A 135,248-nucleotide genomic window follows, 5' to 3' on the forward strand; every position below is an offset into this window, starting at 1 on the left:
AAATAACCAAAAATTCTAGATTTTTTTCAAAACATTCTAATCGATATATAAACACGTTTTGAAACTTTCCACAACAAAAACATGAGATGCAATGAGCATGAATGCATTGATCATTAAAATTATTGGTTGAGTCTTATATTTTTACTGCAGATAGTTTTTAAAACACATTTAGACACCAATTAGGAATATTGTCCCTATTTTCTAGAGCTAAATATAATTTTGGAAGCTACTAGAGATATTTTTACAAGTTCTAAATACTTCATTTGGGTTTTTGGTGACCTAGTCCATCTCTAGTATGGATGAAAACGGGACGGGAAATTTCCGTACCGACCGACACCGTATACCGCATTAACCGATCGCATACCGTTTTTTGTAGGGAAAATAGGAAACGGGAAATCGACACCGTATTTTAGGCAGGAACGGGAATGGAATCAGTTAAGGAATTTTCCCGACCGTATTCACGGTTCCCGTATTTGGGCAGGAAAATTCCCGACGGTATTCCCGTATTTTGTACACCAATAATCATCATCACCTCTCTCAAGAAATATTAATACTGATAATGACGCCACTGAAGTGTGTTAACTATAACTGATGAACTATAGCTGGTTAGTACCTGTAGAAAAGGGCTTGAAATCAGTAAGCCGCCCTGCAATAAGCCGGTCAGCAGGCGGTTTAGACCAAACTGTACAAGCGTGTACACAATATGCTACCTTACTGTTGTTGTCGACTTAAATGAACTACAGTACAGCACTATAGCTACTCCACAATGAAAGAGAATTAAGTCAGCTTAGGTTTGGGTACCAAAATTGACAATGTATCCTCTACTGTCTTCCATATTTAGTTGGTCCTCCACAAAGAAAATAAATGCCCACGATTGAACTATTGACAATGTATCCTCTATTAACAATATAACAAAGCTCGAGGATGTTATGAAGTTGTCCACTTGTTTGCATATGGTTGCTATTGTTGCATCGAGCTCATTGTTTTAAGTGGTTATATATATTGATGTTCCCGTTTTGTGTTACCGCTTTCCGATCATAATCGACACGTTCCCATTCGAAATATTCCGTTCCCGATATCCCGTAATACCGGTTTCGTTTTCCCGTCCGGCCTTCCCGTTCCAGTTTCTGTTCCCGGCCAAAAAAATATAGGAGCGGGAATGATTAAGACATTTTCCCGACCGTTTTCATCCCTAATCTCTAGGATTTTTTTCTCAAAAAAATTAGAAGTTTTACATTGGTCATGGTTTTAAAAGCTTATCATGTATTTACATGATTTATTTAACAAAAAAGAGATGAAACCGCCTTGAAAACCAATTCAAACCGGAGAGGTTTTGAGAGTTGAGGAGGGTGGAGTGGGTAATTTCAAAAAGATGAAAGCCCCTCATATAAACAATTTCTTAAGTGAGTATTTGATTCCACCATTTAATTGGCAAGATAATCTAATATGGTCTCTTTTTGTTGATCATATTAGACTTGGCCGCCTCTGCAATCTTGTCAAGGCTCCACCACTTGCTGCAAAGACGTATCAACTTATCTCACATCTAATCTGAACCCCTTCTTTTAATCATTTATGGATCCGTCAGAAGCTCCCTAGAATGTTAGAATGTGCCCGTAAAACACCATCAATTATGGATATAAGCAAGGAATACTTATGCCTGATGATCATTGTACGCTGAACATAGAGAACTGAATAACTTGTACGTCAAAGAAGCAACTGAATCTGAACATTTTAAGATGAACCATGTATGAGAAGATATGCAATAAGACAATTAGACCAAAGTAAGAAGACTACATGACAAATCCTTGAAATTGAGGTGTTCCCTTCTTTAGCTAGTCATGCAACAAAGAAATCGACCGGGAGCCGGGAGGGAATCACATAGAGGAAGAATGTATCATTGTTGTTGATTTCACAGAGAGATTAAGCCCTTGTTTAGTTCCAGGAAGTTGGAATTTGGGGCTACTGTAGCACCTTCGTTTTTATTTGGCAATTAGTGTTCAAACATGGACTAATTAGGCTCAAAACGTTCGTCTCGTAATTTTCCACCAAACTGTACAATTAGTTTTTTTTCATCTACATTTAATGCTCCATGCACGAGCCACAAACATTCGATGTGACAGGTACTGTAGCACTTTTTTAGAATTTGGGGTCCAACTAAACAAGGGCTAATTAGTCAGGGGAGGCTATGCTGGGGGGGTAGAATGTGGCAAGCTGGTCTGCTGGTGTAGGCCATGAGCCTATGCTGAGGAACTTCATGACATCAAGGCAGGGAATAGTTAGCTGCTGTCAGCGGTGCGTTGGAAACTGCTGCTATTTTTGCCAATACTGTAGAAGATTTGGGAGAGGAAAGGTAAAGAGGAGAGGTGCGAGTGCGACCATGCGATCGAGGAGAATGGAGGGAGGTGACGCTTGGTCTATTTGAGTGAGAAGACAAAGAAGCTAGGGAGCCAATAGATGTCAGTTCAGGTTTAAAATCAGCTGTCTTTTCGTGGAGCAAGAAAATTAATTACAAATATATGGGATCAATTGCTGATGCTTTCGGTTACCAACAAATGCTGGGTAATGGACGGAGATTTGGGTGGTTTGGCTTCACTAAATCATCTCCTCCAACTCAAAAGAACAAAGAATAGACATTTTTGGTGCGACATTTGTTTTGGTTCATTCGTCTGCCCACGCTTGCGATCTCCACCTCCCGTCCACGCGCAAATCGCTAAAACGCCGCAATCACCGCCCCCACCCACCGTGCAACCCGCTGGATCCCACGGCCCGCCGCGGCGCGTGCCGCTCCCCATCCCCGCACCACTGTCGCCCTCGCCCCTCACGCGGCCACGCCCGCCCACGTCCGCGCCGCGCTGCCCTCCAGCTCCGGTGGCCTACTCTGGCTCGTCGACGATGGCCGGATCTGGTGGCCAGAGTCGCAGATGCTCCTTCCCTTCTTCTCCCCCGGATCTCCACCCCTCCCTCTCTCTCCCGAGGCTCGCGGCGGCACCCCAGCGGGTGGTGCGTCAGAGCGAGCGGCCCTGATGGCCCTCCTCCCTCATCCCCATGCGGGCGGGTCCCATCCTGAAGGTCCACGGCCAGGCCACCATCGCGTGCTGATTATCCGCGTGACCGTCTCCGATGTCTGGCGGCCGGCGCGCGTCCTCCCCGATCCGGCGACCCCAGCGGTCATCCGGGCCGTCGCTTCCACTACACACAGAGCTGGGCCGGTGTCGTTCCCTGCCGTGCTCAGAGCCACCGCGCCCTGCCCATAGTACCCGAGCTCTATCGGGCTCCTATGAGCACCCCCAACACCGGCGGCATGAGCTCCCCAAGCGGTGTCGCGAGATCCCCCGGCAACGGCGCGAGCTCCCCCAAACGGCGGCCCGAGATCTCCGGCGGCGGCGCGAGCTCCCCCAAGCAGCGGCATGAGATCCCCCGATAGCGCGAGCTCCCTTGGCGGTATGGTTGAAGTAAGCACCCTTTCTCCTCCCTTCCTGTTGTGCCAAGCCGAGAACCAGACGAACCCTAGCTTAATCTATTTGGCAATTTGTATTTCGATCTGATCTAATCACAAGACTATGTATGCATTAATTCTACTACTAACTCTGATATTTGTGTTTTTTGCGAAAATTATGGGTGCTTTTCTGGGTCCACCTCTGATGAGCACCTAGATTTCATGTTGTTTGCCATCTTCTTAGTAGTAGCAGGCTATAGAAAATATGCTAATTTACTTGTCTACAATATGACTGTATAAATGTTTCAATTTTGTCTCAGATTTCTTAAAAAGAGTTTCTTAGTTTAGTTCTTGGCTAATTATGGAGTCATTTTATTAGCTATCATTTTTACTTTGAAAAGGCCTTGTATTTAGTCGTGAGATTGATGTGAACGTCCCATGTTTGATTGTCACAGGATGCTGGGATGGATTGGATCATTCACCTTGATACTGATGAGTTGATTCACCCAGCTGGTGCCCGAGAGTACTCCCTGAGGCGATTGCTTTTAGATGTTCCTGACAATGTTGACATGGTTATCTTCCCCAATTATGTGAGTCACACAAGTAACATATTTGTTGAATATGGTAACGTGCTTCACATCTGATTATTGTATATATTTCTTTTTTCCAGGAGAGCAGCATTGAGCGTGATGACATTAAGGATCCTTTCATTGAGGTATAGAAGCTACTGTTATCTGTAACATGTATGCAAAAAAAAGGAAAAAATTGGCTCTGTATGCTAATGATGATCCACTGGCTTACTTGAGAAGCAAAGTGCAACCTGTAGATAACCAGATATCGACTCACTGTCTAGAAAAACTATAGTTTAGCAAACACTGCACAGAACTACTCATTAATGCATTGAAGGAAATAATAGGAATGGTCTGATTATCGTTGTCTGTGTTTGATAGCTTGCATCTGTTATACAGTCATATTGTTTTGTGCCTGCAGGTTTCCATGTTTAAGAAAAATTATGATCATCTTCCGAAGGATATATACTTTGGTCTATACAAAGAAGCAACACGTGGTAATCCAAACTACTTCCTTACTTATGGTAATGGGAAATCGGCTGCAAGGGTTCAAGAGCATTTGTGTCCAAATGGTGCTCATAGATGGTATAATTACATGAAATCCCCAAAGTAAGATATCTCAATATGTGGAGTTTTTTTTTTTGCTAAAACAAATGGCCAGTCAACTAACTACAGTTTATTTCTACTCGATGGTTTAGTTATATATTTCTTTTGTAGTGAAATCAAATTGGAGGAGGCTCTGCATTACACCTACACAAAGTTCTCAGACCTAACCTCAAGGAGGGATAGGTGTGGTTGCAAGCCAACTAAAAAAGATGTGAAGTGATGTTTTATCTTGGAATTTGACCGTTTGGTGAGCTATCTTTTCTTCCCTTTGTTGTATCTGCATAGCATCTATTGTTGTCCTATGGGTACAGGCCATCTTGTCAACATCATAACTGTTTCCTAGCTGAAATGTTGAAATAATACATTTATTTCATTTAAGTGATATGATATAAAGAATGAGATGGGGAGAAAAATGGCTAGATAATTTATTATACTATAGAAATGCTTGTGGAAACTGTCATGGGTGGAAACAATCTCAGTTTACACAATATATGCATGTAATATCTTTTTTTAACTAAAAGTGGATGAGTGGATGTAGTTATGTCTGAATCAGATACAGGGGTGATGGGGCATTGCACAAGCACAATATTTTACCTTGTTTGTGTGCCTTATACTAATCACATAAATATTTCCCATGGTCCATTCTCCATTGTACAATGTATAGCCAGCCATGCTAGAGAACCATATAACTGTCTTTTTACAAAAAAAAGAAAGGAAACTACTATGACTCTTATTAGGTATCATTGTGCATGGGTAGCTAACTGGATAACTAACCTGGGAGAGCTAATGAATCCTCCCTTGTACTCTGTCATGGCAGGCCTTTATAATTGCATCAACAGCGACTAAGGAGGAGATGAAGAACTGGTAACACCCTTAGCCTTCTGTGTACCAAGAACCAACCATTCCTCCCTATCCTGCCTAAATTAAGAGAGATCACATTGGTCTGACTACCTTTGTTTAGGTACCGGGAACATGTTGTATGGACTGATAAAGACACCAATTTGAAACTTTTGAGGAAGGGTGTCTTAACACGTATATATGCGCCCATGGTTAGTCCAGATCTCAATCTTGTAGGCTTTCAGCTCGTGGAAGTTGTTTTCTTATTGCTGCTACATTTTATGCCCAATCTTTGCAGGCTATCATCCGTGGCCTCAAGGAATCCGGTGTCTTTACCAATGCAATAACATCAGCGAAAGCACAGTAAAAAATAAAGTCATCAAACATGGGTCTTGAAAATGAGGCCATCCAACTAAACGAAACAGCTGGTCAGTCCACACTGGAAGGTGGCCACGAAAAGTTGCAGGCAACCGTAAGAAAGATTCTGGAAATGGTTGACGCCCAGGAAGAAGCAATGCCGCCAATGTTGCCCCTAGGTTTTCTGGAGCTCTCTGAAAGCGCCACTGCTTTGTCATGACTTTCTAGAGGCATTTTTAGTATATTGACTTGGGTTTAACCATGTGTGATGCATGCAGCCTTGAGCATACGGATAACATAGGCTTGTTTGGTCGTCATTGCTGTATTATTAACATGTATTTGAATTGTTTTTATTAGCAGAGAAATGGATCTTTTTATTAGTGGAGAAATAGCTGAATTGTTTGTGATTTAAAAAAAAACTATACTGCCTTTTTGTGTGTGCAAATGAAGTGAGAAAAAGGGTAGGCAAGGCGAGACCGAGTGGGTGACCAATGGGAACTCTAGAATCTGCCATGCTCTGGCCCCTGCTCCCCCACCAACTTCGTCGCCACGCAAAACCCCACCTCTTCTCACGCCACCGCCACTGCGGTCGCCGCACTTCGCTCTCCCTCCTCTGCTGCCGTTCCCTCCTAGTTTCTCCCTTCCGCCCTTCCCCTCCTTTCCCCCGCCATTGCCGCCCCCATGCAGCCTCCAGATGACGCCCCCGCCCGGCCCCCCGGCCTCCGCGGCGCCAGCGCGCGCGTTCCTTACCCCAGGAGGTACCCGGACAGCGAACGGGGCGCAATTCGTCGATCACCTGGCACCCGGGCGTGGGGTTCCGGTGACCGTGACCCATCGCGAGCGCGACGTGGATGACCTCACGGGCGTCCCGCCGGAGCTCCTCCCGCCGAAGAAGAGGGTCGTGCGGTACCACCCGTACGCGACGACCGTGGTGATCTAGGAGATGGCCAGCCATTTCCGCAACATCCACGGAGGAGGGTTTCTTCTTGGCGCGTCGGAGCCGCCCATGCCCATGGGGACGGGATCGGGGCGCTGGTGTCGGGACGTGGAGGTTGACGCGGCGGCGGAGGAGGAGCGGGGCGAGGACGGGCTGCGCGTAGAATAGACCAAAAGCCATATATATTTATACGGTGAGTATAACACTTTGTTTTAAGTTTTTGTGGAAGATTTTTCAAGAGACGCAGTATTACCCATGCGACAGGCACTAATATTGACATATATACTCGAGTCTGTGTACAGGATGGTATGGAGATGCGACGGAACTTATTCGTGGATTTATTTGCGCACGAAAGAAATGGATATCGGAGATTTCTTCCTGCCGATATAAAACATTATCTTAGGCGTCTCACGGAAATGTCTATAAAGTAGAGTTTGTAAGCCTGTGACGCCGCGCTCTCCGTGACTGTTAATTTCATAAACTTTGCTTTTTGGATTAACTGTAACTTTAACGTTGGTATTTAATTTTATAGTATTATTATCTTATCGTGCGATCCATGTGTTTTTAGTACAAAAGTTTAGTTGTCCCGTAGCAACGCACGGGCACACTACCTAGTAGATAAATATATTCGTGGGATTTTTTTCGGAAATACCTGGATGCAGGGGTCCTTCCACTCCACCTCGCCTGTCTCTCTATCTCTCTACTTTGTCTCGCCATTCCCATCCCTAGGTCCCTCTCATGTTCGCTGACAGCAGCAGACCACCGTGCCGCCACCGTTGCTTACTTCCTCCACCCAAGCCGACCAAGCCGTCTCCTTCCTCAGTTCGCGCAGTGCCTCCTCGACCTCTTCCCCAACCCAGCGTTGTCAGTGTCAGGATGCGTCGCCGCCGCGGGCCACCGTCGCTGCCCCTGCTAATGGCGGCTGGGCGCAGGTGCTGGGGCGCCCCAGGTCGTCTTTAGCCGAGCCAAGGGCACCCACGAGCGCGGCCGTGTTGGTGGTGCTCGCACGCCGCCGGCTCCCACCCTGATGGTCAGAATCGGCCGACTTCGTTATCTCCCTTCTATGTTGCAAGTGTATGTTTCAATTGTTGCAGATGTTTTAGAGGTATGTTGTAAGTGTTTCGTATAGATGTTGCAAAAATAGATCGGGATATTGCATATGTTGCAATGCTTATACACGTATGTTGCAATCGTCTGTTTCAAATGTTTCATCTATTTTTTCAGACGTATGTTGCAAGCGTCTATTTTAAATATTTCGTCTGTCTTTTTAGACGTGTGTTGTAAGTATGTTTATTTGGATGTTGCGTATGTTTTCACACATATGTTTGCAAGTGGTTTTGTCAGAATGTTGCATATATTTTGCAATGGCTTTTTCAAGTGTTTTTAGGTGTTTTCGTAAGTGTTTCAGACGCGTGTTTAAGTGTTTCATCTTTCTTCATACGCATGATGCAAGTGCCTTATCTAGATGTTTCAAAAATTAATCGGGTGTTGTGCATGTTGCAATGTGAGTCACCTACCACAACCTTCTACTGCAGCTGCTGGGGCGCCATACATGCATGTGGGAAGCGGAGGGATGAAGCGTTGCGTGGCTGCGGACTGTCCCCGCCTAGCGCGGGCTTGCAGCAGCTGCGGACGTCCGTCGAGAAATCAGGGCACTAGTATTGCCCTTTTTATTATAGGATTTATCTTTTCTTGCAGCGAGAATTAACATGAAAATTTCATTGGAGACCTTTAGTAATATTAAAATATGTTCCTTAATTGTTACCATTATAATTTGCTGTTGTTAAATGTTAGTACCGAAGAAATAGTAGTTGGATGCTATATTTATGATGAAATTGGCAACAGCATCATGTGTTGCTGGAAGATGACGATGATTTGATAATGGAGAGACTGTCTTCTCGCCGAGTCCGCACGGACCTGGCACGTGCAGACGTTGACGTTTATCTTTCGGTGACAAATGGCAGAGCAGTTGTACTCGGTCAGTACTCACGGCAAAGCTCGTTCCATAGAGATGCTGCATCGAGATTTGACAACGGGAAGTAATAAATCTGTATAGTCTTGCTCTGTTTCTTTACATGGTGTGGCGTGCCTTGACCGTGAGCGGCGACTGCGAGATTTACAGTTACAGCCTGACCCACTCGGTGCCGTCGATGAAGCTCAGCGAGATGAAGGGCTTGGCCTCGTCGTCGGTGAGCTCGTGCGACCACGCCACCCGGCCGGCATAGCTCGCGCCCGGGCCCGTGCACTTGTACTGCCCGTAGAACACCGTCCTGCAACAGCGGCAACAGCAACACGCGAGCATTATTTTAGTTCCAAAAAAACTCTGCCGTACGTAGAATGGTCATGGGCTTGTGGCCCGAGTCGAATTCCAGAAAAGCTTCGGTAGCCTTTGGCATTTGGGATCCTGACATGACAGTTGACAAGCCTAGCCGCATAGGATAGGACTGTGCTTTTGCCCGTGCGCCTGTGCCGGCGGGGCAGCGGGAATCGAATCTGAAAAGCCCCCACGATCACAACGAGATCAGAAGGACGGCCACCCGTGCGAACGGATGATTCACCGGAACAGGAATGGAATGGAGCCGGTGACTGCTCCCTTTGTCTGCGCTGTGCACGCCTTTATCGATCACGAACCTACTGTACAGTCTACAGCAGCTAGCTCGTCTATACGTGCAATGTAGCTGACTAGCTGCGCTCTTCGTTTGCTTGCCATAGCACAGAAGAAGCAATAAAAGGCAGGGAGTCCGTTAGATGATACTGGCAGAACTGAAAAGCACCTTGTTCGCTAACGCTGATGCTGAAATTTAGCTTACGTTGAAATATTATGAGAAAAAAATAATATTTTATGGCGGAAAAGTAGCTTAGGCAAACACGGTGAAGGTCTCGTAGCATGGCGTGGCCCGCGAGCACTACCGTCGTTGCGTCGAGCACGCCTGACGTCCGGTAGCCCCAGATGGCAATGGCGCAATAGCATGCTTGGTGAGATGTTTCTGCGTCGATCTCGCGAGCAGAGGATGGAAGGAGGGCGAGAGGCGAGGATGGAGGGACGTACAGCTCGCGGTTGGGGTCGCCCCAGTTGTACCACCCGTTGGGGATGATGATGTTGTCCATGTAGGTGTAGGCGAAAACGACGCGGGAGAAGGTGCCCCAGGCGCGGCCCAGGTAGAGCGCGCCGGACCCCGTCACCCGGCAGTTGACGAAGGAGAACCCCGTGTCCTCCAGCATGCTCTGCCGGTTCTGCGCCGTCAGCGCCCCGTAGTCCCGCGCGATCGCGTGCACGTGGCAGTCCTGCACCAACAGCATCAGCATCCAGCCAACCGTCAATCTTATCTTGTTCAAGCCTACTGTATGTAGCAGTATGATTCATGCATGGCTCAAGATTCTACTTGTACGTAGCCACGTAGGTCGGTGCTGATCAGTTTGCACTTTCAGTTGTGCACTGACAAAGTTTGGTAGGGCCGGCGCATCTTCGCCGTGCCCGTGATGCAGGCATCAGATGCCGCAGCACGTCGCTGTCGTGCTGCCGCAATGCCGGCCGCCCGTGGGTGTAGCGTAGCGCCGCCGGGTCCGTCGCCAGGTCATGGGGCTTGGGGCGCAACGCAACCGCGCAAGCGGACACCGGCAAGAGGCGCTTGGTGACCGATTGACGATGGCGTCTGCCGCCGGCCACGAAACAAAAGCTAGGAGGCTAGGAGTACTCTTGTGTGCTAGAGTTTTTGTGGGGCCAATGGCGAACACATGGACCCAAATAATGACCGGCTCGGCTAGCACGTGTTACCGCGGTCCGGGGTTCGCACTTCTCAGAGGCCCACTGTTGAGTCGTTGGCACTTGATACATTGACCCCACTCAAAAAAAAAAAACTTGATACATTGACCGGTTCACGTTAGGGACGCCGCAAATGTGTAGCGGTGTAGCCCCGTGCTTTTTTGGGTTAAAAAAAAGATGGGAGTGCGCTAGTCACGAGCTCATGGCTTGTACGCTCTTATCTAGTCATCAGTACATACCAAACCCTCGGTATTCTTTTGTCCCGTTTGAAGATGATTGCTTCAGGGCCTGTTCGGTTAAGTTGAAACCTGACCAGGAATAATTCCAATTGACAACGTCTATTCAAATTAGAATACGAATCCAGCCAGAAATATTTCCAGGACCCGTTCCCCTTCAACCGAACGGCCCCTCAAGGTACTATAAAACCCATGTGTCAAGGGGCACGGAAAAGGCTCTAATCAAACTAGGCCGTGACTCCAGTGGTACTTCCAGGCAGCCTTTGCGGGCACGTTTGGGTCAGGTCGCCAGCCACGGCCAGGCATTTTTTCCAAGCCTCAGGCGACCGAAAACGGATGACTTGGGAGCGCTGCCTAGCTAGGCAAACGTTGCCTGGACGCCGATCTAAACGACCACCGGAGGGTTTGTTTGGAATGCAGGAATTTTACAGAAATCTCGTAGGAATTTTATAGAAATCAGTTCAATTTTACAGAAAAAACATAGAAACAGGTATTTTTTCCCGCAATCCAAACAAGCCCTGCGCACCGGAAGCCTCGGATCACTGGCATTTATAGACAGCATCTATCCTTCTCAAGATCGTCTGAACAGCATCTATCTAATTTCGTTCTCGTGGAACAGAGGCTTCCAAACAAAAAGCGGATAATTCGGAAATATTTGGAAGCTTCGCACTAGCATGCTCTGTTTTGGAGATGGAGCCTCTGCTTTGTGTTTTTTAACATCCTGAAACACTGATTTGCACCCCTAGTAGCAGAGCAAAGGACAAATCCCCCTGCATGATGTAGCATGTTTTTGCACAGAGATTGTCGAGGAAGAGAAGCGGAGGCGTGCGTGCGTACCTCGTACAGCGACAGCGCGTTGCCGAAGATGAAGTCCACGGACCCTTCGATGTAGCATTCCTTGTAGTAGTGCCGGCCCGAGTGGTCATACAGCGTGTCCTGCGCGCCCAGGAACTTGCACCCCACGAACGCCGCGTTGTCCGCCGACACCCGCAGCGCCACCGCCTGCTTCCCCGTCGCCCCCGGCTTCGGCACCGGCGACGTGTTCTGTTTCCGCCGCCCAACGCCAGAGAGTTGAGCTGAGCAAACCAAGCTACTCTACGTAGTAGGGCAACGGGCGCCGGTTACGTTACGTACCTTGAACGTGATGTTCCTTGCGAGGAAGTACTGCGCGTTCACGGCGAACGACGCGGAGTTGAACGTGCCGAGGGGCCGTCCCTTGGGCCCCGTCGGCGAGTCCGCGGTGTCGCCCCACTGCACGATCGTGCTGTCCGCGCCGGCGCCCTCCAGGGTGATGAACGCGCGCATCGCCGAGATGCTCACCTTCTCCCTGCGACAAGGCAGCAGGTGGGTACGATTACGATGCGGTCACCACCGGGGGGCACGCCACTCACTCGCAGTCGTAGCTAAGCAAGCGCAAGGCCGGGACACCAGCGGCGTACGTACGTGTAGGTGCCGGCGTTGACCCTGATGACGACGCGGACGAGGTTGATGACCGGGAGCGAGTCGACGGCAGCCTGGATGGTCGTGAAATCGCCGAATGCCGGGTTCTTGTCGACGACGAGCGAGTAGGAGGGGAACGCGCGGGCGAGCGCGTGCTGGAACGTGCTGTGCCGGAGGCCGCCCATGTACCGCACCCACTCCATGAACTGCCGCTCGATCATCTCCGCGCGCGTCGCGTTCACCGGGAACGGCGGCGGCGGCTCCCCCGCACCGGCGCCGGCGCCGCGCCCAGGCCGCAGCCCCCGCGAGTGCCCGGCCACTCCGCAAGTCGACGTCGGCGCGAGGAGCACGATGGCCGCCACGGCAATGCAGGCCAAGAATCGGGCTCGTGGCACGCCCATTCCGGTGCCGCGACGGCAACGCCGCGCGGTACTGCGGCCTGCCGAGCTGCGCGGCGAGCGGGGAAGCTGGAGGGCCGTGGCAGGTGTGTCGAGGTGGTGTGGTGGGGGAGGCGGAGAGGATGTGGGGGAGAATTTAAGGAAGAAAGGAGCTCGATCACAGGCAAGAAGAGAACAGAAAGGGAACGGAGTCGCCACGGTTCACGAGCTGCGAAACTGCGTTTGGTCCGCTGGCTAGTGTGGCCCCTGGCGCGTGGCGCCGCGCACCGCCCAACGCCGCGAGCGCGCAGCGGCGCATGACGCCCGCCGTATGCATGTGTTCGTCGCTGTTCTCGTGCGGTCGAGCCCGCCCTTCCAGTGGTGGTGATGGCGACTTCTGCGCGCAGAGCTAGTGAGCGCACGAGAATTGTTAGCTCGCTGACAGGAAATTTCTTGAGGGGAGCAGATAAGGTTCTCTTTTGCGATTTGGTGCGTGTTCGTGTTTCATTCTTTCTTGTTTGTCATTTTCTTTCTGGGTATTTCGTTTGCGTTTTAGTTGGGATTGCACCTATCCATCTCCTTATTGTATATTATTGTGACGTTGGGTTTGAACTCACACTACATGCTTGGAGAGGGGTGACAATGAATATATGCTGCACAAATTGCATTTGGTCTTTTCGGGTTTTCACTTTTTAGCATCAAAAGCTTATTATTTGTGTGAGCCGTTTCACTGTATCTTTCTTTAGGAAATGTGTGATCTCATTGTTCATTTTTAATATTAAGTGATTTCCTGCGCGTGTCTGCTAAAAATTTAAAATAATTTTAAAAGATGTCCATATGAAGAACGAAGCAATAAAAACATCCCAATTTAAGTGGTGTATGAATGAGAATTAAGGCCAATATGAAATCCATGATGATCATGACTCTTCGGATGCCTAAAAAACGATGGTACATTGATTTCAACTACTCATCATATTCAGCTGAAGTGCCACTCACCATTATTATGTTATGGCTAAGCATATCTTGGCTAGTTGGACTTTTTGTGGTGAAAATTGTCTATCTGACTATCTTGATTCAAGTCGCCTACTTAATACGGGTACTTGTACTTTTTAGATCTGTTCTAGGATGTAATAACATTATTCTTTTAATGATAGACGACTTGTCCGTCGACAGCAAGACATTTGGAGTGATTTTGTCAATCTCAAGATTTGTCGGTTGAATTCTCAGGCTTTCGAAGGTGCTCATAGATGTAAGATGTGTGTGCACATGTTTTATAAGGGTACAGTGCTAAATCTTTAAACTCTACTTCTCGGGCCAAACGTCACCTTTTTTTTCGAACCACGGTACAAAATTTAATCCAGATGCCTAGCTAAGATTTTTCTTCTTTAGCAAAATTCAATCGGCAACTTTATACTTTGAAGCGCAATAAACTTGTGCATAATATTCCAACATGGGTTTTCAACACAAATTCTATACATAACTTTTGCAAACAAACTCATTATAGCAATTTGTTAGCATAACTTTTCTCATCATACTTACTCCACCCTCTACAAGAGTTATGCACCTAACTATCCATTATTATAGATTCAGCCTTCAGCTGACTAAAGACTCGCAAAAACCAAGTTTGAAGACAAACTCAAACTGAATGGTATACTAAGCACTAAGCCTATTAGAAGACACCTACCCATTCTTAGTACATTGAAGATATCCATTACCGCGGTCTCTAGCAAACTATAACAACTTTTATGCAAACAAATATGTATAAACAAGTTTGTACAAACCAAATTTCCCTAGTAAATTTTATAGAAAACCAAAATTACAGCAACAGAGAAAGGAAGGAGCAAATAAATGTATAGGAAAAAAAAAACTAAAAAGAGAGAAGAGGAAAGAATAGAAAAACAAAAGTCCGTCACGTACGCGCCCTCTAACAACGCATGAAGCGCGAGCACCAGCCAAGGTAGTAGTACTGCACCACACGAGGAAGTTTGGCAACCCAAGCCGATCCCACGACTCCACGCACTGACGCACTGTTCCAAGTCTTCATAAACATTTCCCTTTTTCATGGTCTATCTACAACAGATTCTGTAGCCCATCTGTCCACGAAATTCTAGCCGGATGACGGATGTACACATGCAGAATTGCAAATGCGTCTCCCCCTCTTCGAGGCAGTGTCTACTTCCTCGCTGTTTGATCCTCGCCACCCTTGTAATGCGTCCAGCTCGCCGATCTGTCGCCCTGTTCGTTCTGCTGCCGCTACCCTACCCGTGACCCCGACTCCGTGAACCCGGCCTCTACGTACGTCTACGGGCTGAACACCGAAATGTCGCGGTCTGCGGGGCGGCGGCCAGCCGGCCAGGCCTGCTTTTTCGGCAGCGCCCCGGCGCTGCTACGGCTGCTTTTTGCGATCACGGCCGTGGTAGCTGCCAAGCGCGGGGCTGGCTTTACAGGTTGTGGCGTGGCCGAGGCCTAGGACAAGAGGACAGAGGCGACGTGTCCGTGCCCACACGCCGCGTGTGGTTTTCTACTCGTCCTACGTCTCGCTAGGCTCGGTGCTCGACCTTGCAAGAGGCAGCTGCGTCTGCATGCCTGCCGTCTCAATTCTCTGTGGACAGACATCGTAGTCGTGTCGAGCATGCATGATGCCATGCTATCTCGCGCACATTCATCATGGCTGGCAGGCTTGGCTAGCTGTGTTCCAGCTCCGATTTGGGCTCCACCAACCGCACCTGATTGTTCAGTTACTCAGGTTAATGCAGGTCCGTTTTATCGGCCACCAACAACATTTCTTCACGTTCCCGTACCTCCCCTGCCTTTGTCAGTGATTTGGAGTGCAAACAGAGCATGGCCTCTGGTTTTTGCTTAAGCAGTTACTAACAACCAGGCACACAGGCACTGACTAACTCCACCTTCACTTATATTTTTCTCTCGCATTGCGTGTACCTGCGTGTAACTTTAGGAATCGCCAGGACAGTCTCCGTCCAGGCATCATTCGTGTGAGGCAGTGGACCTTCTCACCAGCCACGAGTTTGCTTGTGGTGATGGTGACGGCTGCGCGTACGACATCAGAATCAGAGGATCACCGGCCGGGGTCGGCGGTCCACTAGAGCAAAAGGGACGCTAGATCACCCATGCTTGGCAGCTTGCATGCAATCACTCCCGTTCCAGTAACGGGTCTAGAAGGCGAGCGACCAGTGGTGGATTCGGTGGCTGCCGTCGGCCGGTCTCACATGCTTTCTCGCGTCAATGCGTCATCGATCGAGATCAGCCGATGGAGATGATCATTAGCGTAATCAAAGCCGCCAGCCGGGCCCCTGTCATGAACCGACCTCTTGTCAGTTTGCGGCGCTGCAGTCATGCATTAACGAGATGGGGGCATCATCATCATCATGGCGATGAAGTTTGCAAGCAATTCAGTGTAAACGTCAGTCGCTTGCATTTTAAAATCGCGTTCCGTGCAGGGAAAGCGCTGAAACCGATGGCTCCGTCTGGCAAGACAAAGCGCCTCCGTTGCCTGGCTGCTATCACAAGGACGAATTCAGTGTAGGACGAACCTGGTGAAGAAAGGTGTCATCAACAGTGCAACTTGTGAAATCTATCATGCTTTGGATGAGACCCCAGTACATATCCAACTTGTTCGCTTATGCTGAAATGGTGTGAGAGAAAATCTTTAGTTGTGCATCTACGGGTAGTTTCTGGAATGCAATTGGCATCACAACAGCAGCGGATTGACAAATTCAGAAACTTATGTACCTTCAACACCCGAGCCACATCCCAGCTAAGCACTTTGGGACCTTTTCTACTCCTATGTTGTTGGCACATCTGGAAATGGCGCAATAATCGGGTATTCCGAACGGAACGGACAACTTCAGCCGGAGCCCTGGCGGCCTCCAAGGCAGAAGCGTAGTTGTGGGGAGCAAGGCTCACGAGAGCAGATAAGGAGATTGTAGCAAAGCGGTGTCAGGTCTTTTTATATATGTTTGCCAGCCTTCCGGCGACTAAACTTTAGCCGACTAAATTTAGTTGATGGTGATCCAAATGGACCAACTAAAGTTTAGCTACTTCAACCTAGCTAAAATTTAGCTGAGTCTATTAGTTGGAGGATTCATACGTCCTAACTAAGAGGACTTTTAGTTGGTTAAAGTTTAGCTTTGAAATTTTAGCTAGCTAAATTTTAGTTGATTGGACACAAACAGGTCCTTTTATGACGCGAAACGTTTGGATTATCTGGCCTCATATTTAGATCAATCATCTCGTGGAATAGGCCGTTGTATCCAAACTAGTTCTTATATGGCTTCTTTTGTCTCCCTCCTGTATAGGTGAGCTGGTGCCGACTCTTTGCAGAGCAGTAGGCCATGAAGTGCAGTTCACAGAATCCTGACCATAAAGGCTGGTGCAAGGAAGCATTCGGCCCAAGCCCAATCACATCTTCGATGCTCTTGAAGGCAAAGTTGGAAAAGAGAGAAAATCAGCCTGCCCAATTTTTTTTCCCTCCCAGCAGTCTACGTCGCTCCACCCACCTCAGAAAATAAATCAAGGGCGCAGTCGGAATCTCCACGTCGCCATCCACTCGGCTAGGCCCGCGCCGTTTTTTTATTTTCTATAATAAATATAATATAATATTAATAAAAAAAATAAAAAGGCGAAAACATCCGATACGCGAACGCTGCCGGCTGCGCACTCCCACCCCGCGAACGATAGCGAACGAAAACGTTCACCCGCCCCCAAGCTGTCAGCGACACACCCTGCGCTAACACAGTCACAGCCGGAGACACCCTCCCAGACTCGGCGAGTCGGCGTGCCCTCCGCTTCTCTCGTGTAACTGCAGCGTCTCCGCCGCGTACAGTACAGCCGCCGACGCCACCGCCTAGTCGCCCTACCTGACGACGCGGCGCCATGCCTCCTCCCCAGGACGGGGTCCATGACTCCGCGGTGCGGGCCGCGCTCCTCCCGCCCCCTGCTCCGCGCCGCGTGGCCGTGAGGCTCCGCCCGCTCCCGCTCCTCATCGCCGCGGCATTCGCGGCCTCCTACCACCTCCTCTTCCACCTCTCGCCAGCGCCGTCCTACTACCAGTCCCTCCTCCTCTCGCTCGGCTCCAACGACACCGCCGCCGCCCACCTGCACGCGCTCACCATCCGCCCCCACCTTGCGGGCACGGGCGCCAACGCCCTCGCTGCCGCGCACGTCGCCTCCGCGCTCTCCTCCCACTCCTTTCCCACCCGCCTCACGAGCTACTCCGTGCTCCTCTCCTACCCCGCGCACCGCGCTCTCTCGCTCTCCGCGCCGGATCGCGACACGGTGCTCTTCGCTCTGAAGCAGGAAACCTACTCAGGCGACCCCTACGACGCGGTCTCCGCCGAGGCCGTCCCCACCTTCCTCGCCTACGCGGCCTCCGGCTCGGTCGCCGCCGAGGCCGTCTACGCCAACTACGGCCGCGCAGAGGACTACGCTTACCTCGCCGCGCGCGGCATCAACGTCACCGGAAAGGTCGCCGTCGCGCGCTACGGCAAAGTGTTCCGCGGCGATATCGTCAGGAACGCGCGCGACGCCGGCGCCGCCGCGGCGGTAATATACACCGACGCGAAGGACTACGCGGCCGGGAAGGCCTTCCCGGACGGACCGTGGATGCCGCCGACAGGCGTGCAGGTGGGTAGCACGTTCAAGGGGGTCGGGGACCCCACGACGCCGATGTGGCCGTCGTCGGAGGGCTGCGAGCGCCTGAGCATCGCGGAGGCGATGAGCTCCGATGACATGCCGGGGATACCGGCGCTGCCGGTGTCCTGGAAGGATGGGGAGACCATACTACAGCTCATCGGCGGCGATGTGGCGCCAAAGGATTGGCAAGGAGGCGATGGCGCGGCGGCTTACAGGATTGGGCCCGGCCCGGCAGTGCTCAACCTGACCTACATAGTAAGTGGATCTTTTGCTGTAAAGGAGTAGATGGAAACTTGGAAAAGGACAGATAAAATCTTCTTTTGCTATTTGTTGTTTTCTGTGTATAGGGGAATGAGACGATGGTTACTATTCAGAATGTCATTTCGGTGATTGAAGGGAGAGAAGAACCTGATCGGTATGATCAAAATCCCCAAACCAACACTATCACCTTACCCCCAATACCCCCATCCAAACTCCAATTTAGGAAAGGGGGCACTGTAGCATATATAGTACAAATCCGTCTGTGGCCTCAAGAGTCAGCTTATATGCTATGAGTCGAAATTCAATCTTCGTTAGGTAAATGTGACTCGTAAAATTTAAAGTGTGTGAGAGACTTTTTCTTTGAACAGTGTGTATGACACACTTCTTCATTGAAACAGTGTGCTGACACACACTAAGTATTTGTAGTCATACTATAGAGGCAGAGTTATATTTTGGGTGGTGACCATCATTTACGGAACTTTGGGTGGTTAGTGATGAAATAGTCACCATGAACCACTTAGTGCTAAATATATATCACAGATTTTGTATGGTATTTCAAACTACTTAATCACTTTCCAATCTCGTTCTTTGAAAGTTAAAAAAAATCTGTACAAATTCTGTGCAATTATCATTGTAAAACATGCAGGTATGTAATCCTTGGAAATCACCGTGATGCATGGACATTTGGGGCAGCTGATCCAAACAGTGGGACAGCAACCTTGCTTGAGGTATGCTATATGTGGGTACCCAGTTTTATGTTCTAATTAAGATTTGCTCGACTTCTTGTGTATTAACTTCCATTAGATGTAGCTAGCTCAACGGTTGTCTGAGCTGCAAAAGAAGGGCTGGAGACCTCGACGAACCATCATCTTGTGCAACTGGGATGCCGAAGAGTATGGATTGGTCTCTCTCTAAACTCAATTGCTCATGACCCTGTCCTGTTTTTTTGAACGAACAATTGACATGTCTTCTTGATACAATTTTCTTTGGGGAACATTGCAGACAGGATCCACTGAATGGGTTGAGGAGAACAGGGCAATGCTAACTTCAAGAACTGTTGCTTACCTAAATGTTGATATTGCGGTGGATGGTTATGGATTTTACGCATCTGCAACTCCTCAACTTGATGAATTGCTTAAAGAAGCTAGTAAGCAGGTATAGAAATTTGAAAGAATTATAGCAGAATTTTGGAGTTAACAGAGAGAATTTAACTCATTATGTGACCAGAAATTGTACAAGTGGCTTAATTGTATGGATCCTGTAGTTATGTAAAGGGTACAGTCCAATAATTAGTACAATCAGAGGAACAAAAATTATTGATTATTGACTATTAGCAGTTTGATTTGTGATTTAATTGGTTTTTCTTGGATATACAGTTTCTGTTAGTATGAACATCTGCTGACTATGACTAAAGTCACATGGTGACTTCTTGTACCAGTCAATTAGTCTGTCTCTCTAAACATTTTCTGTTTTCATTGTTATTGACGAAGGTCCAAAATCCAGACAATGGGACACAGAGTCTCTATGATCTGTGGGTGGCTTCTAACAGTTCTCCTTTGGTAAGTAGTTAATGTTAGCTAAAGCCATTCCTTTTTCTTAACACAAGCTTGTCGTCTTTCAGTATTTCAAGTGGTTAGCATGTAAAGGGAATCATTGACCTAGTTTTGTTTCATCTTTGTTCCAAGTTCAGGCTGTGTTGCTTTTGCTGCATTAGATGCAAGTTTTAGATTTTTTATGAATTAATGAGAGTTCTGTTGACAAATGTATGCATTAAGATTGAAAGATTAGGAGGTGGAGGATCAGATTATTCTGCATTTGTTCAACACATTGGTATTCCATCAGTGGACATGACGATTGGTTCAGGTTTGTTCTACTTTCTTGTATATATACTTGCTTTCATTAACAACCTTCCTTGAAATGATCTGCTATACTGTTGTTTAACTTCGTCTTTAAATTTTATTTTTTAGATTAATCAAATAAAATATTATTTTTACTAGATATCTTCCCTTTCACAATATAATTCTGAAGCATAGCCAATTCATAGAGAAACAACGCAAAAAAGGGAATCCTATTGATTTTTGTTTTCCATTTTGTGCTGTTTGTTTGCAGACTATGCAGTCTATCATAGCTTGTATGATGACTTCATCTGGATGGAAAAGTTTGGAGATCCCTTGTTCCAGAGGCATGTTGCAGGTATGTTTACACCAACCTACAGACTTGGACTTGTACCTTTGCCACGGATGTGTCTGACCCTTGGGTTTACATACTTACACGCTATATTTCATGGCATGCTTTGTCAGCTGCTGGAAGGAGAAACGTGATACATTTCTAACCATTTTTCATTTTGAGGACACTGGAACTATTTTACTTCTGCACGCAGTTTTCTCTAGAACACTACTTTAGGTCAGATTGTAATATACTCCCTCTGTCTCAAAAGGAATGCAATTCTAAGTTTGGGATGAGTCAAAGTTTGACAAAGTTTATTGAAAATAGTATAAATATTTATGTGTGCAAATAGGTTTATTATAAAAATATTTTTCATAAGTAATCTAATGATATTTATTTGGTATTGCAAATATTAGTAATTTTTGTATAGGTTTGGTTAAACTTAAAATTGTTTGACTTCTCGGCAAGTGAGAATTGCATTCTTTTTAGGACGGAGGGAGTACATCTTGTTTACTTATTAGCTCTTTCGTACAGCCACAGTATGTTAAAAAAGCTTTGTCTTTATAGAATGAAACATGCCTATAAAATTGTTGGGGTGAAATTTCCTTTGTGATTTTGATCCTTCATCCTTACTTTGACGGAGTTGATCAGTGAAAGTGGATTATGCTAAATTTTGTTTGATAGTCTATCGCAACATCTAAAATTAACTTATGTTTCCTTTCTAGTTGCGAGCATGTGGGGGCTTGTTGCTCTTAGGCTCTCAGATGAGGAGATCCTACCCTTCAACTACAGCAATTATGTCACGGAGCTTGAGGTAACCTGTCCTTCGGAGCTCTCAAACAAATTATGGATCACCTGTTTCAGAATTGCTCGCTTTCTATTTTTCAATGAGAACTCCAAATTTAGAGAATCATGACAGTTGATCCTTGTTATCAGAATGGAGCATTAGGTATAAGTGAAACAGTACTGGGAATGTCTGTCAGCTTATCACCCCTGCACAAGTCAATCGAAGTGTTCAGAAAGGCAGTTCTGAAAGTGGATTCTGAATTGAAGGTATCTATTCTCCTGATTGCTGCGTGTTGTTGCCTGATCCATGGTTTCAACTTTGTTTAACTTTTTACTTTATTTTTTTATATAGGCTCTACAGACATGGAAAATTTGGGCCCCATGGAGAAACAATCCCTTGAAGGTCAGAGAAATCAATGACCGGCTGATGATGACCGAACGGGCGTTCACAGACCAGGAAGGACTGTCTGGACGGCCATGGTACAAACACCTTGTAAGTTCTTTTGGTGGGTTCTGAGAAAATACTGTCATCAGCTCATGTTATTGCCAGACTCACGGAAACGAAATCACACAGATTTACGCACCTTCACTGCACAACGATTACGGGGCTCAAGTGTATCCAGGTGTTGATGACGCCATTCAGAGGGCGAAGAAAATAAATACTTCTGAATCCTGGCAATCTGTACAGCATGAGATTTACAGGGTCTCTCGAGTCATAAATCAGGCAGCGCTAGTTTTAAGTGGAGGTCTAACTTGAGTATCTTTTTTTACAATAGCCCCGTTTTCTGGTAGTACATGGCCCTTGGCCGTTGGCTATAACTTCTTGAAAACAGTAGCTGGACTGATACAGTATTGCGGTGGATGTGATATGGAAAAAAGAGAGTAAATTTTACTGCCAATACTTAAGTATATCCGAGCTCTTATGCTGATCTCGTTACTTGTAAATTGCATATTTCGCTCTCCAAACTTGTCCAAGTTCTCATCCTTATTCTGATTGTACATTGCACTCTCTAAACTTGTCCTATGACCGCCCCCCCCCCCCCCCCCCCCCCCCCCCTTCCGTCTGTATTGGGTTGTCCTCGCCGTACCCTGCTGCATGTGCACAACTCAATCCGCCACCCTCTTGCCTACTTAGGGCCTGTTCGGTTCCCAGTGATGCTTGGCTGTATAAAATACAGCAGTGTTCCTGGCCGGATCGGTTCCCGGACTCAATCCCGTGCGAACCGAACATGCCCTTACGCTTCATCGCTGGCTCAACGTCGCACCGCCACGCCGCAGCAACGTGCCTGCATGCCCCCATATTGTGTCCTTGCCGAGGTGTGCCTCACCCATCCATGGTCGTGTAGGCGTGCACGTCCATCGGTCCATGCAGGCAGGCGAGCTCATCGCGCCGGGAGGCAAGAAAGGTTAATGGTCGTGTAGGCGTGCACATCCATCGGTCCATTCGGGCGATCTCATCGCGGCGGGAGGCAAGAAAGGTTGGAAGGGTGGGGAGTGATGCAAGGAGATGGCGGGGGAGAGGAAGGAGTGTGGTGGTATCGGCTGCCAAGTGTGACTGCAGTGGGGCAAAGGCACGGGTTGGTGCAGCTAAGGTGGGGGTAGGAGCGAATCGAGCAACAGCGTTGACTGGCCACTCGCCAAGCACAAGCGAGGAGGGCCATGACACATCGTGTGGCGACAAGGCAACAGTGGTGCAACACGACACAAACAAAGAAGAGTGAAGAGGGCCACGATAGTGGGGGCTTGATTAGTTGATTGGCCACTCATCGAACACAAGCGAGGAGGACACATTGAGCAAGAGCGAGGAGGGCCACGATAGTGGGGACACGTGTGGTGACAAGGCAACCATGATGCAACACAACACAAATGCATATAGGTGAGGTAGACACATGTAGCGCGACTAGGTGAGGCCGACACGAAGTGAGGGAGGAGGTGGGCTGATATTATGATATAGTAATCCAAGTTTAGAAAACCGAGTGCAATTTGTTAGTACTAGGACATGAATAACAACTCAAAATAAGTTAGATAGTCCTAGCAGGATGCATGCAATTTGGGAAAAAAAAAATTAGTGCAGTCTGGCTGCACCCACGCTCTCTGCAGACTCCATCCCGATGTCGTCCATGTGGAGATCCGAAGAATCCGACGCTCGCGCCCGTCCATTGGAGCCGAGCGCCCGAGCCGCGGTTCCCGAGCTGAGCGCCGTGCGGAGGTGAACCAGGGGGTGTCCGATCTCCACGTGGACGGCATCGGGATGGAGTCTGTAGGAAACGTGGGTGCAGCCAGACTACACGTAATTTTTTTTCATGCAATTTAAAGTCTAACTCAGAACAAGTTTAACGAGCAGGGTGTGTAATTTACAAATAATTCAAGACAAGTTCCGATTGCCACCCGTAAATTTCTTTTTAAGGAAAATGTTTTCGTGGCTCTATGTGATAAAATTCCTTTCTTGACTAAAAAGAAGTTCGGCTTCCTTCCTTAGCCCTAAAAAACTTTCCTAATTCCTTTCTTGGCCCTAAAAAACTTGACTTCTTTCCTTGGTCCTTTTAGATTTGAACTTACTTAATTGGCCTGAAATCCAACTTTCCTTCCTTTTATGACATTTCCATCAGATTTGGCAATTATCGGTGTTAAGTGGAGGATGAAATATCAATTTTACACATGGGCGAAATAGTTAAGTTTAGTTTTCATTCATATATTTCATTTTGGTGATTATTTAGACTACTTTTGGATAGAATGTACCTTATTTTCTGCAATTATGATGACTTCAAACTATGCGAAAATAGTCTAAAAATAACCCTTACCTATTTTGCTTAGGGGTTCGTCATTTCATCCACCACTTAACACCCATAGTGACCAAATTTTATGGAAGGGCCATATACGAAAAGAAAGTTAGCGGCATGTTCGCTTGGTCGTAAACGATTGTAAATTTCTAGCCAGAACAGTATTTCTCTCTCACACCAAACCAGCTGAAAACTCTAGTTTGGTTTTGGTGAATTAATGAAACCCTAAGTGCTAACGTAGTTTATCAAGTGATCATGAGATAGGTAGCACACTCCAAGTAGTAGAGCAAATGAAGATCATAACATGATGATGATGCCATGGTGATGATCAAGTGCTTGGACTTGGAAAGAAGAAAGAGAAAAATAAAAAGCTCAAGGCAAATGTATAAATTATAGGAGCTATTTTGTTTTAATGATCAAGACACTTAGAGAGTGTGATCACATTTAGGTTTGATAGCCGTACTATTAAGAGGGGTGAAACTCGTATCAAAATACGGTTATCAAAGTGCCACTAGATGCTCTAACCCATTGCATATGCATTTAGGATCTAGTGGAATGCTAACACCCTTGAAAATGTTTGTGAAAATATGCTAACACATATGCACAAGGTGATACACTTGGTGGTTGGCACATTTGAGCAAGGGTGAAGAAGTTAGAGGTGAAAAGGAGTAAGTCTGGCTAGTCACAAGGTGACCGGACGCTGATCTCAGAGGAACCAGCGCGTCCGGTCAGTTGTAACAGCGAAGATGCTGGCGTCGGTCAAACGACCGGACGCTGACAGGCTGTGTCCGGTCATGGTGATGTGGCAGCACAAAAGAAGATAATGTGTGATCGGACGCTGGCTGTGTCCGGTCAAGCATGATCGAACGCGTCCGGTCGAAGAAATTTGTTTCTGGAACCTTACTGGAAATGACCAGACGCTGGAGGATCAACGTCCGGTCACTTGTGTCGCAGAGTCCGGTCGACTGATGACCGTTGAGATCGGGCGAACAGTATTCAAAGAGAGGGGACACGTGGCATGCGTCACATGATCGGACGCTGAGGGCCAGCATCTGGTCAATATGACCGAAACGTCCGGTCACCCCGAGTTGTGCCCAGTGAAGGGGTACAACGGCTCTATTTTGTGGGAGCTTCTATTTAAGCCCCATGGCTGGTTGAAGCTCACACCTTTGGCCATTTGCATTGACATAGCAACCTTGTAAGTTTAGCCAAAGCCCTCCTACTCATCTCTACCATTGATTCATCATCTTTGTAAGATTGGGAGAGAATCCAAGTGCAATGCTTGAGTGTTTACATCTAGAGGCACTCGGTGTTCGTGTTTCGCTGTGGGATTTGCTTGTTACTCTTGGTGGTTGCCGCCACCTAGACAGCTTGGAGCAGCGAGGATCGTCGAGCGGAGGTTGGTGATTGTCTCCGGCTCCGATCATGGTGATTGTGAGGGGTTCTTGACCTTTCCCCGGCGGAGAGCCAAAAGGTACTCTAGTGGATTGCTCGTGTCTTGTGTGATCCTCATCTTGTGTTGGTTGTGCGGCACCCTATTGAGGATTTGGCGTGTGAAGCCAATTAGCACGTGAACATTCAAGTGAGTGAATCGCCACAACGAGGACTAGCTTGCCGCCAAGCAAGTGAACCTCGGTAAAAAATTATTGCGTTCATCATTGATTCCAAGGTGATTGGTCTTCATTGTTATTCATCCTTATGATTGATTGGTTTCTTCATCTACACGGCGATATAACCTTCTTGATCACTCTCTGTATATTACCGCCAACTAGTTGTCAAGCTCTTTACTGTAGCTAGTTGTGAGAGCTTGCTTGGTTGGTTGGTGTGGCTCTTTAGTTAGCCTTTGAGAGCACACTAACATAGGGTAGTGTCATAGTTATTGTGTGAATAGATACTATCTAAATTAGAATTGTGGTAGGTGGCTTGCATTTTGAGTAGGCTAGCGCAACACTTGCTCGCCTCATAATTGTCTAACCATTTTGTTAAGTGTTGTTGTAGAAATTTTTATTAGGCTATTAACCCCGTCTAGCCATTAGGACCTTTCAAGTGGTATCAGAACCGAGGTCACCGTGATTTGAGGCTTAACAACCTTCGGTGTAAAAATGACTCAAATCAACAAAACAAAGAAGCCACCCCAATTTGATGGCTCCAACTATCCCTATTGAAAGGCTAAGATGACAACTTATATCAAGTCAATCAATTGAAAGGTTTGGAAGGTGGTAGAGACAAAGATTGAGATTGAAGATGAAGAGGCTCCCACCGCTGCCAAAGAAATACTACTCCAAAATAATGGCATCACTCTTAGTGCCATCCATGATGCTTTGAATGAGAGAACATTCGAGCAAATCAAGAACATTGAGAGAGCTCATGAGGCATGGAAGAAATTGAAAGAATCATTTGAGGGCACTCAAGCCGTGAAGGGCACAAAGGCATACATCCTCAAAGAAAAGTTTGCAAGCTTCAAGATGAAGGAGGATGAGAGTGTGCCGGACATGTTCCATCGAATGGAAGTGCTTGTCAATGATCTCAAAGCACTTGGTGAGAAGATAGAGGACAAGTACTTCTCTAATAAGTTCTTGAGATGTTTACCCACAAGATTTGGCATGTTGGTCACTTTGCTAGTGAGGACCGGTTTGGACACAATGACACCAAATCAAATCTTGGGAGATATTATGACCGATGATGCTTATAGAGATGATGATGAAAAGGAAGAAAAGAGGGAGAAGAGGGATGACAAGAAGAAGAGCATGGCATTCAAGGCCACATCATCCAAGGGCAAAGCTAAGCAAGAAACAACAAGTGAAGATGACGATTCATGGGATGATGATGATGATGAGAAGATGGCTCTCTTTGTCAAGAGGTTTGGCAAGTTCATGGTGAAGAAGGGCTACCGTGCTAGAAGAAAGAAGTCTTCATCTAAGAACAAAGAAGAGTCAAGAAGGTGCTTCAAGTGTGGAAGCAAATATCATCTTGTTGCTTAATGTCCATACAATAGCGACAATAATGATGACAACAAGAAGAAGGACAAGAAGGAAAAGAAAGAGAAGGACAAGATGACCTTCAAGAAGAAGAAGGGTGGTTCATATGTAGTCACTTAGGATAGTGATGCTTCCTCAAGTGATGATGATGATAGTGATGATGACAAGACCACCAAGAAGAAGGCATTTGCAAGCATTGCTATCAAAGAGAAGCCTTCTCTCTTTGACACTCTATCATACTTCATGGCTAAGGCCACTAAGGTATAAATTTATGATGATGGAAATGATGAGGAACATGAAAATGAAAATGATAGTGATAGTAATGATGATGAACCTACTAAGGATGAATTATTTGATATGCTAGAAGATACTAGAGAACACTTTGACATCAAGAGAAGAGAATGCAAAAGCTTGCGTAAGGAACCAAAATAAAAAGAAGCATGTTGAAACTTGCAATGTAGGTTTAACTTGTGATATAATTGATGAATCACTATCTATGCCTATCATTGTTCCTCCCACTAACCATTCTTATAGTACTTCTACTTCCACCTCATCTAGTAGTGATGGTTTCACTTATGATGCCTCACTAATGGTTGAGAATGAGAACCTCAAGAAGAAGGTCAATAAGCTCACTCACACCTTAGCTAAGGCCTATGATGGTGATGACCGCTTGCTTATATGTTTGGATAGCCAAAGAGCTTCTCTCTACAAAGAGGGATTATGCTATACCCCCAAGAAAGGTAAGGCGGCCTTTGCTCCTCACAAGACTAGTTTTGTGAAGAACAATGATTGGTTTTACACTAGTTGCAAGTAAGTTGGTCATAAAGAGCATGAGTGCAAGAACAAGAGCAAAAATGCTAATATATCCTTATTTAAGATTAATTCTTTCTATGTGCTTACTAAGGGTACAAATGGTATGAAGGCTAAGTTCATTGGTAAACCATGGATGGGCTCAAAGAAGAAAGCTATTTAGGTACCAAAGATCTTAGTAACTAATATTCAAGGACCCAAGCAAGTTTGGGTACCTAAAAAGAATTGATCCTCTTTTGTAGGTCAATTACAAAACTGGAGGAAGACATTGGGTTCTTGATAGTGAGTGCACTCAACATATGACCGGTGATGCAAGAATGTTCAACTCAATCAACACCAATGGCAATAATGGTTATGATAGTATTATATTTGGTGATAATGGCAAAGGCAAGGTCAAAGGGCTTGGTAAGATTGCAATATCAAATGACATGAGCATATCCAATGTGTTGCTAGTAGAGAGCTTGAACTTCAATTTGTTATCTATGACTCAATTGTGTGATCTTAGATTCAAATGCATATTTGGGGTAGATAATGTAGAGATCATAAGTGTAGATAACTCTAATTTGATCTTCAAAGGCTTTAGATATGAGAATCTATACTTGGTTGATTTCAATGCTAGTGAAGCTAAATTATCTACATGCTTGTTCACTAAGTCTAGCATGGGTTGGTTATGGCATAGAAGACTTGGTCATGTTGGAATGAAATAATTGAATAGATTAGTTAAGTATGACTTAGTTAAAGGCTTGAAAGATGTTATGTTTGAAAAGGATAAGCTTGTAGCTCTTGTCAAGCCAGCAAACAAGTTGGAAACACCCATTCTAAGAAAAGCATGATAAGCACTAGCAAAGCATTTGAGTTATTGCACATAGATTTATTTGGGCCAACACAATGCACTAGCATTGGTGGAAATAAATATGGCTTTATGATAGTGGATGATTATACTAGATACACTTGGGTATTCTTTCTAATGGACAAAAATGATATGTTTGCAACATTCAAATCATTTGTCAAGGGCATTCACAATGAGTTTAAAACAACCATCAAGAGAGTTAGAAGTGACAATGATAGTGAGTTTAAGAACACTAGAATTGATGAGTTATGTGATGAATTTAGAATTAGACATCAATTCTCGGCTAAATACACTCCACAATCAAATGGCATTGTTGAGAGAAAGAATAGAATACTCATTGATATGGCAAGATCTATGCTTAGTGAGTACAATGTGAGTCAATCTTTTTGGGCCAAAGCTATCAACACGGCTTGCTATTGTAGCAACCGCCTCTATTATCACCCGTTAAAAGAGAAGACACCATATGAGCTCTTGAATGGTAGAATGCCCAACATTGCATATTTTTGGGTCTTTGGTTGCAAATGCTATATTTTGAAGAAAGGCACTAGATTGGGCAAGTTTGACAAGAAATGTGATGAAGGATTCCTACTTGGTTATTCCACTACAAGCAAAGCATATAGAGTTTAGAATTTAGATAGTGGTACTCTTGAGGAAGTTTATGATGTTGAATTTGATAAAACCAAGGGTTCACAAGTAGAGAATGAGAACTTGGAAGATGTTAGAGGCATTCAACTTTCAAATGTCATGAAGAATATGGATGTTGGTGAATTGAGGCCTAGGCAAGTGAATGATGATGAAGATGATCAAGTGCAAGTGCTCTCTAACTCAAATGTGCAAAATGATATAAATCAAGCTAACACAAGTGGCTCTCATGATAATGAACAAGATCAAGTATCTAGTACATCATCTCAACCCAATGATCAAGCAAGTGCAAGCAATCAAGTTCTAATCCTCCAACAAACCAATGTTGCAAGGGATCGTCCATTGGACACTATCATTGGTGATATTTCTAGAGGTGTACAAACAAGATCAAGATTGGCTTCATTTTATGAGCATTTCTCATTTGTGTTATCCATTGAACTAAAGAAGATAGATGAAGCATTGAGGGATGTTGATTGGATGAATGCTATGCATAAAGAGTTGAATAACTTCTCAAGAAATCAAGTATGTGAGTTAGTAGAAAGACCAAAGGGACACAATGTGATTGGAACCAAATAGGTATTTAGAAACAAGCAAGATCAAGATGGGATAGTAATAAGGAACAAAGCAAGATTGGTAGCACAAGACTATACATAAGTTGAAAGTCTTGACTTTGGAGAAATATATGCCCTGGTTGTTAGATTGGAAGCAATTAGAATCTTGCTAGCATATGCTTGTGCCCACAACATCAAGCTCTATCAAATAGATGTTAAGAGTGCATTTCTCAATGGCTACATCAATGAAGAAGTATATATTGAGCAACCTCTCGGTTTTGAAGATGATAAGAAGCCCAACCATGTATACAAGTTGAAGAAAGCTTTGTATGGTTTGAAACAAGCACCTAGAGCATGGTATGTGAGATTAAGGATTAAGGGATTTCCTACTCTCTAAATGGTTCACAATGGGCAATGATGATACCACTCTTTTCATCAAGAAAATTAAAAAAGATCTATTTGTGTTGCAAATATATGCTGATGATATCATATTTGGATCAACCAATCAAAACTTTTATAAAGAATTTGGAAAGATGATGGCTAATGAGTTTGACATGTCCATGATTGGAGAGTTGAGTTACTTCTTTGGTATTTAAATCAAGTAATTGAAGAATAGTACATTTTTGAGTTAAGGCAAGTATATCAAGGATATGATCAAGAAGTTTGGCATGAGTGATAGTAAAGCCATTAGTACACAAATAGGAACAAATGGTAACTTAGATAGTGATGCAAGTGGCAACATGGTGGATCAAAAATTGTATCGATCTATGATTGGAGCCTACTCTATGTGACCGCATCAAGACCGGATGTCATGTTTAGTGTATGCATGTGTGCAAGATTTCAAGCCTCACCAAGAGAAAGTCATTTGAAGGCTACAAAGAGAATATTGAGGTACTTGTAGCATACACCAAATATTGGTTTGTGGTATCCCAAAGGAGCAAAGTTTGAGCTAGTTGGTTACTCCGACTCAGACTATGCAGGATGTAAGGTTGAAAGGAAGAGCACCTTAGACACATGTCAATTGTTAGGAAGATCACTTATTTCATGGTCATTAAAGAAGCAAAATAGTGTTGCATTATCAACCGCCGAAGCCAAATATATATCCGCCGGTAGTTGTTGTGCATAAATACTTTGGATGAAGGCCACTTTGAGTGATTTTGGAATCAAGTTTAAGAAAGTGCCATTGCTATGTGACAATGAGAGTGCAATCAAATTGACCAATAATCCGGTTCAACATGTAAGAACAAAGCACATTAATGTCCACCACCATTTCATAAGAGATCACTAATAAAAAGGGGACATTTGCATTGAGAGTGTAGGCACCAAAGATCAACTTGCTGATATATTCACCAAGCCATTGGATGAGAAAATGTTTTGCAAGCTAAGGAATGAGTTAAACATATTGGATTTCTCAAATATGTGTTGATGCACCCCCACTCATATGACATGCCTCTCCTTCGAGCAATCCAAGGTAAAAGTTGATTGGCATGGCATACATCCTTGCTAAGGACATGTTTAATGCATCTAGTCATCTCTCCATTTTATTAGGCTCATTCATGAAAATCAAATGAATTTAATGATTGTATGGTACCACTATTGCTTCTATGTTTATTTTGATCTAGTGGTAGCATATGACATGTTTGTGGGCTTATAAACCTAGTGTTTGATCTAGAAAATGAGCTCTAAGTGTTTAACTCAACATGGTACAAGATAACCCTTATTTGGAGGTGTGAAGAAGCTTGTCCTTAGATCAAACCGAGTTAAACATCTTTGGCAAGTATTTTAGATTGAACCAAATTTAGGAATATGATCCTCACCTCATTGTTTGACATTGATAAATCTCAACCTATCTATAATTAAAGTCTTTGTGGTCATTGATGACAAAAGGGGAGAGAAACAAAGATATAAGTGATAGGGGGAGAAATAACAAAGATATTAGTACATGAGGAGAAATAGTGCACAAAGATAGTGAAAAGACAACACAAAGGGGAGAGAAATAAAGATACAAGTGATAGGGGGAGAAGGGAGAAATATGTCAAAGTAAAGGGATCAATTAAAATTTTGAGCATACAAGTAGGGGGAGCAAGCTCATGAACTTGTATGATGCATTTGAATGTGTATTTCATATGTTTGCTTGCATGGCACAAGTTCTAAATTTCAATATTCATGCTTGTGTGGTGTATGCTAGTTATAGATTTGAATGATGAAATGAAAAACTAGCATGCATAGGTTATCTAGTGATTTCTTCTCCAAGTGTTGTTTCCAAGTGGTATCAAGCCAACCATGGTGCTAAGGATGGTATAATGGTGCACTCCGATTGGTATCACGCTTCAAAAGTCCATTGAAAGGGTCGAGATGGCGACTAGAGGGGGGTGAATAGTCCTTTTTAAAACTTAATCATGTTGGCTAACCGAAACAAGTGCAGAATTAAAACTATCAGACTAGCCAAGACTACACCCCTCTATTTATGTTCACTAGCACCTTGCAAAGATACTAATCAAGCAACAAAGGTGCCGGGCTAGCTAGAGCTCTCCTAACCAATTCTAGAAGCAAGGTCACACAAACCTATGCTACTAGTACTTTAAGCAATAAGGGAGCTCCTACACATGCTAGTAAGCAAAAGCATAAAGTCAACTAAGCTCACTAGCAATGCTCAATAATAAGGCAACCAATGCCAAATTAGAGAGCGCAATTACTTAGCTACATAAACTAAGCAATGTGACTAATAAGGTTACACAAACCAAATTAGCCATGCAAGGGAGCTACTTCTATGCTACATAAGCAAGAAGGTAACTAGCAAGCTACACAAGCTAACTAATTACAAAAGCAACAACACAAGCTCAATGTATATGAAAGTAATCACAAGCTTGTGTAACAGGGATGCAAATCAACGGGAAGAACAAGGTTGACACGATGATTTTTCTCCCGAGGTTCACGTGTTTGTCAACACGCTAGTCCCCGTTATGTCGACCGCTCACTTGGTGGTTCGGCGGCTAATTGGCATCACCCGCCAAGCCCGCACGTCAGGCACCGCAAGAACCTACCCTAGAAGTGAGGGTAGCTCAATGCCATGCTTTACTAAAGTTGCTCTTCGCGACTCCTACGGGGCGAGCACAATGCCCCTCACAAAGCACTTCTCCGGAATGCCGCACAAGCTTCTTGCGGGCTTCGATAGAGACCACCACCAAGCCGTCTAGGAGGTGGCAACCTCCAAGAGTAACAAGCACCACTGGCTTGCAACTCGATCACCTAGTGCCACTCGATGCAACCTCATGATGCAATCGCACTAGAATCGCTCACTCACACAATCGGATGATCACTATCAAGTATGTGTGAGATGGAGGGCTCCTAAGCACTCTCAAGCATGGACACAAAGTCTCTCAAGGTGCTCCGCTCCAGCCATGGCCGAAGGCCACTTCTATTTATAGCTCCATGGGCTAAACTAGCCATTACCCCTTCACTGGACGTTTTTCGGGCCGACCGGACGTAGCACCAGACGCTGCACTGGACGCACCGATCGTGCATACTGGACATGTCCGGTAGCTGCCTGACCGCCACGTGTCCGACCATTGCCTCCAATAGCTCTCTGACAAGACGACTGAACGCTCAGCATGAAACGACCAGACACTCAGCTGCTGTGTCCGGTCGAGTCCAGGAAGCCTCCAGGGCCGACCGGACGCGACAGTTAGAAACCGACCAGACGCTGAGCCTCAGCGTCCGATCGAGTATAATAAGCACCCACTGATGACCTAACACATCTGGTCACATTGGACCAGACGCAGCCAGCGTCCGATCGTCTATACTACCGAACACCGCATTTTTTGATTCACACCGGACGTGTTCGGTGTGGTGACCGGACACGTCTGGTCGCACCGTGCAGTTTAGTCCTGAGCCACATACCGGACGTGTCCGGTTTCCATACCGGACGCGTCCGGTCACACTATGACCAGCGCAACTAACTCCTTTTCAACTCTAACTTCTTCACCCTTGCTCAAATGTGCCAACCACCAAGTGTATCACCTTGTGCACATGTGTTAGCATATTTTCACAAACATTTTAAGGGTGTTAGCCACTCAATCTTGCCATGCCACTCGATCCTAGCGACGATGCAAAGTTAGATCACTCGAGTGGCACTAGATGACCGATATACAAATAAGTTTACCCCTCTTGATAGTACGGCCATCTATCCTAAACCCGGTCATAAACTTCTCTACATACCTATGACTGGTGAAATGAAATGCCCTAGGTTATACCTTTGCCTTGCGCATTCCATTCCATCTCCTCCAACGTCGATGCAACACATGCACCAACACGATCAACAATGATATGATCCACTTCATATCATCACGTGATCATATTGGTTCATCGATCTTGACTTTACTTGCTCTTCACCGTTGCCATCATCCATCGGCGCCAAGTCTTGCTCAAGCTTCACTGCCACGTGGTCCATCACTCCAAAGCCTTTGACTTGCCCTTCACGCTTGCAACTGGTCCATCAAGCCAAGTCTTGTCTTGATCTTCTCCAGCTTGATCACATGACTCAATGTCATGTCTCATGTGCAATGAGCTCCTTCATCATCACATGTGTGAGCTTTGCAACATCTCCAAGCCATTTTCACCTTCATGGCATATGTTGCTCACACACATGTACCTGTGAACTAATCACCTCTGTATCTCATATAAACACAATTAGTCCACCTAGGTTGTCACTCAATTACCAAAACCACACAAGGACCTTTCATCCATCTTTTATACCTTAGCATCATTTGGTAGATATTGTCTCCTATATTTCCTATCTAAGCATATGTGCAAGCTACAATCTAAACTCTTAGCACATATGTAGGGGGAGCAATTGCTACCATATGAAGTTCATGAAACTTGTCCATATCCTTTTACACATAGTAAATATGCTTAGACAAGCAACATAGATTTAATTGAATTTCAATTCATATCTTTGTGAAAGGGTTGTCATCAATTACCAAAAATGGGAGATTGAAAGCTCTAGTTTGGTTTTCGTGAATTGATAAAACCCTAAGTGCTAACCTAGTTTATCAAATGATCATAAGATAGGTAGCACACTCCAAGTAGTAAAGCAAATGAAGATCATAACATGATGATGATGCCATGATGATGATCAAGTGCTTGGACTTGGAAAGAAGAAAGAGAAAAATAAAAAGCTTAAGGCAAAGGTATAAATTGTAGGAGCTATTTTGTTTTGGTGATCAAGACACTTAGAGAGTATGATCATATTTAGGTTTGATAGCCATACTATTAAGAGGGGTGAAACTCGTATCGAAATGCGGTTATCAAAGTATCAATAGATGCTCTAACCCATTGCATATGCATTTAGGATCTAGTGGAATGCTAACACCCTTAAAAATGTTTGTGAAAATATGCTAACACATGTGCACAAGGTGATACACTTGGTGGTTGGCATATTTGAGCAAGGGTGAAGAAGTTAGAGGTGAAAAGGAGTAAGTCTCGCTGGTCACAAGGTGACCGGACGCTGGTCTCAAAGGAACCGGCGCGTCCGGTCAGTTGTAACAGCGAAGACGCTGGCGTCGGTCAAACGACCGGACGCTGGGTCGCTCAGCGACCGGACGCTGACAGGCTATGTCCGGTCATGATGACATGGCAGCACAGAAGAAGATACTATGTGACCGAACGCTGGCTGTGTTCGGTCAAGCATGACCGGATGCGTCCGGTCGAAGAAATTCATTTCTGGAACCATACTAAAAATGACCAGACGCTGGAGGATCAGCGTCCGGTCGACTAATGATCGTTGAGATCGGGTGAATAGTATTCAAAGAGAGGGGACACATGGCATGCATCACGTGACCGAAGCGTCCGGTCACCCCGAGTTGTGCCTAGTGAAGGGGTACAATGGCTCTATTTCGTGGGAGCTTCTATTTAAGCCCTATGGCTGGTTGAAGCTCACACCTTTGGCCATTTGCATTGACATAACAACCTTGTGAGCTTAGCCAAAGCCCTCCCACTCATCTCCACCATTGATTCATCATCTTTGTGAGATTGGGAGAGAATCCAAGTGCATTGCTTGAGTGTTTGGATCTAGAGGCACTTGGTGTTCGTGTTTTGCTGCGGGATTCGCTTGTTACTCTTGGTGGTTACTGCTACCTAGACAGCTTGGAGCAGCGAGGATCGTCGAGCGGAGGTTGGTGATTGTCTCCGGCTCCGATCATGGTGATTGTGAAGGGTTCTTGACCTTTCCTCGATGGAGAGCCAAAAGATACTCTAGTGGATTGCTCGTGGCTTGTGTGATCCTCATCTTGTGTTGGTTGTGCGGCACCCTATTGAGGGTTTGGCGTGTGAAGCCAATTAGCGTGTGAACCTCCAAGTGAGTGAATCGCCACAACGAGGACTAGCTTGCCGGCAAGCAAGTGAACCTCGGTAAAAAATCATTGTGTTCATCATTGATTTCGAGGTGATTGGTCTTCATTGTTATTCATCCTTGTGATTGATTGGTTCCTTCATCTACACGGCGGTATAACCTTCTTGATCACTCTCTTTACATTACCGCAAAGTAGTTGTCAAGCTCTTTAGTGTAGCTAGTTGTGAGAGCTTGCTTGGTTGGTGTGGCTCTTTAGTTAGCCTTTGAGAGCACACTAACATAGGGTAGTGTCATAGCTATTGTGTGAATAGATACTATTTAAACTAGAATTGTGGTATGTGACTTGCATTTTGAGTAGGCTAGCGTAAAACTATAACACCTCTGGTGTTTTGACCTAGCACTAAAATTTGACATGTCATCATATGCATTGCAAAGCATTCATAAAAGTAGAAAATTTTGAATGCATTCACTAATAAGCTTTATTTCATAATGTTGTTATTTCATGTGATGTGATTCAAAACCCTAAATAAAGATCATGACTACAAGGGTCAAAATTCATGTGATCATGTGAGGTCATGTGTCATTTGACTCAAATAACCCTAATGGGCCATGTTACTGGTCAAAAATCAAAATTTAAGTAAAAGGAAGACAAATCAAATTTGAATTCAAATTCAAATTATAAGTCCTTTTTGCCCCTTTTGACTAATTCAAAATCCATGTGGAATTTGGGGTTGAGGCAAAAAGCAAAGTTGGAGATTATTTTATGTGGATCAGCTTTGGTATTCAAAGTTTTTCAAGTTTACATATAAAATTTGGAGTAATTTTGAAATGATTCAAATGCTCAAATGCACCCTAAATTCAAATTTCAAAATGGAGGTAGAATTTAAAAATGTTCCTAGAAGCAAAGTTGTAGAGTTTGAAAAATTGAGCAACTTTCATTTTTGGAGATTTTCAACTTCTTTAGAAAATTTGAGAGTAATTTGAAAAATAGACTCAGTGGCAGTTCTGTAAATAATTCAAAAATCAAAATCAACATCGCCTGTTTGCCACCGGCGACACGCCGCTGTTTGCCGCCGACCTTCTTCGCCGCTTTCACGCGTGGTGACACGCCGATGCCTCCGTGGCGAGCTCGCTCGTGTGCTGTCGACACCGCACGCCTTCCTTCCTTCTATAAATAGGAGCACGCCATCATCATTTCTCAGTTTCCCGTCGACTGCTCGTCGCCGGTGTCCTGACCGCGCTCGTGAAATTCGTCCTCGCCGTAGTACCTGGGGTCAATTGCGTTGGCCAGAAGCTCCGCCTCGCCCTACCACTCATTCCCGACCTGCTCGCCTCGCCTCTAGCCGGTCAGCACCACCACGCGACGTCGTCTTCTTCGAAGCCGTCCGGAGCTCCGCCATCATCGGCCTCACCGTGGTCCCGTCGATCCAGTACGTCTCCGCCTTCACCGAGTCTACCTACGTGATCACGGTGAGCTCCTGAACGTGAAGATCGTTTCGCTTTAGTCTCTACTGCAACGTCGCCGTGGTTACGCCGTACACCGTCGTGCCCAGGCCGCCATGCCAGGCGTGGAGCTATCTCCGGTGCGCCTTTTGCCTTTCTGATAGCTAGGATCGGTTCGGGGAAAAGAGTAGGTCATGTAGGTGCGGTCTGCTTCACCAGAGCTTCACCGCCGGCGCGTTTTGCCGATCGAAGCAGACAGAGCCGGCGTGCGTCCTCTTTGGGTCACTGACAAGCGGGGCCTGGCTGTCAGTGCGAGAGAGGAAGAAGAACAGTGCGATTTTGTATTTTCTGAAATTATGAATAGTGCTAAAACTTTGGGAATTTGTAGGAAAATAATTATAGCTCCAAAAATTCTAAAAATTTTTGTGTAGCTTCTGTACATGCTCTAGTATGGTTTAAAAATATGAAACTTGAAATTTGAATAAATTTTTAATGTTCAAATATTCATTCCATTAATTGATAAATGCAATTTCTATGATTTTTGTAGGCCACTATATAATTCCAAAAATTATAAAATTTGTTTTGGTACACTAATTTGATATGAGGAAGCTTACATAAAATTTTGAGGTCATTTGGAACAAGTTTATTTTTGGGCTTATTTCCAAATTAATTCAAAAATAAATAAAAGCAAACCCTAAGTGTTTGATTAGTGTTGGATCTTGTTTTGGTCATGTTTTGTGACTAGTAGGGTTTCAAGATCCATTTGGTCAAATTACATGTGTGGCTCTTGACGGTAGGATTACAAGTTGGTTTTGTTGGCTTGCAATTGTACCGTGAAGGAAAATCATTTGCGGGGTGTTTTTACATTTCATGTACCGTGAAAGCATCATGTTTACATTATCATCATGTTAAAGCATATGTTATCGTTTCGTGTAAAATCCGAGAGTAAAACGATTCTAGTTGAACAAGTTCTGGAAGAATCCCCGGTTGTCGCGGGATTTGATATTTGTGGTACTGATCCGGAACCTGAGATCGTCAACAAAGGCAAGTCCCGGTTTATGCATTAAACCCTTACCTTGTTTACTTTGAAAAGTTTATTACCTATGTTACTTATTGCATTAAGTTGATTAATTCAAATGTTACCTATTTGATGTATTGCCTACCTTGATAATTATTTACCATCCTTGAAGATGTTTTCATTTACAAAGGCGTAGAATGCTTAGTATGCTGTATGATAGGCTTTCAAAGTAAAAGTTTCGATACAATCAAAGATGGTATACTGGCCAAAGAAAGAAAGAAGGTAGAATGAACTAGAGACTAGTCGGGCGACTTATTTTGAATGTTGAGTAATGTTGCCGACTATGTCGCTTAAAGGCTACTCATTGTGGATCTTCTGAACGAGACACTTTGTAGTACTGGTCACATACTCCGGTAAGCCTACTTCGGCTAATCCGATACTAAGACGAATGCCCACGCACTGGGAGTGCAGAGATGACGGGAGTAGCGTGTACCCTCGTGGCTAGAATGTGGCCAGATTTGAGGTGTGCTGTGCTCTCAGGTGGCGTGGAGACGACTTAGTATTGGAAGATCCGGTAGCGAAGTTGATATATGCAAGATTAAGTTCTACATATGTCGTGTGATAAGGAATCCCCAGCTGGGACTTGAATCAATTCAAATTGCCGGTGCTCCGCGGATATGGAGACTCGATCCATTACAGAAGCAATGCAGGACTGGTGAATTACTAAAATATGAGAAAAGAATGGAATGAGAAGGATTGGAATATGGGAAATATACATTTAGTTGAGATAATGAACTTAAAGGACTTAGGGGTAAAACTTGAAAATAGAATGAAGAATAGTAAGCTTTTGGCAAAGAACTTTTGAATCTTGCTACATCCTTACCTTGCCCCAAACCCTGCATCTCTAAAAGTCTTACACCCCTTTATGTTGGGTTAGTCTTGTTGAGTACTTTTGTACTCAGGGTTTGTTAACCCTTGTTGCAGGTGAGTCGCATGCGCAGGCTTGTTTTGGTCCCTGCTGCATGTCTATGTTTGAAGTCAATGACGATGAGGAGTGATGAATGGCCTTTGGACAAGGCACTAGTTTGTATGATAAATAAAGTTAATGTAATATTATCCCGCTACTATGGTTATATAACACTTATGGTATTGTAAGTTTGAAAACAACTGGTTTGTAACCTATGTTACCTTAAGACTTCCGCTATCTTTATTCTGATGTATATATTTGAATAAACTGTTGTAATCTACAATGTCTGTGATTGGGATCCTGTTTGAAAAGAGAATCGTGGATGATTCGGATTTCCCGAGGACACCCGACAGACCTGTTGAGTTGTTGGAAACTCGTAAACGCTATCCGAGGTCTGTTAAGACAACGATAGGTGCACGTGGGCTCAATTCTTTAGGAGGTTCTACCACAAAAACTTGTTTCGCCTCATAATTGTCTAACCATTTTGTTAAGTTTTGTATAGAAATTTTTATTAGGCTATTCACCCCCCTCTAGCCATTAGGACCTTTCACCAGCCAGCAGTAATAATCCACGATCGTATACGATCATATTAGCACCGGCCGAATAGGGTCTAGATTTCAGACCAAATATGTAATTTCAAATCTAAAAGGACCGAAGAAGGAAACCGAACTCTTCTCAGGTCAAGGAAGGAATTTTCTTGTGTTATAAATGGTGATTGTCGGCTGTCGCTACATCGGTGTCAGCTGTGAAACAACATTTGTAGGTCAGTTTCTTGTTTACTTCACTCCAATATGTAAAGAAACTCAAAATAAAAATTGTTCAAACATAGAAACTAGAACATTTCCCCAGCAGAATCTGAAGGAACATCAGACAGAAAATTATCAGATGAATCAGTGATATAAGGAACTCATGAGACAGACTCAAAGGGAGTTGGAAGTCGTAAAATGAAGGCCCTGCACAAGCAGTAGGTCCGTGTGCAAAAAAACAGTAGCGCCTAATGTGAAGCATGGCTCGAAGCTCGAAGCCAAAGATTCGGTAAAAGCTCCCGAACAATTGTTTTGACCATATATTATCTACGCAAGAAACCCATGGCTTGGTAAACATTGTTTAGGGTGATGTCCGCTATCTCAGCAGCTTTTCCTGCTCCTTCTAAAAGAACATTATCCAAGTAGGCTGGGTCAGACATTATCTCCTCATAACGGACCTACAAAGGTGTGAAAAAACAGAATTAAAGGAAAGGATTCGTATGAGATTAATTATGCAAATAAAAAGAACTTGATCGCTAAATTTTTCAAATACAATGGTTCAGTCCAATTGGAGGGGTGAGCATAAGGGTTGCACATTATCAAACTGTACAGATCAAGGGTCATGGAACCTGAATAGGCTGCAAATGATCAATTAGAGCTTCCGTAAGAGTAGTCTTGAATGTACCCCAGTTCATGTGTTGGCACTCACTAACAACTTCCTGAAAAACAATATTAGTATAAATATCAATCTTAACTAACTTGAAATAACAAATTTATACTGGATGTAGGTGAAACGTCTATATATAGGCAACTCTGCTTCATGTTTAGCCTGTGTATAGGTGTACTACAGCATGCAAAAATTAGATACCTCCTTAGTCTTCCCAGTGATAATCTGGTATATAGAGAGAAGATTTCTGCATTCCGGCCTCTCTGGGTTGTCGAACTCCATACTGTAATATATGAGTTCAATGAAATGAGTTTCCATAACAATGAAAGGAGAGGTAGAGAGGGCGGAGAAGAGAGGAAGAGAGAAACCCTGGGAATGAGTCAGTTTTGCAGCGCTTGATTTTATTTGCGATCACCTACCAAAAAGAAGACAGCTTTTTATGAATAAATCCAATCACAGAAATATATGAACATGTTAAAGTTATAAAAATATGGAGGCATGAGGATTCAATTCATATCACTATCCTTAGATCCTTACATCTTTTGGGTCAAGAAGGTTAATACGAGACTGATCTGAAGAAGCAGACTTGGACATCTGTCACCAAAACGGAAGTCAGCACAGTACATGTATAGAGCACAGTAACCAGGTAAGTAGAAAAATATGAACCAGCTCAGAACATAATTCAAAAATTAAATGCATATCTAGCAGTACTGTTAATCACCTTGGAGAGACCATCAGTTAGGGACATAACACGAGCCCCTGCTGGAGGAATAAGGGCTTCAGGAACCTAAACAATCAAACCAGAAGGTACTCTAATCTAAGTATAGCATAGATAACTTAGAAGGATGTGAAATTGTGTATGTGCATGACATTTTGCACACCTTAAATAACAAACCCCCTCTCCTGCCAAGCAAAAAATATAAATGAATTGTCATGAAAAGACAAACTACTACTGGAACTGCAAAAAGCGGGACAAAAAAAATTATCTCACCCTCCCAATTTCTTCCACTTTCTTCCACCATAAAGATTATTTCCACGCTCAGCTATTTCACGAGTTAATTCCAAATGTTGTGTTTGATCTTCACCAACAGGTACCAGATCGGACTGCGATCATTCAAGTAAGCCATTGTTCATATTGAGGCGAGAAAAACAAGGGAATAAATACAGCTGAATTGAAATGTTGCATTCATGCTAGCTAAATGAGCTGTTAATAATTCACCTGGTACAAAAGGATGTCAGAAGCCATTAGAACAGGATAAGTCAAAAGTGCAACCCCAACATTTTCATCACCCTGATAAAAAAAAGCATCAGCAGTACTATTATAGTCAACCTTAAAAAATCTGAAATATTTTTAACACCATTATGTAAGGCATTGAGGGATTTTGCAAGAATGGAATCTGACTCCACCTTATCACTACATACGGAATTAATGCTTCAGTAAAATAGTAGGGCTAGAACTAACAGTTTTAAAGTTTAAAGCAGCACTGAAGCTGTATAAAGTGACAAGGCATCACAGATGTGATCTGATGATAAAATTAGACATCACATGGTGTGAACTAAGCACTCATGTGGATCAAACAGAGATCCACAATGAAGAGTGATTATTAGGCCAAAAGCATTAAAATACAGGGAAGATATTGCAAGATCATTTATCTGTTTGACTCAATAATCCATCAAATGTGAAAGCCAAACCCTAGCATGGAATTGATGTATCCTCAAACATGACTATGGTTGTGGCCCATAAGCACATGGAATTGCTAGTCACAAAAAGGAATGTTTCGATGAAATACTTTATCCCAGTTCTTAGTATGATGTAGACATGTGCATGTTATTGGAGAGCATTTTGAACTGCAAGAATAGTTGCATATCATTCATTATTTCAGCAGGTGTTTGAATCACAAAAAATAAGATGTTGACAATGAAAGAGACATCTATATTCCTTGTCCCTTCTCATAACATGTTTAATTTCTCAAACAAAATTTGATGGTGAAAGCTGTCGTACAGCAAGTGACGCACCGCCTTGCGAGACTTCTCTTTGAACTGGATCATTCTATTCAGCCAGCCAATAGGAGTAGAAGAACTCAATAGCCACATCAACTCAACATGAGCACGGACATGAGACTGTACAAAGATAGAAGCCTGAAAACACACAGAGTCATAATACATAACAACAGAAGTGTACACATACAGAATAATCAAAACACAGTGAGGCAGACCTTGGAGCTGTCGACGCCACACGCCAGATATATTGCAGCAGTGCTTCTTGTTGCTTTGGAAAGCAGTGGCGCCTCATATGGTAAAGTAATCTGCAAATATTTTGAACAAAGTGATAAACATAACCTAACAAATTTAAAAGAGCAACAAAATGAACCATAGACAGCAATATATTTATAAAAATCAATTATGAAATAAATAGAACAAGAACAAAAGCAGCTCCTTATTCCTCCAATCCTCCTGCAAGGTAACAACATAGTTTGAATATACAACATGGAAAACACTTAGCTAACATCATAAGGTTGAAAGAATATCATGTATTACACAAATATCATGCAGCATATGTCAAAGAGATATTTAAGAAAGCAAGTTAATAGGAAGGCTGTAATTTGTCTCAGGACACCAGAACAGGGTAGAAAAAATCATTGATAACAATTATGTCAATACCAATTTATCAAGCTGTTAAACTAATACAATTATTATGCTTCTGTTGTAAGATGGACATATACTAAGAAAGAACTTACTGCATGAAGATCCACGATGAAAAAGAATGTCTCGTATAAATCCTGCAATGAAGTGACATATAAGAAGATATAACGATGCAAACTACCCTGAACAAGGGATGAATTAACAGTGATAAGTTCGCTACTTTGTAGTTACCTCTTGAATATAGTTCAATATAGATGAAACAATATCATAACTGAAAAGGCCTTGGTACTAAACAAACTGTTTCTTGTTTAATACTTCTGATTGTTTTCATTCCTTTCAAGTTCTTTTTAGTTCTCTACCACTTAAGCAAAGCCTATACAGTGCAATTCAAAGGAACTTGTAATTTCAAAGCAACATATGTAATACCTGAAGTGCAACCCAATTCTTAATCGCCCCTAGATAATTTCCAAGGTGAACCAATCCTGTTGGCTGTACACCAGAAACTACTCTTTTCCTGCAACAGTGAACACAGCTAGCTGTTCGATTTAGAGAAAAGAGGGTAAATAGATTTATCAGAACCATTTCACAACCTTAACATGAATTCATTACATAACTATGAGCCATCATGGAAATAGATACCATCATTATGGATAACTAAAAGTTCCTAGAGAAATCCTCCCCATCCAAACAGGCCCTATGGAAGCAAATTTTAGTCCTATATTTTTTCCCCTTCTATTGTGCTAAAATTCGTATTTTCAACTTAGATATTTCTGTTGAACTTACATTCAATCTGAACATGCCGTTGAAGCAAAAGGAAGGCCAAACGATCATTCGTAAATGCATATGGAGAAAGAGCTGTATTACAACCATGGCGTAGATAGTTTCCTCTAACCAACCACGACTGCAAGCAGCAAGTAAAATGCATTCTACAGCAATTCAATTCTAGCATCGGTCATTTGCAGAATTCCAAAACATCACAAACCCTATATATTCAATGAAGGTATACCCGAACGCATCAACATCTGAGCAAACTCAAGGCTTACGCCATTGCATTAAAATCTCCTCTCTCTCGTGAATTAGCCACACTAAAATGCAGGTCCACGAGCGATTCCCAAAGGCGACGTGCTAAAAGCCAAACTGCGACACAAACCCGAAAATACGCAACAAAGCATTACGTCGAACACCACCCTGACAGGGAGGCGCTGGACTTACTTCCTTGCCGGAGGAGCAGACTCTTCCTCGCTGGGGCCGGGAACGGCTTCAACCGCGCTGCAATTGAGACGACAGAGCGGGTGGATGCCAGAAGCGAGCAGTCCTCCTCGGGCACCAACGCCACTCCTAAAGCTACGACGCCAAAAGGCGGGAAAAAAACAGAAGTTGCAGCATCAACAGCGAACAAAAAGATATAAGCGGTTAGGGTTTCAGCAGAGCGTACCAGGTGTACGCGAAGTGCGGCGGGCAGTGGAGGACGTGGGAGAGGAGTGCGCGGCTCATGGCGTCGTCCCCGTCCTCCGCTACCCTTCGGATTTGGTTGGAGAAGCCGCAAGCGGACAGCGTGCTGACGCGTCTTCCGTGATAGCGAGCTCAGGCAGGGTGGGCCGCGTAAAACAGGCCGGGTGGAACTGGACGGTGCGGATCCAGCCCAACCCAACAGACATTCTAGAGCCGGCCTACCGCGGGGGTACGTGGCGACACCTCTCCTGCAACGTGTCCGGCGCGGACGACAGGCACCGCCGTCGCCGTCACCCCATGGCCTCGGGGTCCGCCGTGCTTCTACAGCGCTCCTACTCGCGCGCCCGAGAATATTTACGGCTCCAGCGCACCGCCAGCTACTCAGTTGCGCTGCATTTGGAGGGCGAGGGCCTGCGCTGGTGGTGGAGCAACAGCTGCGGCCGCGGCGGGAGGTTTGGCGCGAGAGCGGCGCACCGTATGGCGGGATCAGGGGAGGGGGAAAACGGCGGCGTGCCGGCGGGAGGTGAAGTCGCGATGGCGTCGGGCGTGGTGACTGGCGGCGTGGAGGACGCCTACGGCGAGGACCGCGCCACCGAGGACCAGCCTGGCACGCCGTGGGCCGTCTGCATCGCAAGGTATATGCGAGTTTCCTTCTGCTGCTCCTGTTATGTTTGGTATCCTCTGATTCTACTGTAAACTAGAAAAACTTGGCGCGTCTTTGCCGCGCCCTCCTTTGAATTAGCCAGCTTAGCATTTATTACTTCAAAGGGTTTAGCAGTTGAGCTACGAGATTAAGTTTATGATGATTTTGATGTTGTGCTTAGTTATCGTTAGCAGAGAGGAATACAATAGCATCTTGAACATTACTGAGACCATGATCACATCATAGCAATTGATGATTAGTGTGATGATATTTAATTCGGGTTTACTAGTATGGATTCATACCCATTGCTCTCACTAAATTGTGCAAGTTAATGTTGTATGCCCATTCTACAATAGTTATGGTTTCCTTGTCAGTATAGCCCAATATGGCAATGGTATTTTATATAAGCTGAAAAGTGAAATGATTCTGTCTACTAAGATGAAAGAACACTAGGCCCAAGGGGAAAAAATTGCACGGCATTTATCAATGAAATGTAACAATGTCCTTCCACTCCCAAATAACTGCATGTAGAGCTTCATTTCGAGAGCATGAAGAATACATCCTGATGCATGAGCATGGCCGAACCGGACTGCTGTAAAGATACAATGAAGAAATATTTAGCATATCTAACTTTTGGAATAGCTGAACCCTACAAAAGAAAATATCTTTTTCTAACAGAATAGAACTTTGATACAATGCTCGATATTCATAATGGGTGGATGACTAAAGATGCTTTATATTTCAGAGTCCAGAACAGGTAGGTACCAGTGATTGATAATCTGCTTTCTTACTCTGTTCAGATCTTCTTGAGATATGCATGTGAATTAATAACCTGGTGGCATAGAACACTATACAAATAACTAAATTCTGTTGTAATATCAGTGCTTACAGAATCTAGTTATGCTAAATATTAATGCTTGCAGATGAGCTAGTAGCCTGATACAGATGGTTGGTTCTTGTAAAAAATTTAGAGTGGCTATAGGGTAAGCACATAATATTCCCACATGGATGCAATTTCAAGAAATCTGATAGCTTTACATTTTCAGAGTCACAAAACAGTATATGAAGTTGTATTGAATTAACTATCATCTACATCGTAAGCATCATAGAAGCCACGGCTCATTAAACATCATATCAGAAAAAAAATTCAGCCCTGCAAAATTACCAGCCATAGTCAGTAGGTCTCACAGAACTGAAAACTGATGGAAGGTAGTAGAAGGATATATTCATGGGTGATGGATGATATCAAATTGTCTACTTTAATGACAGATATAACTATTTATTAGCTTTGTTTAGTGTTTGGAAAGAAGTTGACAATGTTTATATTACAGAGCATCTATTGTTGCAAATATAACTTGGATGAGTGTGTAGTCGAAGACTCTGATGATGCACAATTAGACATCAGAGAGAGAGAGGGAGGGAGAGAACTGGTATGCACACACATTACCACATATAAATAAATACTAAAATTTATTTTAGTATGTACAATACGTGCCTGAGCTCCCATCCTACAGCTACAGGATTGAATCCTCCTCTCTCACCGCTACGCATCTTGCAAGCGTCCAGCTGCCAATGGATGGGCAAGACATGATTGTGCGGGGAGATGCTCTGCAATTATCAATCACCAATCCAGTGAATCTAACAATAACAAGCAAAATGGAATAGGATTTCTATTGAAGCAAACACCTGCAACTCTACCTTCTTCTAGAATAGGATGTCCACCAGGGGTGTTTGCTTGCGAATAAAATGCACACCTTGTATTCATTTCATCGAGCACCTTCAAGGCATCATCACGGAGGTATCGATAGCTGCGTTGAGGTCGATGGTGGTCGGCAGCACATGGGAGCATGGAGGCCGGAGATGTCCTTGCCATTGGCTTTCATACCACGGCGGCCCTTTCAACGTGAGCGCTGGGAGGAGGTGGCGGCTGCTCCCTTTCAGGACATGGACAGAGCTCGGGGATGAGGCCGATGGTGGTGTGGCCGCCGTCAGAGAGGCTGCAGTCGTCGAGGCGGATGGACTTGCCAAGGGCGCGACGGGAAGGCTAGCCAGAAGAAGTGATGGATTGGTGGTGGTATTCTCGCCAGATAACCGCAGTGCGCCGGTGGCAGCAGTACTTAACTCCCGCCGGACTCGGGCAGGGCAGAGGTTGATAGTGGGCAGCTCTGCAAGTACAGCTGCGCAGGGGAGCCCGAGGCCGAGGGGACGAGCTGTCCGCCGGAGCTAGCGGGTTCGCAAGGATTCGAGAGCGTCCGGACTTGCAGTTTATAACGGGTGAGACCCGTGACGACCGCGATCGAACGTTTGGTATCGCGTTGTCGCTAGATCCAACGGTTATCGGTTAACGGGCGACGTGGTGCTATGGGTGCCTGAGTTTTGAACTCTGGATTCGAAAGTTAGAGATATTAAGACGACCACGTATCGGCTGAACTCTGAAGTTGAGATTCTTTTCGATGTACCTGTCCATTTCAACATGTGTCATATTGATATACGAAAATCGTGTAGCAATCTGGCCACGAACTTGGAAGAAACTCAATTGGTGTTCTGATGTGTGCATGGCTTCAAGATTGTGATGTTTTGTCATTACCGGGATTTCAGTGGCCACTCCCTACTGAGGGATCCAAGGCACAATAAAGGCCTCTCGTTCACGGAGAAAGAGCGGGACGCGCACTACCTGCGAGGATTATTGCCTCCAGTAGTGCTATCTCAGGACCTCCAGGTCTGCTATTCTACGTTCTCTACCTTATAGCCTTTGCGCGTTAGCAGTTGATGATTTCAGTGAAGCGTGTGCATCTTCTACAGGAGAAGAGGATGTTGCAGAATGTTCGGCAGTTCCATGTCCCGTTGCAGCGCTACATGGCGCTAATGGACCTTCAGGTAAGCCAATCGGCTTCAAGAGAAAATTTGGATTCACAAAGTCAGTTGCAGCTAGCCAGATTACTATTTCAGTCGTGAGTGCTTTTGTCTTGTTGAATGATGCATTTGTTTTCCAGGAGAGAAATGAGAGGCTATTTTACAAGCTCCTGATTGACAATGTAGAAGAACTACTTCCTGTTGTGTATACACCAACAGTTGGGGAAGCTTGCCAGAAGTATGGGTCGATCTTCAGACGACCGCAGGGCTTATACGTCAGCCTGAAGGATAAGTGCGTTGTCCCTCCACCTCTCCTCACAGTAATTGCTTATATCTGCTGAGAGCCTTAAAGTATTAAGGGTGCTTATGATGTGCTTTTTCATGCTAGGGGGAGGATCTTGGAGGTACTGAGAAACTGGCCAGAGAAGAGTATTCAGGTTATTGTGGTCACTGATGGTGAGCGTATTTTAGGCCTGGGAGATCTTGGTTGCCAGGTTAGTTACATTGCCCTGCCATTTTTGCTTTGTCAAGGATCATTTGTGCTTCTGAATTTTTTGTTAAGCGCAGAGTTTGTTGCTTATAATCTTTTTTTGTGTGAAATATGTATAGGGCATGGGAATTCCTGTGGGGAAGCTTGCACTGTATACTGCTCTTGGAGGTGTACGGCCATCTGCTGTGAGTACTTTACATGTGAATATACAGTTTTAAATTGGCCCATGTGAATATACAGTTGTTTATTAGCAGTCTGATGTAATATTTTCCTCCATGTTGTATCATAGTGCTTGCCTATTACCATTGATGTGGGGACAAATAACGAAGATCTACTAAAGGATGAATTCTACATTGGACTAAAGCAAAGAAGAGCAACTGGCCAGGTTCCATGCTATTTGCATTGGCTATGCTCATTCAATTATCATGATTCATGTTAACCTTTAACCTTTATGATTATGGATCTCAATATATTCATTTTCTGAATCAGGAATACTCTGAACTTCTGGATGAGTTTATGGCTGCAGTTAGGCAGAACTATGGGCAAAAAGTTCTTGTCCAGGTATGGAAAATAGTTGAAAGTAAATTATTTGTTTCCTACTGAACTGTAGCAGACCACTTTCTAAAATTTGTTTGGCCTCACAGTTTGAGGACTTTGCAAACCACAATGCATTTACACTTCTTGAGAAGTACAGGACAAACCATCTTGTATTTAATGATGATATCCAGGTAATCAAATAAGGTGTTCGTTAATTTATCTTACTTTTCTTAAAAAGTCATTGAATTTTGTTCCAGACAGCAGTACTAACTCTGAAACCCTGATATTTACAGGGCACGGCTGCTGTAGTGCTTGCAGGGCTTATCGCTGCTCTGAAATCTGTTGGTGGGACTCTAGCTGATCATACATTCTTGTTCTTTGGTGCAGGAGAGGTGATTGACCCTTTTTTGTAGAGTAAATGCTACTGCTCACTATTAATTACTGCATGTATCAAATCTACATCGCATTTGCTTACTTGCCTTCACATTCCCATGAATCTTGTAATCAGATGAAGATAGTAGGGAACACCATCAGTTCCAATAGGTTCTTTTTAGTATAGACATGCCCTTCGGTGTCTTGGGCATAGGATCGTATTGGAAATCCTCTTGTACTTGCTGGTTTACATTCCAAAAGAACGGTTTGGTTGTCCTGAGATTGTCCATACTTTGGCAAACATAAGTACATAATTTGTATGCTAGTATCAACTATGGTTTATCATAAACACAAATGTATGTCATTGACTTTCGTGTTCAATAAAGACTGCAATTTAAAGGTCCATCTGTCTGTCTTGCAGGCTGGTACGGGCATTGCTGAACTGGTTGCTCTGGAGATATCCAGACAGGTAGTAACTTTTCAAGTTTGGCTTAACTGGAGGAATTTGCTGGTGACCATAGTAAATTAGTGATGTTTCTTTTCAGGCAAAGGTTTCTGTAGAAGAGGCTCGCAAAAAGATCTGGCTGGTTGATTCAAAGGTTAAGAAGTGTTACCTTCCTATTTATTTTTATTTTTATTTTTGTGAACACATTGTAAAGAAGTCTGTCGTGTGTTGCAGGGACTGATTGTAACCTCACGTAAAGAGACACTCCAGCCATTTAAGAAGCGATATGCACATGAGCATGAACCTGTCAAAGATCTCTTAGGTGCTGTTAAGGTACAAGGCTAAACCAAAGGGGATACAAATAGGCTTCCATTGTGGATTTTCATGGTTCATAAATCTTTTTTTCCATTTTTCAGGCTATCAGACCGACTGCACTAATAGGATCAGCTGGTGTGGGTCAAAGTTTCACGAAAGAGGTGATTGAGGCTATGTCTTCGATTAATGAGGTGGCACTTAACATCACTTCCTTGTCTAGATAGTTTGTTTTGTATCATTTCATCAAGTATTTAGAATTAACTCCAATGAAATGCAGAGACCGATTATCCTTGCTCTATCAAACCCAACGTCACAATCTGAATGTACTGCTGAACAAGCATATACATGGAGTCAGGTAGCGTTTCATGCATAGTTTCATCTTTCCACATGCCAAATTTATTTCGAATGCCTCAATCTGAGGATACATATGTAAACAGGGGCGTGCCATATTTGGGAGTGGAAGCCCATTTGATCCGGTGAAATATAATGACAAGCTGTTTGTGCCTGCCCAGGTATGAAAAAATGGCTTGTGCACACAAAGTCCTTAATTTATTGATAGTTTCAACTACCTGTGAACTTTATCTTGAACTATAACAGGCAAACAATGCATACATTTTCCCGGGGTTTGGACTAGGGGTGGTGATCTCAGGAGCGGTCCGGGTGTCAGACGATATGGTCCTTGCTGCTGGTACACACAATCTGCAAGATTTCAAGAGGATCATTCATTTCTCGATATGCTTTCCTGTTTGTCAGTTGTCACTAATTCTGCTTCTTTTTTGGGGGGGGGGGGGGGGGGGGGGGGGGGGGGGGGGGTCATTGGTTTGTGGATTGGACAGCTGAAGGACTAGCTGAACAGGTAACCCCGGAGCATATTGAGAAAGGCCTGATCTACCCGCCCTTCTCCATCATCAGGAAGATTTCAGCTAACATAGCTGCCCGTGTCGCCGCAAAAGCTTATGATCTCGGTATCTTTGCTGTTTTGGGGTACATTTTACTAGAAAACTTAGCGACTTCGAGACACCATGTAAGTTCCATTCTTCTGCTTCACTTTCCGCAGCAATGGCTAGCCAGCTCCCTCGGCCAAAAGACTTGGTGAAGTACGCTGAGAGTTGCATGTACAGCCCCGTCTATCGATCGTACAGGTGATGTGAAGAGCGAACAGTGCTGGCATCGGATACACGGATGGGTGTGTTATATATATACAGCTTCACCTGAAGATTGCATATGCCTATACATTGACATCTACTGCTGAGCTGCTACCTGCTATGCTTGTACATATCTTCCCTGTGACAGTCTTGTAAACGTGTGGCGAAGTCCGCTACTGTGGAGCTGATACTGCACGTTCGTACTTTATGTAGCTGTGCAATAAAGTTCAGGGGATGTAAATTTTTGACGTATTCCTACGTACTCCGTACTAGTCTACTGCAGCATGTTGACATGTTCTCATGCGTGTCGGGGGTTTCTTGTACATGTTTTGCCGGCGCCTATGCAGTCTTGAGGTCTCTACACAAGCGGGGTGACGACAGCATTCAACTCCGAGTGCAAGAAATTGTTATAAAAGAAACGTAAATGCCACCAGGACGTTGGACGGTTCATGGGCATGTATACCAGCCCAATAAATCCCTAAATCTCTGCTCCTTGTCCGCTCGTTTTATATTACGGTATCTGTGTCTGTCTCCTCTGTTGCGTCGGTCAGATAAGAAAAGGAGAAGGAGATGAGACCTGTTCCGCTCTACTCCGTAGTCGACGGTGACCTTGCCTGCTCCTCCTCCGTCGGTCGCCCCGCTGCTCCTTCCCTTGCTCCACCGCGGGTGCGGCTCCCGCCTGCTGCTTCTACTATGTGGCCCGCTTCGCCTGACGATGCGAGCATCGCCGTACCCACGTGTGGTGACCGCTCCCTTGGTCGCTAGCTAGCCACTGAGGCCGCTACGCAAGGAGAAGCGTCGGGCCTGGCGCGGAAGCCCTCTGGCCTCACGCTACGGCTGCGGGCGGGCCCCCGATGCAGACGACGAAGGAGTTCGCACCAAATACGATGCATGTTGCAAGTGCACATTTTAAATGTTTCAGATGTTTTAGAGGTATTTGCAAGTGTTTTATAAGGATGTTGCAAAAGTAGATCGGAATATTGCACATGTTGCAATGGGCTATACATGTATGTTTCAAAAGTTTCATCTGTTTTAGATGTATGTTGCAAGTGTTTCATTTGGATGTTGCAAAACTAGATCGGGATGTTGCATATATATGCAAGTGTTTCAAGTATTTTTATATGTATGTTGCAAGTGTTTTATCTTGATGTTTGCATATGTTTGTAATGGTTACACACGTGTTTTCAAAAAAAAATGGTGTTTTATAAGTGTTTCAACTGTTTTGGACGTATATTGCAAGTGCTTCATCTGGATATTACAAAAATAGACTATGTGTTGCACGTATTACGATACGCGTGAGAAACGGAGAGGGCGTGAAAGGTCTGGCGACGTGGGCAGCGTCTGGGCGGCGCAGGCCCCGTGTGGACATACGAAATGCAAGCTTAGACGAGGGCATGCTGGCCTGAGCGCAGGAAACGGGAGTGCAGCGTGGTGGTCCAGATGCAGGCGTCTATCCGGACGTCCGGGCGCTACTGCCGTAAAAAATACTCCAAATACAATACGTGATGCTTTGTAATTAGCTGCTACTTGCTACTACGAACGGACGTCAAACTTTTAAAACTGAACGCCATCATCCGGACGTCAGGATTGTCACATCAAACCGCATTCGTCAAAATATGTTCAGCACGAGTCGATTATGCCACGCAAATTTAGAGTTCGGACGCACACATGGATCTGAAATCGCTCTCTATATGAGGCCGCAGGCCACTTCACAAGTTGGAACAAGTTTTTGGAAAGCCCTTCCCAAACCAGATTTTGCCGAAACCCCTTCGCTCGCTTTCAGGAAGTAAAAGCAGGCAAATTGGGTCTCGCACAGAATAATGGAAGGCACAAGTTAGTGGATTGCTGCAACTGCAACAAATGGTCACCCAAGCTTGGATGATCTGGCCAGTTCTATCTTGATTGTGTATCATCTGAAATTTGGGAAGTCCGTATCGCCCAGAAGGATCTCGGATGCAGGTTCTTGTTATCGGCTCTGAACAGCCAGCCTATATTGGACTGGCAGGCACTGCACAACGCGATCGTCCATGTGTATCTGCAACCAGAAAAAAGAACTTAGCCAGTGTATCAGGCAACCATGGTAGTTATGTGATTTCCAGGTTCAAGTGGAGAAACGAAAAAAGAAAAAGAAACTGGTAAAATTATCATACCCTGGAAACCAGCTGTGAGTTTTGGAAGGGTCGCCGCGCAGTGCAAGGCCAGTGGCACTGTATACTGTGATAATCTCTTTCACAGAACTGTGGGGCTTGCTGTGAGAAGACATTGGGCTGTCACTGGACGTCACCGCCATGTCACTTCGTCTTGCAATACGGGTCTACAACAAGAAAAGAACCTGTCACCTCTTGTATTAGTCAAAACTATGCATAAACTATTTGATCAGTTTTATAGCTGATATCCCCAGGACTACCCCAGATCCAAGAATCAGATGGGACGACAACCAAGCAAGAGTTTATGTGCTGATTCTCAAAAATCAACTCCCCAAAGGTCGACTCGACCAGTGAGCTTTAACCATCTCTATGGAAATAAGAGACTTGCTAAAATTCAGGAACCTAAATTTTAGTTTTCTTTCATGCGACGGTTATTGCATATATTTTATACTAAAATTGCAGCTTTAGTTTGTTGCAATTATATAGGCATAATCTGCAATTTTTATTCCGAGAATAAAAAACATGTTAGACAAAACCACAAACTCGATAAAATCTGATCTAAACTGGCACAGACAATTAACAATTTACGCACAGACAATTAACAATTTACAATTGTTTCTATAGTTAGACAAGGACAAAAATTTGATATGTTATGATACAAAGACATTTACAAATCACAAAAGTAACAATTCACTTGTACTAGTTGGTTGTACAAGAGTGTTGCCTGAAATTATCCTAAAATTCAGGCACCTAAAATATAGGAGAAGTGTGGAAATAATGAGTCAGCTTCGTTTTTTTTCTTTTTATTAGGTATTTGAAACACTGCACTTATGCAAAAAAAAAAGTTGAAATCTTGCAGAACCTAAATGACAACAAAATTTGAAATCCTGGATCCAGTTTCATTTTCATGTCACCACTATGCATGAATGCATGATGCATTACCACCACTGGTTCCAACTGCAGACTGGACAGAGATAAGGTCACAAGTCTTGGCCATGTGAACAGAATTGAAGAAATGAAGCATGATCAGAAACTTTGAGAAAGTAACTGTTACTGTTTAAAAGAAAGTAAACAATACCAAGCAATTTCTACATCGTATGAAATTGAAGGCTTTGAGTAGCTGAATCTCCCGCTGTAGTCGATATGAGATTCCATCAATCTCAAGCAATTCTTGCCTTAGAGACTCTGAGATAGGAAGTTTGCTTCCAATGCAAAATGACAAATAATTTGGTTTCCTCACATGATCATCCATGCTTGGGTTTAAAATTACTTGTCTCCACAAATCTGCCATAAAGAAAATTCAAGGTCATACATACAACAACACTTAAATCACAACTGAACAGATTTATACTTGACATAACAGGACTTATCTCTCTATACTACAAAGATATAAGCAACTTTTCCAGCATGTCCGAGAAAAAAATTACAGGAACAAATATTATGCAGTTAACAATCAATGAATGCAGAGTAACATAAATTCAGTTTGCTACAATTCAAGAGAAATAAAAAAGGAGTGGAGAAATAACTTGGTACCTGCAGCTCTCCTAGAAAGTGAATACGAATCATACATCTCATAAGCCCAGCGAGGCCAAAATGACAATGGGGCCTGTGATGCATTTTTTGTTGCAAAGTAGCGTTTCTGCTGTTTAGTATCTTTCTTTCTTGCTCTCTGAAAGGATTTGGAGGATATGAAACAAAGATTATCATCATCTCCTGTGTTTGTATTCTTATCTGGCTGACCATACCCATCAATTTCTTTTACAGACTCATGGCTCTGGCAAGACTGTTCAGGTATAGAATTTTGGCCTTCATTTGAGGATTCATCCACAATACCACACCTTACCAAGCCACTGGACCGGGAACCTAAAAGGTATATTCTTTTATCTGTTACTGAGTAATCACTTGAAGTGCTAGTGGGTGATAGAGAATCCCTATCCATACCAGAATCCACATGATCAAGTTGTGTAGAACATGACGCATGCAAACTGGGCACTATCGATGAAGCACATTGCCTGAAACTGTTAGTTGCAGCTAACTGTCCAAAAGCATCTCTTGGAGTTCTTTGAGGTGTATCTTCTTCAATAATTTGGACTTCACCCCATGGCTGTCAAGAAAAATGCCATGAGAATATGCTCTCTTCCTTTTAGTTCAGAGAATTACATAGTTTTTACTTAGGCCCTGTTTGGATCACAGCTGGATCATTATAATCTAGGTTATACATAGGATTAATATAATCTGGATTAATAATCAGAGTGCTTGGATCCCTGGATTATTGTGGTGGATTATTCTTGGTTCAAGTGACAAATACTCATCATCACCAAAAAGCAGGTCCAAGGTGGATTATAGGATTATTGTAACCTGGTGTTTTGATTATAATAATCCACCTTATAATCTAGCTTGTTTGGATCACAATTACAATATCTTAGTTGATTATTATAATCACAGTGGATCCAAACAGGCCCTTAATTATTAAGACTTACTACTCCGTCGACATCCAACCAATGGCGCATAAGACGAAACCGCTGCTGACCATGAGAGAAAATACATGATGAACCATCATCCAACTGTTGAATTTTCTGTATCTATAAAGGCAACATAAACACACAAGTTAATTTAACTCTTGACAGTCTGACTAATGAGAAGGAAGGGCTACAGGTGAATATAGATAGTTTGAATGAAATAACAAATAAATAAAACTTGCACCAATATATAGCTCACAACTTATTATACAAAAAAAAAACTCGACCTGCAGGGGGTAAGACAGCCCCTGGGTATTGCATTAAACTCACAACTTATACTAGTCTAGTTGATGTTAAAATTGCAAAATGTGTAAAAGGGTGTTAACCAAAAGAAGTCAGACTCAGAGACATGTTGGTGGCATGAAAATGGCACTTGTAGTGCGCACTTGAATTCCAACTTCCAAGATGTTTTGTATCATCAACTGATCGAAGCAAAACAACAAATAGTCCCAAGCAAGTCGGGGTAGACTCATCAACTGATCAATGTACAAATCCAGAAATTTGGTTGCAGGGTCTATCTTCAAGAATAAGGAGACTATAATCAACCATAGCTTCTCAAAAGAAGAAAAGAGAAACACAATAATCAACTTTAGCTGTGGATACCATAAGGATGTTTTCCAGTAAGTAAATGTCTAGGTCCTGTGTGAATTCATTACAACAACAACAACAACATAGCCTTTCAGTCCCAAGCAAGTTGGGGTAGGCTAGAGTTAAAACACACCAAGAGCCCCAAGTCACGATTCAGGCACTTCAATAGCTGCTTTCCAAGTACTCTATTCAAACATAGATCTCTAGGTATATCCCAAGCTTTCAAAACTCTTTTTATTGCCTCCCCCAAAGTCAATTTCAGTCTTCCTCTACCTCTCCTCATATTATTAGCTTGGCTTGAGACTCCACAATGCACTGGTGCCTCTGGAGGTCTTCTTTGGACATAGCCAAACCACCTCAACCGATGTTAGACAAGCTTTTCTTCAATTGGTGATACCTCTAGGTGATCACGTATATCATCGTTCCGAACTCGGTCCATTCTTGTGTGACCGCAAATCCATCGCAACATACGCATTTCTGCAACACTCAGTTGTTGAACATGTCGAATCTTTGTAGGCCAACATTCTGCTCCATACAACATAGCCGGTCTAATCGCCGTTCTATAAAACTTGCCTTTTAGCTTTTGTGGTACCCTCTTGTCACAGAGAATGCCAGAAGCTTGTCGCCACTTGATCCACCCTGCTTTGATTCTATGGCTAACGTCCGCATCAATATCTCCACCCCTCTGTAGCATCGATCCCAGATACCGAAAGATATCCTTCTTAGGCACTACTTGACCTTCCAAACTCACATCTCCCTCTTCCTGTACAACTCCGCCAAAGTCGCATCTCATGTATTCGGTTTTAGTTCTGCTCAATCTAAAACCTTTAGACTCAAGGGTCTGCCGCCATAACTCTAGTTTCTTATTTACTTCAGCCTAGCTTTTGTCCACTAACACTACATCATCAGCGAACAACATACACCAAGCGATATCCCCTTGTATGTTCCTGGTAACCTCATCCATTACCAAGGCAAAGAGATACGGGCTTAAGGCTGACCCTTGATGAAGTTCAATTTTAATCGGGAAGTACTTTGTGTTACCATTTTTTGTTCGAACACTAGTCACAACATTGTTGTACATATCCTTGATAAGGGTCACGTACTTTGATGGGACTTTATGTTTGTCCAAAGACCATCACATAACATTTCTTGGTATCTTGTCATAAGCCTTCTCCAAGTCAATGAAAACCAAGTGGAGGTCCTTCTTCTGCTCTCTAAACCGCTCCATAACCTGTCTTATTAAGAAGATTGCTTCTATGATTGACCTTCCGGGCATGAAACCAAATTGGTTTGAAGATATCTGCGTCGTTCCTCGCAGGCGCTGCTCGATGACTCTCTCCCATAACTTCATAGTGTGGCTCATCAACTTAATTCCCCGATAATTAGTACAACTTTGGATATCTCCCTTGTTCTTGTAGATTGGTACCAATATGTTTCTTCTCCACTCCTCAGGCATCTTGTTCGATCGAAAGATATTTCTTCTAAATGGCTTGATATATGTCTTTTAGATGGCATTAAATTTGTTTACAGATTCCAAGTCTAGTCCAGTGGTGAAGCTGGAACCAAAATGGCAGTGGTGCACCAGGAGGATATGGTCAAAACAAGCCAACTGTGACCTAAATTCCATTTTACTGTAGTGCAGCACCCTAGCCCTATGTTTTGTCGCCCCTCATCTAGGCTTTAGTTGTTACTAACTTATTATAGAAGACATCAAAGATATTTGTTCTTTTTGGTTCCTAGATAGAAAGATCATGTACATTAATATAGAAATAATTTTATCATTCTATCATATGAGCAGATGCTCAATCACTAGTAGAAACAACTCAACGAGGAGGAAGACCACAAGTACACATGACATAACTAGTAACTAATAGCTTAGAAACCACACCTCTGCCATTGTCCCGACAGAAGCAATAGTATAATGTCCATCATTTGTGTGTCGATAAACATAAACCTGACATTGGACCATAGCCAATTAAAATAGACAATGTAACAATGCATCATGACAATGAGAAATGGCACTCACCACGCCTATCATGCATGGAGCATCAACATGATTAATAGCCTTGTCAATAGCTTCCACTAATCTAGGCTGAAACACTCGAAGATGTAGGGAAGCTTCAGGAAACAAAACAACTCCTGCAGAAGTTCCATGACAGAACATTTAATATAATTCCACTATGTTGAAAATGTACGCCATCAACATAGAATAGTCCTCACTCCGGTGAAAAAGGCCAACACAGATGGGCATTTCTATATATACTTTGTAAGATGAGATTATTACCACTAGTTACACAATCAATATTAGGTCTGTTCAGATTTCGGGAAGGACAACAGGATGGTCCACTTCAAAATGTATTGTCCTCATATTCAAATTAATTTGAGGTAAGCTTTGTCATACACTGCATGGTCCACAGGAAGCAGGAATGCTACCTTGAAGGTAAAACGTCGGCAGATTCAGGACTCTGTCTCCATCCAGGAAAGCAAATTTGCCTCGTGCACCATCAATCTTTGCCTCTAGCAAATAACCAGACTGTTCATGCATTGAATCTAGGGATATAAAATCCGAATCTATCTAGGAATATAAAATACACAAATAAGATTAGCATGAATATTTACCAAGGTAGGTGTGATCTTGCAAGGAAACAGTAGATGTATCGACCATAAGCTCCTCAGAAGTGTTAATCCCTCCATCTCCATGAGCATTTCTGCGATTAAAGAATGTGAAGAAGAAAAAAGAATAAAACAAGAGTCCACACAAACATTGAGTAGCAACAAGCTCATACAAATTCACTTCTATCTATACCATTTAAATGAATGCAGGTACAGGTATTGGGGAAATGTTTAGCAGACCATATATTATGTTCACTCATCCCATTGAACCAAGGGCCTTAAGATGTTATCTATCGTATTAATCATTAGTAGCAAAACTTTGAATATAACCGACCTTGTGGGCACCATGTATACTACCTCATCACTCCTCCACCAACCTTTTTTAGAGTTTTAGGGCCATGCCCCCATATTCCAATAGATCAAAAGACAAGACTCCACCAACCATAAGTTTGAGTACATCAGCAAAATTGTGTTGCGAACTAAATGTTGGCTATGAGTGCGAAGTAACCACTAACCATCTCCGCTGTAAGTTCTGCGCTTAAAACAAATTTTAGTTTAAGCTCCAGATTTTGCTGTTTTCTATGAGCTTAAGTTTGCAAAAATTCCCCAATCCTAATCTTTAAGGGAATTTGAGAGATGGATTGAGCTCAAGCGAGAGCTTAGCAGAATATCTTTAGATGAGGAGGGCTCTGACATGGTTTGTTGGGGTTTGAGAAAAAAGGCCACTTCTCTACAAAATCCCTCTACAGATTCATATCAAATGGTGGGGTTACTAGCAGAATAGCTGGTCATCTGTGGAAATGTAGAATTCCCTTGAAGATCAATTTTTTCCTCTGGCAGGTTTTAAACTGCAATGTGCTCTAAGCCTTAGCAAGAGAGGTTGGAAAGGTTGTGAGAAATGCTGCCTGTGTGGGATTATGGAATCTGTGAATCATATCTTTTTTTGATTGCATTATAGCTAGAATGATTTGGGGCTTCCTAAGAGAGATCTTTAAATGGCAAAATTGGCCAACGTCTGTGAAGAACTTATCTGAAACATGGTTACAGGGCAAGGTGCTCCTAACCATCAGATTAACCCTTTTCATCTTTGCAGGTTTTGCTTGGGCTATTTGGAATAATAGGAACAAGATGGCTATTGAAAACAAGTTTCCAAAGGCCCCGTCTGACATCATCTATGTTGCATTATCATTCCTGCAGAAGTGGAGTGTACTCCTCAAGGAGGAGGGTCGCCAACGCATTCTGCAAGTGGAGGACGAAATCCTGCGCTGGATGAAGAATTTCAGGCCTAGTGTGTTGATGTCTACTGGTATCTGTGAAATCTAGATCATGTACTAGGCTGTCGTGTGTTATTTTGCTTTCCTGAGGAACTGGCTTCCCCAGTATTGTATCCGACTATGCTTTCTTAAAAGCTGAGGTAAAACTCTCGTAAAAAAAAAAGAAGGCTTAAGTTTGCAAAAATTCCCCAATCCTAATCTCCACCGCCTCCGAATTCAGTGTGTAATGTATTTTCACAATAACTAACATCGTCAGTCACACCACTCTATCCCCCGCAAGGAACTGTAAGAAAGGGGCAAGGGGGGCGCTCGGACCTGAGGAAGGTGTCGACGTCGGAGGAGGAGGATGAACCGTCGTCGTCGACCTCCTCTACCTGGAGGTCCTCCATATCCAGCTCTAGGATCTGCTCCATCTGCCTCCGCTCCCTCTCCAGGATCCGGTCCCGCTCCGCCATTTCCCCGCGGCCGCGAGACGCACCGCTCGAGTCGCAGGTTGTGGAGGTGGCGGCTGAGTTCAAACACTTCCTCCACGCGTGGGTGATTTTTTTTTTTCGCAACGAAAATGTTTATTTGTTTATAAATTGATCGCGCTCAAAACAAAACGAGTAATTTTCAACAATCTCTGGCAACGGTATTATTTAAAACCCATATTAGATAGCGACATTGCAATTTAAGGGTCCTTTGGAATTTCACAGAAATTAATTAGGAATTTTATAGGAATCAATTTATTTTCGCATAACAAACTTAGGAGACTAGAAAAAATCCCACAATTCAAAGACGCCTTAAAAATAATAAATAGTTAACGACTAAGCTAATTGTCAACTAAACATGTTTAAATATTGGACCGGTTTAGACACGAATCTTGATCCGCACCCACAGTGGACACATTAGGTCCACTTCGGTCCACGTCGACGAGAACACGCGCCACCTACATCTTCCGAAGCAGCCACTATATGGGCTCGATCCATACTTAAAAGACCAAAGAAAACCACCAACTAGATCTTTCTAATGGAAGACCTTGTCATGCCAGAATTTTTTATTTTTAACCTTTTCTTAAAACAAATTTCAAATCTAACACGATTGTTTTTCTATTTTCAAATCTAACCCGTTTTGCCACATCTAAGTCCATGGCATGGCCAAAACATGCTGTCGCGCCATATGCATTGGCGCAGCACGATCTGCCACATTGGACAACGATTTTCACGTGTAAATCTTTGCCGCGCCACGCGCCAACCAGACTGGCGCGGCAATGCACAACCTTAGAAACATTATATCTTTTTATATGACTTCAGATGAAGATGATCTTTATATAAAAATTGTAGCTCTCTACAAGATCTATAACTTTCTAGCTTTGAGTTTTTCCATTTGAGATCGTTAAGATGCTTAAAAAATTAAACAATATTTTAGCAGTATATTAATCGCATACGAGCATTGTCGCCTTGGAAAAATCATATCTTTGTTATATGTAAATGAGATATTTTCTATATGAAAATTGTAGCTCTCGATGAGATCTACAACTATCTTGTTTTAAGTTTTTCCATTTAAGATTGTTAAGATGCTTAAAAAATTAAACAAAATTTCAGCAGTATATTAATCGCGTACAAGCGCTTGTCACCTTAAAAAAATCATATCTTTGTTATATGGAGTAAATGGAGTTTGTATATGAAAGTTGTAGCTTTAGATGGGATCTACGAATCTATAATTTTGAGTTTTTGCATTTGAGATTACTAAAATGTTCAAAAAAAATAATATAAAGTTTCAGCGTCGTATTAATCGCGTACAAGCTCTTGTCGTCTTGAAAAAATCTTATCTTTTTTCTACGGTGCTAAATGAAGATATTTTTTACATAAAAGTTGTAGCACTTGATTGAATCTACAACTTTATAGTTTAGAGTTTTCTTTCATTGGAGGTCATTATCTTTTGCGCGCGATGTGAGTGATTACCAATCGAGAGTCGACTCGGGAGTCCAGAACGGATGAAGATGATTGGTTTGTTAGATGATGGTATTATGGTGCTCATAGAAAAGAACTGTGCACCAACCGCGTGCAATGGCCATTGTAGATAGCTTAGTGAAGCACGTACTATTATTATCTCACTTACACTTTCATCGTTTGCTTTGCATAAAATTTTAATCTAAAGATGGTGAAAAAAGTTAGAAATTAAATATGACATATCATGTCATAAGAAAATTCAATAATAATTTGAATAAGTTATTCTTTAATAAAATTTATAAAAGATTTTATTGGCATTTGATGCTACTTTCATTCAAAAGAAAATTTAGTAATAATTTGAATAAGTTATTTAATAGAATTTATAAAAGGTTTCATTGGTATCTGATGCCACTTCCACCTGCTATTCGTTTTGTTTTTTTGGTGGAATTGGCCAGACGGTTTGAAATTCTATTGTGAAGCCCTCTGAACCGTGGACTCCCAGCTTCTTATCTTTCTCTCTAGGATAGAACACTTAGGAGAAATACAAGAAGAAACCTTACTGGAAGAAAGAAAAAAAAAATAAGTCTTTGCATCCTCACCCAAAGAAAAAGTTCTTACAAATAAAACGAAAATACACCCATAGAGCCCTTGGAGCGGATGGACCTCTAAGACTTCCATCCGTCAAAGATTTTATTGAGGTGCCTCCAAGTCCCGAGGTTAAAAACTTTATAGTTGGTCCAATTCACCTTTAACAATCAAAATATGATTAAACTCTTTGTTTTTTTGGTAGCACCTGAACTTCTGAGTCGACTCTCAATTAGTAATTAGTGACGTCGCACACCTAAGATAACGGCCTCAAATGAAAAAATTTAAAACTTAAAACTTATAGATCTCATCAAGTGCTACAACATTTATGTAAAAAGTATCTTCATTTAACACCATACAAAAAAGATAAGATTTTTCCAACACGGCAAGAGCGGGTACGCGATTAATACGATGCTGAAATTTTATATTATTTTTACTGAACATCTTAGTGATCTCAAATGCAAAAACTCAAAACTATAGTTACAATTTTCATATAGAAAGTATCTCCATTTGACTCCATATAACAAAAATATGATTTTTCCAAGGCAACTTGTACGAGATAAATATACTGCTAAAATTTTGTTTAATTTTTTTTGAACATCTTAACGACCTCAAATGAAAAAAAACTCAAAACTAGAAAGTTATAGATTTCATAGATAACTACAATTTTCATATAAAAAGATCTCCATTTGACTCCATATAATAAAGATATGATTTTTCGAAGACGACAAGCGCTTGTACGTGATAAATATACTGCTGAAATATTGTTTAATTTTTTTGAACATTTAACTACCTTAAATGAAAAAACTCAAAGCTAGAAAGTTGTAGATCTCATCGAATGCTATAATTTTTATATAAAGATCATCTTCATCCGAGGTCGTATGAAAAAGACATAAATTTTCTAAGGATGTGCCTTGCCGCGTCAGTCTGGTTAACGCGGCGCTACGGTGCTGCGACGGGAGTGGCACGGCAATGATTTACACACGAAAATCATTGTCTGACGTGGCAGATCGTGCCGCGCCGATGCATGTGGCGCAGCAACGTGTTTTGATCGTGCCATGGACTTAGGCGTGGCTTAGATTTAAAAATAAAAAAGCAACAGCCTTAGATTTAGAATTTGTTTTAAGAAAAAGTTAAAAAAATCTCATGGCACTCCTATTAGCGTGGCAGTACTGTTTTATCATGCGCAGAGAGAGTGGTGTGGCAAGGCTCAATATTAGAAAAAATCTTATATTTTTCATATGATGTCATATGAAAATTATTTTTATATAAAAAATCATAGAGCTGAGATATATAATTTTCTAGTTTTATTTTTTTTATTTGAGGTCGCTAAGATGCTTCAGCAACATAATAATTGTGTACACACGCTTGTTGGTTTAGAAAAATAATATCTTTCTTTTATGATGTCAAATGAAAACACTTCATATTTGAAAGTTATAGCTCTCAATGAGATATACAACTTTATAGTTTTGAGTTTTTTTATTTGACATCGTTAAGATGCTCCAAAAAATAATATAAACTTTCAGTCGTGTATCAGCTCTTGTTGCCTTAAAAAAATAATATCTTTCTTGTATGATATCAAATAAAGATACTTTATATATAAAAGTTATAGCTTCCAGTGAGATTTATAACTTTTTAGTTTTGAGTTTTTATATTTGAGATTGCTAAGATAATAAAAGATAATAAAGTTTTATTAATATATTAATCGCGCAAAACATATATGATTCTTTTTGATGTCCAATGAAGATATTTTTTATAAAAATTGTAGCTATCAATGAGACCGGTAACTTTTAGTTTTGAGGTTTTTTATTTGAAATCATTAAGGTACTCAATAATTTTTTATAAATTTTAAGGAATATATTAACCGTGTCTTTTTAGAAAAAATATATTTTCTAATATGATGTTGGATAAATATACTTTTTATATAAAATGTGTAGCTCCCGATAAGATCTACGTCTTATATTTGAAAAGTATCTATCTAACATTATATAAGAAAGATATAATTTTTTTAAAGGCATATCCTTGTACAGGATTATATGTCTTTTAAATTTATATTAATTTTTAAGCATCTTAACTATGTCAAATGAAAATCTCAAACTAAAAATTTGTAGATCTCATCGATGCAATTTATATTAACGATCTTAAATGTAAAAATTCAAAACCATAAAGTTGTATATCTCATTTAGAGTTATAACTTTTATATAAAAGTATCTTCATTTTACTTCATACAAGACAAAATTATTTTTTAAAAGATGACAGACGCTTGTACACGCAAGCGATTATTATGCTACGGAAAGTTTATATTATTTTTTGACCACCTTAGCGATCCCAAATGAAAAAAACTTAAACTAGAAAGTTATCAATCTCATTAACCTATATAATTTTCATATAAAAATTATCTTCATCCAACATTATATCAAAAAGATATGATTTTTTTAAGGTGAAGCCTTATCACACCACTCCCGCTTAGGGCGACAAAACTATAATTTTGCATTAACAGGAACGACGTGACAAGATTTCACGTGGAAATCGACGTCTAACGTGACCCCTCTCGTCACGCGAACACAAACAGCGTTATTTTGTTGCGCTAAAAATAAAATTTTAAAAACTAAGCGGGAATATTTTTAAAGTAAAAACTAAAAAAGAATTAAAATTTTAAAAAATACGAGCGCCATTGCCCATATTGGTAAGGTCCAATTCCGACACATCGGCGGGCGGCGGCCGCGACGATCCATCACCGCCCGGTCACCTGGCTCTCCACGTCTCCGCGGCGACGCAGAGCCAGCACAAAGTGCACAAAACACCCAAATCGGCCACCCGCCGCCCCCGTCGCCGCCGTCCCCTTCGTCCTGCGGGGCTGCGCCCCACTAGGTATCTCACTAACCACTTCACCCTCTGCCGGCATCACCTTCCTAGGTCGCTTTGAGCTCCCACCGCCCTTTTTCCCGCGCGCCTTTCGCCATCTTTTTCCCCCCTACCCGTTCGGCATCCCCCGATGCGAAACCTGCGGCTGAACTCCGATTCACGTCGCGCCGCGCGGGGAGATCGGGCCGGCGCACTCATCCGGACGGGGAGGATCCTCTCTCGATTGGTCGGTACCCACGCCTTTCTTTTCCGCTCCCTACCGATGTCGTTAGGTGGGAATCGGTTCTGGTATGAGAGTGAAACCAAACCAATCTAGAGGGAGCATGACGGCTAAGACCATGCGATCTTTATTTTCTAGTACTAGGATGAAAAAGATCGCTCCTGGCGGTTAAGCTTTAGTGCTCGTTTCTGTAACATGTTTGGATAGGTGTCACTTGCGTGCACCTAGAACTTGATAAAATGAATTAAAAGGCCATCCCACCTAATTATTAGCTGACCCAGAAAACACCATTGGCTACTGACTTGCATCTCTAGCGCATAGCTTCAGAATCTGGAAGTGTGACTTCCAGTGAGTTGGTTGCTGAACTGCAGAAGATCATGCTGTGTCTGCTCACTATGTGCAGTGCATCTCAAAAGATTTGTGAATGTTTTGTTAGTGTTTTAGTGACCACAGGTTATATCCTCATCCAAAACTTAACTCTCTGTGCACCTTATCCAATGGAAGAGGAAAGTTTCTGATTTGTAAGTAAATTTTGAGTGGAGAAACAATTGCTCAAGTTGGTGCTTTCTAGGTGAGAACAGAAATCTACTAATGTGCCAAAAAGTAATGGAGCGTACACATCAAACCAAGCATCTAGGTTCCTTCCTGGAGCACTGTGGATGAGAAATCCATGAGGATGCTTTTGGAGGTACCATGCACATCCAGTTCATGTTGTGCTATGCAGATGCTACTTTTAGATTGTGGAAAGTTAGTCTCTTATGCTATAAATGGATTGCTGAGTGTTGATAATGTGATCATGTGCAAGCCGTAGAGCATGGATGACCTTGATATGTAGAAGCCAGACATTATAGTGTGAAGTATTTACCAGGAAAGACAAGCTTCAAAGTTTCAAATGCTAAAAAAACTTAGCTTTGTCCTGATGCTTATTCATGCACTAGAACTATCTTTTTATGTTTGATAAAAAGGTCAAATTAGCAATCAGAATGGATTAGCTCCATTCTACAGTCCTTTAGCTGTTCTTCCAACTTCCAAGGCTCTCAGGTGATGACGCTTGTCAAGATGACAGCAGCTGCCAAGAAATCTTCCTAGTTTCTAGTTAGACGATGATGGGGGAACTGGGAGATTAGATGGATGAGCTCAGGCTTGTCAAGTTTGTTAGCAGCTTTCCTTCCAGGAGATGTCGTCCTTGTGGGTGTATCATCTTGATTTAGATAACATATAGAGCTTGAGAATTTTTGTTTTTATTGAAGGGGCCATGTTCACTATCCCTTTTCTACATAGAAAAGGACATAATGAATGACAAATAGATTTGTGGCAGAAGGAAAATTATTGCCTTGAGAATACTCACTTATGAAATTGATAGAGACAACAGTACAGGAATGAACAGTTGGACCATATGCCTTGGGATATTTGTGAATATTTAGTCACCATACGGGGAAGGTACTGACTGAATAGCTTGCATGCAGACTATGTTTGCTGTTTATTCATCTGTGGCAATGGCAATGACTTGTCCAGAATTTTCTTTTTGCCGATACCCATTTCCTGTATAGGCTTTCTGTTTGTTTCGAATTTCTGATCCATGCCGTATTCCTCTTATCAAGTTGTGATGTTGACTTGGGGTGAACTGCAATCATCTGATCAATCATTGAATGAATCTCTTTTACCCCTTTGGCAAAAGACTGTTAGTTTGCCACGTGGTCCCATGCTCTGAGAGAACATTGGCTTGTGACAATTGGACCAAGCTGTTGAGGTCTATTCTTTGTCCTACTTTTCTTTGGCTGAGGCTCAAAGTAAGCATCTTGGCCCTATTCTAGTTATCAGTCATTCTCCCAGATTTTATCACCACATTGTGTTTGAACTTTGAGGGGCACAAAAAGACATCTTGTTCCAGCTTTCCCATTTGTCTGATTACATTCTATCCTGGGATTTGTCACGGGAGAATTTCTTGCGTAATCTTAGGATGTTGTTGTTTAAAGACCACAGCAGAAATTCTCTATTTCACTGACCCACAAAACAGACAAAAGGTAACATTACAACTGTATATAAGGTAAATATACTGATTTTTGCACTTCCTTAAACAGACTAAAGGGACACCTATTGTTTAGCTATTTATTCGAGCTAAATGGCCATTTGAACAGACTAAACGGTGATTAAACGGGATAAACGGCTGATTAAACGGACATGGCAAGCCACCGTGTAGTGTTTACACGGCGTGTAAATGAGCTTAACTGCCGCGTAGGTGAACAGTGATTAAACGATAGTTTGTTAAATGCTAATGATTACTTGATTAGCACATAATGAGAACTGAATATCTCTGGTGCTAAATCTTTCGATACCATGTATGGAGTTAGGAAAAAGCTTCCATCTACATGATTCAGTAACTCTGTGTAGGCTGGTTGTAATGAAAGCTTTAAACTGTTTGTCTGTTGTAATTTTGAAGTAATTTAGGGCGCTTCAGCTTAACTAAATTGCATGATTGACCCATGTTTTCTAAGCTGCAATCTACAGACTTCTATGACTCTGTATTAAGATCATGCCTGAGACTTCTTCACTTGTTCTAGTAGTCCATGAATATGTTTTCTTTTGAGCAATCCAACGTGAGAAAATTTGGAAGTATACTGTATTAGATCTTAATTCTCTTCGCTCAAATGTGTTTACTTTTATGTGGGGGTGTCAAGTCAAATAATAATGCAGTTATCATGTTTTACGTACACCTACAGAAAGCCATTGTTGCTGATCTCAGCTAATCCTATCTTTGATCGGGTTTATTCGGGAAATTGTATGGATGCCATGAAACAGGTTAACTCTTGATAATTCCTAAAAGTAAGTTCCTTTAGGGGCCGTTTGGATCCTTTCATTTTGGAGGAATTGGAATCTACTTAATGGATTATAGGCTATTTGGTTTGGAATTTGACATTCCACAACTTTCCCAAGTTCACATATAAGCCTATCTCAAATTCATAGCGGGAGATCGAAATTGATTCTATAGATCACCATGCTATGTTTCTACTCTCCAACTTATAGCATGCTCTTCAACTCACTTCTCTATAGTAGAAATGCAACGTATAAGTATCTCCCTTGTATGGCTAACAATAACATACAAATATGTTCCATATACAACCATATTAACTTAATTAATATGTGCCTAAATTATAATTATTCGAATGAATTCAATTCCTAGGATCCAAACGGGGCCTTAATGATTTCTTTGCGATTGTTATAAACCAACATATATCTCTTATAAAGAGATACAGGCTACAAGAATCCGCATCTATTCAAGTCACTCTCCAAAATGTGTATATCTTGTGCACACCGTGGCAATCAAATCACCTGTGCATGCAAGATGCTTACATTTGTTATCCAGAAACTGGAATATCTAAGTTTCACTTATGTTTGGTAGACAAATAGTAACTGCCTCCTCCACTATATAAGCATATGGCATGCTCAACTTTCTGTATCCATTGTTCCCACCTGTTTATATATGTCTTGTAACTTGTGAAGTGTGTTCCTATCTGTATCACCTTCGCCTTGCCACCCTTTGGCTAGTCATTCATACGAATGGATTATTCTAATTTGCGTCGCCAAGCTGCATCCATGAAAAAGAGTCTCTTTGATCAGGCCTGTATTATACTCTGGAGATTTCTAATCAATATTTTATCTTTATGCTTTCACAAGGACCTAGAAGTTCAATCATACCTTTTTCCTATGTATAAGCATGCCTGCTTTTGATCCCATCCATGGCAAACACTATTCTATGCTGTTTTATGGCTTTCAATGTTTTCCTTTTATATACCAAATGCTGACTCAGTAAGTTTTATTTCATCGACAGGGGTACCTAGATGAGCAATTTTGCCAGGTGGAAGACTTGCAGGATGAAGCTAGTCCTAATTTTGCGGAAGAGGTTGCCACTTTGTTTTTCAAGGACTCGGCCAGGCTAATATCAAATGTTGAACAAGCTCTGTAAGTAAAACGGGCATATCAAGGGAGAAGTGTTTTCTTGTTCAAAAAGAAAGAAAATACGATGCAAGCAGAAGTGTTGAACTTGACTGATTAAAATTTTGTGACACTGCAGAGAAAAATACCCCAAAGATTTCAATAGATGGGATGCATACATGCAGCAGCTAAAAGGCAGCTGTTCCAGGTAGCTCTGGTGCTGCATCTGGATATATTTTTTCAGTTGCACATGATCCATGCTATGTGCCTGATTCAGTACAGCACACAGACCTTACTTTATAGTTTTGTGAATAATGAGGACTATGAGTTTAACTGAACATCCTGCAAAGTTGACACTATCCTTTTTGAAACAACTACTGCATGCTTCAGCTTCTTAAAAAAGTGTGTGTGTGTGTGTGTGTGGGGGGGGGGGGGGGGGGGGGGGGGGGGGGATCTGAAGCATATCAATGCCTCACTAATGACATGTCCAGTATGCTTGTAAACCAAGGTTCTTGGAGGCTTTAAGGTGGTCTGGTATCTCAGAGGAAAACTCATATTTTGTAGTTTTGTGTGCCAACCAAAAGCTTAACGTGTGCGAATGAACTTTTGTAAGCATGGCATGGTTCTGAATACATGTAAATAAAGCATAACTCTGACATCTGAACACATTATCATTGTTTTATATTTATATAAAGTTTACGTGTGTTTGACGATGTTACAAAACTTGATGCAGCATTGGTGCTTCAAGGATGAAGAGTGAGTGCATGTCATTCAGGGATTACTGTGGACAGGGAAATGTTGAAGGGTCTGTATCTCTCTGGCTTTTTAGTTCTTTCAGATTTTTGTCTCATGTCAAGAAATGAGAACAGCCATTGTTTACTCCTGTGGCATATTTCGGTTTGCAGTTGCATGAGATCGTTCCATAAAGTGAAGAGGGAGCACGGTGCCCTGAGGCAGAAACTAGAGGCCTATTTCCAGGTAATCATCCACGGTAAATCTCATCCATCGTTCTGTAGCTTGTGTCATGAGCCTGGATCTCAGTTTGTGTTAATACACACAGCTGCTACGACAAGCTGGTCCTGCTGGAGCTGCCACCAGGCCCGGGATGTAAGAACTAGGAGCAGGAAAAGGGTGTATGGCACAAGAAGATGGCTCACTACAACTAACTGGCCCAGTGGCCCTGCTGCGCAGCAAGTAGGGGTCAGCATACGAAGCGAAACAAGAGATGATATGCATATGGATAGGCATAAAACTGTAATAAGAGATTATTTTTTCAAGAAAAAAAGTTAAGAGGAGAGGAAGGGATGGGAACCTTGTGTAGCTGTGAGTTTACAAGCTTGCCTGAAAGATGGTATTATTGTCTCATGTGTAATGTATTCCTTCCGTCCCAAAATAAATCAACTCCCGGAATCATCGTATCAAATTATCTTGAGTTTGACTAATTTTATAGTAAAGAACAATAACATTTATAGCATCAAATAAGTAGATGATGAAAATATACTTCATGATGTATTTGATGATACTAATTTCGTGTCATAAATATTTATAATCTTTTCTATAAATTTGGTTAAAGTTAAAATAATTTGACTTAGGATAACTAAGTTGATTTATTTTGAAACGATGGAATAAGATTACAGAAGTATATAAGTCATAGTATTGCTATTTTCCTCTTAGAGTCTTTGTCCACCAGGCTTATTCATGCATTTTTTCTCTCTCTTTTTGCTCATTTATCAACAGAAGCGTATTGTTGCAGTGCCCCTACACTTCAGGATCAAGGTGATAAAGGAGGGATTGCATGTGGATCAGGACGCTGTGCAGTGCTTATGTTGGACCGGTGCCTAGCGTGCTCTGAGCGCCATGCCGCCGTCTGGTACACCGTGGTCCTTGGAAGGGATTGGTGACGGCAGGTGGCCGCCAACCAAACCAACCGGGCAAACAGAAAGATATATACTCCCTCTATTTCCTAGCCTAGTTAGCTCGTTCCTCTCCATGGCCCGGAAATTTGGTCGTAGTTAGCTCATTCCTCTCCAGGGTGAAATTTAGTCCTCACAGGAATTTATAGACAAATCCAGAAATTTCGATCAGGACCAAAAATTCTGGTGCCTGTGATTTAATCCACTGCAAAGTTTTTGAGTTTCAGATTACACCTATTCACCCTCCTCCCCTCGAGGCATTGTGATCTTTTCATTCTGTTTTCGCTGCAATGCTATACTCGATGTCTTCATCGTAGCCGCCTCCTGCAACCTAGACCAACCAAATTACTCTAGTTGCAAGTACAGACATCTGTCGTCTATACTTCCTTCCAGTTTAGCCCTTGAAGGCACGTCATTCAATCCACCCTTGAATCCGCGCGTGCAATTTGAATTGATCCACGCCCTTACTAATTTGGAAGCACGCAAACTCTTCCAATACAAACCTGCATCCTTAGCTTGCAGCGCCTCGTGTCGCCACGCCACCCCATAGCCGTCATACTCCTATGACATTGCTGCTAATGGGGCTACCCCTCTATTTTCTGAGTAGGCGCGGGAAGAAAAGTGTGACAGTTGGGATTAGGGTGAACTTTTTAGGGGAGTTGCGTCTCCCCCTCTATTTGGAGAGAGTTGGAGTGATTTTTGGTGATCACCAATTAATGGGGATAGAAAAGAGGAGCAGTTGGAACAATGTTTTTGAGCCAACTCCCCCAGTCTGATAGTTAAATTAGGGATGGGGGAGCTGCTAGAGATGCTCTCCTTACCAAAACCTGCGTATCATCGTCAACATCAATACTTGCCATCTATTGAGTCCTTATGTATGCCCCTCCAGTCTTTGCCTTGCATCCTATCGTGGGAACCCCAAGACTCCAGCCGAGCTCATCGGGGAAAAACATTACTCCACTTGTCTTGCCAATACAAAAAGCTTGCGAGGTTGTCTTTTTTCAACCTTTCCCAATACTCGATTTCCTTGCTTGATCTCACCACGGCTTAATGATGGGCCTGCCAACATCACGACACCACATGCATGTAAGTAGGAAGTTAACACAAGATTGTTAGTCTCCTCTCTCTAGTTCCTCCATGCACCGCTCTTTAGGGTGACCACGTGCTGCCCAAAAACACAGAAATGCCTCCACACACGTAACAGAATAGGACTCAGTTCAAAAAAAAAAAAACAGAATAGGACTCACCGTCACGTGGTGATATATTTAAGGTCATGTTTGGCAAGTTCCTTGTCAAGTGCTTCTTCGGAGGTGCCAGAGCACTTAAGGAAGAACCACTTTTTTTTTTAGATCTGGCTCCTCTACCATTCATTAGAAAAATAGATTCTCCTCCCCAAATGTTTAATATGGCTCCTTCGGCTCCTCCGTAGAAGCTATTGTCGGAGCCGTAGCCAGAGTCGTACCAAACAAGCCCTAGGTACATAGCAGAAGCTATATATTTTAAAAAACTCAAAACGTCTTGTAATTTAGAATGGAAGAAGTATCAAACAACATTAGATGATCAAAATGATGCTTAACAGGAGAACAAGACCAGCCGAATACTAGTAGAACTATGAATGCCACAAACTCCTACATGACAAAGGTGGTGAACTCTCCATGGCAAGCGAAATCCACCGACCCTCTTTGTGGTTGAGCCATCCCTCTTCGCCATCGTTGTTCCACAGGTTGTTGCACACTAGATGAGGAGGGATGCATCATACACGTCTACTACTCTACAACACTTCCACTTCTACCTCTCGCCGTCGTCTCCACTTTCGTCTCTCTGGCCATCTTCGCCACTCAATGCCGCTCCTCTTCGCGATCCACAACCATGGGGACAACTTGTGGTAGAACCGCTTGAAATAATGCACTTACGGAGGCATTTGTCTTCCACTAGACACTAAGCACCCCGAGAGCGAGCTACATCGGGCGGATTCCGTCGAACACACCCCAAGGGAGAGCCCGAATAATCTACATTTTCCCCTCATGATCCAATAATGAGAACGAGTTTACATTGCTTAGTCCATTTCATACATCAAGAGTTCTTAGAAATACATTATTACAGGACCAAATTCAGAGTACGGAAATTTAAACAGCGGAATAAAAAGAAATATCTATCGATAATACATAAGGATCCGTCCGTGCCCACCAGAAGAATCTTTCACACAACGGCTACGCCTCAAGTTGCACCTGCAACAGGGGTAAATAAACCCTGAGTACACAATGTACCAGCAAGACTTATCCGACTAGTGAGAATAATTTCCCGACTCCAAATGATATGATAAGCTTTATGGTTTGCTGGTTTTTCTTTTTACGGAAAGCAACACTAATAGTGAATCCTTATGTATATTTATTATTAGCGGTCATGATTATTTCATTATCTAGCCATTCTATGTAAGCAACTGTTCTACTTTCAAGCAGGGGTTGAGCAAGCAGTTCCATTTCACCACCTTTCCTCTTTTAGTTCTTACTACGGTGCTAGACTGTAGACAAGCCATACCGGATCGCCGGCGATTCGCGAATCAATGTGCCCAGCTGGGTAACCCAAAACACACACCCCGCTTGTACCCCAGGCACAAGCAGGACCAACCCACCACTCTTCTGTCATGAGGTCCAAGTCCCCGTCCAAACTTAGACTCCAAGCCCCTGCTCCTGAGTCCCGGACTCAGTGCGGTGCTTAGACCTCCACCATCCCGCCTCTAATCAGCCGGTCCGGAAAAGAGTCGGAACCCACGATAAGAGAGCAACAAGACTTATCTGCGCCCATACACAAGTATGTGCTCGGGATAATAAGTCTATGACTTGCCTAGAACCCAATGCAATGACCGGTCCTTAATCGACATAGACAGAGAAACAGTGTAACCAAGCTATGCCCCGTTGGCCGCAGGACACAACCTCTTACACCCACCAATACCTAAACCATATCCCTGCCCGGTCTCCGTTTTTCTTTCACCATTTTTATCATGAGTGATAATAATAATCACCTATTGTGAGTAACGGCAAGTTACTTATGCTACCGAAATTCTGAGCATAGCAACTACTCGACCTATACTAGTAGGACTTATAGGTAGATATATCTATGCATGTAGGTTCCATAAAATGCCTGTAACATAAATGCACATCATATATATTCAGTGATCATTCAAAATAAGGGTTATGCATCGAGGCTTGTCTTGGGTAGACGGGGTGTTAGCAAAGTCAGCAACTGATGGCTCCGGGGCTCCCTCCTGTACGAGAATCTCATCATCGTATTCCTCGATGATCTCCTCGTACTCCTGCTCACCCGTAGGCACGAACTCTACCAACTCGTTATCTACATACATAAAATGATGATGCGACACTTAATAATACGGCAACAACAACTCTTAAAATGAGAATGCATGTATTATCTTAGCAACTAACGGCATCCCTATTTTTATTATCGATTTAATATATAAACTACAACAAGGAATACTTAGCTACCATATTTCTCAATATATTCCAAGGCTACAAAAATTACAGTGAGTGCCTAATAATGTTACGAGTCTACCATAAAATTTTCAGAGCTAGCACTTCTACCATTTCATCACGAAAATTCATTCTCTAAATAATCATAATAACAACAAGCATATTACAACAAATAAAGTAACCTTAAAGATACCACAGAACTGTATGAACTAAATACACTAAAAGCTAGATCATGAATTTAGGAACCTAACAAAATTTACTTCACAATTTTAGAACACTTACATAATTTTATATTAATCATTAAAGATCAGTTCATAATTTAAATTAGAAAAGCAGTAACTAATTCCATAGAAAAGAAAAAGGACGAAACCACCCAGAGCGGCCCATCGTGGCTCGGCCCACGCACGCGCAGCGTGCGCGCACGCGCGATCCACTGTCGCGGCCCACGCGGGGCACGGCCCAACCGCGCGGCGATGACCCACGACAGGGAGGCCCGCGCGTGCCGATTACTTATGCGAAAACCCCCTTGACCTATCAATGAATCACTCTGAGACCCACGACACTATTCCTACAGTCAGCTCTTTTACAAATATGCCCCTCTCCCTTTTCTTCTTTACCACGGGCGGGTACTCCGGCCACACCGGCGTGGCGGCGCTGGCACAGGACCGCTATGCCAGCCATCCTGGCCCTTCCCCGCCCCCGACAGCAAGCCGATGCTCACCCAGATGCATACGTGAAGCGGTGGGAGGTGAAGCGATGAACAGAGACGCGATCAAGAGCTCCTTCCACGACGACGGACACCCTACGGTGGCGGCAGCCGTGTTTCAGTGAGCCAAGACACAACCGAAGTAAAGGAACTAAAGGATGGGTATCAGCAACTCACCTAGAACCTACCTAACATGGTGGCTTGACCGGGGACGGATCGGGTGCGTTCGGCCACGCGCACACGGCAAGCTCCACGACGGGCTATGGTGGTGCGACCGTGTCAACGGTGTTGGGAAGGCAATAGCAGTGCAAGTGGGGTGCGCAAGGGGTGGAGGGGATCAAGGCAAGACACAGTGCCTCAAAATTGGATGGAGGTGGATGGTACGAGACGGATTGGATAGGCGTCGTCGTTCGATCTTAAGGTGGTCGACGGAGGGGGAAGGTTCAAATTGGGACTCAGCACGGTACGACTGTAGTAGTGGGTGGGCTTGGCACGTAGCTAGGCTCCCCTTCAAGCTTCTGGCGTGCGCAATTACTTGGATTGGACCAGTGCTGCGAGCTGGCTCAGGCGTGGCTTAGTGACGCCGGCGTGACTCCATTAAAGGTGGAGGTGGATGGGGAGTGCAACGTGGCGCTTGTCACTCAATAGAAGAGGACAATGGCATACAGAGGAGGCTACAAGTGTGCATACGGGTGAAGGGGACCGTGACGCCTAAGAGGGGGTGAATTAGGCAACTTAAAAATCTACTTCTAAATTATGGTCTCTTTTTCTAACCTTAGCAAAACTCATGCAAAAGATAAACTATCTAAATGTGCAACTACGGTTTTACTAATGTGTTACTATCTCTACCACAAAAGGAGTAATACAAATCAATGTAAATGCGGAAGCTAAAGAGCAAGGTAGAGATATGCAAACTCCCATCGACGACTCTGGTATTTTTACTATGGTATCGAGAAGCACGCAAGCTTCCCCCTAGTCCTCGTTGGAGCCCCTCGTAAGGAATCCCTTGCAAGGGCCAAGCTCCCAGTTGGGTAACTCCGTGGATAGCCTTGGGCCTTCCCCATGTACAAGTGGGTCTCCGATGTGCCTTCCGGCAAGCCTCTCACGGATGCTCCCCGTCGTCTTCACTATCAAGCTTCCGGCTAAAATGTCGCGGGCCTTGTTCCCTCTGGTACATGGTGGCGGCCACACCACAAACACGGTTGGTGTGATGTCGCAAGACTACAAGCCCCCCAATGTACAACAATGGTGCACGCAAGCACCGAGTGGTAAGAGGTATGCAAACCTCACTAAACATTAGGCCTAAACCTAGAGCAAGCGTATAAGCGGTGGTCTAATCAACCTAAGCACTTCGCAAAGCATCTACGCTAATCACCTAATGAATCACTAAGCACTATGTAAGTGGAGATCACTAAAATGGTGTATCAACACCCTTGATATGTTTCCTCAGCTCCACACTCCTCAAATGGCCGGTTGGGGGGTCTATTTATAAGCCCCACTGAGAAAGTAGCCATTGGGGACGAAATCCCTCTTTTCTGCTGCCGACCGGATGCTTATCACATCCTGACCGGACATGTCCAGTCGTCCCGACTGTTGGAGCCATGATTCACTGATCAGACGTTGCCAGTGTCCGGTCACATGCCACCGAACACGTCTGGTCGCATTTTCGCCGCTCTAAAACCTCTCTGTACTCTATCGGACTCTGTTGTCTTACATCTGGTCGATCTGCTGCTAGTGTTCGGTCCAGCGTCCGGTCACTGCTGCTGTCGAGCCTCTTGATCGGGCATCCGGTCACTGTGCAACCAGCGTCTGGTCACTTCTATGAGCTCGTTTCTTCACGATCTTGCATATGGCTTGGTTCCTATCTTCATGCTTAGACTTTGCTTGGTATCTTGTGTCTTCTCTTATGCTTCTAAGGTCTTTCTTATGGTGTTGATCACCGGATCATCATGTCGCCTTCGTCCAAGTCATGTCTTGCACCCTATTGAACTACAACACAAACACTTGCAAATCCATTAGTCTAATTTGGTTGTGTTGTTCATCAAACATCAAAATCCAAAGTAAATGGACCCAGGTCCATTTTTCTTACAATCTCCCCCTTTTTGTGATTGATGACAACACGACCAAAGCAAGCAAATAATAAAAATTTGGAATTAAAAACTATCTACTTGCTAGGATGCAATGCAAGGGGCAAGGTTATATGATGCTAAAAGATACTATTTGTAAGACTAAAAGATACTACATTAAAATGTATCTTGCCCTTGCAAAATGTGTCCATGTGGCATTATGGATTTAAGCCTTGCTTCCTACAAATTCTCCTCATTACATAGGCAATCCATAATCAACTATTCTCCCTTTCTAAGATCATTACCACTTGTAAATTATTAATGCTTGCTTTTGGTCCTCTAAATTCTCCCTCTTTGGAATCAAACACCGAAAAGAAAAACAATAGTAGCACAAGGGAGGGTCAAACTTTGTGATCCTTGATGTGTAGAGTGGAATAGGTCATAAAATTTGACTCTCACATTATATAGATTAAGCTCCCCCTAAATATATGCATACATGTGGTAGAAAGCAAGGCATATGCATATTTGGCAAATTGTTGCTCAAGGGAATTTAATCTATATAATGCATGGAGAAAGCATATAAATATCAAAATGAAATCAACATGATGATATCGGTTTAGAAATACCACATGTGGAAACCAATTTAATTTCTACCACTTGCAATAGGTAGTGAATATTTGAAGTATGATGCTTAACTTCGGAGACCCCATTTTTCTTGGAATGAGACTACTACACACATGATAAGCTTGAAAGGGTGTTAGTCTCAAAGCATCCAACTTGTAGAGTAACCTCCCCCTAAATTTGTGCACACAAGTATGGAATACTTGTAGGAAACATGCACATTGATTTTAGAATCAATAATACCACTTGAAAGATGACATCACATGAATGTGAGAATCATTTTTGAAGATGATATTCGGGAGATATTATCTATAATTTGGACTTTGACACATATTAGATGAACAATTGTAATGCAAGCTATGTGCCATGCTCCTAAATAATTTTAAACCATGTAGGTTTGCTCCAAGGGTTAAGAATAAAACCGAGCAAGCCTACCATAAGATATACCTAGTGTATGCATGACAAAAGATATAAATATGCAAATGCAAACATAGGCATAAAAAGTAACTAGATGCTTAAAGATACCAATTTGTAAGAAAAAATCACTTGTAGGAAATGCAAATTGATACTACTTGAAGGAAATTGAATCTAGTTACCTAACATGGGAAGGGAAATTTGGGTCCATAGTATTCACTAACCCACTTGGCAATGATTTTGTCCATCCTGATACACCCCATGAAATGCACCCATACTTTGCCAAGTCTCCAAATTCTCTGAAGTCCATTGGACTTCTCACATTCCTTTCGAGATCCAAACCTTCTTGGCGCTCTTCATATTGGAAATAATTCCCTTTGGCACCCAAAAACGTTTGACCCCATTGTTGACTTGCTTGTTCACCTTGATGGCCACCACCTTGTCATTTTTCTTTTTCTTCAAGAGATAAGGTGTGGAGGTCTTCTTGTCCACCTTGTTGGTGTAGGTGTTGGAGAACTTGCTTGTTTGCTTTTTCTCTTTCTTCTTTGCTCCTTCCCCATTCTTCACCTTGCACTCATAGGACTTATGGCCTTCCTTATGGCACACGTAGCAAACCACGATTTGTCCTTCATTAAGCTTTTTCACTCCCTTAACGATGTTATCTTGATGAAGTTGGTCTTGCTTTGCCTTGCCTTTTATTTGAGTCAAATCCTTAGTGAGACGAGCTACTTCTTGCTTGAGTTGCTCATTCTCCTTTACAACCTCTTGTGTGCATGTATCTACAACAACTTTCTCAACACAAACTTGGTTGCACAAAGATGAGTCTAAACATAAATCATTATAAGAAGTAAAGGTATCCTTTTTAGACATGTTAAAAATAGAACTTTTTTAGATGCCTTGGTGGGGGTTGTACTAACGGCTTCAAGATTAGCAACTTTATTAGTTAGCTCATCACAATATTTGTACATGGTTTCCATTTTAGCAAGCAAACTTTTATAAGCATCTTGTGAGCTAGCTAACTTTTCTTTTAATCTTTCATTTTTCTTTACAAGTTGCTCATCATTGATTGTGCATGCATTTGTTGTTGCACTAGCCTTAAGTTGCCCAATTTTAATAGATAGTTCAACATTGAGATTAGCAAAGTTCTCATATTGTTCAAGTAAAGTTTTGTATGCTTCTTGTGAACTATTTAGCTTTTCTTTTAATTTTTCGAGCTTCTTTTGTTGACTAGTGCAAATTTTAGCATAATTAAGATTTTGTTGCATAATTTCATCATAAGAAGGCATTTCATCATCACTATCACTCTCACTAGAGGATGAACTTTTGTTACCTTGTGCCATAAGGCACATAGAAGAGCTTGATGATGAGTGCTTGCGCTCTCGCCTCTTGTGATGGTGTTCTTCTTCACTTGAAGAATCATCCCATGACCTTACTGATGTGAAGGCTTGGTTCTTGCATGCCTTCTTCTTTGTCTTGGGTGTGGGCTTGTTTGAACAAACTTTCACAAAGTGCCCCAACTCGTCGCATCCATAGCATTCTCTCTTTCTTTGCTCATTTCTTTTATTGGTAAAAATAAGATCTTGGATTTGGATGGGCGCACCCTTGACATTGAGCCTTTGGATCATCTTCTCCACCTTGTTGATTAGTTTGATTGATTCTTCATCAAGGTCGGAGGTGGAGGAAAATTGATCATCTTCACTTGAATCTTTATCATCATCATCATCGTCCTCATCTTCTTCTTCATCTTCACTTGAGGAGCTTGAGCTTGAGCTTATCTGAACTTGCTTGCCCTTCATCTTCTTTTTCTCGCTACATGCGAGTGCGTTGCCTTTGCTCGATGAAGAGGCTTCATCTTGACCCATCTTACGTGACATTTCAAATGCCACTATCTTGCCAAAGACTATGCCTGAGGTCATGGTGCTCAAGTTCTCCATGTTGTAAAGGATGGTGATGATGCTTGCATATTTCTTTTGTGGTAGCACGTAGATGATCTTCCTCATGATGTTCGCATCATCTAGCTTTGTTAATCCTGTTGAATAGAGCTCATTGATAATTAGATTCAAACAAGAATACATATCACGAACAAGTTTATCATCATTTATTGTGAAGGAATCATAATTTTGTTTAGCTAGATAATATTTTTGCTCACGGACATTAGATGTGCCGTCATGGAGCTCTTGAAGTTTTAACCAAATTTCATGCGCCGTATTTAAAGTGAACACTTGGTTAAACACATCCATACTAAATGATTCAAACAAGCAATTTTTAGCCCTAGCATTGAAATGCATTTCTTTTTCATTACTCTTTGTGGGTTTTTCGGGATTCTTAATGGGTTTCATCCCGTTACGAGTGACTCTCCAAACACCCAAATCAACCGCCTCAAGATAGCAAGCTATTCTAGCTTTATAATAGAGAAAGTTAGTGCCATCAAAGTGCGGAGGCCTAGAGGTATCTATCCCAACCACTCTAAATAATGCCGGCTCAATGGCGGTTAAGCTAAGGGTCCAAATTGAGCCAACCTGCTCTGATACCAATTGAAGGGGACCGTGACGCCTAAGAGGGGGGATGAATTAGGTAACTTAAAAATCTACTTCTAAACTATGGCCTCTTTTTATAACCTTAGCAAAACTCATGCAAAAGATAAACTATCTAAATGTGCAACTACGTTTTTGCTAATGTGTTGCTATCTCTATCACAAAAGGAGTAATACAATCAATTTAAATGTAAAAGCTAAAGAACAAGGTAGAGATATGTAAACTCCCGTCGATGACTTCAGTATTTTTATTGAGGTATCGAGAAGCACGCAAGCTTCCACCTAGTCCTTGTTGGAACCCCTCGCAAGGAATCCCTTGCAAGGGCCAAGCTCCCAGTCGGGTAACTTCGTGGATAGCATTAGGCCTTCCCCATGTGCAAGTAGGTCTCCAACGCGCCTTCCCGTAAGCCTCTCCTAGATGCTCTCTGCCTCTTCACTATCAAGCTTCCGGTCGAAACACCGCGGGCCTTGTTCTCTCTGGTACACGGTGGCAGCCACACCACAAATACGGTTGGTGTGATCTCGCAAGACTACAAGCCTCCCAATATACAATAATGGTGCACGCAAGCACCGAGTGGTAAGAGGTATGCAAACCTCACTAAACACTAGGCCTAAACCTAAAGCAAGTGCATAAGCGGTGGTCTAATCAACCTAATGAAAGGTCTTAATGGCTAGAGGGGGGGTGAATAGCCTAATAAAATTTCTACAACAACACTTAACAAAGTGGTTAGACAATTATGAGGCGAAGCAAGTGTTGCGCTAGCCTACTTAAAATGCAAGCCACGTACCACAATTCTAGTTTAGATAGTGTCTACTCACACAATAGCAAAGACACTATTCTATGTTAGTGTGCTCTCAAAGACTAACTAAAGAGCCACACCAACCAAGCAAGCAAGCTCTCACAACTAGCTACACTAAAGAGCTTGTCAACTAGTTTGCGGTAAAGTAAAGAGAGTGATTAGGATAGTTATACTGCCGTGTAGATGAAGTACCAATCAATCACAAAGATGAATAACAATGGAGACCAATCACATTGGAATCAAAGGATGAACACAATGATTTTTACCGAGGTTCACTTGCTTGCCGGCAAGCTAGTTCTCGTTGTGACGATTCACTCACTTGGAGATTCACGCGCTAATTGGCTTCACACGCCAAACCCTCAATAGGGTGCCGCACAATCAATACAAGATGAGGATCACACAAGCCACGAGCAATTCACTAAAGTACCTTTTGACTCTCCGTCGGGGACAAGGTCAAGAACCCCTCACAATCACCACGATCGGAGCCGGAGACAATCACCACCTCCGCTCGACGATCCTCGCTGCTCCAAACCATCTAGGTGGCGACAACCACCAAGAGTAACAAGCGAAATCTGCAGCGAAACACGATCACTAAGTGCCTCTAGATGCAATCACTCAAGCAATGCACTTGGATCACTCCCAATCTCACTATAATAATGAATCAATGATGTAGATGAGTGGGAGGGCTTTGGCTTAGCTCACAAGGTTGCTATGTCAATGAAAATGGCCAAAGATCTCAGCCACAGCCGACCATGGGGCTATAAATAGAGCCCCAATCAAATAGAGCCGTTATACCCCTTCACTGAGCAAAACACGCTCTGACCGGACGCTCCGGTCATACTGACCGGACGCTGGCCCTCAGCATCCGGTCACCCGATGGATGCCATGTGTCATCACCTTCAAATGCTGTTCGTCAGATTCCAATGGCTACGAAGCTGACCGGACGCTCTGGTCAAAACTGACCGGACGCTGAAGCCCCAGCGTCCGGTCGTTTCCAGTAAGCTCCCCGAGGCATGTTTTTCCGACCGGACGCGTCCGGTCCACCTTGACCGGACGTAGACCAGCATCCGGTGCTCAACCCTACCCACTGTGTCGTCTGACAGCTCGACCGGACGTAGCCCTTCAGCGTCTGGTCGCTGAGTGACCCAGCGTCCGGTCAGTAGACCGACGCTAGCATCAATTTGATCAACTCTATTTTAACTCTAACTTCTTCACCCTTGCTCCAATGTGCTAACCACCAAGAATTTTGCATCCGGCGCAATAGAAAATAGACATTTCATTTTTCCAAAAGCGCCGAATCCCTGCAAACACCTTGTGCACATGTGTTAGCATATTTTCACAAATATTTTTAAGGGTGTTAGCACTCCACTAGATCCTAAATGCATATGCAATGAGTTAGAGCATCTAGTGGCACTTTGATAACCGCATTCCGATACGAGTTTCACCCCTCTTAATAGTATGGCTATCAAACCTAAATGTGATCATACTCTCTAAGTGTCTTGATCACCTAAAACAAAATAGCTCATATGGTTTATACCTTTGCCTTGAGCTTTTTGTTTTTCTCTTTCTTCATTTCAAGTTTAAGCCCTTGATCATCGCCATGCCATCACCATTGTCATGCTATGATCTTCATTAGCTTCTCTACTTGAAGTGTGCTACCTATGTCATGATCACTTGATAAACTAGGTTAGCACTTAGGGTTTCATCAATTCACCAAAACCAAACTAGAGCTTTCACCTAAGCACTTCGCAAAGCACCTACGCTAATCACCTAATGAATCACTAAGCATTATGCAAGTGAAGATCACTAAAATGGTGTATCAACACTCTTGATATGTTCCCTCAACTCCACACTCCTCAAATGGCCGGTTGGGGGTCTATTTATAAGCCCCACTGAGAAATAGTCGTTGGGGACGAAATCCTGCTTTTCTGCTACTGACTGGACACTGATCACGTCCTGACCGGACATGATAGGCCGTCTTGACCGTTGGAGCCGTGATTCACTAAGCGAACGCTGCTAGCGTCCGGTCACATGCCACCGGACACATCTAGTCGCATTTTCGCCGCTCTAGAACCTCTCTGTACTCGACTGAACTCTGTTGTCCTACGTTCGATCGATCTGCCACTAGCGTCTGATCCAGCGTTCGGTCACTGCTGCTGCCGAGCCTCTTGATCGGGCGTCCGATCACTGTGCAGCCAGCGTCCGGTCACTTCTGTGAGCTCGTTTCTTCGCGATCTTGCATACGGCTTGGTTCCTATCTTTATGCTTGGACTTTGCTTGGTATCTTGGGTCTTCTCTTATGCTTCTAAGGTCTTTCTTATGGTGTTGATCATCGGATCATCACGTCGCCTTTGTCCAAGTCACGTCTTGCACCCTACTAAACTACAACACAAACACTTGCAAATTCATTAGTCCAATTTGGTTGTGTTGTTCATCAAACACTAAAATCCAAAGTAAATGGGCCTAGGGTCCATTTTCCTTACAACGGGGTCGGCACAGGTCGTGCGGCCGCAACGCCTTAATTGGCAAGCCAATGGCGACACGGCCATATGCCGGTGCAGCAGGCGTGCGCATCAGCGGCAGTGGCGACGCTACGCAAGCGGCGTGGGTGCACGCGATGTGACAACACGACGCAGAGGAACATGCGCGTGCTGGCGATGACAGCTGTGGCCCTAGGATTCCACTACACCCGAGCGGAACAGCGACGACGTCTGGTGGAGCAGAGCCGGCAATAGAGCGACGCGGGCGGCCCCAAGGGCCCCAACAGCGACGTCAGCGGCAGCGCACAACGCGATAGTAGGGAGGAGCAGCCGGACGTCCGAGCAGCCGGCCACCATGACCAGTTGGGCACGGCTACCGCGCCACAGGCGCACGGTGACCGCGCCAACGTGAGGAACCCGACCCAAAACATGCCATGCACGCCTTTTAAAGCGTCCCAAAAATCCAATTCGATGATTCAATTACCAAACCACCTATGCTATACTTAAGAGGGCATGTTAGGCTACTAAAACAAGCCCTAATACCCTATCACTCCTTAACCCGATTACTCTACAAAAATTGTCAAACTTTGCTTTGTCAAACCACTTTTCAGACTTACGAAATCGACTAAGTCTTGATTGGATTCGCGTCAAATTCCATTTCCAACCTATTAGACCAGATAGCTAGTGAACTCATTAATCGACCGTAGGTATTTCATCGTCATTTATCAAGTTTATACTTCCAACTTTACTAAAGTTCCATATATACGTTCTATAGTGTTTTTGTTCAATAAAAATTCGTGAACATCCGTACTTGATAATTTTATACGTCGCGAACGACCTTTCGTTAAGCATTTCCATTGGTCGTTTTAAGTTACGTAAATTGATTCACACACTATATTACATACATTAACACATAAATATAATGCTTATGCAGTGTTTTAGTAAACGATTTACAGTGTAACACCGAGGGTGTTACACAACTTGGAGGAGATTTGCGCTGACCCGCTGCTCCATGGCACGAACATTGGCATGTGTCGCGTGGAGGTTGAACAACATCGTGGTGCCATGCATCCAAGCTGAGGAAGAGGAAGAATCCGCCGTGAAGCACTGCCAAACGTTTGGGCCAAGGTGCATAGGGGAGTTAATAGGGATAGCAATTGTACCCGTGGTTTTTTTTTGTACCCGATGGGTGTAGGCATGAACACGAAAACTCACATGTGGGTACAAAGGAGCGGGTACCCACAAACATGTGCCATATGCATATTGTGTTGATTGGTATATTTATATGAAGCTTGTAGCATATGCATAGCATATCAAACTATGAAGGTGATATTTTTTTTGGATAGCTGAATAAAGTGAATATGTGAGCTATTAAATTGTTTCTTTGGTTCCTATGTATGTTGTATTGTGTTATTTGTATGAGCATGAAGAATAGAACTATGAATTTATAATGTATTGTAGCTTGTGAGCTACTCAATATTGTTCTCTATGTATGTGAGATTGACATATTTATGTGTTGTTTAAATATAAATTAGTTATTTCATATCATTATGATTTTTTATTTGATCTCTTTTGAAAATACCCGATGGGTATTCGATCTCAACTAGTACCCATCGGGTGTAGGCGTGGATATGAAATCTAATCTGTGGGTATGCTTGCGGGCTGGTAAATGCTTTAACCACATCTTACCCGACTCACTGTTGTCCCTAGGAGTCTATAGTCAGAGCTAGAGCAGTAGAAGCCGTGTTAGGAGCATTACGAAACCGGCCCTAAAAATTGTCCTCTAAAATCTACTAGTTTTAATCTTCTTCTCATTCTCATGATTTTTAGAAAATCTAAACAAGACTCTATTTTGTGGGGAAAAATCAATGGGAATGGTCTCCATGGGGCTGAGCACCTACCGTAGACGACTCATGACACATGCATACACAATCATCCATCCAACACATAAAAAAGGTGGAGTTTTTTTGTTTCAACTATTGCTCTTAAATTTATGCAATAGTCACATGTGTTGGATGATTTTATATGCAGACGTGTCGTGAATCCGCGATAAGTGTCTATGGTTGCCCCGTAAGAATCGTCCCTACTAAGGATGCATTTGGCGTAGCTCTCGGCGGCTTCGGCTCCTTCCATGACGGAGCCGGCCGGAGCACCGAAAACCCAGCTCCTTGGGCTCCTCTATGATGTCAGGCGGAGCCGGAGCCTGTTTCACACAGCGCACAATGAAGCAGAGGGCCGCAGTGAGCCGAAGCCGCGCAGAGCTATGCTAAACACCCCCCAAATTTCTTTACAAATCAACTTTTATGAGATTGAACGAGGCTGCCATGGGTGAGTACTTTTTTTTTTGCTTTTTGAGCTGCATGGGTGAGTCTAATTTCAAGCAACTTAAATTTTGTTACTTAGACTGTCTCCAATAACGGTTACCCAAGATACAAGATCCATTATACGTTTGGGTAGTGTTACAGACAAATAGTTCAATACTTATTTTTGGTCTTCTCCAACAATAAGACTAAAAAAAACCTTTCTGCAAATGGGTGTCCATAAGAGATGATACTTAGAATTGGGTTATATCTCTCCTGACACTCAAAATAGATCTTTCATATAGGTACTCTGTTGGACGCTACATGTATTTTGTTGGAGTCCTATTTTAGATTTGGGTCTCTTGATAGGTCTTCTGTTAGAGATAGTCTTCTATATCACTCCTTTGCCTATTGGGTCAGCTATGTTGTTACTTTTAAATCACTCAATCATATTGCTAAGCTATGCTGTTATAGCTTTAGGTGGACCGTCTAAAAAAAGGTGTAAGGTGAAGAAATAAATTAGTCTTAGGCCTCATTTAGTTCATTCTCTAAAGTTTACTTTCTATCTCATCAAATGTTTGACACATGCATGGAGTATTAAATATAGATTAAAAAATAACTAATTACATAGTTTGTGACTAATTTGCGAGATGAATTTTTTAAGCCTAATTAGTCTATGATTTGACAATATAGTGCTATAGTAACACATGACTAATAATGGATTAATCAGGTTTAATAAATTTGTCTCGTGGATTACTGACGGATTCTGTAATTTATTTTTTTTATTAGTATCCAAATATCTTATACGACATCTCTATATAACACCCGATGTGATACCCTAAAACTTTAGGTTCTAGTTTAAATAAGGCCTCGACTGAAAGGTTACGAAGCTGTAAATCTAATCATTGCCGTATATCCTCGCAATGGCTTCGTTCGTTGGTCTGAAACTTGGCTGAAAAATACTGTTCTGGCTGAATTGTTGTGAGAGAAAAATATTGTTTCGGTTAAAAAAAAGAAGCCGAACAAACCGAATATAGTGTAAGCCGAACAGGACCAATAAAGTTATAAAAGTATTGAAATGACTGCGCAATTTGTGAAAACAGCGCCCCTATCTGCCAACACGAGCTCAGCACACGACGTTCAAAAATCTGGTTTAACAGAGACACATGTACTGTACAAGGCTGTTTCGCTGATAAAACCATGGAAGTACTATTAATTAATTTGCTGTGAGAAAAAAAAATACGGTTCATTCGTTAAAAGAAAAAAAGTGCTGACAAGCGAACGAGGCGATAGTTACTCGCGCTAACGGTAAATTCACGCGAGCTTTAAGGTGGGATACTGGGAGGGAGTGAGGGACGGCATGGTACTGCACTGACCAGTGACCACCGGCCTTCGGTCGCCTTCGGTGTGTTCGGCCGACCGGTTCGTATCGTTGTTGTTGGTTCACGAAGGAATATCGTTAGCTGATTTATACAAAAGAAAAATACCATCGTCCAAAGGAACAGGCTGCTTAACTTGCAAGCAAAACCAAAAATCAAAACCCAACTAACTAGGAAACCCAGTGAAGCGGAGAAGTCACAGCACTGCAGGGAAAGCTGCTTGAGCCTGAGCGCTGCGCAGAACTCCGCCCGGCACGAGGAGGACGAGAGGAGGGTTAAGGAGAGGCCAAGAAAATCCAGGACAAAAGCCCTCGAGCTCACGTCGATCCGCCTCCCGCATTGCCTTGAAGCCTCTCGAATCGGGCGGGCCCGAGCTGCCCCGCTGAGGGCTCGATCTGGGCCCAGATCGGCTAGCATTTCGGTCCTGTGCATGCTCAAGCCCCGGCGGTGAGGCATGGGGAGCGTGGACGGCGAGCACGAGTTCCATGCAGGTGAGATGGTCGTCGATCTGAGCCATCCCCTTCTCTTTCTTTTTTCTTGTGGGGAATGGTTTAACGCCTTAATTCAAGTCCTGGAGCTCAAAGTTTGGATCTTTGAAAGCTCCGTGCGTTTAGTATGTATTCATCATGTGAATATTTGGCAAAAATGGTAGGCTGGGGTTGACTCAGCTCTTGTTACGCTCCAGGTTTGGCGCTTCACGGGTTGAATTTGCCAGTATTTGGAAAGTCTGGTGGGTATTTGCAATGCAGTGCGTTGTAGCAATTTCCCCCTTTTCTGAAATGGGGATGCAGCAATTTTCCTTAAACATTGGTCTGCCAGATTTTTGTGTAGGCAAAATGCCGTTTTTGTAATAATAGCTGTTTTGGGGATTTAAATTTGAATTCGAGGCCCCGAAGTTATTTATTGTGCATTTCTAACGATTTTTGCTTCTTTGGGCGATAAACCATTCCTAGCCAACCGGAGAGCTGAGGTGATAGATTGGTTTGGTGGGTTGCTGCCAGAGTTCGACTTGCCTTTGGATTCTTCAGACGAGGAGCTGCGGGAGTACCTCATTGATGGCACGGCACTATGCTACATTGCAGAGAAACTCATGCCCGGCATTCAGGAGGTGAGCTCACTCAGCTCAGGGAGGCTGAACTAATGGTGCATGCTACTCTTGCTGATCTAAACATGAGGCTTTGTTTACAGGAAATGTGGGGTGGTAATGCATCGGATCAGAGGTCAAATGTGAAGAAATTCCTCTATTTCGTTGCAGAAATGGGTCTGCCAGGCTTCAGTGTCAAGGATCTGGAGGAGGTGAGGTTACTCCTGTCATGTGAAGATTTGTCTGGTATATGTAGCGATTGCTAGTATGTTTCATTCCAACTAAATGGTGCTCTCATCTCCTTTCCAAGGTGTATGTTAATAATGGTTAGCATAGTTGGTGTCAGTCCTTAATACTGGCAATAATGACCTGATGTAGGCACTGCATAGCAATGATGGGTCTGTGTCAGTATGAAGATCTATTCACAATTGTGCCTATATATGAGTTGTCCCTCAAAGCTCGACTATGATTGACTGGAAATCAGCAATAACCTTTTAGTTGCAGTTGGAAAGGTTGAAAAGTGTCCAACTGTAAGGAATAGTGAACTCAAAGTGTTCTTAGATCTTACAACTCTGCTGTAGAATTCTGTAAGTGCGTAAGAGCTTCACACCCTATGGCATGGACTCAGAGTTCCCTCTTAAAGTCTGTGCCATTTCTCAGAGAGAGGGAATAGAATTCATAGTTAGATTTTTTTTTAATGGCCATAGGAGGTACAATACATCAGCACCGTCCCTATGGCCAACAACAACAACAACAGTCAGCCTGTTCGGTTGGCTGGTTCATATCGTTGCTGGTTCGTGAAGAAGTACTGCTGGCTGGTTTGTGTGAGAGAAAAATACTGTTCCTGTTCCGGCTGAAAATTTACGATCGTTTACGACAAGCCACAGCCAAACGAACAGGCTGAGTGTTGTTGTTGTTGTTGGCCATAGGGACGGTGCTGATGTATTGTACCTCCTACGTTACGATTCAGACTTGCTTCACAATTGTCAACTGAATCTGTGGTTCTGTTCATCCTTATTTTTGTTAACCCTAATCCGTTTGATGATTACAGGGGTCAGTGTCTTCTGTGGTGGAGTGTCTCTTGGCTCTAAAGGATAATGTGACTACAGGATTGGGTCAAAACATTACAAACAATGCTGCTAAAACACCCCTTCGAAGGAAACTGGGACTTGAAGAATCTGATGATCCTATAATTTCGGTTATGACACCGGGGAAAAGATCTGGGGAGGAAAGATGGAAAGGCCACTGGGATCCTAAGTCTCAACAAAGAAGTATTCTTCATTCTGGTATGCTCATGTTGTTGTTTCTTTAGCATAATCATTTGTGGCATTGGATACTAAGTTAGAGTTTAATCAACTAAGCTTCCATTTATAATTGGTTTCCAGTGGCATATCCCATTTATTCTTGAAGTTTACGTATATAAAGTGATAAAAAATATTTTCCAAAATTCATACAATCAGGCATTTTTTACTTCAGAGCAAATGAATTCTATATGTTGCCATGGTTTCGTATTCGTAGTGCCTTTAACTTGTTTGGACTTCTATATGTTGCCAAGGTTTCATATTCATAGTGCCTTTAACTTGTTTATCTTCAATATCCAAGTAACATTACCTGTTCAGATCTTGTTTCTTGACTTAGGTGCTTTTCTGTGTTAATCTATTGTCACACTCACCCTTTTTGTAAGATATAATGGAATGTTAATTCCGGTCTCTACAACATGACTATGCACACGGCCCGGTCTTTATTACAATAAATCAACATGGTTCTGAAATCAACAGAACAAAATAAGCCATAAGCCCATAACAATCCAGCATGCTCACCTTACTTTGCAGGACAAAAGGTCCATGATGCTTTCCAACTTAAGCGAGGCTCCTACACTGATCTTCCTCCTGCCAAAGTTTCAGAGATGATGCATCCAAGAAGTCTAGATGTAACATCTTCAGCATCACATCATATCATTGCGCATTTTTTCCCCTTGTCTGTGCCCCTTTATTAATTACAATCTTTTCTCAGAATGCCCCTACTCAATCACTTCTTAGAGTTGTTAATGGCATTCTAGATGAGAGCATTGAGAGGAAAAGAGGAGAAATACCACACGTAAGTCTATTTTCAGTGTTTTTCAATAAATAGATTGCCCGGAATGCTATTGGTTCTTTATTAATTGTTATTGATGACTAATGTCGGCCTGTTCTTGTCTCAGCGTGTTGTTTACTTGCTAAGGAATGTTGTTCAAGAGATTGAGCATCGAATTGCTATTCAAGCAGATCACATAAGAAATGTAAGTGTGGTATTCGCTATTTATTGTCATAGAAATTCAACTCCTGTAACACATTATTTGTTTTCACAGCAAAATAGCATCATCAAGACTCGGGAAGACAAGTACCGTTCAAAAATTAAAGCACTCGAGACATTAGTAAATGGCACAAATGAAGAAAATGAGGTAACTATACAATTATTCATGATCTGAAAATTCTCACAGGAATATCTTCTGCCTCTTGATATTGACACATGTAATTCTTTCTTCAGATGACAGTAAATCGACTTGAGCTAGTTGAGGTATTCAAAATATCCTCATCTATTTTTCTGTTTCTAATCATGTTACTTGCTTGAATCAGTACTCATAAAAATATGAATCAGATATTGGTTGTATGATGTTCGGACCTTATAATGCTAGGATCACTTATGAGTTGTTGCACTACATTTAGTGCTTGTAGTTAGAATGAACATATCATAAATTTGTTTGTTTTGTTCATGTAGGTAGAAAAATCAAAACTTGATGAGAAAAGAAAACTAGGTGAACAAGACATGGTTCGGCTGATGCAAGAAAAAGAGAATGCAGAAAATACAATTGCTTCCCTTCAGCAAGAAATACAGATCTTGAGTAGGATGCATGAACAGTACCGTGAAAGAAAGGAAACAGAAGCCAGGCAGATGGAGGAACACTTGGCTATGAGACTTAAGGAGGCTGAGTTTCTTTTGATGCAATCAAAAAAGAAAGTTGAAGAAATTGAATCTGCTTCCCAACTGAAATCTCAACTTTGGAGCAGAAAGGCAAACATTTTCCAGAGTTTTATGGATAATCAAAAATTGTCCATTAAGGTTCTGTCATCTTCCTATATCATTTTTTTTGTTTTCTTTTAGTTTGTTTATGTTCTAACCTCTCAGTTTTTAAATATTTAACTATGTTAGGACATAAGGATATCATCTCAGTCCATTAAGCAGGAAATGTTTGCCCTTCAAATGAAATGGAGGGATGAAATATCTAACATTGGTATGTGGGTTCTCGTGATTTCTGTTGCGGCTTTATTGTATATGTATGTTTACTGAAACTTTGTTTATCTTGCTCTTAACTTGTCAAACTTGGTTAGGACATGATTTGAAAGGCTTGGTTGATGCTGCTGACAATTACCATAAGGTTCTTGCTGAAAATCAGAAGCTATTTAATGAGGTACAGGAACTAAAAGGTATGTTCCTGCAATGATAAACTTACACTTTGAGCACATTTTATGGCTATCTAACATTATCCTTTCCACTCTAATGTTTGTTTTCAGGCAATATCAGAGTCTATTGTCGTGTCAGACCATTTCTTCCTGGTCAAGATGGAAAAACAACTGTTATTGATTATATTGGTGAAAATGGTGAGATTCTCATCACAAATCCCTTCAAGCAAGGGAAGGATGCGTGTCGAATGTTCAAGTTTAACAAAGTGTTTAATACACATGCTTCTCAAGGTATATCTTAAGTATGTTAATGGTGCAATCTAAAACTTAAAAGTTGTATAATTGAATATTACTCACCAAGTTTTCTTACCTAATTTCCAGCTGAAGTATTCTCTGATATCCAGCCTCTGATCAGATCAGTTCTTGATGGGTTTAATGTGTGCATTTTTGCCTATGGTCAAACTGGTTCAGGAAAAACTTACACAATGGTAAGAGTGCTGGGCTCAAACAAAGTTGAATTGATAATAGTCTTGAGGATATTACTAACTGGTGTCTGACATTTTGTTTTTTCTTAGAGTGGGCCAGGCACATCAAAAGACGATTGGGGTGTTAATTATCGAGCTTTAAATGACTTGTTCGACATCTCTCTAAGTAGAAGAAATGCTTTCTCATATGAGGTGGGGGTGCAGATGGTTGAGATTTACAACGAACAAGTGCGGGATCTTCTTTCAAATGATATTGCACAAAAAAGATATCCTTTACCCAAATGCTTACTTTCTATTAGAATCTCTCTCATTATTACATTTTTAGTACTCGCATACTATTAGACATGCACAGGAAAAAAATGTTGTTCTTGACAAAAAGAAACACTTGGAATTTGGAGCACATCTCAGCCTAACGGACTTGTTGTCCCTGATGCAAGTTTACATCCTGTCAAATCAACATTGGATGTACTAGAGTTGATGGAAATTGGACAAACAAATAGAGCAGTTGGATCAACAGCTCTGAATGAAAGGAGCAGTCGATCTCACAGGTATGTACCATAACCAATGTTACTAGAATTGACTTTTCTCACACAATATTGAATTTTAGTAGGTTCATTAGATTTCATGCTTTGATAGTAAGATAAAGCACAATGGTAATATTATTCTAAAAAAAGGGCGTACCCAGTGCAGAGAGCTCCCGCTCTGTGCGGGGTCTGGGGAAGGGTGTTAGTGGCAAGCCTTACCCTCGCCTGTGCAATGTGAGGAGACCGTAACTCAAACCCAGGACCTTCCGGTCACAGGCTGTTTATTATATTCTAAAAAATGATAACAAAATCATAATTGTCATTCTCTGTTTATTATATAATCTCTAAGGGTAAATAGTACATAATCTTAGATAAACAAATCTTAATCTCGGTACATATCTTTTTAGAATAGTTGGATCTACTATTTGCGTACCTTTTTTAGATCAAACAATCTAAGGGTAAATACCCATAAAATTCTTGTGACATAATGTTCTGAAAGCTTTTGTTGCATGCAGCATTCTAACTGTGCATGTTAGAGGGGTGGATTTGAAAAATGGATCTACTTCCAGAGGATGTCTACATCTGATTGATCTTGCTGGGAGTGAAAGAGTTGAGCGATCTGAAGCAATTGGAGATAGATTAAAAGAAGCACAGTATATTAACAAATCTCTCTCTGCTCTTGGTGATGTGATTTTTGCTTTAGCACAGAAAAACTCCCATGTTCCTTATCGAAACAGCAAGCTGACTCAAGTTCTACAGAGCTCTTTAGGTAACATATAGTTGTTCTTCAAAAAAAAAGGGCATAAAGTAGTTGTTAGTTTATATATGCGGATATATTACTTATGATAATTCTCTTATGTTTTCATGCAGGTGGTCAAGCAAAGACACTAATGTTTGTTCAAATTAATCCGGATACTGAATCATATTCAGAAACTATAAGCACTTTGAAGTTTGCTGAAAGAGTTTCTGGAGTTGAATTAGGTGTTGCAAGAAGTAACAAAGAGGGTAAAGATATAAAAGAGCTGCTAGAACAGGTTTTTGCAACTGTCTCATATATATTCAGAAAATTTCTGTTTCTGTACAAACTTCACTAGGAAGCTAACTTTGTACAAACTTCACTTGATTAGTTTAAAGGGGGAAGGTTTCTTCGATATCACTAATTCAACTCGAATTAACTGTTAAACTGAAGAAAATGAAGGACATGTTTGTTCAACCTTATAGGGTGCATACTTATGCTTCAGCATATTGATACTAAATTCCACGGGAAGTATATTACTGTTAATAATGTTAGCTGATACTGGCAGTTGTTACTATAACTAGAGCATATAGCTTCAGCGTCCTATGGTTATCTTGGTTTCAAAAGTCAATTGTTTTTTTGTCCAGGTTTCATATCTGAAAGATACAATATCACGGAAAGATATGGAAATCGATCAACTCTTGAAGGACAAAGCCAAATCTCCAAGTTCACCAATAAATAGAAATGACAATAGCCTACAGATTCGACGACTATCAGGTAAGGGATTTATGTTCTAGTGACAAGTTTCATTATACCCTCAAAATTTCTGTGGTGAATGGAATCAGTAATGGACGCACTTCACCCTCTAATGTAGGGGCTGGTGGATCAGGTGAAGCCGAATGTGAAGATAACATGTCTGATGATGGCTGCTCAGTAGCAGGAACTGAGTGTTCTGTAGGTGGTGCTTCAGAGGCGACAACAGAACGGATGTATGTTGCTAACATCTCAACTTTCCACATCTCTTATCCCTTACCATCATCTTTTTTTTTTTACTTCAATATCACATACTAGTTAAAATCTGCTGGGCTTCCCATAATTCTTTCGCTACATATGTGTCAGCAGTAAACAATCTACCTTTTTTTTTACCCTTTCAGTAACGAATCGTGCTGTTTAAGCTATGCTCTACAATTACAGGCAGAAGGCCCCATCAAGGATAGCCAGGCTGTTCCTCACAAAGAATGGGCAGCCTGCAAACCCCAAGCCAAAACCAAGGGAGTCTGCTCTGAAACCGCCAGGTACATTAGAAACGTGAACCACTTGCATGCTACATAGAAGTAGGCATTGCTGCCTGGTTTCACTTATTCACTTCACTGGTATTAAATCAAATTGTGCAGTAGCTGATCGATGCTTTTACAATTTGCGAGCATCCCTGGGCATGATATGATCCTATGATACTGATGAACACTCGTATTCGTTTACAGGTCGCACGACTTCTACAGGAAGCCAGGCGACAGGAGGAGGATCTTCAGTGAAACCCCCTAAGAGGCGGTAGAGAAATAAAGATTCCAGCATCTGAGCTCTGCCATGTTGATGGCTGATGCTACACGTATGTAAACCGACTCGGAGATTGTGCTGAAACACAACGGGTGGTGCGATCTAAGGGTATGTCACTGTAACGGGTTCACTTGTCAACGGTCTGTTAAGTAATGCTGATGAGCAGCCGACTATAGGCTGGACGTTTGATGGGAAATGTTGTTGCATGTGCAGCAGGCGCGAGAGCGCCGTTGCGTTTTGAGTTTAGGCGGCTCTGCTGAGGCCCAGGCCTAGACCCTGTCTGCCGAATCTCATTTTGGCCTTTGCCGCGGTGCAGGCGCGTGTTCAGTTCCACCCAAAATCCTAAAAAATATTACAGTACCTATCACATTGAATGTTTATGGCCTGTGCATGGAGCATTAAATGTAAACGAAAAAAAAACTAATTGTACAGTTTGGTGGGAAATTACAAGACGAACGTTTTGAGCCTAATTAGTTTATGTTTGAACACTAATTGTCAAATAAAAACGAAAGTATCACAGTAGTCTAAAATTCCTAAAATTTCAAACTTTCTAGAACTGAACACGCGCTCCTAGAGCTCTTCGGCGACGTCAAAGAACCAAATGAAGGATCTCGTGCCATAAAACGCGAGAGACGGTGTATTGGTGTAAGGCGCACACGGCACAAAAAAAAGTAAAAAACTGCCAAGAACTGAACTTTGCAAACAAAAAATAAATTGCAGTGAGCGTACACTGAACTATGCAAACAAAAAAAAAGCTGAATTTAACTGTGCAAACAAAAAAAATTAAAAACCAAAAAAATATGGTGAGCGTACAATGAACTGTGCAAACAAAAACAATAAAAAGCTGAACTGAACTGTGCAAACAATGAACTGATCTGCCTTTAAAAAAACAATGAACTGAGTGCAAACAAAAAAAATATAAGCTGAACTGAACTGTGCAAAACAGAAAAATATAAGCTGAACTGAACTGTGCAAAACAGAAAGTTAAAAAATAAATGCGGTGAGCGTGGATCGAACACGCGACCTTCAGATCTTCAGTCTGACGCTCTCCCAACTGAGCTATCCCCGCTTTGATATGCAAGTAAAAAAGTAAACTACTTAACCAAAGTATCTAGAAAATGGCAATGCTGTGCTAGTGACCGCCCCTTGTAGCGAATCTTCCGCGCACAGGCACACGGCTGTGTTTAATTTGTGGTACGTAAGCTAAAAAAACAATGTACTTCAAGCAAAATACCTAGAAAGTGACAATGCTGATGCTACTGTTCTTCTGCTTGCACTGTGTTTGACTCATGAGCTAGCTCTAAGCATTTTTTTTATATATTTTAATAGAAGAGAGAAAAAAAGCTAGCTCTTAATTAAGAACAAGGTTTATATATATATTTTAAGATCATGTGAGACGTATCGGTCACCGCCACTACCACAAGCCCACAAGGCCGCAACCAAGATATTATAATAATTCCATGGTAATAAATTAAGATAAAGAAGTAAAATGCTCGTACATAATGGCGCAAAACTGAACCAACCAAAGCAGCTCAACGAAAACAAAAGCGCTTTAGTGTTCCAAGAACATCTTTAACAGAACGCAGAACATAACGATATTCTGACGGATGGTACACAGATACAGTTGGATCAGCCCCTGGCACAATGATGTTGCATCATGCCATTGCCACCCGCTCCCCTCTTTCGAGCTGTCATCTGCCGACTGCCTTCCCTTGTCCCTCTTTACCACACAAAGAAAGCTAGCCAAACAAGCTTGGAGCCCCACTTCATGCCCATTTTGATCCGTCCTTGGCTACCACCACACGCTCGTGTCCCTACGATTACACTGGCGAACTCAAATCAAATTCACTAGAAACTGGTAGAATTTGGTTCCTCTTGTATTCAAAGTTCAGCCGTGTCTATATATGACCATGACCTACTAGAGCAGTAGAGCACCATGAGCTAATAATCCAAGCAGAACCACTCATGTCTACTGCGCCCTTTGTCACCTACCTTCAGAGGCCCCGGTCACCGGCGTTCCGGGCGCCACCGCCGTCCCCGGTCACCGGCGTTCTGACTGGCAGCAGCTCGGGGTCGTCCGGGTACGGCGAGTGTCAGGATGACGACGATATCGGCAAGTTCCTGCGCTGCTCCGCCAGGGTCCCAGTGCTGCGGCTGCCGGAGAGGCCCGGCCCTCGGAGAAACAAGGCCGCCTGGGCACCGCCTGTCGTCGACATGCGCCTGTTGGACTCACTGTCGCCGGTGGAGGGAGGAGGGTCCGCGGTGGAGGCACTGAGGTCGGCGGCCGTCGCGTTTGGCTGCTTCCAGGTGGTCGGCCACGGGGTCGACGCCAGTTTGCTATCGGCAGCGTTGCGTGCTGCAAGGTCGGAGGGATCGCCAGCGCAGGAGATGGAGAGAATTGGAGTAGGAGATGAGGATGAGCTGTGGTGGCTGCGGCGCGAAGGAGACCAAGAAATGGCGGGAACTCAGCCGTTGCGAAATGGTCCCAACCAATTCAGGTATGAACTTTCCATGTCAATAGAGAAACTCAGCCATCGCGAATTCACAATGCACCACGCCTTTGGATTTTGCTGGGTCACAGGAACAAAGCAGATGATTTGTTTACTCAGCTTGAGCAAGCTTCAACCAAGCTCCTGCACGCCTTGCAGCAGGCCAGTGCATCTGAACCGTTGGCTAAAGCTGAAGCGAACGGCTCGCTCCTCTGCATCCGCAAGCACCGACGCAGCGGCAGCAGCGCGTCCGGTCCGATCAGCCAAGATGACGTCCTGCGGATGCTGGTACAGAGCTCGCGGTGCTCGCGCGCTCTCGCCCTCCACCTCTGCCCCGGCGCGGCGGCGTTCCACGTCTTCTCGCGGCGAGGCTGGTCCAGGTTCTCGCCCCTTGACGGCGCCCTCGTGGTCACCGTCGGGGACCAACTACAGGTGATAAATGCATCTTGCCATCAAACTCGAAATTGCAACAGCAATTAGGAAAACTGAAACCATCCTGCGCAGCTAAAAAGAAGGCCAGCAAAATGTGTCCGCACTCCAGGCCTGCGAACAATAATCGGACTGAAATGGGAAGCCAGGGGCACATTGCCAATTTGCCATCACTGACATCATTGTTCATGATTAAGGCCTCGCTACTGACCTGTTTCGTTTCCATGGATGCAGTGCGGGCTCTACAAAAGCGTGTCCGGCAAACCAGCTTACAGCAATAATGATCTCCAAGGAGACAGCAGCGATGCCATCTCAGCAGAATTCTTCCTTTCCTGCTCTTCAGCAGGCGCAGCAAAGGAGGCTCTGAACATGGACAACATGAAGGTCATCCCGTTGAATCTGCAGATCATGGTAGCAGCTTGCCTTGTGCTTGTTTACCATGTCTTCCTGTCATGCTCGTATGCTATTTGGTAATGTTCAGCAATACAGCAACTGCAGGGCCTGTTTCCCTTTGCTGAGTATGCAAGTATGCAACACATTTGCCACTGTTAATCAGCCTAAACATCAGAATGAACAAAACCCAAATTTTGTCTCAGTTATCGGAAGTAAAGTGCTCCTAACACAGTATCTACCTCTACATACTATGAACCTGAATCTGCTGAGACACAAGTATGAAAATCTGATGTGAATACAAATTCAACAGCTGCAGTATCAGATGGTACTTTAAACGGGTTCAATGATTCATCTATTCATATAAACTACGGAGCTGCAATCCAGGGTTTTAAGATCCCTTTTTTTCAGTATTAGTGCATGAAGACTTAGTAATAGTGCATGAAGACCCAGCTTCCTGTATGTAATTCCAAAGTCTCAACCCCACCCAAAAACATACAAGGGTTAAACTGACTACTCTTACCAGGGTGTGAAACCACACTAGTTTTACCTGGACGCAATCATAGTACGAGTGATTAGAAAGATGCAATCGTCCAGCACAACAAAAAGAGAACATGCTAACTATACCTCATGATAATAGATTAACAGTCAGGCAGGGACCTTCTGAGGCCCTGACACTAGGCTGGAGTTCGGTTATACTGATCAGGTGTACAAAGCCTCACACTGCTAACGTCCACTAAATTAACGATTAATACAAACTACAAAGCATTTACTACTATACATGCTAGTCTATAATCAAGAACGATAGCAGATGCCTTCACAACAAAAGACTCAGGGTACCAGTAACACTGAGCCGCATTCAGAACTCGCCCGCACATAGGGGCTGCTACAGTGAACTAGCTACATCAAAAGATGGTGCTGACAGGATTCCACATGAAAAGATTCCTAGGATACAGTACGACCATAGCATACTGATGCTAGGTAGAGATTCTTAGACCATTTGTCCTGCAATGAAACAAGAGTGCATTTTGTCAGAACCAGCGGTCAGTTGCGATAAGATACTGAATGAGGTACTGCAGGCTTGTTAACCTTCACATGTTGACTAGGGAAAGCAGTTGTCCTCAGTGTCTCTTGGGTTTCATCTGTAGGTCGCCTCCTTGGTACACTTAAAACAAAAGCAGCCTGATCCCAAGTTGCAGCAGTTGCGGTTATCCGGTAACCACTGTCCCACCTTTTATGAATTCCCTCACTGGGATACAAGAAATCCAGTTCAACAACCTGGAAAGTAAACGGCAATAGCTCAATAAGAAATATATCGCACTTAGCCTAAGTGTAAAAATAAATGCTGAGAAGGGACTGATGAAGTGGAAAAAAACGCTACCTGATCAGAAAACCCAGCATTACGAGACATGACAACAGCCCATCTACTTCCAGCAGTTGCCATGGAAGTTACATAGAAACCATCTCGCCATTTCTTGTTTATCCATTTGTAGGGGAAAGTATCACTAACCTTGTAGGACTGTTGTGTGTAGGCTGTGCCTGGATAGATATAACTATAGTCACAAGAATATTCATATACTAAGACAACTGCAAGCTTTAGCTGCTTTACCTTTAGACATCACTACCACCGAGCTGCCATTGTTTGCCCCAGCAAGCGCAGTTATATAGTAGTTCCTCTCCCATTGCTCCATTATCCATTCCTTCACATGGAAATAAACCACCATTAGATTTGGCAATGTAGAGAAGAGAATAGCTTGCTTAGTAACTTTACTTGACAAAGTGATTATTTTGTAAAAATTACATAGAATGAACCAAGGTGCAGATCACTCACTTTGTGAAGGAAATGTGGTGTAAGCTCATAAACTTGGGAAGTGAAACCAGTTCCAGCATCCATGATTATAGCCCAGAGATTGGAACAAGATGTTATGCAACTGATAAACAGTCCATCGTCATTCCCTTTTTCAATGTGCTGTAAAAGCCTTGAATCTGCAACATTGTAGTGGTACCTGCAGTACCCAGTGAATTTGTTGAATTACTTTGGCCCAGCCACAAAGAGACATGATATGATAGCAATTAACTAAACTTCAGGTCTTATAAGAGTGTACCTTTGTTTCATTGGCCGTCTGCCATTATAGACACTTATCCACTGTGTTGCAGGCATTCCCATCCTGATCTTCTTTGGTTGTTCATCTGCCTCTTCCTCTATCAATAAGCGGCCTCTCTTTTGACCAACTTGATGTATAAGCTTTAGAGAAGATGCAAGGGAGATTAGACAAAACCAAAATAATGTTGTTTTTAAATGACAGATGCAAAATATGAACATACCTTCTGAGCACCATCAGTGTTAATTGGTCTGACATCTGGATTTGGACCTACTACACTATCAAAAAGCGATACACATTTTGCATAGTTGGGTTCTTCGTCAAACTTCAAATTGACCACATACTCTACAAACTCTTTGAAGGGTTGTGGGCAAAAGCAACAGAGAGATTCTGGAGAGGTAGCCATTTTCTTCTTGCAGACAAGGAAGCCTTTGTTTTCACCCTGTAGATGCAAAATAAACATCAAGTACAGAAATACATCACTCAAATCAATAAAATTGGCTGGAGGATCCACATTTTACCTGATAACCTTGCCAAGGTAGACGTCCCCGTAGAAGAAAGACTAGCGTGTATGCTAGAGATTCTAAATCATCCCTCCTGCTACCTATTCTCCCAAGATGTGCATGAACACTAGCATAGCGAACTGTTCCCCTGAAACAGCAGCATTAACAACGTAACATAACAGTAAGACTAGTACCTCCTTCAGTTGATTCAACTATGAGAAGCATAAGCACCACAGGTTTACTAGCTACTGTGACAATATGTTGAGTGTACCATCTCAACAGAGACTAAAAGACTGATTCCATGTCTAGTGAAAGAATGGCTACTACCACGCATGCCAATCAGGACCATTTCACCAGTAGTGACTAGAATAGGTGAGTTCAATGCAGCAAGATGTTGAAAAAGAGTAAAATTCTGTACTGATTCTATAAGGCTAAGGAAACAAGCAAGCTCGCAAGCACAGGGAGAGAATAAATGGAAGACAATAATGGTTGGCTGAAAAGTGAAAACTGTTTACAGCAGTGGTAATTTCTGGCGTAATGGCTGGATTAAGGATTACTGGGAAACAGCAAATGGACAGGAAATGTGACAGGATAATCAACGTCATCATTTATGTGCTAGGGGTAATGCAACTATGCAAGTGATGCCTATCATAAAAGCTTCATCTGGTTACCTGAAAACATCTGGTCGCTGATCATATTCAACGTGTTGCCCTGTTGCACTATCCTTCCACTTCGTAGCTGCCATCAGAAGATCCAAGAATACAAAATTATTTACACGCCTAATCTGTTGTCTACATACAGAACAGACAAATTCAAATAATCGTAGATGCTGCCAGTTGAGCGATAAAAAAGTAAATTAACTTACCTAAACCAAGATCAACAAGGAAGAGTTTCTTTTCTTCAGGTGTCCCAGGAGTCCCTAGCAAGAAATTCTCTGGTTTGACATCGCCATGAACATACCTGAAATCCCAAACTTTTTTATTTTAAAATTTTGCCAGCGGATGAAAGAAATACGTAGAGAATAAGGAGTTACAAGGAAAGAATAATCAGTGGTGTTAACTGACCCTTTTGAATGCATTTTCTCAAGTATGGAGATTGATTCAATAGCAATACAAGCAACCATCTCAGGTGACATTCTGCTAGCAAAGGAATGACGTTAATGGTAAACTAAAAGTCAATATCAAGTGTCGACTCAAAACTATGACTCACGTGTGAGAGTTATTATTCCAGACATCCCAAAGACTGGGTCCAAGCATATCCATAACCTGAATTTTTAAGACCAAGTTAACTAGTATCTAAAAACGATCAGAAATAATGAAGCTAATACTTCAACAATCCAAACAAAGTGTTATACCATAACAAAGTAATCCCCTTGGCGTCCTTTGTAGTGGACTCGGGGAACCCCATGAATGCCACCGACGGCGCTAAACGTGCAATAACCATGAAAACCGATCAGCTACCCATGAGTTGAATGATCTCCGAAAGACTTACACCTTCTCATACCCAAATCATAAGATCATAGATTGACTTACTTGTAAACTGCCCACTCATAAGGAGGGCCATAGTGACATCCTTTACTGGTCCTATGCTCAAACTTCAGTGCCACCTAAGATAGAAAGGAACACGGCTTACTCTCCAGTGCTAATACAAACCACAATTCCAGTTTTCCATGTCGACTGGTACTAAAGAAAATCCTCTATTACCTCAACAGCACCTGGACCAGTAGCTAACATGCGGTGGCCAACATATACTTGGCCAAAACCACCTTTCCCGAGCTTCTTCTCGACTCTATACTTTGGTGAACTACCCACCTGGACCTGTATTTATAGAACAAGCAGGCAAAGATTAAACCAAAATCATTTGGAAGTGGAATGATCAGAAGCAAACTAGAAGGTAACGCCTTTGCGCAGGCAAAGCATACAATAGACAGCGGCACCAAAATTTCATCTCTCGGAATCATCTCAGAGAGCTCAACACAATCGAAGCGCAGCAGGCACAATTAAACATCGTACGAACAGCTCACCGTGTCAGGGACAGGGGGGCTGCCCTCGTCATCGGCTAGCTTGTCGGCGCTGTCCGCGTCGTCCATCCCACGTTCCCCCTCGTCGTCGCCGCCTTCCCCCGCGACGACCTCCACGGGTCTGATCTCCTCCCGCTCCCTCTCCTCCGCCCTCGTCACTCTCCGCCTCTTCTCCGCCGGCGGTGGTGCCGGTGCCGGTGCTGCTGCTGCCGCCGCCGCCGCCGGTGCTTTGTCCTCAGCCGCCGCCGGACTCCCCTGCGCCTCTCGGGCCCTTCGCGCGGCGCTACGCAGCACAGGCATCCTCAACCACGGAGCCCCATGGCCCCGCCTCAGCTTACTGCTCCGCCTCCTCCTGAGATTCCACCGCCGATCTCAGGAAGGAGCTGAGGAGGGGAGACCCAAGCGGCGGCGCGCGGTGGCTGGCACCGCGGACCAGGACGCTAGCTAGGGTTCGGGTTGGTGTGGGGCAGAGCAGACGCGATATGATGGGGAGTGGGAATGGGGAAGGAGGCGGGGCAGGCGGCGGTGGTGCTGATGTAACACTGGCTGCTGGAGATGCGAGAGAGTTTTCAGGCAGTTCGTTGCGGCCTGCGGGAAGGGGAAAGGATTTGCCACCGTTGTGTGTGTAATCGTCGCCTGGCGGTGGCATCGGTCCGTGTGCGCAAACACGGAGCTCGTGGGAAGCGACGGCGTGATGGAGTGACTTTTGTTTTGCTTCGGGGACGTCAGAGGCTACACCAAAACTTCTACGCACCTCTTGTTCTTGCCATCCACCACATGGCATGAGGGATGAAAACGGACAGGATAGGAACGAATATCACTCATATTATATTTGTTTTCATATTTCTATCCGGATTCGGATTCAAAACGGATAATGTTAACCATGTCGGATATGATACGATTGGATATCGACATCATAAATATGCGATTTGAGTATTTTGGATATGAATATGGTATCGGATGTTAAATATCCGGACTCGAATATGGACAAATCTTAACTCCTCCAAACGGATTCAATCTCAAATACGATCAGCAAATATCTGTACCATTTTCACACATACATGACATCCATGACGATCGGACAAGGAAGGTTTGATACCAACACAAGGTAGCAGGCTAGCCTCTTCCAATTGATGTTGCAGTCAAGGAATGAAACATGAATAGGATACGTCAACGTTTTTCCTCACCAGTGATAGCGGTTAGAGGTTTGCTGTATCAACCAAAGAAGGTTCATGAAGCATGATAATAGGCGCTCCCACTACATAGACAATATACAGGTGTAGAAGGACATTGGCAAGAAAATAGATGTAGAAGTCGTAAATGACCATAATATTATTTTATTTCAATATAGATCCAATGTGTGTGTTCCATGTCATCTTCGGGTAGGATTTGTGATTACAATACATTGGACAGTACGCCCAACTCTAGTACTTCGTGTGAACCCATGCATCAAGTTGGTATCATGAACAACAAAGAGACACAAAAGCTATTTAGTGCCCAAAAGATGTTTGCATACAAGTAACGTAAAAAAAACTAATACAGCCCGTTATGCATAAAACAATGAAAAGGCAAGATCTATATGGAATGACGTGCATAGCAATATTCTAATTTTCGAACATGTAGTCACAGCTCGGCTTCAAAAATATACAGTAACAACTCACGACATTACACATCTTCATAAAAAGAGATATCACCCTTTTGCCAAGAAAATCATGCAAAGCTCAAACAAAGCAGTGCTAGAACTGAGCTCGGCTTCAAAAATATACAGTAACAACTCACGACATTACACATCTTCATAAAAAGAGATATCACCCTTTTGCCAAGAAAATCATGCAAAGCTCAAACAAAGCAGTGCTAGAACTGAATTTTTTTGGTCCAAAATTAATAAAGCAGGAAATGTTGAGAAATTACTACCTGTGGTAAACTCTGGTGTACGCACAGCAGATTCCATCAAACTTCCCCTATACTATACCGCCTGTTTCGGTGTTTCCCCCAGCGGGGTCTGCTGGAGCTCCGAAATTTTGGACTACTGACGACGCAGCGGCGGGGAGCCGCGCGACGTATCGTTTCCGCCTCGTCGGCAAATTGAAAAATCACTGGCTTCGCGCCGAAGGGTCGCCCGCCAGCGCCACCACAACGATGGCTCGGACGGATGGGCTCCCGCCTCCCGGGCTTCGCGCTTGGGCGGGATGAAAAGGGCAGTGCAAGTGCAGGAAACGGCCCGCTTCTACTCTACCGAAGTACCGATGGTTGACGGGCTCCCGTGCTGTAATGATTCCTGCGAAGCAGTCCAAATCCCCCCTCCGCTCATGCCTGCCTGCCAAAGTGCCAATCCGACCTGTAATGATTCACCATCGGCCCAGCTACCCGACGCGGTGCCGGCGTGCCGGTGCGCAGTCCCGGTGTCCCGGACCAGCCGGAAGGGACGCGTGCCCAACGCCCGCTCTATCAAACCGAGTGGCGTTCGTGATTTGCCTGCGTCAAGCCGATTGGAGCACTGTGTGCACCAAACGAGCCCTTGCAAAACGATGAACTGCTACAGCATATTGTACTTGCCAGAACTCCCAGTTCCGAAGACAGGTCTTCCAACAGGGACCGTGAGACCTTGTGTGAATTCTCTGCGGTCAAAACAGGAATAATTAAAGATATGAAGGCACGCCGAATCGATGGCCTCTGTTTATTTGGTGCGTTAGATAGAAAATTTCATGGCTCAGATAAAACGCGTCACAACCGGCCTTCCTCCGTACATTCGGCAGTGGACGGATGAAGCAAGTGAACATATTCAATAAAGTACGGCTTCCTGCTGATTGTACGCGGCACGCAAATGGACGGTGGCGCGTAGCAGGGAACGGTGGATTCTCGACATGCATGGTGAGTGCCTAATTAGCATGGTGGTCGGCACGCATCCGAGTACGCGTGCATGCATGCTGCTAGGGCCTTGCTTGCTTTGCATGCATGCATCACTTGTCAATTTGTGTGTGCAGGTGCGCTCATGCAGCACCCTGGCCCCATCCCGTCCCCATCTCCAGTTCTCATCCCATCCCCATCTCTATTTCTCAGTCACGCAGGCACGCGACCCCGCCACCTCCAACCCTAGCCAGACGAGCTCCACCTCCAACCCTAGCCAGATGAGCTCCACCTCGTCGCCGGTACCGGTCCCTCCCCCGTCGGCCTCCCCCTCCTCTCCTCCTCCCTCCTCCCCCCTGCAACCCTAGCCCCGACGAGCTCCACGACCCTGTCACCGTCGTAGCCGCCGGTCGTCTCTCCGGTGTCGACGGGCACCCCTCCCCCGCACGCCTCCCCCTCCCCTACCCCTCCATCTCCCGACGGCAAGACCGCTACCCCTCCCCTACCAGCATGAGCGCGCCCGGGGTCCGTGCCTCCTCTTCCTCCTCGCCGTGCTCTCGGCACTCGCACCAGAGTCTGCTAGCCTTGGGGACATCGTCGTTGTACGGGGTGGGGCGCGGCGTGGGAGCGGGAGGTGCGGCGCAGCGTGAAGCCGCGGCGGGACGGGCCACTGTCCGTGCTCTGCTCGCTGGCGCTCCGTGGGCGCGCACTGCTCGCTGGCGCTCCGCGCTCGCGACGACGGCGTGCTCGGCCTCGACAACTTCGACGCCTACTACGACCCGTCCCTAAAGCGCGCGCGGCAGCGTCTGCTGGCGTCCCGCGGCGTGGTGGTGCTGGACGCCGACATCAACGATGCTGTGCTGCTAGAGCGGCTCCTGTCCGCGGTGCCATTCATGCACGTGCTGCGCCTCGTGGCCTAGGCGGCCGTGCGCCACGCGATGCACGCGCCGCAGGTGTACGTGTCCTCCAACATCGTGGGCCTCATCGCGCTCTTCGAGGCCACGGCAAGGCACGCCGAGGACCACCGCACGAACCACCCCGCGTCGCTGTAGGCGGCCACCAAGAAGACCGACAAGGCCGTCGTGCACACGTGCAGCCACATCTACGGGCTCTCCATCACCGGCGTGCGATTCTTCACTGTCTACGGGCCATGGGGACGCCCTGACATGGCCTACGTCTCATTTGCCAGTAGCATCGTTGCCAGCGAGCCCATCACGTTGTTCCTCACCGTCGACAGTGCTGACGCACGCCGCGACTTCACGTACACCGACGACGTCGTCAGGGGCTGCCTCAGCGCACTCGACACGACCGGCAAGGGCACGGGCTCCAAGTCCGGTAAGAAGCGCAGGCCCGCGCCGCTCCACGTGTACAGCCTCGGCAACACCTCGCTGGTGGCCGTCACCCGCATGGTCGCCATCCTCGAGAAGCTCCTTGGCAAGAAGGTGCACAGGCGCGTTGTCACGATGCTGACCAACGGCGGTGTGCCGTTCACGCACGCAAATGTCAGCCGCACCGCGCGCGACTTCGGCTACCGCCCCGCCACCTCACTCGAGGTTGCCCTCCGCCATTTCGTCGACTGGTTCGTGCAATATTACAAGGTCGACGCTGAGACCGTGATGGAGGAGGATAACTAGATCTAGGTAGGGGTCGGTAACTACTAGGATTGACTATATGTAAGCATGTGGGAATCACATACTCGATAGACTAGGTGCAAGCACTAGATAAGCACTCTGGTGCTGGTGTTATCATAAATGTTAAACGATAAACAATTGACCACTTTCCTTTTAACCATTAGGCCAAATGGACACTTAATCGGGCGAAATAGCCGTTTGAATGGGATAAACATGCGTGTTCTAAATAGAAACGACATACTATCATGCAACATTTAAATCATGTGTAAATGGGCTAATTAACTGTTTAGGCCAGCAATGTCTGTAGGTGATAACTCACTCATCATGAGAAAGAGACTTGGTCTAGCCGATGGCTAAGATGGTTTGGTTAGAAGAAGAATGACTCTACTTGCAAAGCTTCAGCTAAGCCAGATTTTGATCGTATGATCGTAGTTGATTAGGGCTTCTATAGGTGATATTTCATGACATCACGGTCTTAGTTAGGGAACTTGATTAAGTTTGACACCCTCCTCTGCTCGTCCACTGCTTGCCCAGCACCCGGCTGCTGGGTTCCTACGCCCAAGCGCCAGTCGGCCCCAGCTCAGCGCCCAAGTCGGTTGCCTATCTGCTAGCCCAGGCCCCGGGCCAGCCACGCCGCTGCCCCCTACCACCTACTGGTGGCCACCTTGAGGCAGAAGCCATGCGCTTGCACCCCTGGTAGGTTGGGCCCTACCCTGCCTGGCAAGCCAACCAATGGTTGTTGCCGTGCGCCCACACCCTCGTTGTGTCGCCGTATCCAGAAAATCATAGACGTTGCCCACGCATGGCCAAAATACATAGGACTACCAACACATGTAAACACCTATTATGCGAGCCCTTGCTTCCATTCTTAGAAACAAAATTAGTTCTTGCCCACACATCATTTGCGTGCTGAAAAGCTAAACATATGGATAGCATACTAGTGGTGCATGCGCACAAGTGGCCCATGCGATGCAGTAGCCCAGTCCCTACCTAAAACAAGATCTAAGTTGTCGCATCCATATATTACAAACATCGATAGACATGCAGCGACGTATCTGATTACAATAGTATGTTCTCCATACTAGCTCTCATCTGTATGCTCCTCCCCCACTGCGTATGCCTCAATAAAATGGCGCGCGTATTGGGCGCCCCTTGCGTGATGTCCTCGGAAGCGCCGTGACCTTATTGAGTGAGCGGCTAGATTCAACGCCATCCTCTAGCTTGAATGGACTCTTAGGTAGCCCAGCGTCCTATGCCATGTGAGTTGCAGTCCCTTCCTACATAACAGTGCCTCAAAGAAATGATCACCAAGCTTAAGACCATGACTGTTTTTGAAAAGAAAAGAAACAGGAACCTACGTGTTTGCACTCAATGTAGCAAAACCTGTATGCGCTCTTGAGTCTCCATCTGTAGACAACACATGCAGACATCATGAGGTACCGAGGCTTGGGCCTAAACATGGAGCCTTTATTACTAGACCATTTCTTGAGGTAAACCACTTTGTACCCATTACAGACGCACTGTTGCACCTCTGATATGTCAATAAGACTCGACACATCTCATACATGTACCATGTCTCTCGCTGCTTTCTTTAGCACCTGCATGATGAGTTAGGCGGTTATTCAATTAAACATGAGCTACTTAGGGATGGCCATAAAGAAAGGCTTAGGGTTGTCTATAAAGGGCGAATCCTAGAACCTGTAGGGTCCGGTGGGATACATGGTCTACTCGGCAGTGTAGGCACAAAGCTTCTTGATGTAGTCCTTGGCAATCTAGGCAGATGTAGTTACAGGCTCTATGGTGCAGTGGGCATGGCTGGCAAAACTAGTTGCCAACCAACGCTGCCATGCCTCAGCACCTAGCATGCTACGTAATGTTTGTTCTAGACTCTAATAAGGGGACTCAATTCACAGGATGCATGGACTATCTGTGCATTGCAGTCCCGAAAATGGCTACTTAATGGACTTGGGTGGCATTGCTATATTGGACAAACTAGATTACACCATAAATGATAGTGGTATACTAGACAACATGTACTGTTCCATAAATGTGGACTCGGGAAGGGATTCATGACCTACCCGAGTGGTATATTGGGCATCCTGTATTGTGCCATAAATGTGGACACAGGAGGGGAGTTATGACCTACCTAACCGTACCTTGTCCTATTGCTTACAGCCGCCTGCAGAAGTAGCAGATGTGATTGTGACAACACCAGGCAAGGGGGGCCTAAAGCCCAGCTTCGCCTCTATTATGCTCTGCCACTGGGTCTATGGTTCAGCGCCTAGGCCAGCTGTAGCTCTGGTGGGATCAGCAAGTAGCGGCGGCTGGCTCATGGGTGAGCGGTGCTCTTTTCTTTTCTTACTTTAGTTTGTAAATTAGAAGAAAATCAGAAATGGACCTGCTAGGAGATGAGTTCTACACATTCCAGTGATTATTGGAGAGCTGAACATACAGGATACAACAGAAGAAAAAAACCGCAAGTAACTTAGTACTTCTAGAATTAACTGGATCTAAAACTATGCACAGCACCAGCCAATACAGAACTGTGGGCGATGCATGTGAAAGCTTGTCAGTGTTATCATTGCTTCTAAACTTTATAGTCAATGGCATGCTTGGGTCTATAGTTTATGGGTAACTTCACATAATTTCATAAAATAGTGGTAGTTGTAGAGAGAACCTTCATTATATCGCTGCATCTCTCATGATAGAAGCCTTTCCACAGTTTGAGTGTCGCTACAGTGCAGCTCAAGTCTTTGGAACCAATAGAAGATTTACAATAGCAGCTCTCATCAGAACAACATGCATATCTAGAAATGTTTACAACCTCACCATCCCTATGAACAGGTCCCATACCAGTTACAGAACCAGGGAAAAGAACATAAACTCAAACCAATATATCACTGAGGAGCGTATAGTAGCTAATTTAAAATATAGATCTTGTTGAATAAAGCACACAACAAACAAGTAAGAAGATGAGATGAAGAACATTTTGTGGGAATGTGGGTGTGTGGTTTGTAAGGGTTCTTCCCCTTTCCCTTCTTAATATAATGATAAACAGATCTGCTGCATGTTTGGTAAAAAAACACTAAGCTTATCAACATACATATTACTTTTAAAAAAATATTTTAGTTCAGAGATATAAAATGGGAAAGTTATTGTGATCAAATTGTAAGGCAAATACCAAACTATGGATGTCAGACAAATAAAAGGAAACACCAAATTGCACACTAAGCTTCTCCTATATCATAGGAGTATAGGACCAAAACAAAAACCTGCTTGTGTGGCTTACCTAGATTGGGGAACTTCTGGTCCCACAAGCTCAATGTGAATCTAGACACCTAGAAATAGTGCACGTAGTTCCCCAAATGCTGCAAGCTGAAGTAGCTCCTTCTCAGGCCCTTTTAGACATCTGCAGGTGGGAATGAAGATAGCAAAAATCAGTAGATGCTATCATAATTAACTAGCTTCAAATCAAAGTAATCAGAAAAGGATATTTCACTGGACACATTTGGCTATCTCCTATGATGGTTTACAGTAAAACTGGGCGACGGTGCCATGACTAACACATGATTTGTTGTTGAGTGCGTACAGATCACCCTTGTGCCTAATAAGCAATAAAAATAGAAGCTTCACCACTTGCTAATCAATAGTGGCCACAACAGAGGCTTTTTTCTCCAGTGGAATTCAGCAGGGACGAACAAGTTTGACTTTTCGAATGGTTGTCTAAAAAAGGCAGAAAATGATGTGTGCGGCTGTAGTTTCACTTCAAAACTGTGGACATCTTCCTGTTCCTGCATCTACACTACCATCAGCAGGGTGGAAGGTCTAATACACAAGGGGTACCTAATGTGTGTTTTGTCATGGTGTGGATGGATGCATGTAGGTGGCCAAAAATGTAGTTCTCTATGCACACGTGCACATAGTGAAACCAAGACAAACTCCTAAAAACCTATCTAGGGTAGGCACCCAAACCTATCTACAATATGAGACAGCTGAGGTGCACCTACTACACACTGACCCAGACTCCTAAAAGCCTATGTAGGGTAGGAGGCGGCGCCTAGAAGGGCCCTCAAGTGACCCTACTAATGGACAAAAGGTACAACTCGCATAATCGCAGTCACGCATGAACCCACTGGGCCTGTCGATAGAATATGCTCGGCAGTCCATCGAGGGGTATCCCGCGATGGTAGATTTGTCAGTGGGGGTGCGCGTAATCAGGAACCGGATCATGACACAAGGCGTAGAGACAGCGATTTAGACAGGTTCGGGTCGTCTAATCGACGTAATGCCCTACGTCCTGTGTCTTTGGTGTATTGTATTGATCTGTATGTAGATCCAATCTGATAGATCTTATCCGCTAGGAGACCCCTACCTCTCCTTATATACTCTGGAGGAGGTAGGGTTACAAGTAAAGTAGCCTATTTGGTACTATACAATGTCTTGCGGTGCACGCCGAGCAGCACCGTACACGTCTTAACCTTGTGGGCTAGGCCACCCCTGGGGGCACAGCCCATGTCTTGGAGGCCATACCCCCCACAGCTAGTCCCCGAGTCTGACAGTAGGTGACATAGTCACGTGGTGCTAGGGTCAGAAAGTAGAAAACCAGCCGAACAGGCAGCCAGTCCCCAGGTGTAGCCTCGAGATGAGAACAAGCACATTCACCGTAAGGTGAAGTGTGCCCACTTAGTCCCTAAGCCTGCTGGAAGATGAAGAATGAATCTTGTAGCAGGGTCAAAGAAGTCTGAAAGCTTGCCGACGTCGTCTAACATGCATGTATCAAGACCCTAAACCTGCTGCCCAAGATCAGCACCCTGATTCGAATAGCATGGAGCAGCTTAATAGCACACCGATGAGACGCGGCAAGATCCAACCACCAAGGGAGCACTGAGGAGTCCCCAGCGTCGCTGGCGATGACCGAGCACTAAGGAGTGAGGAGTCCATGGCGTCGCTGGTGATGTCTGAGCATAGAGGAGCGAGGAGTCCCTGGCGTCACTGGCAATGACCGAGCACCGAGGAGCGAGGAGTCCTCGGCGTAAGCGACAAGGTTCGAGCACCGAGGAGTCCTTGGCGTAGGCGACTATGTCCGAGCACCGAGAAGTCCTCAGCGTCGGCGGCGATGTCTGAGCACCGAGGAGTCCTTGGCGTAGGCGGTGAGGTCTGAGCACCGAGGAGTGCCCGGCGTAGGCGGCGAGGTCTGAGCACCGATGTAGCTGACGACGTCCGTGCGGTGAAGTGTGCCCACTTAGTCCTCGAGCACGAAGAATTCGAGGGCCGAGAAGTAACCAGCGTCGCTGGCGATGAAGCACGAGCAACGAACAGTCTGGTCGACTGGTCAGTGGCGAAGTGAACATTGAGTAGAAACGACCAGTGAATAGTCTGATCAACTAGTCGGCAACAGAGTCCATGAACCAAGCGGTTCGACCAGTTGATCGGTGGAGAAGTCCAAGCACTAGGTTGTTCGATCACCTGGATGATGATCCTACAATACAAATATGTAGAATGGGTAGTACATGATGTAAAAATATATGAACTCCGGAGAAAAATCAGCAATGGTGATGAAACGACGTATGTAGTTCGGCGATCAGTTGGTGTGAAAATATATTTATATTTAATATAAATCACCCAAACAGTTAGTATGTAGCTGAGTCTCTAGCCCTAGCTAGCCCATAGTCCATAACGTCGAGCGTGGAGCCCGTGCACGTGTAGGAGGAACAGGCGTGACCAAGGAGCCGCTGCCGACCACCCATAATGCAGAGCGCGGAGCCCATAGCATGTGTAGGGAGGAGCCAGAGACAGGGCTATCTCTGGAGGCGTCCGAGCATCAACACGACTGTTTGGGGGTTTAGAAAATCGTTTGGAGAGAAAATATGGAGAAAATAGTTCAGAGAAACATTATGGCGATATACGGAGATTGGAGAATATTTAGGAAAATATTAAAGGGTGACTTAGCTTTGGATAGAACGTCTGGTCGACGACGTATGGCGTTATCTGGTCGGCGTTGACAGTGAGCACCTAGCGGGAGGTGAGTTGTTGGTGAAGGCGACCTCGGAGGTGGTTCTGAGATCGGATCTGCTATCGCGGGGGCTAACGTAGCTAGCGATGAATCGTCGTCGTGGACCGGCATGGATCTTCACGAGATTGATGACAAGAACGCACTGTTGATTTGAGGTCCATCTGGCTCACCATGGATCAAGCGCACACCCCTACCTGGTGTGCCAACTGTCGATAGAAGATGCTCGGCAGTCCACCGAGGGGTATCCTGCAATGGTAGTTTTGTCGGTGAGGGTGGGCATAATCAGGAACCGGATGGTGACACAAGGCGCAGAGATAGTGATTTAGACAGGTTCGGGCCGTCTGATCGACGTAATACCCTACGTCCTATGTCTTTGGTGTATTATATTGATCTGTATATAGATCCAATATGATAGATCCTATCCGCTAGGGGACCCCTACCTCTCCTTATATACTCTAGAGGAGGTAGGGTTACAAGTAAAGTAGCCTATTTGGTACTATACAATGTCTTGCGGTACACACCGAGCAGCGCTATGCATGCCTTAACCTTGTGGGCCGGGCCACCCCTGGGGGCGCAGCCCATGTCTTGGGGGCCATACCCCCATAGGGCCCTAACATGTTCGTACCAATGCACTGCATAGCCATCCAAGCGTGCATGCGCACCATATTTAGGTTGGACCCCACTCCCATTGATGAGGTCCTTGCACCTGCTGGTGGTAGAGGTGCCCATGCCTCATCCAAGCCTCTAGCTCTTGCCTATATAAGCATGTGGTCTGCCACCCAGTGCTTCATCGCTTTCTGCCATTGCTTGTAAGTGCCCTCCTTGTAGTTCATATAATTCACCCCTACAGTAGCTTGTGTTGTTGTTCCTAGCCTTTGTTACACTAAAACCACCAGCATAGATACCGTGGTATTTCTCAGGCATGGATAATGGCATAACCAGCACAGACTGCCTAGGAAGCACGACATAGTAGGTCTGTGCTATGAACCTATTGTAATGAAAGATTCTGTAAAATTAACGCCTAACTATGAACGTAGCGAGTGGCTGGACAAAGCTTTGAATTTGATGTCACTTAGTTAGCATGTGCATATGAACGTAATAGGCACACTTTGTGCATATACACGTGTTCTGATCATGTCCGACCAAATTGTTCCACTGTGCCTATATGTGTTTAGCGCATGATCTCGATCCTCGGAAGTGGCGCCTGCAGCCTTGCTTATGCCCTTGCTACTATACATTTGGCTTCCTGTTCTCTTATTTTCTTTTCCTTTTGTTTGCATCGGTCCTCTCCTCTCCTAACCTTCATCTCGTCATTATGTAATTTTTGTGGTGCTCCGAACGATGTGTACAGACACACATTGATGGCACATGGAAGGAGCTTCCTCTAGCCGACCAAGGAAGAGGTAGCGTGGGGAGAGTGCAGCTTCAGTTTCAAGTGTTTGATTGTTTATCGTTCCCCTTTCATTTACGCTGGTCCTAGCCCTAATTAGGCATTCCTCGCTCTGGTTGTCTTCCCTGCACTCCGCCTCTAGCTATAGTTGAGGGGACAGCATGTGAAAGGCAGCAACGTCTGAGCTCTAAAAGACAGCTAAAGAAAAAAGGTTAGTTGTGTACCTTCTTGTTTGTATAGGTGTGTGTGCGTAGGTGTTGCATTGCTTTCCCCTTATGTTAACGTGCAAGTTTTGATTCCATACGCATGAAATTGTAGTGGGCCTCAGCAAAAAGAAGGTGCCAATATATGGCCTACAAATCTACGATTACCCAACAAACATATGCACTAGGTGGTGATAAAATAGATTCCTAGGTTGTTTGATGGCTTGTGCCTTTTGCAGATTGCCTTTCCACTGAAACTTCATATTACAGGCCTCCAGCACATGAGTGCCAGCACTATGGTGCGTAGTTTTGGTACCAAGAGCGTGTGAAAAGGTCATATCCAGGTGATGCGGCCACTATTCGTTTCCATCTCTGCTGCAAGGGAGGCAAGGTCAGTTTGCCTTTCCAAAAAGACCCTCCTCCATTCCTAGATGGGCTGTTGAATCCAAATGGTGGTGTTCTTTCCAAATATTTTATTAAATCTGTTCGGTCATACAATTCTATGTTTGCTTTCACATCGCTTGGTGCTAAGATTGACATAGGTGTAAACAAGGGGCCTAGTCCATATGTGTTTAAGATTAATGGTCAGGTCCACCATAGAATTGGATCTTTGCTGCCGAATGAGGGTGCGTCCCTAGTTTATGCATAGCTCTATATTTTTACACTGAAAATGAAGTTCAAAATCGAATAGCGATTTTTGATAGGCATAGGGAGTTTGACGATGGCAACCAGGTTGACAAACAGATAGTTGAAGGCTTGGTATGAATGTTTGATGAATCAAATGCACTGGTAAAATCATTTAGGGTAGCTGGGGACTTACTGGTACAGAGCCAGTGTTAGCCGTTACGCCTTAGGCTATTACATGATAGGTCCAAGAACGTGCCCCAATATAGTGCGCCGGTAGGGCCTGAGATAGTTGCTTTGATAGCTGGGGACTTTTCTGAGGAAAAAGAGCACAAATATAATTATTCAGGCTAGGGGTGGTGGCCTTAAACGAATTAGCAACCTACATGCAAACTATATGGCATTACAGTACCCGGTTTTGTTCCCTAATGGGGACCAGGGCTTCAAAATAGGAATTAGGTACAAAAGGTCAGCGTCCTTGAGGGTTGGAGCTAGAGGTGAGGTCACAATGCTTGAGTACTATGCTTATAGATTACAACAACGTAGATGTGAGGCAACCACATTGATACATGGCGATCGATTATACTAGCAATATATTGTTGATGCCTTCGCATCCGTGGAGGAGAATAGGCTTAGGTTTATAGTTAGAAATAATAAGAACCTGAGGTCAGAGGTGTACAAGGGCCTCGAGGATGCACTTCGCAAGGGTGATGTTGATGGCAGTGGCATTGGTAAGAAGGTTATTTTGCCTGCTAGCTTTACAGGGAGCAAACAGTATATGGTTCAGAATTACCAGGATGCAATGGCCATCTGCCAATCATATGGGCCTCCAGATATGTTTATTACTTTTAAATGTAATCCAAAGTGGCAGGAAATAGCTGATGCCCTTACATTTGTTCCAGGGCAAAGGCCTGACGCTAGACTTGATATAGTTAGTCGAGTCTTCAAGCTAAAGGTGGTCGAGCTTGTTTCTGGGTTGAAGAAAGGAACTTATTTTGGGAAGGCACATGCAAGTATAGCTAGCAATTCCCACCCTCCATCACTATGTTTCTTATTTGGAAAATAGGCTTCACTAGGCATGTAGTGGTTGCTTACTGCACAATGGATTTACCAGGGCAAACCATTTGGGTAGCTGATTTGTCTAAGTGTGGTCCCATATGTTATTCCTTGACATCTAGTTAGGGACGTACATGCTAACAGTGCCCATGGAATGACTTATTTGGTTGTCTGCCATCTTTCTAATCCTGGTAACACCATTTCCTATTTCAGTACTCTACACCATCGAGTTCCAAAAGCGTGGCCTACCCCATGTTCATATTCTGGTTTGGCTTGAAGGTAACACTAAAGACCCTCGTCCTTCTTTTATTGACTCAATAATATGTGCAGAGATACCGGATAGGTCATCTAACCCACTAGGTTATAGTCTTGTCGATGAATTCATGGTGCATGGCCCTTGTGGTCAGCTGAATCAGAATTGCCTGTGCATGAAAAACAACAAGTGCTCCAAGTTCTTCCCAAAGGGCACTCAACCAAACACAATTGTTGGTGAGGATGGCTTTGTGCAGTATAGGCGCCGTCCTGACACAAGGCACTTTTGTCGAGCGATATGGTGTTAAACTTGATAACAAATGGGTTGTCCCATACAATATGACATTGTTAAAAAGATTTAGAGCACATATAAATGCTGAATGGTGTAATAAAACACATCTTATAAAGTACCTATTTAAATATATTATAAAAGGGCCGGACTGTGCTAGGGCTGTCATTGAAACGTGTGCACCTGACGTTACTGGGGACAATTTGTAGGTTGAGGTTGGTAGTAGCTGCCTTAGTGCCCAGCCATTAGATTCCCAAAGGCAGCCTGAGGATGTGGATGAGGTCCATGAGTACATCGATTGCCGCTATGTATCTTCGCATGAAGTTGGCGCTTGTTTGAATTTGATATTCACTATAGGACCCCTACGGTGGAAAGGCTAGCTGTGCACCTTCCTATCATGAATAACGTTGTGTACCAAGCTAACCAACCCTTGTCTGCTATTGTACATGACCATCGTTACATGCAGACAACCCTCACTGAATGGTTTTCTGCTAATAGGAAGTTCCCATGCAATCGAGAGTTAATGTATATAGAATTCCCAACAAAGTGGGTGTGGAATAAAAAGTACAAGTAATGGCGCCCACGCAAGGGGCCTATAAAAATTGGTAGGGCTATATATATCAATCCTAGTTGTGGTGAGTTGTATTACCTTCGTATGCTCCTCAACGTTGCCAAGGGTGCTACTTTGTACGCAGACCTCCGAACGATTAGTGGTGTCCTATATCCAACATTTAAGGATGCGTGCCAATCTATGGGTCTTCTTGGCAATGATAGTGAGTGGCATGAGGCCCTTAGGGAAGCATCTATGTGGGGATCAGCTGCTCAGATGTAGCAACTTCTTGTTACTATAGTCCTTTTTGCTCTGTTTATGACACATCCTCCCTCTTCAATGAATTCTATGAATATTTTACTAACGATATACTTTACAACATAAAAAGGATGGTGCAACTGCCTACCTATAATGTTCCTAAGGATCACCTAAAAAACTATGTTTTGCTTGAACTGGATAGATTGTTTGTCAAAAATGGTGGTTTAATGACTGATTATGGTTTACCAGAGCCTAATCGAACCATGCGTAGTAAAGTTACAAATAGGCTTCTAGCTGAGGAACTAGCCTATGACTATGAGGACCTCATGTGAATCCATGGTACCCTCATTGGTCAGCTGAACCTTGAACAAAAAAATGTTTATGATGTTGTCACATAGTCCGTCTATGGGAAGTCAGGCCAGTGTTTTTTGTGTGTATGGATGCGGTGGCACCAACAAGACATTCCTTTGGAATGCAATTATTTCATGCTTGCAATCCGAGAGGCTTATCGTCCTCGTTGTGGCCTCATCTAGAGTTGCTTCCCTATTACTACCTGGAGGCTGTACTGCGCATTCCCAATTTAAAATTCCTATAGTTATTGACGAGTCGTCCGTGTGCAATATTAAGAGGGGAACTTTTCTTGCTGACTTAATAGCGCATAGCTCTTTGATCATATGGGATGAGGTGCCTATGACCCATCGACATTGCTTCAAATCTTTAGATCATAGCATGCATGACATTCTTGGGGAGACAGACTCTTTGTGCTTTAATAGCTTGTTTGGTGGTAAGACCATGGTGCTCGACGGAGATTTCTGCCAAGTATTGCCTATGGTCGAGGGCGGCAACAGGTTAGACACCATTGATGCATCCATAACTAATTCTTATCTGTGGAAACATGTTAAGATTCTAAAGCTAACAATCAATATGCGCTTACTTGGGATGTCTTGTAGTGGTTTGCCAACTGATCAGGTGAGAGCATTTAATGATTGGGTGTTGAGTATTGGGGATGGCACTGCTGCTGGTAGTAATCATACTGATGATGGAGACTCTGAGCTGGTTGAGATACCTCATGACATCTTGGTTCCAAAACTTGGACCCCTATTAATAATATCATAAGATCTACCTATCCCAACTTAGACACATTCTACTCAGACCCAAACTACCTAAGGGAATGGGCTATCATTGCTCCAAAAATGATACCATCAATGAGATTAATAACCACGTCCTTTCTTTAATCCCAGGACATGAAAAGGTATACCTTAGTTCTGATTCTTTGGTTGAAACCTCCAAGGACCATGGTAACGTAGACCTACTTTACCCTATTGAATTCCTAAACTCCCTATAGTTCAAGGGCATTCCTTCTCATAAACTTATGCTTAAGGTTGGCTCGCCCGTAATGTTGCTGCGCAATTTAAACCAGAGTGCTGGCCTTTGCAATGGTACACGTCTTATAATAACCCAGTTAGGTGACCGCGTGTTGGAAGCTCAGATAATAACTGGCTTTCACATTGGCGACAAAGTTCTCCTTCCTAGACTTTCGTTGCATGTGTCAAGCACTAAATGGCCATTTGTTCTTAGCAGACGCCAATTTCTAGTAAGATTGTGCTATGCAATGACTATAAATAAGAGCCAAGGACAAACTTTGCATAGCGTTGGCCTATACCTACCGTGCCTAGTTTTTTCTCATGGCCGGTTGTATGTTGCTATATCACGTGTTACATCTAGAGATGGACTACGTGTTTTGATTGACGACGGCACAGACCTGGCCTCTAACCTTACTGAAAATGTTGTTTACAAAGAAGTCCTTCGGATGCTCTGGTAAATTGTTTTTCCCTATATATGTTGGGCCCACACCTTTGCAGGCTATGGTCTCCTATCTTACCTACATTATAGTGCTCTATTTGATACACTTCTTTTTCTTTTGGTGATGGGCCGCCACCAGATGGAGTACACCTTGGTATCATAGATTAATCCAACAAGGCACAATTGGACCATCAAGGTTAGAGTTGCTAGGATGTGGAAACTATCTTTGACTCCTAAGTGGAAGGGTGTAACTGTCATGGAACTTGTTCTGGTTGATGAAGAGGTATGTCCCTTGCTACATGCAGATATATGCTATTTCCCCTTAACTGTGGCCATGCAATCTGAGACTCTCTACATCAGGGCGTGGGTATTACCTCTTGCATCAGGAATAAAGACGTTAGCAAATTTGCTGATTCTTTAGTTGAAGGCAGCTCCTATATGATTAAAAAATTCCAAGTTAGCAAGCAAGCAAGCAAGTATAGCCCTGTACCGAATCCAGAAACAATCTATTTTACACCATGGACTATCGTAGAGGAGATACCTATAGAGCTGGCCACCTAGCTTCCCCTCTATGTTTTCAATTTTGTGGACTTTGAGGAATTAACCCATAGACGGAGGAATGGACATGGCCTAGTAGGTATGCACTGCCCTTACCTTGCCTATTCAGGTTCCCTTTTCCTATTTTTTGTGATTTACTTCACAGGTGACATGGTGTTTGCATTCCCAACAGATGTTATCAGACAACTTACAGTCATACATCCCATGGTGCGATCTAGTGGGCTAAATGGTGTGTGCGTGCGGAGGGTGGTGGAGCTACGTGATCTAAGGTTGCTTCCGTGGTAGTTTTTGAGTATTCTGGTTAGCATAAACTTATTCTGATTATGCTTGCAGCGATCGTCTCTTACAAATTACATTGTGGGGTGAGCATGCAACCTCATTTGAAGACCAGATCCTTATTGAAACCATTGATAAAGATGAACCCATTGTGATGGTTTTTGCTAGGGTGCAAGTGAAGCAGTACTTAGGTGCATGCTATTTATCGTATCATTTCCATGTATCCTCTTCATTACACCCAGTTCCTGATATAACCTATCCAGCCCACTGCCAACATAGGTGCCACAACACGTCACATGTGCGAGCGGTGATGGCACTAAATGGTACATGAACATTGACCTTCTAGAAATGAACACTTTTTGTGTTGGGTAATACAATTCCCCTGCTGTTCAGCCTTTACCGATTTGTAGGTTGTGTAAATGGCTGTTGTCCTTGTCCTTAGTTTATAGGGAAGAGGCTCTGAAGTTGTGTTCCTGCCCGGTGATGATGATGTAGAGGCAGGTGTTGTTGATGAAGCAGGCGCCAATAGGAAAACTATTGCCGAGCTCCTAGCATTAGATCCCCGTGACAGCAATGTATTGCCTCCTTCATAGCAATTACCTATATGCACTACTCAGGTCAGGTTGCTGAAATTTGGTCTGCCCTTCCATGTAGGGTGTTCGTTTCACCTACAACACAGTCATAAGAGAAATAGACGTTTCCAATGGTTGGTGGTATAAAGGTTGCAATACATGCAAGCGGGGGCTGAAGGCTACTTTCGATGGCTTTGAATGCACTAACTGCGATGAGGGTAAACTAGTGGTTATTCCCAGGTAATCCTTGCTTTAAACGCTACTATCCCTCCCTAGCAGACAAAGGTAGCTAGCTTGTTCCTGATGTGTCTTCTTCTTTCCCACCCAAGCTATAAGCTAAGTGTGATCATCGAGGATACCACTGGCCGTGTGAAAATATTTCTCTTTGGAGGAGTAGCTGAACGGGTTGTTCGGCGAGCTGCCGCTGAGCTTGTTGAAGAAAGCTCATCCAATCAGATTTTGCTGCCTGCACCCCTTCGTGGCCTTGTTGGTCGAAAGTATGTCTTCCAGGTGGTTATCAGTGAGCAAACCTTTAGGACTGGGTAGCTCTGCTTCCAAGCTAGGAGGGTGCTCCCCGATCCAATGGCTACTGAGGCTCATGGTCCTACCGGACGTTCATCGCATGATCCTAGGGATCCCAAAGCTATGAACAAGATTGGGACATCAAGTGTTGCCTCTGGAAAAGATGACCAGGCACATGTTCTTGTCATTCCTGAGGTTCCTAACAATGCAGATGGTGGCTCGACCCCTCCTCCTACCCCTACCGTAATGGCTAATACCAAAACCTCATCCAGTAAGGGGAAGGAGGTACCCTCTGATGTCCATGAGGAGCATGGGTATGTACCTTTGTGTACTAAGTAATCTAAATCATTTGCCATACCCATGTAGTGCATTCTTCACTCCCCTCGAAATTAGTTTAAAAGGTATTACATTAGGTTCCAACATTGAACGTTAAGTGTGGCTATGGTCACCTTCCCGGGTGAAGTACGGACCATGAATGGGTGATTTGCTTATATAGTTTTTTTGCAGAACTATTCTAGACATGAGACCGAGGTCTGCTCATAGGGATCTATTCCCTGCAAAGAAAGCTAGAGCAAGGTAGCTTATTCATTCTTATTCTATTTTATTGTTTGGTTCCATCAGTTGGGTGACAAAATATTTCTAATTTGCAGCGATGAGTAGGCCTACGTCCTTGGTGTGGTAGAACCGCCTAATCTAATGCCTCACAGGAGTGCTTGTCTTCTATTAGACACTAAGCACTCGAAGGAGAATACTAAATTACTCGGTTCCGTCGGGCACACCCCAGGGGAGAACCCAAAAATCCACATTTTCGCCATCAGGACACAAATGAGAGAATAAAGCTTACATCCTTCTTAACCATTTTTACATCACTTTACATGTACATCAGAGTATAATATTTATTATTATAACAGCGGAATGTAATCATATTATCAGAATTATGAACACTGTAAATTAACAGCGGAATATAAACATGTGATCAGAATTACAACGGAAATAAATAGCTAATCATGACATAATGAAGTATTGATATATAAACTATGACAATAGATTATGAAACTTTTATTTATAAAAGCATTTGGTGAGGGTTATAAATAACAACTACGATCGCAGCGTAAAGGAATCCCCACTGAGCCCACCAGGAGGTATCCACACACAAGGGTCAGCTCTAGCATCCACCTATCAATTGCAACAGGGGGAATAAAACCCTAAGTACTCAATTGTACTCAGCAAGACTTACCCGATAGGAGAAAAGAAAAGACTCTAAGGATATACAAGGCTATCTGTCTTGTGGATTTATTGCATTTGCTAGAAGCATTACTAAAAGTGTGTCCTTATATTCAATTTTTATTAAGAGCCGCATTGGTTCATTAACTAACCATTCTATGTAAGCACATGTGCTACTTTCAAGCAGGTGGTAAACAATTAGATTTCCTTTTTCCTTCTTCCATTCTTTAGTTCTTACTACGATGCTAAACCATAGACAAGCCGTACCGGATAGCCCGACGATTCGTGAATCAATGCCCCCAGCTGGGTACCCCGAAAACACACGCCCCGCTTGTACCCAAGGCATAAGCAGGACCAACCCATCACTCTCCTATCCTGGGTGTCTAGGTCCCCATCCAAACTAGGACTCTAAGCCCCTGCCCCTGAGTCTCGGACTCAGTGCGGTGCAAGGACCTCCTCTACCAAAATAAAACCCTAATAGTCGGTTCGGAAAGAGCCAGATCCATGACAAGAGAGCAACAAGTCTTCCAAGCGCCCATACACAAGTATGTGCTTAGGATAATAAGTATGTGACCTTCCTAGAGCCTTATGCAACGATTGGTCCTTAACCGACCAGATAGGGAAAACAGTGTAACCAAGCTATGCCCCGAGTCATGGCGACACAACCTCTTACACCCACCAATACCCAAATCATATCCTGTCCGGTCACCATTTTTCCTTTCTACTATTTATATTTTCCAAGTGATAATAATACAGTAATATATTTCCTATCTCTTGCGAGTGATAGGCAATCACTTGACTTCTACCGGAGTCCTATAGCATAGTATTCTACACGATCCTGTCATACTATTAAGACTCATAGGATAAAGATATATATATGTAAGTGGGTTTCAACCAATACCTTAAAACTTAATGCACAAATATAATTTAAACTGCAGAAAAGTAGGGGTTATGCACCGGGGCTTGCCTGGGTAAGATATATTAAAAAGTTAGTATCTGCATCTTCAGATCATCCACCATCAGCTGAATAACAAGCCCATTGCATCATCTCCTGGAGAGAATACCATTACACCATCTTTGGATTCCCAACCATCCTTCAATTGATCCATTGAACCATCATCGTACCTATATGATATGCAATGCGATGCAATGCAAAGATGTAATTAATCAACTATAATCATGACTCATAAAATACGACGTACGCCTCTCGAGTTAACGGGCTAGTTCTAACGATGACCGTACTTAGGCTATATATACATGTTGTCAGATAAGGCGTTATTTCCCAACAATAATTTTAGTTATATAAACCAACGTGTTTCTTTATTTTATTCTATCGATTTAATCATTATTCGAAATAGAGCCTCATTATCTATCTAGCACACTAATTATTCTGGAGCTACAAAAATTACAGTGAGTACCTAATACTGCTAGGAACCTACTGTAGAAATTTCGGATCCAACACTATTACCAATTTATCCTAGAAACTCCTACAAGTTTGTGTCTTAACGATATTAAGTATCTCAATTTAATTATATAGCTTCCAAGAATATTATCAAACTATGTGAACAAAATACACTATTAGATAGATCATGATTTTAGGAACTCAACAAAACTAGTTTCACTATTTTTGAATAGCTACATAATTTTATATTGATTTTACAAATTTATTCCCGAGCTAAATTAGCTAATCGTTTTAGAAATAAAAAGGCCAACGGCCATCAGCCGGCCTAACGGCCCGTTCGGCCAGGTCCAGCGGCGAGCGGGCGGTGGCCCAGGCGGGCGCATGACCAGCGGCCTAGCAACGGCGTTAACCGTGCTGGTGGCCCAGGCGCACAGCGCGCGGCCCAAGCGCCAGCAGCGGCCTAGCTAGGCGGCAGGTGGCGACAACAATTTGCTAAACGACCCCTGCATTTTCCCTAATCGCTCCAAGATCCACGAGTACTATTCAAACGAGTCACGTATTTGTAGTAAGGGCCCTGTATAAATTTTCATCTTGGATTCTTACCCTTCTTCTTCTTTTGATATAGAGCAGAGGCAGAGGAGCCGACCAACGACGACGCGGGGGGTGCCGGGAAGGCATGACGGCGACGGTCCACTCGCCGGTGAGCTACACAGGGAGCCCACGTGTCCACACCTAGCCACGGCAAGGCCCAAGCTGTCTCTAGGCAGCCTGCCCACGAGAGCCATAGAGGCGGGCACACCGACAGTAGCTGCACTAGCCAGGCGAGGTCGGTAGGACAACGCGTGGGGCTACAGCGACGTGCGTGCGGTGGCGCTAGAGGCTCGGTCCCGTGTGGCGGCGTCGAGAGCTACGTAGCCACGACTTGCGCTTGCGGGAGGCAGGGCGTCGGCAACGAGTCACCGTGGAGCAGCAGCGTGTGGAGGAGGCATGGGGTTGCGGTGGTGCGACACTTTGGTGGGAGACGCGCGTGGACCGAGAGCACGCGCGCGCTATGGTGCTACGGTCCCGAGCGGCCATGGGGCTCCAATGCGCTCATGTGGAGAGGACCGACGACGGGTGGGCGAGGGCGCAGCGACGATGGTGAATGGAAGGCATGGCTCAGTGACGTGGACAACGGCTGGCGAGGCACGACCTCACGACAGCGCCGATACGGGTGACTGCAGGCACAGCCATGGTGGGGTGCTGCGACCATGGGGAAGGTGTGAGGAGGTGCGTAGACCGATGGAGCTCCAGGTATGGGCGGCTACGGGCGCCTAGGAGGAGCAGCGCCCAGGCTCTAGTCCAGTGTAGCAAAGGGGCGTGGGTGCGCTCGCTCACGGGGACAGCCAGCACCGGTGGGAGAACGGAAGGAGGGCGGCGCTGCAGACATGAGGCAGCGTAGTGGGGAAATGCAAGCAGGAGCTGATGACCTAGCGCGAGGAAGATGCAAGCCTAGTGCAGTCAAACAGCTCATGCGCTGTGGCTGGACTGGACCTGAGAAGCCACCTCACAACTATAGAAAAGAGATGAGAGAGAGAGAGTGGGGCACAAGCCGATGAGACAGCAGCGGCAACGGGCCATGGCGATGTCAAGGACAGGGCATGGGATAGGGACGCATGGTACAGCATGGCCGGTGCTGGTGCAAGTATAGGCAGCGAGTGGACAGGGCATGGTAGGAGCAGGGCCATGTGCTCCATGCACTACGGGACGAAGCAGAGAACGACGTAGCCAAGGCCGACCGGCCAGACCGAACCAAGGGGAAAGCATCCAAGCGGAATGGCATAGAGGCGCACCGTGCTCCATGCACGAGCAGAAATGCTAATCCAATAGGCAGGCGGCCTACCCGGTACAAATTTTGCTGATCAAGTTAATAGGGATGGGGGAAAGATGGCAATTCACAACGCAAAGTTGATGCTCAGAGCCGGATCCCATTCTATCATCGATGACATTGCCACATCGCTCTCACTGGAGACATTATATCGACATGTGCGTCCGTCGATCGTAACGTGTATACATACATACATACATACATACATATATATATATGTATATATATATAACGGTTTATTTGCAACGTGAAAATTTCATCAAAGCTCGAATTTAAATTTGATTCAAAAGCTATATATATATATATATGTATATCATTCTATTTATTAATGGATTCTATTTTTATTCATAAAAGTTGCTTTTCATGCTTAATCTAATAGAACAAGCCATTCGCTATCAATCGACCAGAATTGTCGTTCGACATTCCTGAACATCTTTATGCACTACGTAATTTAACTTGGACGTTGATTTAAGTCCACGAAACTAAGTCACACAAGATTCGCTTATCGCCTTAAGTACGTTTTAAATTAAAAACCCGAGAATTTGTTTCGAAAATTTTTCTTAGGCCTAAATCATGGTGCTAAACAAGCTCGTAACACCAGGGGTGTTACACTTGGGCTCCATCATCAACCACCTATGGCTACAGAACTTCATCCAATGAATATGATGTTGTTCTATGCGATCCGTGTTGGTGCCATAGTCGGTGTTCTAGTTTTAGGTGTGTCATGTAGTGGGCAGTGTCCCGTTGTGGTATGAACTTGGCCTATGAGTCCTTACTTGTGTTGGACTTTGGAGATCCCTGGGCTCATGTATCCATTAGTTCACTATGCCAGTTTAGTAGATAGGGATCTTTATGTCGTTGTCTTAGGTACAGTGCATAAACTAGGGCCTTTACCTGTCGGCCAGAGTAGCTTGGTACTGTATTGCCACCAGCCGTTTTCGGTTACTGAGCTCAAAGAAATAGTCTATATGCCCCCCTATTTGTTTTAGCTCCGTGTGTACTAGCTTCAAGTCAATTAAAGTGTTTCGTCTAATTGTCTTCCTTCTGGACGTATCTAGCGCCTTGTACATTACACTACTATCTATGCAATGCGTGCACTCGCACCTTGAGTCCTATGTGGTAATAAGTTTGTGTGGTTTGGTCCACATGAGGATTGTACCTCTTGGCTATGCTCTGGTTGGTGAATGGGAAAAAATAGAAAACAGGAAAGTTTCATCATGGAGATTGTGGAAATCAGGATGATGGAGTAGGGGTGATGAATGCTGACCTGATTGTTTTGCTGTTTCTTCCGTTCAACAGTATGCATTGACTAATTGCCTAGAATTTGGATGGCCTATGCATGAAAGCCCTACCAAAATTTGCCAAGCATCAGAGTGAGATGTCTAGTATGTATGATGGTTGCGCTTTATCGCTCTCACCACTGCCTATGTTTAGTTGATGCCAGATCTTATTATTTAGTCTGGCCATAAATGTGGACACAGGAAGGGAGTTATGACCTACCTAACCGTACCTTGTTCTATTTCTCACAGCCGCCTGCATGCTGTGCTCCTGTTCCTTGTTTCGTCTGTCTCATGCAAGGCATTAGATGCGCTATAAATTCCTGCCGCCGATAGTAAATTCCCTACATGCAGGTGAGTAGCTGATATTAGTTTTTTTGCATGCAAAGGAATATAGTAGCTAGTAGTACCTTTCCTGCATGTAAAGGAGTAGCTGATGGTAAATTTGTATATAAGGGAAGAAGATACATGTGGTGTAAATTTCTCCTACCATAGTAACTATCCTAACTGGGAAGGGCATATGGTTTTTTATTGTCCTTTTATGCATGTCCCATCAATTGTCCATACACTTCATTGGATGCGCCTTTTTTTGTAGTCCTAAGACCCTCTACAGAGACACATTAGTCGCATATGGGGCTTCCTCTCGCCGACCAAGAAAGAGGCAGCATGGCCTATCGATGGAACTAGGTCGTAATTGGTGAACCCAATTCCTGACCCACTCTACCCATTTAGCTCTATGGATAGGCCGTGATGATGGCTTCTAAATATCCCATCCATCAGACTCTGATGCAAAGGTTTACAAGCTACATTAATGTATTGTTAGATATGTTTCTTTGTGTGTGTGTGCAGGTCATGACACCTTGCCGAATGAGTGTGTGCCTGTAAGATAGGTTCCTGTTAGCTCCTGTCATTTTTTGTGGCCGAGGCTTCCACCATTGACCATTAGGTTAGTACACGATCTGGCCAATGGAAGTAATAGAGCAACTAAGTAAGTGAAAGTATGATCATGCATCTGCACTACCATCAGTAGGGTGCAAGGTCTAATACACAAGGGGTACCTAATGTGTGTTTTGTCATGGTGTGGTTGGATGATGTAGCTGGCCAAAAATGTAGTTCTCTGTGCACGCGTGCGCATAGTGAAACCAACACAAACCCCTAAAAACCTATCTAGGCTAGGCACCCAAACCTATTTGTGGTATGGGACAGCTGAGGTGCACCTACTACACACGGTGGCATGCCTGAGGTGCACCTCATTGAAGGTACCTACTGTTAACAGTACCAACATCTAATCGAGTAGCCCATCCTTGTCGTGCATGTAGTTCACCTACCTATGGGTTCATGTAAGCCGACAATACTACACATGCGCAGGCTTCTCTATTTATATTGCACGTTCCGTGTCTAGGACTGCACCGACAGTCTACAAGCAGGCATAGCTCAACAGTAGGTACTTCAGCCTTCCAAATTTCTCCTTGCGATAGGTTCCTGGTATAGGTACGAAAACAACACTTGATGTGGTCCATGTGCCAGGCGGTGGTCGAGTAGATAGATTACAAGAACATACATTGTCAAACCATTAATGTTACTTTCAGCAGCTTTATCTTATTTGGTCCTCTTTTTAGAGCTTAGCATGTGCCGGTGTGAATTTTTATTTGGAACAAATATACCTACAACCATGGAGTCATAACTATATTTGCTTTTGTTTTAAATCTAAAAGCTATGTGGCCTATGTATGCACTAGTGTATGTTATATATCTCACAAAGTAGGTTCCCACTCATCTAGTAGGAACATGGATAAGGGTAAGAGCATCATCATCAACATAAGTCTGTGTGGTTTGCTCCACAGGAGGATTGTACCTCTTGGTTGTGCTCTGGTTGGTGAATGGGAACAAAATAGAAAATAGGAAAGTTTCACCATGGAGATTGTAGAAACCAGGATGATGGAGTAGGGGTTGCGCTTTACCAGTCTCATCACTGTCTATGTTTAGTTGATGCCAGATCTTATTATTTAGTCTATCCATAGATGTGGACATAGGCAGGGAGTTATGAGCTACCTAACCGTACCTTGTCCTGTTCCTCACAACAACCTGCATGTTGTGTTCCTGTTTCGCGTTTCGTCTGCCTCATGCAAGGCATTAGATGCGCTCTAAATTCCTACCGTCGACAGTGAGTTTCCTGCATGTAGGGGAGTAGCTGATAGTAATTTTTTTGCATGCAAAGGAATGCAGTAGCTGATAGTAGCTTGCCTACGTGTAAAGGAGCAGCTGGTAGTAAATTTGTATATAAGGGAAGACGACATATGTGGTGTAAATTTCTCCTACTGTAGTAACTATCCTACCTAGCAAGGGCAGAAGTTTTTTTTGTCCTTTTATGCATGTCCCATCAATCGTTCATACGTTTCATTGGATGCATCTTTTTTTAGTCCTCAGACCCTCCACAGACCTCCATAGGGACACATTGAGCGCATATGGGGCTTCCTCTCACCGACCAAGAAAGAGGAAGCATGGCCTTTCGATGGAACTGGGTTGTAATTGGTGAACCCAATTTCTGACCCACTCTACCCATTTAGCTCTATGGACAAGCCATGATGATGGCTTCTAAATATTGCATCCATCAAACTCTGATGCAAGGGCTAACAAGCAACGTAAATGTATTGTTAGATATGTTTCTTTTGTGTGTGTGCAGGTCATGGCACCATGCTGAATGAGTGTGGGCCTGCAAGATAGGTTCCTGTTAACTGCTTCCATTTTTTGTGGCCGAGGCTTCCACCATTGACCATTAAGTCAGTACACGAGCCGATCAATGGAAGTAATAGGGCAACTAAGTAAGTGAAATATGGCCATGCATTCGCACTACCATCAGCAGGGTGAGAGATCTAATACACAAGGGGTACCTAATGTGTGTTTTCTCATCGTGTGGATGGGTGCATGTAGCCGGCCAAAAATGTAGTTCTCTGTGCACGCGTGCACATAGTGAAACCAACACAAACTCCTAAAAACCTATCTAGGGTAGGCACCCAAACCTATCTACGGTATGGGACAGCTGAGGTGCATCTGCTACACACTAACATAGACTCCTAGAAGCCTATGTAGGGTAGGAGGCTGCGCCTAGAAGAGCCCTCAGGTGGCCCTACCAGTGGACAAAAGGTACCACTCGTGTAATCGCAATCACGCATGCACCCACTCGGGCCTAACATGTTCATAGCAATGCACTGCATCCGGCATTGGTGTTATGCCCTACCAGATTGGTAGCGTGCCTGAGGTGCATCTCATTGAAGGCACCTACTGTTAATAGTACCAACATCTACTCAAGTAGCCCATCCTTGTCGTGCATGTAGTTCACCTGCCCATGGGTTCATGTTCGCCGCCAATACTACACCTGCATAGGCTTCTCTATTTATATGGCACGTTCCATGTCTAGGACTCACTAGTAGTCTACAAGCAGGCATAGGTCAGCAGTAGGTGATTCGGCCTTCCAAATTTCTCCTTGCGATAGGTTCCTGGTATAGGTACCAAAACAACGCTTGTTGTGGTCCATGTGCCAGGCGGTAGTCGAGTAGATAAATTACAAGAATATACATTATGAAACCATTAATGCTACTTTCAGCAACTTTATCTTATTTGGTCCTCTTTTCAGAGCTTAGCATGTGCCAGTGTGAATTTTTATTTGGAACAAATATAACTACAGACATGAAGTTGTAACTATATTTGCTTTTGTTTTAAATCTAAAAGTTATGTGGCTTATGTATGCACCAGTGTATGCTATATTTCTCACAAAGTAGGTTCCCACTCATCTAGCAGGAACATGGATAAGGGTAATAGCATCAACGTCAACATGGATAAGGGTAAGAGTGTCATTGAGGAACCAGCGCCGCCACTTCTATTGGATGGCTTGGATGCCCATGACCTGGTGCCACCACTTCCATCAGGTGGTTTGGGTGCCCATGTCCCCGTGCCACCACTTCCATCGGGTGGCTTGGGTGCCCATGTCCCTGTGCCACAGCTTCCATCGAGCGGCTTGGGTGCCCATGTCCCCATGGCCCAGGTATTACTTTATTTAGTTGGCTTTGAATGAAGCATGATGGTATTATCTTACCCCGCTATTTGTGCACCATGATTAGTTGTGCTACAACCGCTCGTGTGCGTAAATGAGTTCAGGTGGTAGCTTAATTCCCTGGGTCCACCTATACACGCGAAGATGTTCTGACTCTTCATATTTGCTTAACTTTGTTGTAGGATCCGGTTTTACTTGACATATCACGCACAAACATGCTAAGACAGATCCTTCCCAAGATAGGCGCGGTTATTCGCACTGAGGGAGCAGTTAAGGTGGATAGCAAGAAAACGATGGCCTGGCTCAGCATTGAGATTCCTTCCCAACTGAGCAGCAAGGGCTTACCAAAAGTTCAAACTTTCCACAGCGTCCCTTGCATGACCGAATATAAGGCACAAGAAAGTGTTTCTGAGCAAGCAATCTTCTATTTTATAGCGAGGCTGAATATTTGCATCAATGATCTAACTTATCCTACCTTTAAGGAAATATACAAGCAATTGAACCACTTCATGTCCTGGTCCCAGCTTGTTCAGACTAGGTATGATATGTTGCGCATACAGACGGACAACCTATTGAAGTCTCATAAAAAATTTCTTGACCGCCTTGGCTCCATCTGTTCAAGCTATGGTGATATCCTTTCGTTAGCGACTCCTCTTACGTCCATTGGAGCAGAGCCCTGTCCTGGACCAGACCCACGGTATGTCCAGCTTGTTGAATAGCTATTCAGCCTTGTGCTGGAGAACACCCCTATGTACATCCCTTCTAGGAGTCTTTAAAGGTATGCATGCTCCTTGGTTTGCGCCAGTTTCCAAACACTCTTCTGTTTTCTTCCGAATGACTCGCTAACCTGTGCTTATGCACTCCTTAGCAGGGACACAATCACCAGAGCTCTCTAGGAAGTCTGAGGGTACTACGTCTAAAGCCCTATGCTATCCTAGCAGTCTCTTGAGGATGCTGTAACCTAGTACTATGGCACAATGCTATGTACCATCCAACGAATATTCCATCGCTAATACCAGCACATGTGTAGCTAGAAGCCCATGGTTCATTCCATCCATCTAGAGTCTGGGTCTCCAATATGTTATTTAGCTGTGTTAGTCTCCTATGCTATTCTAGCATGTGCGTTGTTAAGTACCTATGTGTGTACTTTGGTTGTGTGTATTCTCGCATATGTACTGTCCAATGGCCTTGTTTGCCACCTTGAGATAAATATATGTGTTGGGTGTTTGTGATGGCATGTATTCCATATTGGAACAGCAGGAACGTTCCCTAATCTAGATCTATTATCTGGTAATATGCCCAACTACATTGAAGCCTGGACAATGGCAGTTCATTTT

General features: G+C 43.8%; 9 protein-coding genes, 1 non-coding gene and 2 pseudogenes across 16 annotated transcripts; 7 read left to right on the plus strand and 5 right to left on the minus strand.

Annotated features, from left to right (window-relative positions):
• The first annotated feature begins 3,888 nt into the window (after positions 1 to 3,888).
• On the plus strand, positions 3,889 to 6,745 carry LOC136455097 (glycosyltransferase-like KOBITO 1; annotated as a pseudogene).
• Positions 6,746 to 8,781: 2,036 nt separating this feature from the next.
• On the minus strand, positions 8,782 to 12,662 carry LOC136452955 (probable pectinesterase 53). Its single transcript, XM_066453528.1, has 5 exons — positions 12,185 to 12,662; positions 11,876 to 12,068; positions 11,579 to 11,785; positions 9,792 to 10,027; positions 8,782 to 9,012 (listed from the first exon to the last, which is right to left on the minus strand). The coding sequence occupies exons 1-5, from the start codon at positions 12,580 to 12,582 to the stop codon at positions 8,865 to 8,867; spliced, it is 1,182 nt and encodes a 393-aa protein (XP_066309625.1). The 5' UTR covers positions 12,583 to 12,662; the 3' UTR covers positions 8,782 to 8,864.
• Positions 12,663 to 17,315: 4,653 nt separating this feature from the next.
• LOC136450440 (probable glutamate carboxypeptidase LAMP1) lies at positions 17,316 to 22,368 on the plus strand. The gene is made up of 12 exons (XM_066450876.1): positions 17,316 to 18,465; positions 18,558 to 18,625; positions 19,118 to 19,199; positions 19,282 to 19,374; positions 19,474 to 19,626; positions 19,962 to 20,030; positions 20,247 to 20,334; positions 20,581 to 20,664; positions 21,363 to 21,451; positions 21,574 to 21,690; positions 21,776 to 21,916; positions 21,998 to 22,368. Exons 1-12 carry the CDS (start codon positions 17,452 to 17,454, stop codon positions 22,178 to 22,180), a joined length of 2,181 nt encoding a protein of 726 aa, XP_066306973.1. The 5' UTR covers positions 17,316 to 17,451; the 3' UTR covers positions 22,181 to 22,368.
• An 18,265-nt stretch (positions 22,369 to 40,633) lies between these two features.
• LOC136450442 (tryptophan--tRNA ligase, chloroplastic/mitochondrial-like) lies at positions 40,634 to 45,433 on the minus strand. Of its 2 annotated transcripts, XM_066450878.1 has the most exons (15): positions 45,303 to 45,433; positions 45,080 to 45,211; positions 44,294 to 44,381; positions 43,963 to 44,004; positions 43,441 to 43,530; positions 43,241 to 43,363; positions 42,444 to 42,515; positions 42,216 to 42,328; positions 42,106 to 42,127; positions 41,946 to 42,011; positions 41,762 to 41,818; positions 41,593 to 41,639; positions 41,426 to 41,507; positions 41,187 to 41,276; positions 40,634 to 41,015 (listed from the first exon to the last, which is right to left on the minus strand). In XM_066450878.1, exons 1-15 carry the CDS (start codon positions 45,359 to 45,361, stop codon positions 40,881 to 40,883), a joined length of 1,218 nt encoding a protein of 405 aa, XP_066306975.1. In that variant the 5' UTR covers positions 45,362 to 45,433; the 3' UTR covers positions 40,634 to 40,880. The 2 variants fall into 2 exon arrangements, with proteins under 2 accessions (XP_066306975.1, XP_066306976.1); XM_066450879.1 differs by lacking the exons at positions 45,080 to 45,211; positions 45,303 to 45,433 and having other exon boundaries at positions 43,441 to 43,678.
• A 55-nt stretch (positions 45,434 to 45,488) lies between these two features.
• LOC136450441 (NADP-dependent malic enzyme-like) lies at positions 45,489 to 52,428 on the plus strand. Its single transcript, XM_066450877.1, has 19 exons — positions 45,489 to 45,954; positions 48,561 to 48,681; positions 48,765 to 48,839; positions 48,956 to 49,107; positions 49,204 to 49,309; positions 49,425 to 49,490; positions 49,595 to 49,690; positions 49,795 to 49,866; positions 49,950 to 50,033; positions 50,136 to 50,234; positions 50,636 to 50,683; positions 50,760 to 50,813; positions 50,894 to 50,992; positions 51,076 to 51,165; positions 51,252 to 51,329; positions 51,412 to 51,486; positions 51,572 to 51,662; positions 51,811 to 51,939; positions 52,032 to 52,428. Exons 1-19 carry the CDS (start codon positions 45,617 to 45,619, stop codon positions 52,118 to 52,120), a joined length of 1,962 nt encoding a protein of 653 aa, XP_066306974.1. The 5' UTR covers positions 45,489 to 45,616; the 3' UTR covers positions 52,121 to 52,428.
• Positions 52,429 to 53,683: 1,255 nt separating this feature from the next.
• Positions 53,684 to 61,774, minus strand: LOC136452956 (uncharacterized). 5 transcript variants are annotated; one of them, XM_066453532.1, is made up of 11 exons: positions 61,576 to 61,774; positions 59,993 to 60,081; positions 59,807 to 59,890; positions 59,400 to 59,512; positions 59,262 to 59,327; positions 56,747 to 56,848; positions 56,208 to 56,370; positions 55,800 to 56,129; positions 55,345 to 55,550; positions 54,270 to 54,433; positions 53,686 to 54,154 (listed from the first exon to the last, which is right to left on the minus strand). In XM_066453532.1, the coding sequence occupies exons 1-11, from the start codon at positions 61,713 to 61,715 to the stop codon at positions 54,013 to 54,015; spliced, it is 1,599 nt and encodes a 532-aa protein (XP_066309629.1). In that variant the 5' UTR covers positions 61,716 to 61,774; the 3' UTR covers positions 53,686 to 54,012. The 5 variants fall into 5 exon arrangements, with proteins under 5 accessions (XP_066309630.1, XP_066309627.1, XP_066309628.1 ...); XM_066453533.1 differs by having other exon boundaries at positions 53,684 to 54,154; positions 55,800 to 56,370; positions 59,807 to 59,906; positions 61,576 to 61,603; XM_066453530.1 differs by having other exon boundaries at positions 53,685 to 54,154; positions 55,800 to 56,370; positions 56,747 to 56,842.
• Positions 61,775 to 66,677: 4,903 nt separating this feature from the next.
• LOC136452957 (pseudo histidine-containing phosphotransfer protein 5-like) lies at positions 66,678 to 72,199 on the plus strand. 2 transcript variants are annotated; one of them, XM_066453534.1, is made up of 6 exons: positions 66,678 to 66,867; positions 70,691 to 70,821; positions 70,934 to 71,002; positions 71,528 to 71,599; positions 71,700 to 71,772; positions 71,855 to 72,199. In XM_066453534.1, the coding sequence occupies exons 1-6, from the start codon at positions 66,772 to 66,774 to the stop codon at positions 71,903 to 71,905; spliced, it is 492 nt and encodes a 163-aa protein (XP_066309631.1). In that variant the 5' UTR covers positions 66,678 to 66,771; the 3' UTR covers positions 71,906 to 72,199. The 2 variants fall into 2 exon arrangements, with proteins under 2 accessions (XP_066309631.1, XP_066309632.1); XM_066453535.1 differs by lacking the exon at positions 66,678 to 66,867 and adding an exon at positions 69,663 to 70,479.
• A 17,432-nt stretch (positions 72,200 to 89,631) lies between these two features.
• Positions 89,632 to 97,658, plus strand: LOC136450443 (kinesin-like protein KIN-14C). Its single transcript, XM_066450880.1, has 22 exons — positions 89,632 to 89,982; positions 90,445 to 90,599; positions 90,680 to 90,787; positions 91,627 to 91,861; positions 92,408 to 92,505; positions 92,589 to 92,672; positions 92,776 to 92,853; positions 92,923 to 93,015; positions 93,102 to 93,131; positions 93,333 to 93,674; positions 93,765 to 93,846; positions 93,944 to 94,039; positions 94,127 to 94,306; positions 94,397 to 94,503; positions 94,591 to 94,766; positions 94,884 to 95,048; positions 95,540 to 95,793; positions 95,895 to 96,058; positions 96,408 to 96,537; positions 96,635 to 96,749; positions 96,955 to 97,055; positions 97,242 to 97,658. The coding sequence occupies exons 1-22, from the start codon at positions 89,946 to 89,948 to the stop codon at positions 97,310 to 97,312; spliced, it is 2,901 nt and encodes a 966-aa protein (XP_066306977.1). The 5' UTR covers positions 89,632 to 89,945; the 3' UTR covers positions 97,313 to 97,658.
• Positions 97,659 to 98,310: 652 nt separating this feature from the next.
• TRNAF-GAA (transfer RNA phenylalanine (anticodon GAA)) lies at positions 98,311 to 98,383 on the minus strand. The gene has a single exon. It is a non-coding gene; the product is annotated as a tRNA-Phe (tRNA).
• Positions 98,384 to 99,279: 896 nt separating this feature from the next.
• Positions 99,280 to 100,777, plus strand: LOC136450445 (uncharacterized). Its single transcript, XM_066450882.1, has 3 exons — positions 99,280 to 99,812; positions 99,896 to 100,235; positions 100,467 to 100,777. Exons 1-3 carry the CDS (start codon positions 99,280 to 99,282, stop codon positions 100,704 to 100,706), a joined length of 1,113 nt encoding a protein of 370 aa, XP_066306979.1. The 3' UTR covers positions 100,707 to 100,777.
• A 449-nt stretch (positions 100,778 to 101,226) lies between these two features.
• On the minus strand, positions 101,227 to 105,864 carry LOC136450444 (casein kinase 1-like protein HD16). Its single transcript, XM_066450881.1, has 16 exons — positions 105,251 to 105,864; positions 104,931 to 105,044; positions 104,760 to 104,833; positions 104,582 to 104,651; positions 104,437 to 104,492; positions 104,292 to 104,363; positions 104,093 to 104,187; positions 103,899 to 103,965; positions 103,246 to 103,375; positions 102,948 to 103,166; positions 102,728 to 102,867; positions 102,454 to 102,628; positions 102,232 to 102,322; positions 102,004 to 102,161; positions 101,712 to 101,900; positions 101,227 to 101,627 (listed from the first exon to the last, which is right to left on the minus strand). Exons 1-16 carry the CDS (start codon positions 105,545 to 105,547, stop codon positions 101,568 to 101,570), a joined length of 2,007 nt encoding a protein of 668 aa, XP_066306978.1. The 5' UTR covers positions 105,548 to 105,864; the 3' UTR covers positions 101,227 to 101,567.
• Positions 105,865 to 108,604: 2,740 nt separating this feature from the next.
• On the plus strand, positions 108,605 to 109,728 carry LOC136455098 (UDP-glucuronate 4-epimerase 6-like; annotated as a pseudogene).
• The last annotated feature ends 25,520 nt before the right edge of the window (positions 109,729 to 135,248 follow it).

This window comes from Miscanthus floridulus, chromosome 5 (assembly GCF_019320115.1).
Source record: "Miscanthus floridulus cultivar M001 chromosome 5, ASM1932011v1, whole genome shotgun sequence".
NCBI classification, from domain to species: domain Eukaryota; kingdom Viridiplantae; phylum Streptophyta; class Magnoliopsida; order Poales; family Poaceae; genus Miscanthus; species Miscanthus floridulus.

What these genes read in the sequence shown, in the direction of transcription:
- LOC136452955 (XM_066453528.1), bottom strand. Translation starts at nt 12,582, where the DNA reads ATGGGCGTGCCACGAGCCCGATTCTTGGCCTGCATTGCCGTGGCGGCC. An exon ending in GTCAACGCCGGCACCTACAC is followed by an intron (nt 12,069 to 12,184) that starts GTACGTACGCCG and finishes GCCTTGTCGCAG; the next exon opens with GGAGAAGGTGAGCATCTCGG. An exon ending in GGCGACCCCAACCGCGAGCT is followed by an intron (nt 9,013 to 9,791) that starts GTACGTCCCTCC and finishes CCGCTGTTGCAG; the next exon opens with GACGGTGTTCTACGGGCAGT.
- LOC136450440 (XM_066450876.1), top strand. Translation starts at nt 17,452, where the DNA reads ATGCCTCCTCCCCAGGACGGGGTCCATGACTCCGCGGTGCGGGCCGCG. An exon ending in CTTCTAACAGTTCTCCTTTG is followed by an intron (nt 20,031 to 20,246) that starts GTAAGTAGTTAA and finishes GTATGCATTAAG; the next exon opens with ATTGAAAGATTAGGAGGTGG. An exon ending in ATTATGTCACGGAGCTTGAG is followed by an intron (nt 21,452 to 21,573) that starts GTAACCTGTCCT and finishes CCTTGTTATCAG; the next exon opens with AATGGAGCATTAGGTATAAG.
- LOC136450442 (XM_066450878.1), bottom strand. Translation starts at nt 45,361, where the DNA reads ATGAGCCGCGCACTCCTCTCCCACGTCCTCCACTGCCCGCCGCACTTC. An exon ending in TCATCGTGGATCTTCATGCA is followed by an intron (nt 43,531 to 43,962) that starts GTAAGTTCTTTC and finishes AAATATTTGCAG; the next exon opens with ATTACTTTACCATATGAGGC. An exon ending in GTGGCGTCGACAGCTCCAAG is followed by an intron (nt 43,364 to 43,440) that starts GTCTGCCTCACT and finishes GTGTGTTTTCAG; the next exon opens with GCTTCTATCTTTGTACAGTC.
- LOC136450441 (XM_066450877.1), top strand. Translation starts at nt 45,617, where the DNA reads ATGGCCTCGGGGTCCGCCGTGCTTCTACAGCGCTCCTACTCGCGCGCC. An exon ending in TACGTCAGCCTGAAGGATAA is followed by an intron (nt 49,108 to 49,203) that starts GTGCGTTGTCCC and finishes TTTTCATGCTAG; the next exon opens with GGGGAGGATCTTGGAGGTAC. An exon ending in CGATATGGTCCTTGCTGCTG is followed by an intron (nt 51,663 to 51,810) that starts GTACACACAATC and finishes TGGATTGGACAG; the next exon opens with CTGAAGGACTAGCTGAACAG.
- LOC136452956 (XM_066453529.1), bottom strand. Translation starts at nt 61,715, where the DNA reads ATGGCGGAGCGGGACCGGATCCTGGAGAGGGAGCGGAGGCAGATGGAG. An exon ending in GCAAGATCACACCTACCTTG is followed by an intron (nt 59,891 to 59,992) that starts GTAAATATTCAT and finishes GTTATTTGCTAG; the next exon opens with AGGCAAAGATTGATGGTGCA. An exon ending in ACTTTCTAGGAGAGCTGCAG is followed by an intron (nt 55,551 to 55,799) that starts GTACCAAGTTAT and finishes TCTTTATGGCAG; the next exon opens with ATTTGTGGAGACAAGTAATT.
- LOC136452957 (XM_066453534.1), top strand. Translation starts at nt 66,772, where the DNA reads ATGCGAAACCTGCGGCTGAACTCCGATTCACGTCGCGCCGCGCGGGGA. An exon ending in TCAAATGTTGAACAAGCTCT is followed by an intron (nt 70,822 to 70,933) that starts GTAAGTAAAACG and finishes GTGACACTGCAG; the next exon opens with AGAAAAATACCCCAAAGATT. An exon ending in CTAAAAGGCAGCTGTTCCAG is followed by an intron (nt 71,003 to 71,527) that starts GTAGCTCTGGTG and finishes AACTTGATGCAG; the next exon opens with CATTGGTGCTTCAAGGATGA.
- LOC136450443 (XM_066450880.1), top strand. Translation starts at nt 89,946, where the DNA reads ATGGGGAGCGTGGACGGCGAGCACGAGTTCCATGCAG. An exon ending in TAATACACATGCTTCTCAAG is followed by an intron (nt 94,307 to 94,396) that starts GTATATCTTAAG and finishes CCTAATTTCCAG; the next exon opens with CTGAAGTATTCTCTGATATC. An exon ending in GTCTGCTCTGAAACCGCCAG is followed by an intron (nt 97,056 to 97,241) that starts GTACATTAGAAA and finishes ATTCGTTTACAG; the next exon opens with GTCGCACGACTTCTACAGGA.
- LOC136450445 (XM_066450882.1), top strand. Translation starts at nt 99,280, where the DNA reads ATGTCTACTGCGCCCTTTGTCACCTACCTTCAGAGGCCCCGGTCACCG. An exon ending in AATGGTCCCAACCAATTCAG is followed by an intron (nt 99,813 to 99,895) that starts GTATGAACTTTC and finishes GCTGGGTCACAG; the next exon opens with GAACAAAGCAGATGATTTGT. An exon ending in CCGTCGGGGACCAACTACAG is followed by an intron (nt 100,236 to 100,466) that starts GTGATAAATGCA and finishes CCATGGATGCAG; the next exon opens with TGCGGGCTCTACAAAAGCGT.
- LOC136450444 (XM_066450881.1), bottom strand. Translation starts at nt 105,547, where the DNA reads ATGCCTGTGCTGCGTAGCGCCGCGCGAAGGGCCCGAGAGGCGCAGGGG. An exon ending in TATGAGTGGGCAGTTTACAA is followed by an intron (nt 104,652 to 104,759) that starts GTAAGTCAATCT and finishes TTGCACGTTTAG; the next exon opens with CGCCGTCGGTGGCATTCATG. An exon ending in GAGAAAATGCATTCAAAAGG is followed by an intron (nt 104,188 to 104,291) that starts GTCAGTTAACAC and finishes TTGGGATTTCAG; the next exon opens with GTATGTTCATGGCGATGTCA.